Raw genomic sequence first — 121,896 nt, 5'->3', positions numbered from 1 at the left:
AAATATGATTTGCAGAGTATCCATGCAGATACAGATGTAGAGCAGAGTGCTAGTAGCATCAAACGCAGCCTATTGAAGTGATCTTGAAGCAGCCAATCATGGCTCACGTTTTAGGACATTATGACCGCCGTGTGAATCACAAGCCAACTTGTTATCGCCTCGCGAGGATCGTAGCCATTAGAACTGGTATCCACGAACACTGTTGTCGCCCAAGTCCTAAGAAAGAGAGTATATGTACTGAACCGACTTAAACTATTCCCTATTGTAGAAATCATGCCCTTAAGAGCGCTTGCTTTGTTATGCACACAAAAAAGAACACTGGAAATTGTGCTAAAACAGCTGTCATAAAGTAAGAATACAACCTGCACTTGGAAAAAGAATAAAGCTGTTGCTGATGTGCAAGCAAGAATTACGTATGTCCTTAAACACAGTGCATGACGATATCCGGCTAGGAGTGAGGAATATAAAATATCTGTGTTTACAGTGAACGTGTTGGAGTACTAGCCAAACTCAATGGAATCCAGAATGTTTACTACCTGTAGAATCTGCTTGTAAAGAATGGTTATATCCTACCTGACCCTAGAGGCCAGAATGTTGTGCACCTAACAGCTTAAGGAATAACAACAATCTTAATTGACATTCGTTTACAAAAATTGGAAACTTTTAAGTTATATGCAGAAATTCCGCAAGAATGTGGAAATGAAGAGTTGGTAATGTACAGTCACAAATATGTGGAGGGTTTTAACGAAAGTGCTATGTACGAAATAAGAGGCAATGTTAAACTGCCAGAATGCTCTCGCATAGATGAACTGCAGGAAGGAAGAGGGCTAATTGTTAAAGCCATAAGGCAGAAAATTAGATATGTAGTGGAATTCGGGAATATTCCTAGTTTGTATTTCTCACATTACTGGCTGGAGACGGGAATGGGTGATTCAAATCAAGATTAAAATTATAAGGTAAGAATTAAGCTGGATGTCATTAAAACTGCACCAAACAAAAATAAAGAAATAATTTTAATAAAGTTACAGAATAGATTACGCTTTCCTATTCGCTGCCCTGACAAAAATCTTAAAAAGTCTCCTATCTACAATTATCTACGTGTGTGGGAAATGGGTAGTTGTATTACCCGGAAAATTAGTTGAAGCTAGGTAGTTGAAGGCGTGGTTTATCATGCAGTGGTATGCTTACAGAGAAAGCCTTGTGTCACATGATAGGTGTTTTGCATTCCGTGTGTTTGATGCCTCATGGTGCTTATGAGGTGTGCGAAATCGACTTTTCGTACACGCTAAAACATACCCTTAGAAAAATTTATGAATTACAGTGCTGATAAACCTCTTACGTCATTTGATTTTCAAACAGCTGAGCAGAACTGAACGTACTCAGACATTTCTCTCTTTACTTATTCTGATCAACACCAAAATGACACACAATATTTTTAGCGCAACGCAATCTGACTTTCAATAATCCCTACAAAATAATGGCCGTGACTAACAATAACCTATACCTTTCATGAATCACTTACAAAAATCTTCTTTAGTCGAACTACTGCAATACAGGGAGCGTTAATACTGCCAGCTAAATAAAGGATTCTAACTACTGAAGGCACTGACTACTGATAGGCATAGTTAGCAAATGAAAGATTTTGATAGAGAACAAACAATGTATTTACCTTAATAATATTCAAAAGTCATCATATATAAATCAGTTCATGATATACAGTATTACAAATTTACTCTTTCTGATGGAAACACGTCCAGATCGTCCGCTCTCAAAATTCTGCCATCTCTCTCCCCACATCCACCACTGCTGGCAGCTCACCTCCAACTGCACAACGCTACGCGATGTTCACGTCCAACCAGTCTTGCCAAATCTAAAAAACCCGAGTCGCTAGATTCAATATCAAAAGTCGCTAAAACTGATTTTACTGGGGGTGTACTGAAAATTTCGTGCTGTGAATGGTGCAATAAGCCAGTGGGGCTGGGGGTTATATTAATAAAAATTCTCACATACGTAACTGCTATATTGTCTTAATTAAATGACGCTTCGCTTGCAACAACATACATATAAAATACGCTAACATTTAATTAAACATGTTATCATAATTGAAACAACAATTTATGTGTTGCGTCAATCACAGTAGCCAAATATACTAGAAATATACAACTATATTTGTAACAAAAGAAAGCAAGAACTCAAATCAGGTTACAAAATATATACATACCGGTATGTGAGATATTCATCGTCGTCATTCAGAAGATCGAATAACTATTACGTTCCATGCTCTGACAGAACTGTAGTTGATGTTGAGGGTTGAACGTCGCTCAAAAGATGATGTTGCAGTTCGACTGGTTTTGTCGCAAAAGAGTAACTTTCGTTCATTCCAATAAGCTGCAATACGTATGACGGTATGTCAAAAGATACACAATCTTTATTTTGTTTCTTCAGCTGGTTTCTCAATATGATCAAAGCATTAATTGTCTTTAACGATAATCTGTTACGTTGTTTAGTTTTTATAATGTTCATAGAACTGAATATTCTTTCCACTTCTGCATTTGAGTGTTGTAGGCATAAAACAGTCATTGCTAGCTGTGAAATCAAAGAAAAAGGATTCTCCCCTGCAGCATTTTTATACTGCAAAACCTCACTCAAAAATCGAACAGTGTTAGTAGTGTTATTCCACCTAATGAAGTTAAGTTGATATTATGCCATTCTTGCAGCATACCGTCTATGAAATCGCCACTAAAACCCAATTCTTTGGCTACATCCGCTGCAGCATTATTTTTATTCACTTTTAGTGTTTCTTCAACATCCAACATTGGCATATTTTTCAGGATCGTAACGTTACTTGGCAGTCTTTGTTGAATTTCTTTTATGAGTTTGACTAAACTGAATGCATCTCTTCTTCAAATAAACCTTATGTTTGAACTGAAATTGTCTGAGTCAAGTTTGTCTGAAGAAAATAAAGCCAAGGTTCGGATTTGCTTACATACATTTGCTTGGAACTGGTGTTGTCAACAAATCAACAGTTGGAAAAACTACGTTTTGTCCGAGTGACTGCATGAGAAATACAAGTGTATCTAGTAATTTAGTAGGGTCATTGTCTTCTCCTTCAAAAGCTTTTATTGCTATTTGTACGTCTTTTAAAGCATGTTTAAGGTAACACATGTAAAGAGTCGTCAGAATCCATCTTGTACAAAAGATCGGCAGTGTAACAATTGTCTTGAACCATTGCAAGTGAAAAATGTAGCTTTAGTTCTTCCCACTGCTCCAGAATTCTTCGTATTGCTGGTTCAATTAAAAGCCAACGTGTCGCACAGACCTTGAAAATTTTTAGTGGCTGTTTTCCACAATTTATTGTCTCATAAACCTTTTTATATTCCTCTTGTCTTTTGGGTGAAATGGAGAAGCAATTGTTGGTTTCCCGTGCAAGAAACTCTATGTTTCTAGGTATGGTATTCACTGAGGCGTGCGAAACTGCAAGCTGAAGAGAGTGACAAATGCAACGGATCAATACCAAATGCTTCAAACCATATTCTCTCTTGAGTTGTTCGAAAAGCCCATTCATTGTTTACTCCAACCATTGCAGAAGCAATATCTGTGCCAATTCCTACCATATTAGCGATTGGAAGTTTGAGATCTTTCAAAGAATTCACAAGAACAGCAGCCAGATTTCTTGCATCTGCAGTTACTACTACAGCGAGTTTGAGAAATGCTGATCTAATGGTTTGGTTGCTTACACTACAGTACCGTATAACGATACCAAGCATTTTAGATATTGATGCATCTGTGGATTCATCTATTAGTACGCTGTATTTTTGGTTGCCTACATCTCCAACCAATGATTATGTAAAATATGGAGCCAAAACTTCAGTTATAATGTTAGTGCACTTTGTACGATGTAATTGGATGTTTTTAGTGCCCTCATCACCGGAAAACACCATCTTGCACAGTATTCCTAAATCATCTACAGATAAAATAGAACAATGTTCAGCAATAAATACAGAAAGGGCGCGTTCCGCTCTGCTTGCTATTGTAACTGTAGTTGTCGGAACAATTTTCACAGGTAAGGTGGTTTGTGTTTTTTTAAATCAATTTTTTGTTTACGCTTAATAGTTTTCGAATTTTTTCTAATATCACACAATTTAGCATAAAACTCTGTTCCACATACTTGACATCTTGCCTTCGACAAGTCACCAACGACTGGTTTCCGCCACCCATTGAATCAGGTTCTGCTTCCCACGCATCTCGATATTTTTGAGCGTACTGCTGCTTCTTCTTCTGCGGCAAATGCATTATGTAAGCCACCACAACATAAGTTTCACCAATTTATAATCACTGAAAATACATTAAAACTCAGGCGAACTAGAGGTCATGAAACAAACTACTCACTCAGTCCTATTGTTCATTGTTTAAAACGTAATAATGTCTGAGATACCCCCACCGACTTGTTCTTGCGTTACCACTGTGCATGTGGTAATAATTTGACTGCGAGTTAACATTTCGAAAAATTAGACGCTGCTGGACAGAAATGTATTTTATTATACGGGGGTTGTTTTTTAAGTAAGGGCCGTTCGCGCGTATAGTCCCGTAGTTCGCACGGACGCCGCAACAAGCCACCACGCCACTTGCCGGCATCCATCCCGTTCACACTGATGCAAGTTGCAGCTCTGTAGCTGACGTGTACGCATCGCTGTGCTACTTTATAATGTTTACGATTATTGAATCGCCCGCCGCGTGTGAGATACGGTCAGTGGTACGTTTTTTGACCGCGAGAAGCCTATCAGTTGCAGAAATTCATCGTCAGTTAACAGAAGTTTATGGCTTGAATACAATGAGTGAAGGTAAAGTGCGTCAATGGGTTAGAGAGTTTAAAAATGGCCGTCAAAACATCCATGACGAAGAACGCTCAGGCCGGCCCTCTGTGATCACTGATGATTTGGTGGCTGCAGTCGAAACAAAGATTCGTGAGGACAGAAGATTCACAATTTCCAGTCTTTCTTTGGAATTTCCACAAGTTTCAAGATCGGTTTTTGTACAAAATTGTGTCTGAAAACCTAAACTTTAAGAAACTGTGTTCTCGGTGTGTACCCAGACTTCTCACAGAGGACCACAAAGGGAAGAGATTTGCCACTTCATTGGACTTTTTGATTCGTTACGAGGAAGAAGGGGTTGACATGTTGAGTCAAATTGTCACTGGAGATGAAACATGGGTATCCCATATCACTCCCGAAAGCAAGCGACAATCGATGGAATGGCGGCACACAACCTCACCTGTCAAGGTCAATGCCAAACAGACACTGTCAAAGCGCAAGATTATGGCAACTGTGTTCTTGGACCGGCGCGGTGTTTTGCTAGTGAACTTTATGCCACGAGGAACGACAATCAACTCAGATGCCTACTGTGCAATTCAAAACAAAAGGCGCGGCATGCTGACAAATGGAGTTTTGCTCCTGCACGATAACACTAGGCCTCACACCTCTCAAAAGACTCGGGATTTGATTGATTCTTTTGGCTGGGAAGTTTTGGACCATGCACCATACAGCCCCGACCTTGCTCCTAGCGATTTTCACCTTTTCCGGTACCTAAAACACCATCTTGGCGGGCAGCGCTTCAATGACGACGATGAAGTGAAAGCAGCTGGGAACTCTTGGCTGTCGGAGCAGGCGGCCGAATTCTTCGAAGAGGGAATTAAAAACTTAGTTGTACAGTATGACAAGTGCTTAAATAAACAAGGCAACTATGTAGAAAAATAGGTAAAAGTGTGTAGAATCAGAAAATAAAAGTTTTTTTACGAAAGAATTTGTATCTTTTTTTTAAAATAAAAACGGCTCTTACTTAAAAAACAACCCTCGTACATATGTATCTTTTTTTGTCAATTCGAAAAATAAAGGGAGTTCAAAAGTTGAAGAATTATAGATCGATACGCTATCGACGATAACAGGCTAGTGGGTAATGAATAATGAACTGTTCTGTAGTCAAGGTTTTCTTGCTCTGTAGGCAATTCCCACATTCAGGTTTACTAAATGCTACACGATCTGCTAAGAACTTAATTTAACTTAGCAAATCTAGAACAACGTCAGTGTAGTACCCATTGTATAGTTAAAATCTTAGTTTTGTTAATGAAAATACTGGCCCAAAATAGTTTTGATTTGTACTTCAAAAGTCGTCAGTACTCCAAAAGGCGCCAGATTAGTCGCTAAATAATTTTTGTCGCTAAAAAGTTTTTTTTGTCGCTAAGACGAAGGCAAAAGTCGCCATTTCTAGCGACAAAGTCGCTAAATTGGCAACACTGCATCCAACTGCGCAGCACTACAATAGCAAATATTCCAACAATGCAAAACAGCCACAGACTTCACACAGCACAGTCAGTGATTTTCATATAAAGCGCTACGTGGCGTTACCAACATAAAAACCTAAACAGCCTACTTACAAGGTTTTGCATACTACGATAAGCATGCATTTTAAAAAAGTTATAAAGACAATTTCGTTGCGACAATATTTACTTTTTGAAGATTCATTGAACTTGCAATGTGTAAGATGTCACACAATAAATGGTAAGTAAGTTCATTTATTACTCTTACATTCTCTTTGGAGGTGCTATATCTCTAACTGTTACTATCTTTGATCATTTCCCGTGTGTTCATAGACTTCGCATTTTACTCACCTTTAAATGATAAATCATAATAAAGCACCTTATTCCCTCCAAAAATCGAACACCTTATTCCTTCCTTCCATAATAAGACAACTGTGTTGTCGGTGTGTGTCGGTAGTACTTCAATATGGTGTTTGTGTTTCTACTCTGCTCTGTGTACCGAGTACTTCTACATCTACATCTACATTGATACTCCGCAAGCCACCCAACGGTGTGTGGCGGAGGGCACTTTACGTGCCACTGTCATTACCTCCCTTTCCTGTTCCAGTCGCGTATGGTTCGCGGGAAGAACGACTGTCTGAAAGCCTCCGTGCGCGCTCTAATCTCTCTAATTTTACATTCGTGATCTCCTCGGGAAGTATAAGTAGGGGGAAGCAATATATTCGATACCTCATCCAGAAACGCACCCTCTCGAAACCTGGCGAGCAAGCTACACCGCGATGCAGAGCGCCTCTCTTGCAGAGTCTGCCACTTGAGTTTATTAAACATCTCCGTAACGCTATCACGGTTACCAAATAACCCAGTGACGAAACGCGCCGCTCTTCTTTGGATCTTCTCTATCTCCTCCGTCAACCCGACCTGGTACGGATCCCACACTGATGAGCAACACTCAAGTATAGGTCGAACGAGTGTTTTGTAAGCCACCTCCTTTGTTGATGGACTACATTTTCTAAGCACTCTCCCAATGAATCTCAACCTGGTACCCGCCTTACCAACAATTAGTTTTATATGATCATTCCACTTCAAATCGTTCCGTACGCATACTCCCAGATATTTTACAGAAGTAACTGCTACCAGTGTTTGTTCCGCTATCATATAATCATACAATAAAGGATCCTTCTTTCTATGTATTCGCAATATATTACATTTGTCTATGTTAAGGGTCAGTTGCCACTCCCTGCACCAAGTGCCTATCCGCTGCAGATCTTCCTGTATTTCGCTACAATTTTCTAATGCAGCAACTTCTCTGTATACTACAGCATCATCCGCGAAAAGCCGCATGGAACTTCCGACACTATCTACTAAGTCATTTATATATATTGTGAAAAGCAATGGTCCCATAACACTCCCCTGTGGCACGCCAGAGGTTACTTTAACGTCTGTAGACGTCTCTCCATTGATAACAACATGCTGTGTTCTGTTTGCTAAAAACTCTTCAATCCAGCCACACAGCTGGTCTGATATTCCGTAGGCTCTTACTTTGTTTATCAGGCGACAGTGCGGAACTGTATCGAACGCCTTCCGGAAGTCAAGAAAAATAGCATCTACCTGGGAGCCTGTATCTAATATTTTCTGGGTCTCATGAACAAATAAGGCGAGTTGGGTCTCACACGATCGCTGTTTCCGGAATCCATGTTGATTCCTACATAGTAGATTCTGGGTTTCCAGAAATGACATGATACGCGAGCAAAAAACATGTTCTAAAATTCTACAAGAGATCGACGTAAGAGATATAGGTCTATAGTTTTGCGCATCTGCTCGACGACCCTTCTTGAAGACTGGGACTATCTGTGCTCTTTTCCAATCATTTGGAACCCTCCGTTCCTCTAGAGACTTGCGGTACACGGCTGTTAGAAGGAGGGCAAGTTCTTTCGCGTACTCTGTGTAGAATCGAATTGGTATCCCGTCAGGTCCAGTGGACTTTCCTCTATTGAGTGATTCCAGTTGCTTTTCTATTCCTTGGACACTTATTTCGATGTCAGCCATTTTTTCGTTTGTGCGAGGATTTAGAGAAGGAACTGCAGTGCGGTCTTCCTCTGTGAAACAGCTTTGGAAAAAGGTGTTTAGTATTTCAGCTTTACGCGTGTCATCCTCTGTTTCAATGCCATCATCATCCCGTAGTGTCTGGATATGCTGTTTCGAGCCACTTACTGATTTAACGTAAGACCAGAACTTCCTAGGATTTTCTGTCAAGTCGGTACATAGAATTTTACTTTCGAATTCAATGAACGCTTCACGCATAGCCCTCCTTACGCTAACTTTGACATCGTTTAGCTTCAGTTTGTCTGAGAGGTTTTGGCTGCGTTTAAACTTGGAGTGGAGCTCTCTTTGCTTTCGCAGTAGTTTCCTAACTTTGTTGTTGTACCACGGTGGGTTTTTCCCGTCCCTCACAGTTTTACTCGGCACGTACCTGTCTAAAACGCATTTTACGATTGCCTTGAACTTTTTCCATAAACACTCAACATTGTCAGTGTCGGAACAGAAATTTTCGTTTTGATCTGTTAGGTAGTCTGAAATCTGCCTTCTATTACTCTTGCTAAACAGATAAACCTTCCTCCCTTTTTTTATATTCCTATTAACTTCCATATTCAGGGATGCTGCAACGGCCTTATGATCACTGATTCCCTGTTCATGATGGTGTTATTTATTAGGTAATTGCAGGAAATATATTCTATAAAGCTTTCAGAGAGCCTTTGTGCCATAGTTCCAATTGCAAACTTCGTCGATAGTTTTTAACGTACTTAGCACCCAGTTGGGATGTGTCGTTTGTAATAATAGTAATAACTGCCAATCAAAAGCACCGATTATATTTTTTGTAGTTAACGACAAAATGTATTATCTTTGTTTCTCCTAAAATGGATCTTGAGAAGAATTTCAATGTGCAAATACTTAATTTTAGGCTATATTGTGAATTACATCAAGGGCAGCTCTAATTAGTTACATTCAGGCTGTCAATTGGCTTCTGTGCATGCCTGCTCAGTGTAATATTTTAACTGACATGTAATTTTCTGCAGTTATAAGCCTGGTCAGGTTCGTTTTACGACTACGAATCCTTAGACCTACCTTCTACAATGTCAGCTGTTATTAGACATTGAAATCTAGCATTGGAGAGCTTTAGAATTTTGGTCACTATTTTGTCGAATATGTTTATATGTCGAAATTAACTTCCACTTTCTTTTCCACTGCAGATGTAGTTTTGCAGAGATTTTAGAATATTGCGACATCACATAACTGATTTCAATCTTACAGCATTTTTTCGTAATCTTAACCACAACTAGGTCCTAGGTAATTGCACTTTTCGCGCTGTCTATGTGATTTGTAGACCTTTTAGACTATTGCAACATTTTATATATAAAAAAAAATTGAGTTAAGAATGTTTTGTATTTTATTAACAGTGGAACCATATGTTGGTGACACAGAATTCTCATGGAACAGAGAATGAATGAACTGTCCACATTTCTATAGTACAGCAATTCACTGGTGGCAGTAATTTTTTCTACAGTGCAGCCGTCTGTTGTTGTGCAGGAGCAACTGGAATGAGACACAGAACTTGATTTTATTTTTGTGTTCTCAGAGTTGGTGTTATAGTATTAAGGTAAAACTCATTTTCAAGAAATACGAATTCCTAATTCGTTATTCCCCCCATGAACCATGCACCTTGCCGCTGGTGGGGAGGCTTGCGTGCCTCTACGATACAGATAGCCGTACCGCAAGTGCAGCCACAACGGAGGGGTATCTGTTGAGACAGCAGACAAATGTGGGTTCCTGAAGAGGGGCAGCAGCCTTTTCAGCAGTTGCAGGGGCAACAGTCTGGATGATTGACTGATCTGGCCTTGTAACACTAACCAGAAGAGCCTTGCTGTGCTGGTACTGCGAACGGCTGAAAGCAACGGGAAACTACAGCCGTAATTTTTCCCGAGGGCATGCAGCTTTACTGTATGGTTAAATGATGATGGCGTCCTCTTGGGTAGAATATTCCGGAGGTTAGTCCCCCATTCGGATCTCTGGGCGGGGACTATTCAGGAGGACGTTGTTATCAAGAGAAGGAAAACTGGCGTTCTACGGGTCGGAGCGTGGAATGTCAGATCCCTTAATCGGGTAGATAAGTTAGAAAATTTAAAAAGGGAATTAGTGAAGTTCGGTGGCAAGAGGAACAAGACTTCTGGTCAGGTGAACACAGGGTTATAAATACAAAATCAAATAGGGGTAATGCAGTAGTAGGTTTAATAATGAATAAAAAATTGGAATGCGGGTAAGCTACTACGAACAGCATAGTGAACGCATTATTGTGGCCAAGATAGATACAAAGCCCACGCCTACCACAGTAGTACAAGTTTATATGCCGACTAGCTCCGCAGATGACGAAGAGATTGATGAAATGTATGATGAGATAAAAGAAATTATTCATATAGTGAAGGGAGACGGAAATTTAATAGTCATGAGTGACTGGAATTCGATAGCAGGAAAAGGAAGAGCAGGTAACGTCGTAGGTGAATATGGAGTGGGGATAAGGAATGAAAGAGGAAGCCACCTGGTAGAATTTTGCACAGAGCGTAACTTAATCATAACTAACACATGGTTCAAGAATCATAAAAGAAGACTGTATACATGGAAGAAGCCTGGAGATACTGACAGGTTTCAGATAGATTATAAAATGGTAAGACAGAGATTTAGGAACCAGGTTTTAAATTGTAAGACATTTCCAGGGGCAGATATGGGCTCTGACCACTATTTATTGGTTGTCAACTGTAGATTAAAACTAAAGAAACTGCAAAAAGGTAGGAATTTAAGGAGATGGGACCTGGATAAACTGACAGAACCAGAGGTTGTAGAGAGTTTCAGGGAGAGAATTAGGGAACGATTGACAAGAATGGGAGAAAGAAATACAGTAGAAGAAGAATGGGTAGCTTTGAGAGATGAAATAGTGAAGGCAGCAGAGGATCAAGTAGGTAAAAAGACGAGAGCTAAAAGAAATCCTTGGGTAACAGAAGATATATTGAATTTAATTGATGAAAAGAGAAAATACAAAAATGCGGTAAATGAAGCAGGCAAAAAGGAATACAAACGTCTCAAAAATGAGATCGACAGAAAGTGCAAAATGGCTAAGCAGGGATGGCTAGAAGACAAATGTAAGGATGTAGAGCCATATATCACTATGGGTAAGACAGATACTGCCTACAGGAAAATTAAAGAGACCTTCGGAGAAAAGAGAACCACTTGCATGAATATCAAGAGCTCAGATGGAAACCCAGTTCTAAGCAAAGAAGGGAAAGGAGAAATGTGGAAGGAGTATATAGAGGGTCTATACAAGGGTGATGTACTTGAGGACAATATTATGGAAATGGAAGAGTATGTAGATGTAGATGAAATAGGAGATATGATACTGCATGAAGAGATTGACAAAGCACTGAAAGACGTAAGTCGAGACAAGGCCCGGGGAGTAGACAACATTCCATTAGAACTACTGATAGCCTTGGGAGAGCCAGCCCTGACAAAACTCTACCATCTGGTGAGCAAGACGTATGAGACAGGCGAAATACCCTCAGACTTCAAGAAGAATATAATAATTCCAATCCCAAAGAAAACAGGTCTTGACAGAAGTGAAAATTTACCGAACTATCAGTTTAATAAGTCATAGCTGCAAAATTCTAACACGAATTCTTTGCAGACGAACGGAAAAACTGGTAGAAGCCGACCTCAGGGAAGATCGATTTGGATTCCATAGAAATGTTGGAACACGTGAGGCAATACTGACCCTACGAGGTATCTTAGAAAATAGATTAAGGAAAGACAAACCTACGTTTCTAGGATTTGTAGACTTAGAGAAAGTTTTTGACAATGTTGACTGGAATACTCCCTTTCAAATTCTGAAGGTGGCAGGGAGCGAAAGGATATTTACAATTTGTACATAAACCAGATGGCAGTTATGAGTCGAGGGGCATGAAAGGAAAGTAGTGGTTGGGAAGGGAGTGAGACAGGGTTGTAGCCTCTCCCCGATGTTATTCAATCTGTATATTGAGCAAGCAGTAAAGGAAACAAGAGGAAAAATTCGGAGTAGGAATTAAAATCCATGGAGAAGACATTAAAAATTTGAGGTTCGCCGATGACATTGTAATTGTGTCAGACACAGCAAAGGACCTGGAAGAGCAGCCGAACGGGATTGACAGTGTCTTGGAAGGAGGATATAAGATGAACATCAACAAAAGCCAAACGGGGATAATGGAATGTAGTCGAATTAAATCGGGTGATGCTGAGGATATTAGATTAGGAAACGAAATGCTTAAAGTAGTAAATGAGTTTTGCTATTTGGGGAGCAAAATAACTGATGATGGTCGAAGTAGAGAGAATATAAAATGTAGACTGGCAATGGCAAGGAAAGTGTTTCTGAAAAAGAGAAATATGATAACGTCGAGTATAGATTTAAGTGTTAGGACGTCTTTTCTGAAAGCATTTGTATGGAGTGTAGTCATGTATGGAAGTGAAACGTGGACGATAAATAGTTTAGACAAAAAGACAATAGAAGCTTTCGAAATGTGGTGCTACAGAAGAATGCTGAAGATTAGGTGGGTAGATCACATAACTAATGAGGAGGTATTGAATAGAACTGGGGAGAAGAGAAATTTGTGGCACAACTTGACTAGAAGAAGGGATCAGTTGGTAGGACATATTCTGAGGCATCAAGGGATCACCAATTTATTATTTGAGGGCAGCGTGGAGGGTAAAAATTGTAGAGGGAGATCAAGAGATGAATACACTAAACAGATTCAGAAGGATGTAGGCTGCAGTAGATATTGGGATATGAAGAAGCTTGCACAGGATAGAGTAGGATGGACACCTGCATCAAAAAGGAAGGTAACGGGAAACCACCACTGGAATCACTTCCCTAGACAGTCACATGGTGGACCTATCTGACGAGGCTTCCCCCATGACAAGACCTGCCGTAAGGCGGCACACAAAGTTTCATACATTGGACCAGAAGCCATACCTTTCTAGTCACTGGAGAGAAGCTGATAAAGTGGTCTATGCTGACCTAAATGGAGACTAAATAGAAAAATCAATGTTTCTCACAAAAATTTTTCACCCGAATGGTGAGAAAATTTTCTTGAACTCGTATGTTACGTAGTCCAGAAGCTTCATTTAATGTTAGTAAACTTCGATAGAAAAAGATATGTGAATGACATTTCAGCGGGTCATGTGGTAGAGAGTAGCTGCTAGTCAATCTCCGTTCCTTCCTGAGCTCGAAGTGCTCGCTGTGTTTCCTGCAAAGATAATTTAGGTCGAATCCTTGTACTAAAAGAAATTAGCTACTTAATAGCTCATTTCTTTGTCTCCATCCAAAGATCTATCTTCCTCTCCATTCTCCCGATGCAATTCTCCATGTATAGCTGTCAGACAATAATTAGTTCCTCGATCACGATAATACTTTTTAAACTCTGGTTTCTATTGATTTGTTCTCTGATTTGACGCCTATCCCACAACTCTATCTTGTCCTAGTACACACTAACCAGAACATTTTTTAGCAAGCATTACTCATATTTAACGTCCTTGTCACCTACATATTGTTGCTTTTAAAGTGTAGTAGGAAGTACCTATCGGTTTGCTGCAGAATTGGCTGTAGCGCTTACTACAGCCACTGTTGCTATTGAACATTATTTGATGCTCGTTGATGCAGTGTTTATGTTTTTTGTGCAGGTATCGCAATGTGCTGTGCCACAGAGACCTGTGGCTAAACAACATGCTGTTTGCGGAGAACGCCAAGAGGGAGCTGTCGGTGCGGCTTCTGGACTTCCAGACACTTCACCTAGAACCTCCAGCACATGACGTTGTGACGTTCCTGCACTTGACCACGATGCGCGACATGCGGCAAGCTCATGGCCGGCAGCTGCTGGAATTGTACCACCAGACACTGGGTGATGTGCTGTGCCAGCACGACCTCAACATTGACTCCATTCTTCCGTTGCAAGTCTTCCTGCAGTCATGCGAGGAAACCAAGCCGGTGGCCGTCGTCATCGCCGTCTACATCTTGCAAGTCACCATGCTGAGTCTACAAAAGGTACCAATTCTTCATCCCACAAAGACCTTAGTAACGACTCTGTCCTGCCCTTGGAAGTCTTCCAGCAATCCCGCGCAGACGCTAAGCTTGTGGCCACCGTCAGTGCCATGTACATCCTCCAAACCATGTTGAGGCCAGACCTGGCCACAGTAGCCAGAGATAGTAGTCATGTGTGTGTGAATTGCATTTGCGTATGTCTGTGAATGTTGTCTAATTCTAAAGAAAGCCTTTTAGCCGAAAACTTAGTTGTTAATACTCTGCGACCCAAAATCTCCACTACATGGTGAGTAGCAATCTAACTTATTCATAATATTGACATTATTCCATTCTGGATTTTCCATCAGATGGAACACATTAGTTACTAGGATTACTTTACTGCTCGCAACATTCTTTTCTATGGAGATTTCACGAGTAGCCACTTCTACAAACCCCATAATATCACAAACATCTGCCACATCTACAATATCCGCGGCAATTAGTATGGGCAGTGCACCAATACAGCCGTTAATGATAAAGACCGTTCCAAAATGATCTTTGCGACTTTGATGACATATAGGACAGAAATCGAGACTGGTAGGAAGTTCCGGTCTGCGGCGTAATGTTCACACATATCCACAGTTTTAGTAGACGTTTAACAGAGTGTTTGTCCGCTCTCCAGTATGAAGAATACGTAAACGATGTTCCAGTTCATCTCATGTTTGGCCCTGCATGTCCTCATTAAGGTGTACGATTGCTGATCTCATGCAAGCTCCCAGTTCTTACAGGCCCCCATAAAAAAATAAATCTGGTGCGGTTATATCTCGAGCCTTTGTAGCCCAGGGAATCGGTCCTCCTCTGCCAGTCCAGTGACCTGGAAATGTGTAATCCTTTTTCTTCCTAGCCATTGATGCCCAGTGAAGAAAGGCTCCATCAAGCTGCAGCACGATGTCGAGATAAACAGTCGAGGTTATCGACGCGTTGGCAAAGAAAAATGGTCCCATCACACAATCGTGAAGCGGACAACACCGCACGTTTACCTCTAGACCGTCACGCACAATTTCCATGCTAAAGTCGGATTTCTCAGAGCCTCACATTCGCTCATTCTGTCGGTTTACCTTGTTGGACGCTTGAAAGCGAGCTTCGTCTGTGACCTTTTATAAGTGCGACTCAGTATCTCAATCGAAAATGTTTTGCGCTTTGGCCTATCAGAAAATACAGCACCAGTTTGTGCAGGAGCAAAGCTTCTCTTTCATAGCACCCTGCGTACCATGGTTTGTGGTAGCTGGAATTGTCGCAACTCATGATGGACAGATTTGGATGGACCCCTGATAATGTTCCACATCTGCATCAGTCGTGCTCAGTCACCCGGAACTCATCCTCCTTATGACTCTTCACGATTCCTTGAACCTCGTATACCACTGTCTGATGGTCAGGCGTGATGGTGGTGTGCTTCTGTAGCGTTTCTGGAAGTACTGCTGGACCTGGTGTTAGATTTGGTTTCCGTCAAGCATTCCACACACTGTACCGCCTGCTGGGATGAGGTAGTTGCCAATTCAATAATTAACTCTGCAAAAAGTAGGCATAACAATACTTCAGGTATGTGTGAACATTATGCCACAAACCTCACCTTTCTCCTGATCCCTACTTTTGAAACATACGTCATCAGAGTTATAAAGCTGATTTTAGAATACCTACATTATTAATCACTGGCAGCTGCAAAAGTCTTTCAGTCATATAGAACGATTCATATCACATAATGGATGGTCTTTGAATTAATTTGAGATCTGATCCTTTTCTTATCACTTGCTGCTACAAGGCTTTAAACATTACACTCCTTTTCACTGCAGTAATCTATCAAGTAGTTTGTCAGTCTTTTCAGTAGACTTATTTTCTGTGAAATTACACATAGGGGCAAAACGCGATTTATTACTTTCTTCTGAATGCTATTTATATTGCTTTAACCACTGCAGCATAGTCATTATAAGACATGTCCAAAAAAAATATTCGTTTGAATGACGAAAAAATGATTGCTGGTGCTAACAAATAGTCTACATTTTTGGCCAGCATCGAAGGTGTATATTTTGTTTTCAACCTTGATCTTTCAAAGAATTTAGTATCGATATTAAAAATCAATTTTTAAACTCCCAACATCTATAGTTTCAAACGTCTAAGATCATCGAACATCCCTAGTTTGAAGTGCGACAAATTTTGCTACAGCAATCACATGTCGAATGGGGGATCGTCCATGACTTCTTCACGTCCATGTACAAATCGACAGAAACCTGGATCAATGTGTTCTGCAATTTATAATATCATAGTGATGGTCATTTGGAATAAAAGATATAAAACAGTGCAACTCCAATTTTAACCTTCATTAATTCTCACTGGTAACGACGACATCACAAATTTTGAATTTACAGAGTTGTATGGATCATCTAAATCAAATGACTACGCTGCCGTTCACACTCATGTGAGTGGCAGAGGGTTCAACTAACCACTTTCACTCTATTTCTCTATCGTTCCACTCTCTAAACGCGCGCAGGAAAAACGAACACTTCAGTCTTTCCTCACGAGCTCTCACTTATTTTATTACAATAGGCATTTCCCCCCTATGTAGGGTGGTGACAAAAAAAATATTCTCGCATTCGAAGAAGAACGTTCTAGATTACAACTTCGTGAAAAGATTTCTCCCTACCAAAACCTCCTTCGTTTCAACGATTGCCAGCCAAACTCGTGTATCATATCCGTGACACCCTGTCTCCTATTACCCGATAACACAAAACGAGCTACTCTTCTTTGAACATTATCGATGTCCGTCAATCCTATGTGTTAAGGACACCATACTGCAGAGCAGTAACCCAGCAATACCGACAAGCGTAGACCATGCAATCTCTTTAGTAGATCTGTTGCATCTTCCTAGTGTTCTGTCAATAAAACGCAGTCATTGCTCTGCCTTCCCCACAACATTACCTGTGCGATCGATCCAATTTAACCCCACAAGTATACCCTTGAATCAGTTTGACCCTGGAGTTTTCAGTTTGTTACCGTGCATGCGCCACCACACTTACACAGCCCACTGCAACCAATGTAAATTCAGCCTTGAACGAGACCTAGCAGACTACGGATATTCGAAGTTGTGAAACATTGTTGTTTAATTAATATGACAGAGATGTGTTTTGAAGGGTCATTGTGACGCTGGAATACACACTGTGTAACTGTTTAGTCGCTGAATGTGAAGTACACCTACGTGAAAATGGCACGTATAAGTGACATTTTACTAGTGGAAGATGCTGTACGGGAAGCGTTGTTAAGGCACTCAATCTTGAACGTCACCTAAGTGACTTTTCTGATGAAAGTAATTCTCATGGCGAGGTTCCTGCAGCATTTATGGACAATGCCGGAACTGATCAGTCTGTCGAATCTTCAGACAGCGAGGAAGAAAATTCAGTCGTCCACGTGGAACACAGCTGTCCCTAACAGAAGAGGCCGGCCAGTTGACGGTAACTCTGTAGACCATATTTCAAGGAAGTGAAAATAGCGAATAAATGGATTTGTGAATAACTGAGAACACCTCACAATTCGTAATACGTGCATTTCATTAAATAACTGCATTTAAAATTTTTGGGCCACATTAGTTTCAAGTTTCAATATCAAAAAGCTTCCATGACAGTTTTACCTTTGTCTCAAATTTTGGATGAATTAATATTATTATTGAATGAAAAAGTACATAACACAGATGAAAAAAAGTGCGTTTAATATATGAGGGTTAAATTTCATTATAAAATATTCTATATTCAGTCAGTTTTGTGAGCGTGGGATTCATCGGAGATGTCCCTTTACCCTGTGGCTCCTGCAAGATGCAATTTTCACCCCCACACTACTACAGAAGTCAGAAAGACGCTCCTAACGTTCTAAAGAGAAATGCCTGAAAAACTTTCAGCAATAAATATCTTCTGGAGTTGTCTGCTGTAAGGAAATGACACAAAAATTCACAACATTTCTTATGTAACTAGTGGGATACTTGGGTACTGGAGTAGTGCTAGCTAGTGTAAGAAAAACATGAAACTAACGAAAATTATTATTCATTTTGCAAAAATTCTGAGAAAATCATAATGGCACTTTTAATTATGAACCGAACACGTTACTTCCGTGTTCTTTTGGGAATGTGAAGTTACCTCTTAAGGATAGGATTCGCTAATGAAATTTCTATATAAAGTTCAATTGTCATTGACTTGGCAGAATGGCTGAGAGCCGCGCCTACTCAACTTGAATAATCACCCGTTAGAATGTTGCTAGGTACGATCGAGGCTGTCGCGTGTGAAATGCAGTGAAGTGTACTGTTGTGGAGGAAATATGGGGCTCGCAATAGCTGTAGCACACAATACCGTAAGCTGCGATGCCTGCTGTCTGCGCCGCTCGCTGCTAACAAATATCTGGATTGACCTTCGCCAATCAAACTCTCCCTACGCCTTGATGAAGTCAAGGTCTCCTATTGGCGTGGTACACCGGTCAGATAACCAGTCCACCGCGATGCCACTCAAAAATTCGCTCGCAGGCGTTTAACTATAACTCTGTCTGTTCACACCGCACAAGAAGTGTGGTGGCCAACACAGTGAACAATGCTTAATCGTAAGGACTCAATATAGAGTCGCACTTCGATTTGCTCTCGACATAGGTGCTCTCCCAGTGAAGTACTGAGAAGACACTTGTTCCTCGCTCTTTGAGAACACGTACGAGCGCACACGCTCTCGTTGCGTGTTCTCGCTCCAAGAGCGACAATGGAATGGCCCGTCTCCACGCCAGACGTGAAGGGGTATATCTTCCCGTCTCTTCCATTACTCCTTCAGCTCAAGGCGTCAGGACTATCGTCTGCCAATCAGCATTGCTCTTCTAAAACGGGAGAATGACGTTTCGTTTAAGGCGACCAATCCGGAAATCTGTAGTATCGGCGTTTGGCGTTTGCTGTGTCCCTGTGAAAATCTCTGAAACTGCGTGCTATGTGTAACGAATGCGTAGGCTGGCCGCTCCCACACAATGTAGCAGAATTTGCTTTTAAGCCAAACACGGGGTCGTCCTTTCACTCGGGCAAAAGCTACCTGCTCTACGGGCGGTCACCGGCCGATGTAGATGGGTTGGGACCTGCCTCCCAGCGTGCGATTGCCTCTCTCGAACTAACAGCTCCTGTGACTGTCGTGTCTGGAATGTATGTGTGTACGCCAGCCTCGAGTATTTCAACCAAGGTGCGCACTTGCGGTTTATTAGTTATTTGCATATCGTTTACATGAATTCATACAACATTGACTTTATCTTATCGTGTTTGGGTTCGAATGAAGCGTCTTGATGTGCGGAATATGATTGTGAGGGCGGAATATGTAAGCAATGAAGGTCAGGAGACCACAATGTTTTATCTATCTCCCTCCTGACAAAATTTATGTCTGGGATTTGTCAATGCCGAGGAAAACATTGACAAAGTCAGGTAGAAGTTGTTCTTATAGATTTTCTAACAAACTTTATTCAGCCATTCTTACTAATTTTTTCTAATGATTTCTTTTTAGCTACTGTTTCTATTTTTTAATTCTACAATTTATGTTTTGTTGTTAGGCACATATAGAGTTTACAAAGGTTGTTATTCTTTGTCGTTGCCAGTACATGTCTCTGTTTTTCTTTTTCATTTCCAAAAATTGTTTTTACAATATTAGTTTTTCTAAACTCGTTAGTGTACAGTGTATCATGTTTTAGTGTGGTTATATCTTTTCTTTAGTTAAGCTTCGCGTGAATGTTCGCAACACCTCTGTTGTGTTACTTTGTTTTATTTATATAGGCATTATCTTTTTCTTTGTGTGTCACTTTTTTTTTTTGTAAGAATGAAGAAGCGTTTCCTCTTAATTCTATCCTCGATATTAATATTATTACTCCAAAAAGGTGTTTTTGAATGTTACTTAAAGAAGAAAAATCCTGCACGAATCCTTTTCTAATTTTATATATCAAAGAAATAAATAGACTTTCCATGAGTTTGTGAGATTATATAACTATACTAACTAAGTTTCTTTACAAAAGGTTTTAAGGTGTCTATAAATTATGGACTTAACATACATAATAAAAATAATTACTTTTACAAAAAAAGGGAAAAAAATATTTTTACAAATTATCATATTCTTAACTCTACATTTGTTTTTATCAGTCTTTTCCTTTTTTGCTGCATCAGTTTCAGTGCTCGACGATCCCCACTGAAATACTGGAAGGCGTTGACTCATTTGTATGGGTGTCACAAATCATGAGAGAAGCACTCTAGCATGCGATGCCAGGTCTTACTTGTTGACATTGTAGTCATGGAGTGGTACTTTTAACCGATGATGATGACTGTGGTTTACTGCATTAACAGTGATGTCTTGGTACTCTTTTGTTGTCACACCTGGGACGGTATGGCAGTTCGATTATTGTAGTTGACTACCGACGATCGTCACCCAATATTGTGCTGTGACGACTTGGTACTTCACACCTGGTTCGGTATGGCGATTTGATGATGTGGTTGGGAGAGTACTGTTCATTTTGCTGCAACTATTTCTAAATAATGTTGGTTGGTACTACTTAATATTCCGTTTGCCATTCGCTTGTATTTGTTTGATGATTCAAGGTTTATTTTTGGAGAGTTGGTTGTAGTAGTTGCCATGCCTCAAAGTTCATGGAAAGACGTTTGTAGCAATTTGCTTTGTATGATAGGAGAGAAAGTTATCTTGCTGTTTTCTGCCCTTCTTCGTCTTGCATCTTCTGTTCTTCTCTTCTTTCTTGCATTCTTCTGTTCTTCTTGGGCTAGGAATATGTGAATTTTAGTATAAGAGTGATATAGGATTTGTAGGATCTGACTGCCTTTCCAAATGTTACTTGAAGAATTTGTAGATCTTAGTAATTTTTTGTACTTTCGTTGTCGTCTCATCGTTTTATGATTCTCCCCAAACTCTCCCATTGTGTAGCAGTGTCGTGACATATGAAATGTCTGTGCTGCACGTTGTCCTCCTGAAGTCCAACCTGGTTGCAACCTGCATTTCCAGTGTGGCGTTGGTCTTCATGTTGTTGTTATTGCCCTAAGTGCTTTCTCAACATGTCTGTATCCTCTCCGTCGCTATCTCGAAGCATTTGTTGTTATGCGAGCTTGTGATTGGTGTTGGTGGCGATGTCCCTCTGACACGTAGAAATATTTACAATTTTTGTTTTACATATATTTGTTATTTACAAAAAAAAACTCGATTTTATATAATGCAAAAATTTTCTGATAGTGGCAAAAATTATTGTACATATATTATTTCTTTTCTTTGTTCTAATTATGTCCTACCACTTCTTCATTCTTTTAATTGTTGTGTACCATTTATTGTTTGTGTGCATGTTGTAGTGTACTTGATACTACAAGAGATTGTTAGTGTGTATTGTGTCTCTTTTTCTTTTAATTAATGAGTTATTTTGTTGATTCTTAATTTATTTTTTGATTTAGTGGTTAGTAAACGATTTGCGATTGCCCCTCTGTTTCCTTTTCTTCTTTTTTTTAGCATTTCTTTCATTCACATTCTTTTAGGTGGCTCACGTGGTAGATGCCAATACTTTTACCTGTTTTTGGGTTCGTTAGCTCTACGGCATTTTCGTGAGCGATCCTGGAAATTATCATTGGCCCTTTATAGATTGCATAAAATTTTCTGCATTTATTTTGACTCTTATGTGAAAGGTAATGAGTTTTTACGAATAGCTTTTGGCCCAGTGTGAAGCGTTTCTTTGTGGCAGATTTGTCTTGAGTGATTTTACGTCTCACTGCTGCTGAGCGAATGTTTTGTAGGGCAGAAGCGACGATTTGTCTATGTTGCTTTCGGGGAATAATTGGAAATTTAATGATTTCTTTTATTTTTTCTGGTGGATCTATATTCTTTAATACTGTAATTGGAGGATACGTCGTGGTACTATGTGGTGTCTCATTAATTACTTCTTGGAAGTCTCGTAGATATAGGTCCCAAGTACAATGGTTCTTTCTGCAAAATAGTCTACAAAGTGTTCCTAATCTTTCATGGTACGTTCGTCCAGATTTCCACTTGGTTCATATTTGGAAATAAAGGTGGGTTTGATTTTTAATTTGTCTAATGTGTTTTTCCAATGCACTGATCTGTATTGGGGCCCATTATCTGAGATGATTCTTTTCACTCTCCCAACTTGTTGTATAAAGTCCTTTTGAAATGCTTTACTAATTGTAAATCCAGTGGCTTTCTTTAAGGGTGTAAGTATAGTGTATTTTGATGCTAGTTCAATTACAACAAATATGTAGGTGAAGCCTCTCCTTGTTCGTAGAATTGGACCATTAATATTGGTTGCAGCAATCTGTCTTAATTTATCAGGGACACTTGGATACATTGGGGGTCTGGTCTGATATGTCACATGTTTTGACTTTACGCATTTTTATAACTTTTAAGGACGCGTCCAATACGTCGCTCCATATTTGGGAAGTGTACTGTTTGTTTCATTTTTAGATAGCATTTCTTGGGTAAAGTGGGTATACCAAATATATTTATTAATAAGTTCATCAGGGATGTATGCTAACCATTGTGCAGTATCATTATTACGTTTGAAAAATAGGATATTATCTTTTACTATGTAATTTTTTCTAATTTCTGTGTTGGTTTTTCGGTAAGTTGGTATTTAATCTTGAGGAGGATCTGATCTTTGTTTTGTTCGTCAGATAAATTTTTTAAAGCATTTGTGATAAAATTTTCTAATGGGACGTTTTTTAGATAGTGGATAGTCCGTTCTTCATCTTCAATGTTGATTTTCTGGTCCTCTGCCATTCTCTGTGGTGAACGAGACAGTGCATCAGCCAGAATATTTTCAGGTCCTGGTATGCATGTGATTGAAAAGTCTTACTCCTGCAGTACTTGATCCATCTTGCCGAACATCCGTGGGTTAATTTGGAGGAGATTAAAGACTCTAATGCTTTATGGTCTGCGTAAACTTGTGTTTTTCTGCCAAACAGAAAATGTCGAAATTTTTGAAATGCCCATACCATGGCTAGAGCTTCTAATTCTGTTATAGAATAATTCTTTTCTGCTTTCGATGGTACTCTACTTGCAAAGGCTATTGTTTTATGTATTTTATTACCGTTTTCCTCAATTTGTTGAAATAGTACCGCCCCTAGCCCGGTCTTTGCACTATCAGTTACTAGACAGAACTCCTGACTTAAATCTGGGTGTGATAAAATCGGAGCATTATTCAATGCCTCCTTCAACTTATGAAATTCTTCATCTGCTTGTTTATCCCATATCCAGGGTACATTTTTTCCAGTTAGTGCACACAGTCTAGGTGCTGCAAGTGTGTCTATCCATATACATTTTTGTAAAAACTTATCAACCCCAAGAATCTCCTTAGACTTTTCTTGTTGTAGGGAGTAGGAATATTACGAATAGCGTCTATCTTCTTCTCGTCTGGCGTTATACCTTTTGCAGATATGTTATGACCTAAAGATTTAATTTCTGATTTTCCAAAATGCGATTTAGTAATGTTGACGGTGACCCCATGTTTTTTCATAATTTGTAGGAAATTATCCAGTATATAATTATGTTGTGCCCAAGTTGCCTCCGCAACAAGAACGTCCTCCACATAGCAAGTAATTTTCTGAAGTATGTCGAGATTCAGTATAGAATTCAGACCACGAATAAAGGCAGCTGACGAAATTTTGAGGCCAAACGGTAAATGTTTGAATTGGTAGCAACGACCAAAGACAATAAAGGCTGTGTATTTTCGACATGAAGGCCCCAATTCTATTTGCGAAAAACTTGGACGCAAATCGATGGATGAAAAAATCTCTACTCCATGAAACTTCTGAATCAACTCTTCCAATTTCTCTGGTCTATCTGTTTCCGAAATTATAATTGTATTTATTTGTCTTAAATCGAGTACCAAACGTATGCACCCATCCTTCTTACTTACAACGTGTAAGGGTGAATTATATGGTGACTTGGAGGGTTCAATTATGTCATCATCCAACATTGTTCTGATTTCAAGATAGAGTTGCTCTCGATAACTATACGGTATGGAATAAGGTGGAACACAAAAGGGTTTATAATCTTTGACCTCAAATTCGAATTGAAAATCTGTAATGCTACCTGTCTTTCGTGCAAATACCTCCGCATGTGACTCAATATGCCTTCTAAATTTTTTTTATCGTGGAGCGAAATATCATCTATTTCCTCTATCTTCTTACTAATCTCTTGATGAATTTCTTCTATTATTTCTGGTGGGAGTGGGTTAAGGTTTTCCTCAAACTTATATCTAGGGTGTCTCTCCTCCTCTATTTCATTCCCTTCTTGACTTAAATGCAATTGCTTTACTTTTCCCTGTTCTTTTTCACCGTTCAGAGTTTGAATAAAATATAGTATTACATCATCTATTGTTACGAAGCCTTGTGGTATGCAAATGTGAACCTTACGCTCATTAATGAAATATACACCGATTACCATATTAGCTGTAAGTTTTGGTATGATTATAAAATTGTTCTTAAATTCGTAACCTTGGCAATTGAATGAAAGACGTGTTTTGTATTTCACCTCTGTTGCATTTTTTCCTAAGGCTCCAAAAACTCTTATCCTTTTTGTCCTTAAAATCGGTATTTCTTTCTCTCTATTGCATCTTTCAAATAGGCTTTGTGATATAGCCGTCACTTGACTCCCACTATCTACGATTGCTTGTGTTGTGATTTCACCAATGTTTATCTTTAATATGGGTTGTATAATTGTGGATGTTACGATTTCCTTTTCTTGCATCAAATCCTCTGCTATAGCTTCATAGCTTAGCCTGTGGATAATTGTACCTTCCCTTTGTGTTTGTGTTTGCTTTGGTGTTAACTCCGTGATCAAAACCGTTTGCGACCTATCTACCTCTTTTCGTCTGTTTTCGAGCTCCTGTCTCTCCTTTTCCTTCATTTCCAAACATTCCCGAAAGTACTCTATCTCCTCATAGTCCGGCCATCCTGATTTAGGTTTTACGCGATTTCCCCAAATCGCTCCAGGCAAATGCCGGGATGGTTCCTTTGAAAGGGCACGGCCGACTTCCTTCCCCGTCCTTCCATAATCCGATGAGACCGATGACCTCGCTGTCTGGTCTCCTTTCCCAAACAACCCCCCAAATCCTCATAGTCACCCATGTTGTATACATTATACGTCTTTTGTGTTCGTGGCGTCTGTGTTGTGTTTTTATCTAGGATACTCTGCTCTGTTTTATCGCGTTCATTTACTTGCTTCTCGTCAAATATATTGCTAAGTCCGGTTAACAATTCTTCATCGCTTAATTCTTTAATACACGGAAGTGGTGGCAGTTCATCCTCACTTTCAGAATTTTCCCATTCTATGCTGATTTCCCAGGCTATGTAGCGTAATTCAAGTGTATCTCGTGCTCACTCTTTATCGAAAATTTTCGTAAGTCCCTGTTTGTCTGAATTTTGGCTATTTTCAGTTTTTTCTGATTTTAATCTAGCTACTTCCAAAACATGAATGTCCTTTTTTGATTGTTTTAGTGAATGGACGTCAGTTTGCATAACCTCTCCCGGATTTTCCCGTCAACCTTTACGTTTTTCAGGATTTGGTGGCCTAATTTCTACTTCTGGTTTTCCTTTGCTGTGTTGTTCTTGTCTTTGTGGACCATAATTTCCTCGGTAATTATTCGCACCTTGGTCTCGCCAGTTGCTGTTTCTAACATCGTGACCTCTTTCAAAGTATCCTTGACCGTTGGCATTTTGATTCCTAAACCCATATCCGCCACTGTATGAGTGTCCATTACCGTTCCTATTTCGGCACCAATTATTCTGGTTATCGTTTCTATGCCAGTTGTCTCCATTGTGCCACTGTCCTTGTTTGTTAAATTGCCTGAAATTATTGGTGTTAGGATTACGATTATTATTATTATTATTGGAATATTCGTTCCTTGTCCTCTCCTTTTGCTGTTCCCTTTCCTTTCTTTTTTCTTTCACCTCGTCTACTTTAAATATAAATTCAAGTTCCCTTCGAACCTCTTTGAATTCTTCAGTATTTTCATTTTTTCCTACTGTCGGTTTCTGATACTTTACCGGTAATTTCATTCTACATAGACGTATCAGCTCTCCGTTACTGTATGGTTTGTCTAGGCATTGATTCTATTTGTCCATTGTATCAAAGAATTTTACCATGGTTTTCTCTCCTGAGTTTTCATATGGTGTCATCTGAAATAACTCTTATTTAATTTTCCTTTACACCTCCTTAAACCAATATCTTTCGATAAATGCTGTTCTGAACTGTAGGTAAGACGTACAGGTAGCCGCAATCCTTTGCATCACCTCTGCTACTGTCGCTGACATGTATGCACAAATGAAGTCAAGTTTGTGAGCTACGCTCCAATGGTTTGGTAAGTCTAGTTGAAACTGGTCGATGAATGTGTGTGCATGCAAGCTACCGCCTTCTTCCTTGAAATGTTGAAATTTTCTAACTGTAAGGAAGTGGTCTGTATCATATATACTCATAAATCCGGTTTGTGGCTGATTCATGGACTCAAATAATCTGCCACTGTTTGTGTCGTCGTGTTTATTCTCTGGTAAACTACTGCCTGTCTGCCTATTCTCAATTTCCTGATTCATATCCGCGTCATATCGTATCATTGGTGAACAAAAGTGTTGTTCGTGTGTTTCTACTCTCGTCGTTCGTGGTATAGTACCTATGCTGCTATTATGTTGTGTCATTGGATTTACTGGTTCAGTTGCCTGTCTTTCGATTGGTATCGGCTGAATGTATGTGTTCCGTTTTTCTAGATACTGTGCCTGGTCCTGCGGCATGTCCTGCATTTTTTAATCGGGGTTTTCTGTTTCGATTTCTGCGCAAGTGTTACGTCTAGCCTTGGTTCTACTTGAACTTTCTTAGACGGCGCGTGTTCGTGTACTGAATTAATGCTCGACGTGTCAGTAGTTTCGCTACAGGTGTAATCGGTCTCTATCTTTTCTTCGATAGTTTGTATCAACTCTGTTCGAAGTTTTCAAACTGATCTTTGTCTTTAAGTTCTATTTTATTGATCCGCTGATCATATTTTTGCAGTGCAACCTTTGCGACCTTGCTTTGAATTGCTTGTTCTTCCGAAATTTGTATTGCTGTTCGAGTGGCTTTTTTCGTAAAACGTTTCACCTTTTTGTCAACGTTTACGATGTCCAATTGGACCTTGTCCACGTCAGTGCGTAATTGCTGCTGATCTTGTGGTAGTACCTGAATTCTTTCTCTAGATTCTCTAGCGTCTTTGTTTATCTGAGTGATCTATCAATTCTGGCGATCCCTTCTTCCATCTGAATTTTAACCTGTTTGATCTGTGTCTTAATCGCCTGATTATCTTGTTGGATCTGTGTCTTAATAGCCTGATTATCCTGTTTCAATTCCTGATACTGTTTTGTCATCTGTGTATTCTGTTTCGTTATCTGTGTATTAATAAAATTAATATCCTGATTTTGTTTCGTCCTACTAGCGTTCATTTTTTGTAACATCTCCATGATCGCGTCCTGTCCTGTAACACTACCTTCTGCTGAACTATGTTTTCTACTCGATCAGTTACGTCGTTTACTGGGCTATGCTGTGGCGTTTCTTAGTTTTATAACTGCAATAACCCGTGCTGTGTGTGTTGAGGACTAGTTGCGTTTGTCATTGAACCAGTACGTGGCGCAAACAACTGCGCATTCTGCCCTCTCTTTTGTGTATGTCTTGTGTTTGCAGGTACAGTTGCGTCTCTTACGGAACCTTTTCGTGGCGCTCGTAACTCCGCAAAATTCTGTGTCTACTGTTGGGGCATATTTAGAATGTGTACGATAGGTTCGACGTATTCTAAATGTTCCCCTTCTTCCTCACTGTCTACTCCTCTTTGAGCGTTAGCTAACTGCCGGTTCGTTGATTGTATTGACGCGTATTCTGTCCCTGAATATGCAGCAAACGAACGCATTTCCTGTGTTCGTTTTGCTTCTAATCTTTGCCATTTCCTACATGGGCTGTCGAAGGCTCAGAATGTGCCCTACCTGGAATTTCATATTGTGGAAATTCGATGTTCTCGTCCCTTCGATTCCCATCTGTCTGATCTGTCTCAATTTCACCCCAGTCTAACTGAACCCGCTCATTCTGCATCTCCCCGACTGTCCTATTCTCTGATTCACCGTCTGTCCTATTCTCAGGTTCACCTTCTGTCCTTTTCTCAATAAGCTCGTTTACTTGCTGTCTATCTGGTTGATTCTCCCCCATCTTGTCTACTTGCTGTCTCCCACGTAACCTTTTGGGTTGTGCTTTCGTTAACATGGAAATTCTTTCAACACACCACAACCCTATCTACAAAACTGTACGACCACTGACCAGTTGGTTGAACCAACAATAATAACAACAACGTCGTGACTTCTCGGCTAATGTTCTGTCTGCTCTGCTACAGTCTCCAACCTCCACCTGTGCGCTTGGAAAGGGAGAAAAATGTTATTTCTTAATTCTAACTTATATGCTGCTGCGTCATACTGCGTCTCCGCGTCACTCTGCGTCTGTACTTATCACCTGAAAATCCTATGCCCTAACAGCTACACAAAAATCGTAAAAAAAATGCAAAATTTTCCAACACAATAACACACGCCCTTTTCCCTACAATTCTGCTTTCTTCACTGCCTGTATCTATTCTGATCCTAATCTTTGCAAATAGTTATTTAATACATGGAAGAAAGTTCTTCAAACTGCTTCTGCTGCGACCTGCTGTACCTAACTATCGTGACACTTTCCTATCCTGATAGCTTACCTATTTTACCTATCCTGGAGGGGTCGCCATTTTCTGTGAGCAGCGGGGTGCTATTCTGTCTTTCTGTGCAACGGATTAATCTGAGATGTACCCTTTACCCTGTGGCTCTTGCAAGATGTGATTTCCACCCCCACACTACTACAGAAGTCAGACAGACACTCCTAACGTTCTAAAGAGAAATGCCTGAAAAACTTTCAGCAATAAAAATCTTCTGGAGTCATCCGCTGTAAGGGAATGACACAACAATTCACAACATTTCTAACGTAACTAGTTGGATACTTGGGTACTGGAGTAGTGCTAGTTAGTGTAAGAAAAACATGAAACTAACGAAAATTATTATTCATTTTGCAAAAATTCTGAGAAAATCATAATGGCACTTTAATTATGAACCGAATACGTTACTTCTGTGTTCTTTTGGGAATGTGAAGTTACCTCTTAAGGATAGGATTCGCTAATGAAATTTCTATACAAAGTTTAATTGTTATTGACTTGGCAGAATGGCTGAGAGCCGCTCCTACTCAACTGGAATAATTATGCATTAGAACGTTGCTAGGTACGATCGAGGCTGTTGCGTATGAAATGCAGTGAAGTGTACTGTTGTGGAGGAAATATGGGGCTCGCAATAGCTGTAGCGCACAATACCGTAAGCTGCGATGACTGCTGTCTGCGCCGCTCGCTGCTAACAAATATCTGGATTGACCTTCGCCAATCAAACTCTCCCTACGCCTTGATGAAGCCAAGGACTCCTATTCGCCCCTATTCTAACTACTGGCTTGGTACACCGGTCAGATAACCAGTCCACCGCGATGCCACTCAAAAATTCGCTCGCACAAGAAGTGTGGCGGCCAACACAGTGAACAACGCTTAATCGCAAGGACTCAATATAGAGTCGCACTTCGATTTGCTCTCGACATAGGTGCTCTCCCAGTGAAGTACTGAGGAGACACTTGTTCCTCGCACTTTGAGTACACGTACGACCGTGCACGCTGTTGTTATGTCTTCTCGCTCCAAGAGCAACAACGCAATGGCCCCTCTCCACGCCATACGTGAAGTTGTATATCTTTCCGTCTCTTCCATTACTCCTTCAGCTCAAGGCGTCAGGACTATCGTCTACCAATCATCATTGCTCTTCTAAAACGGGAGAATGACGTTTCATTTAAGGCGACCAATCCAGAAATCTGTAGTATCGGCGTTTGGCGTTTGCTGTCTCCCTGTGAAAATCTCTGAAACTGCGTGCTATGTGTAAAAAATGTCGTAGTCTGGACGCTCCCACACAATGTAGCGGAATTTGCTTTTAAGCCGAACACAGGGTCCTCCTTTCACTCGGGCAAACGCTGTCTGCTCTACGGGCGGATACCGGCCAATGTAGATGGGTTGGGACCGGCCTTCTGGCGTGCAGTTGCCTCTCTCGAACTGAAAGCTCCTGTGACCGTCGTGTCTGGAATGTATGTGTGTACGCCAGCCTCGAGTACTTCAACCAAGGTGCGCACTTGCGATTTATTAGTTATTTGCATATCGTTTACATGAATTCATTCAACATTGACTTTATCTTATCGAGTTTGGGTTGGAATGAAGCGTCTTTATGTGCGGAATATGATCGTGAGGGCGGAATATGTAAGCAATGGAGGTCAGGAGACCACTACGTCTTACAGTTTCTCCAGCAAATAATTGAGAATCACTGTGATCCTGGTGTACAGAGCGTGTGACAATGTCAGAGGTCTCCACTACTATGGATAAGTAAGTTGTTTTAGATGGATTGACAGCTTTTAGATTTGTCTGTATCATGTAACCGAAATTTAATAGATTCCTCTAAGAATCCATGTGAATGAGCTCATAATTTCAATCATTTAGGGTCAATTGCCACTTTTCGCACCATGTAGACATCTCGTCTAAATCATTTTTCAAGAGAATTAAATTTTCACTCTGCACCGAAGTGTGCGCTGATATGAAACTTCCTAGCAGGCTAAAACTGTGTGCAAGGGTTTCGAGTTCAAGTATCGGTCCGACACATTGTTCTAATCTGCCATGAAGTTTCATTTTGCAATAGCTTTTGATTTTCTGATGATTTCATTTCAGAGAGAGTTTCTCAGATTATCTCCTAAATTGTTTACATAGATTAGGAACGGCAGAAGGTCTATACAACTTCTATGGGAAAAGCCAGGTTCCGTTCGGTTTCTACTCGATGACTTCCCATCAGTTCCCACGAACTGTGACCTTTCTGAGAGCAAACCACAACTCCATTTGCACAGATGAGATGATACTGCATAGGCATGCAATTTTGTTAGGAGCCACGTATGAGAAACTGTATCAAAAGCCTTTTGGGAATCTAGAAATATGGAATCGATCTGAGGTCCCCTGTCCATAGCACTCATTACTCCATGAGAATAAACAGCTAGCTGTGTGTCACAATGGCGATATTTTCTGGATCCGTGCTGACTGTGTGTCAAAAGATCGTTTTCCTCGAAGTAATTCATAATATTCGAACGCAATATATGTTCCATAATCATACTGCAAATCGACGTCAGTGATAAGGGTCTGTAATTCATCAGATTACTCTTACTTCCTCCCTGGAGTCACCACTGTAACTTTCCAGACTTTAGGCACGGTATTCCGTCGAGCGAGCTTTTGAAGTACAGAGCTATTATGTCAGCGTCCTCTGAAAGGAATCTAATTAGTATACAATGTGGACCGGAGGTCAAATTATTAAGTGATTTAAGCTGCTTTGCTACACTGAGGATATGTACTTCTAAGGGACTCATATTGGTAACAGTTCTTGATGCGAATTGTGGAATATTTACTTCATCTTCTTTGGTGAAGGAATTTCGGAAAATCGTATCTAGTAACCTCCCTTTAGTGGCACTGTCATCCGTAACATCACCGTTGTTATTGCACAGTGAAGTACTGTCTGTGTCTAGCCCTTGGTATACCTCACATACGACATGAATCTCTTTGAATTTTCCGTCCGATTTCGAGACAGTGCTTTGTTGTAGAAACTACTGAATGCATTTCGCGTTAATGTTCGCACTAATTGTCGAGCTTGTGTTAAAACTTCGCAAATCTTGGGGATTTAGCAGTCTGTTAAATTTTCATGATCTTTGCGTTGCTTCTAGAAAAACCTTCTGACCTGTTTTGTTTACCATAGTTTGTCAATTTCATCTCTTACTAATTTAATTGTTATAAATCTCTCAACTGTTGTAAATAATGTTTCTTTGAATCCAAGCCTCGTCTGATATACAGTTTCACAGTTAGTTCGGAGAGAATGGAGGCTGTCTCTTAGGAAGCCATCATGAGAATGTTTTTCTGCTCTTTTAAACAGCTATATTTTGCGTTTATTTTTGGTGGGTTTGGACTTTACAGTATTCATTCTCGCTACAAACGACCTCATGGACGCACAACGCTCCGCACTTTCTCGGGATTATTTGTTGCTACCATTTATACTTCGAGCGAGTACTTGAACTACTGTAATTGTTCAAATAATTGTCGTAGAAAGCATTTAGTATGATTTCGCACGATGTTTTGTGTCTACCACCACGTGTAATTGTATGGGCGGAGTATATATCTGAAATTAGACTCAAGTCTTCTTTGAACCGTTTAGCGTCTGTATTTTCCGAGTCGGGAGGTTGCTAAAAGAAACTAATTATTAATTTATTCCGGTTGTCAAGTATAGCTTCTTGCCGTATTAACAGGAAATATCTGCTTCAGTTTCGTTACAAGAAATACTACTTCTAACAGAAGGTCCTTCGTAAAAATTTAGTTTGATCTAATCTCCGACTTCAGCCAGCTTTAAGTTCGTATAACGAATTTTTGTTCTTCAGTTCTTTCTATTAGCACATGGAGCTCTGGTTCTTTCCCAAAATAGCTACGACAGTCTTCGACTATAGTACCTATGGTTCCTAGGTCAACCCTTGTTCTAAGCATGACTTGCACCCTTTGAGACAAACACCTTTTCTTTCTTTCCCGAGACCCTCTAACATAAAAAACCACCCAGTCAATACAACACAGCCCCCAGAACCCTAGTACCTTGATCTTGTGTGATGGATCCCTGACCCATTAAGCGGAACCCGTCAACCCACCACCCTATGGCGCAAGTCGAAGAATCTGCAGCCCATACGATTGCAGAACCGTCTGAGCCTCTGATTCCGGCCCTCCTTTCGGCTCTGAACCAAAAGTCTGCAATTGGTCCTATCATCGATACTGTAGATGGTGAGCTCTGCCTTCATCTCGCAAGCAGTATTGGCAATCTTTACCAGTTCAGATGGTCGCCCGAAACAAGAGAGAATCTCTTCCAATCTAAAGTGGTACGCGTCATTAGTAACTACATGAGCCATTTGGCGTGATCAGTTTCACAAATCTGCTTAAACTGGGCCATATATTATTAGTGTCAAATTAATCCTCCAAATAACTTAAAGTACAGGATAAGATAGCCTGTTCACTCGCACAGAAAGTTAGGTTCCATGAGCCATGAGACTTAGAGTCATTCGAGAAACCTGACAACTTAATCATAAGTCCCATATTATCACCATACTGTCGAACAATACAAATCTGAGCTGCTTCAAAGACGAAGTCTTCCGTTATTGCAGAATGTTACTGGCGACATCGCCTTAAAGTCACGTGCCGTCTCAAAAACCGAGCAGATATTGAGTAGATCACTGAACAATGGCCGATTTTTCTAAATTCAGCTATGACCATACACATGAGAAGTAGAGTGCCAAGTCCTTTAAGCCTTAACGTGAGAAACCAATTGCATTTTGTGAGACTCCCAAAAAGTAACACACAAAGTATATGGGGCGATCAAAAAGTTTAGGTTCGAAAGCAACACTAACCCTTTGCTTACATGTCGTTGCTTATATATCCGCATCAGAGTCGCACTGGATTGCAACACACTGCAGGAACGCCAGCAAACGGAAACTTTTTGATCTCCCTTTACGTTTCTGTGTGGATCGTTAAATTTCAGATTACTCTCTTAGCCGCCAATTATTATGAAACCATCTTAGGAAAATTATCAAAATAGGACATCACTGAAAATTAGCATGTAGTTCATATACGTTTTACGTGCCGAAAGATGTGTGTTTAACCTGCAGTTCTCTTTGGGTCTATATGATCCGAAAGCAATATTGTTTTATTATTCTCTTTCTTGATGAAATGGAACATGTTTGTTAAATTCACTGACTACGTTCATAATTTTTACAGCTGCTTGCAGCTCATAAAAGTTTGTTTTATTTTAAACTAGCTTGATTCTAATTGGTAATTGCTGTATATATAGATGTTTGGGACAATATGATCCAAAAGTGTGTATCTCTACCATCTACAGTTTAATAATTAAGGGATTTACTGTCATGTTACATCTGTATCTAATCTACGACTTACAAGGAGACGGCACGAGCGTGGGGTCGCGGATTTCTCCGAAATTTTGTGTGGTGAAAGAGGACCCCTAACACCTCACGTGGTTAAAATATTAGGACGCACTACCCGGAACATCCCGGGAAAAATCGATCCAAAGTTTCTTAGGTGCCTTATGAGTATAAAATGTTAGTCCAATATCGAGCCGCTGTCTGGCCTGAATGTTTAGGGCTCGGACTCTTACGCCAGAGGTCTCGGGTTCTGTTCCTCCTCTGTTACTTTTTTTTCTTCTGTTTCATTTTCTTTTGTTATTTCACCAATTATTCAGAAAGTTTCCCAAACCTACATTATCTTTAACAAATTACTTACATTATTGAATAAAAATTATTTTCTGTTTGTCCAACAACACAATTCATGGGGGTGAGTTTTCCATTTTTAATTGTAAAATATATAAGGAGACTCGTTGGGTTTTTAATCAGAATAACAAATTCGATTGGGAAACATTCAATTTTATACATATAATAATTATAATAAAGAACTGCAGTGGTAATTATCGTAAAAACAAACAATGCAATAATTATTGCGACATCTTGCACAACATACAAAAGCAGATTTTTTTACAATCACAGGGCGTTTGCAATAAATCTGTACAAAACTATGCCCTATTAACATTTACGAAAATGTTTTGAGTTTCTGATAATTTTGAGGCAAACCAGGAATATTGACTCATGTCTCGGAATATTGGTGACGATAACTGATGATGAATTATAGAATGAATTTTTATACAGTCTTCCCGGGAATTAATTTCATGATTCCCCTGTAAGAATGCGCTGCAATTTTGCAAGCAACAGAAGAAATGCCAGAGTTTTTTTATTTTTCTTTGGTTGATCGTTGTATTTGGTCACTGCGGACGTCACATGACATCTGGTCAAGTTCGCTTGTTGATCCTTGCACTCAGTTTTTTTTTATTACAGAGGCCAAGCAGCTCTCTGACCGAACACGCTGAGCTACCGTGCCGGCAGCCATGTTGGCCAGACGGCGGCACGGCAATGGACTAACATTTTATACTCATAAGGCACCTAAGAAACTTTGGATCGATTTTTCTCGGGATTTTCCGAGTAGTGCGTCCTAATATTTCAACCACGTGAGGTGTTAGGGGTCCTCTTTCACCACACAAAATTTCGGACAAATCCTGGACCCCACGGTCGTGCTGTCTCCTCGTTAGTTTCATATAATAATGCATTTATTGTCAACTGGTGACTTGTTGCTCACATGAATTCTCACTGGAGAAAGTTCATTCAGTTGCTAATCTGTTGTTGTAATGTTTTATTTTTGTACTTTCAACATTGCAGCACAGTCAGTTATCGAAACAACCGCTGGAGTTACTATGTATACAGCCGCCAGAAGAGAAATAATCTTTTGTACAGCAACTGAAAATGAAATTATTGGAATGAGAATCACTGAAGGTCAGTGGCGCCCATCCGATAGTTTGTAGGTGAAAGGGGAGGGAGGGCTCGGGGGAGTATACCTAGAGGTATAGTGCTTTTAATATTTTGGAATAGGGATGACGACTCATCAGTAACTATAAAAAAGGTCCAGTTCAGACACAGTTAAAACATTGTGTAATAGCGTCTTTCAAATCATTTTCTTACAAGAAAAACACCTCACTACACAACAAGAGAGCTAGAAGGGGTGTCCTTGCTGAAGGTGAACAAATTCATAGTCGATTAAAACTGCGTGCCCGACCGGCACTCGAACTCGGGACCTTTGCCTTTTGCAGGCAAGCGCTCTACCAACTGAGCTACCGAAGCACGACTTACGCCTGGTACTCACAGCTTTACTTCTGCCAGTACCTCGTCTCCTACTTTCCAAACTTTACAGAAGCTCTCCTGCGAACCTTGCAGAACTAGCACTCCTGAAAGAAAGTAGGAGACGAGGTACTGGCAGAAGTAAAGCTGTGAGTACCGGCCGTAAGTTGTGCTTCGGTAGCTCAGTTGGTAGAGCACTTGCCCGCGAAAGGCAAATGTCACGAGTTCGAGTCTCGGTCGGGCACACAGTTTTAATCTGCCAGGAAGTTTCATATCAGCGCACACTCCGCTGCAGAGTGAAAATCTCATTCTGGAAATTCATAGTCAATTGTAGATAAATACTGACGGGTTTCTGTTTCGGTCATATGTCGTGTTGTTGTTTCTTGATGGCGGAAATCGACTGTACTGCGGGCCTACAAAAATCTGAATGGGAACTTGAGGTGAATTTTACGTTACGCATCGGAACTAGCCATTCATCTTGGCGCCAGTTGTGAGTTGGCGCTCATGTAGTTACAGATAGGGGTCTCCCTGGCGCAGCTAGCTCACTATCTCACTTATTCATCACCCAGTTGGTATACAGCACTTTCTTTTACATTGTTATAAGAACTGCAATTCTAAAATTTCAAAAGTTTAAAGAACATTTTTATAAAAGGTTTCTTGTTATTCCAATATACTCCGGTTTGGATTACTTGTTTTATTTTATTATATACAAACTTTGTATATTACACTGTTTTGTGTACTCCTTGGACAGAATTTCTTCCTTATTCTTTATGTGTTACAACTGTATTTCTGTATGATTACAATTGCAGTGCCATCTGCTCGTAGTTCCTAACATTTTTATTTCTGACTAGGGGATTCTGAGCCTCTTCCACCTATTGTACGAATATGAGCTTGTGCAGTCGGTGTAACATGCATGAATTTTAGGTAAATCTTGTTGCATTATTGATATGCCAATGCATCACTTTCTTCCTGTTCCTGGAATTACGAGTTACGACTTGTGCGTATGATGGAGATTTATATAAGTTTATTTACATCAGGCATGTTGCATATATTCGTGTTGTGCAAATACTGCACGTTCCCCCACCTTATTAGATCTGACCGAACTAAGCTTTAGTTTCAATCTCTATGCTTTACACATCCGATTATTACAACTTAGATTCACCGAAACTGGTCATCATTAATGAAATTATAATTTGCGATCTTGACCGTAGCAGTTTTACTTCTGTATTTCATTTCAATTTTCACTCCATAAATCAAACCCAGATTCTCTGTTATCGTATGATGTACAGTCATGCTGTCCAGCCTCACTGACAGTCGTTTCAACAGCTACAAGGAAGTCCTTAACGATTTTGACTGCCTTCAAACATGTTTTAAGGTTTGTTGCAACTTTTTGTTTTTGAATGCACGAGCAAACAGCGTTGACACGACTAATACGTGAAGACGCTCAGTCAGTAGAAAGCGCTTTTTGATTTTTATTACGATGTTAACTCTTCAGACCATCTCCGGTAGTCTACACTGGTTGTACGCCTCATATTTTAATACTGAACGTATTAGTTAGTCAGATTAGTTTACCATTTCCACGTACTTTACTACGCAAATCTCACAAGCTGCAGAATGTTATAGACATCCGCCAGGTCTACAAAATTTGTCGCAGTTAACAATGGTGGTGTACTAACATGGAAATTAAATTATTAATCACTGGCCGCAGCTACACAAACGTTTCAGTCGTATAGTAAGTTGAATACCCTCTGGTGGCTACTTGAATTAGTTTGAGGCTAATCACTTGCTGCTATACTTTGTTTAAATAAAATAACATTTCTTTTATAGTTCGATTCACGGACGATGGCGGTTCACGCATGTCGAGGCACGGACGGGAATGGCATTGTTGACGATTGCAAGCGACAGTTGAGGTACGCGAATGCGCGTGTTTCCGCTTGAAGGAACCGTATATCCAGCAAATTATATTTCTCGCTTGCTTATGCAGAATTTATCACTTACCACCACCATCAGCAGTGATAACTCGCAACAAATGAAATACAAATTCACTAAACAACTCGCTACGATCACATTTAATGCTCGCATTGGCTATAGGAGCAGAGCGCTCGGAACACTGCTGATCGCTCATTGGCCGTCGGAGTATGCGTGACGTAAGTGCGCAGAACAAGCCTAAACTCGATCGCCATCGTTTGTGACTCCAACTACAGTTATCTCAGACAGTTTGACATTCTTTTTGATCGATTAATAGGATTGATGCATAAGTTGGTAGCTTTTTTCCGTGAGTTTAATAAACGCAGCAGATACAAATAACAGACAATAGTCTTCAACAATATAGTCTCCTTTACTGTTTATAACAGTATGCCAATGTTACGGTAAATTTTCGATTCCGCGACTGTAGAAATCACGTGATTTTGAGGCGAAGAACTCGTCCAGCCATGTTCGGAGCGCATTTCCATCCAGAAAGAAGTTCAAAGGTTGTTCAAAGGTTGTTCGAGAGAGAGTGGGAAACGTAACAATCTGAGGGTGCAGATCAGGTGAATAAGGTGGGTGCGGAATGACTTCCCAACCCAGCTACTGTATAGTGTTTATTGTCAGTCTAGCAGAATGCGATTTATATTGGAGTAGCAGCACTTCACGTAGTCTTCCTGTCATTGTTATTGGACTGCGTCCGCAAGAAGTCTCAGTTATTGACAATAAATGTCAGCAGTGATGGTTACATGACGGGGAAACAATTTGTACCACACCACATCGTCGCGTTTCACCAGATGCGTAACATTGTCTTTGGGGATGTGCACAGCTCTTTGCATGGCTAGCTGCTGCATTGTTTGGACTCAGTCATTCCTTTCTTTCCTTATGTTAGCATGCAGACACCATTTCTCGTGACCAGGAACGATACAGGATAGGAATGGTCGGCGTTTTTCAAGAACCAATTATGATGAGCAAGCAGTGATGAACATATGGCCACCTGCTGGTTTTCACTTAGCGCAGTCGATAGCCATACACCCGATTTTTGAACCTTTCCACAGCATGCAAATGTCGCACGATGAGGGAATGATCACAGTTGATCACACTTGCCTGCTCTTGAGTACCGTGACGTGGATCATTGTGGATTAATGCGTTTAACCGTCTCCATCACACCCCAAATGTCTTCCTGAAAGTGGAGAGTCACTAATGTCAAAACAGTCCTCCTTAAAACGACAAAACTATTTTCTTGCCGTGCTCTGCCCAATGGCATTATCCTTATGCGAGGGTTGGAACTTTAATAGTGATAACTATTTATTTACAACTCGTACAAAATAGATACATGTTTCAAAGCGATGACATTTTCTGCAGAACCTGACCATCATTTTGAAGGAAAATGTTCAAGCATGTACAGTGCAAGCTGTTACTTATTTGTTTGACTGATGGGGCTGCTAAGTGCTATACCACCTACTGCACTCCCCTGACTTAAGCCCTCATGAGTTCAACTCCATTTCTAAACTCAAGGAAACACTTCACGGCATTCGCTTCAGAAGCGCTACAAATTCGCGGGCAATAGACCACGCTGCTCGAACTGTCAACACAACTGGCACTGCTAAGAGTTTCCTACGACTTCCACATGGCTGGCAACGGGTTATACACAATGCTGGTGACTACTTTGAAGGTCAGTAAAACTTCGAAACACGTTTCTGTTTTGTACGAGATGTAAATAAATAGTTGCCACTGTTAAAGTTTCAACCCTCGTACATTGCGCAAATGTTTCTGGTTGCCTCCAATGCTGTTACCCCTCCACTGAACTCAGACGGAAGAACATGTCGTAAATGTTTCGATTTCTCCATTTGTCACTCCATTTTCTAGAGTCGATCGATCCACTAGCTATCTCCAAATGACAATATGTAAACTAAAACAGCAGCAGTGAATCACAAATAAAAATTACAGTCGATAAAGAAACCCATAGCAACCAGAATGCCACCATGTAAAATTAAAAGGCTACGAACTTACGCAACAACCTTGTAACCCCTCAACAGACTATTTCCTTAACCTTGGAATAAATGGTGACTAACCTCTCAATAAAATTGTGACTCATATATAACCTTTCAATAATTAACTGACTGTGAATCCAAACTGGTAAATCTACATGTCAGCAGTGCTGCGTCATGGCCCTGAAAAGTCATGCTGAATAAACTGAAGATCTTACCTCAATTATGTTGCCGGATAACGCGTATATATCTGCTCCTATAAGAAGTTTTTCTGGTACAGCCCCGTGCAATGCTGGCCACTAGATTTTGTTATGTATGAAAAACAACTGATTTTATTTACGATAATTGACATGACTATGGATAGGAGAAATTAGTAAAAACATTAAATTCAGATAAATGACTGTGAAAAGTTATCTTTATAAGAAAGATTATTATTGAAAAATATTTACAATAGTACAAAATGAGTTGTTGCAATTTACATATGCGCGCGGCAATAAATAATAATTTTTTGCTTTTACCTTATAATACATCACTCAGGCACCGCCATCATTCTCCACTACCGGCCTTGGTAATTCCACACAGGACACAAGTGCTCTCTGTGGGCTATACAATCTTTGGCATTTTGCAAGAACTGAACTCATTTAGAAATGAAATAATGTGCACACGCACTGTACAAGTCTTAAGCGTTTTACAAGAACTGAACACATTGATAAATGAAATTAAGTGCACACACACTGTATAAGTCTTTAGCATTTTTACAAGAACTGATCATATTAACAAATGAACTGAAGTGCACACGCACTGTATACGTCTTTAGCATTTTAAGAAAACTGATCATATTAAAAAATGAAATAAAGTGCACATGCACTGTAAAAGTCTTTAGCATTTTACAAGAACTAGGAAAGGAATTGGAAGGATAGCATCATGGTTGTAGCACAGTGGGTTGCACATAGCTGCACTAAAAGTCCATATTTGTCTACAGAAGCACAACACCAAGTGAGACAATCTGAAGTTCTCTTCCCTGAAGTATTCATCAGTGTAGCCAAGACACTGAAATGTTGTAATAATATTCTATGTTATCATTTTGGTAGTACATTAGGTACACCAAACAGTAGGATCATAATAACATCTCAGTCGTTCAAGGTGGTTGACAGCTTGGTATGTAAACACCACATTCTTGTAGAATCCATAATCTTACATCAACACAGAATTAGTGCAAAAACCAAACAGTGTGCTCCATGATCATGAGGATGGACAGGACATATGGATATCGCAGTAATTGGTGGTAACTAGGTCAGAAGATGAAGGATACATTAAGTCTTATGCTAGTCATTATTCAGAACTACACTAGTGAGTCATCCGATTTGAACAATTATTGGCACTCATTGGCCAGTTACAAAGCATGTATGGAGTATTGCATAACATTATTTATAAGTCATCTCATTGCAGTAATTATTGGTACAGCATTTGTGGAGTATTACAAAACATTATTCATAAGTCGTCTCATTACAGTGATTATTGGCATAGTATTTATGGGGTATTACAAAACATTATTCGTAAGTCAACTCATTTCAATAATTATCGGCACTCATAGGCCAGTTACAAAGCATTTATTATGCATTATTCAGAAGTCATCATTCAAAACAGGAGTTATTGCAGTAGCAACAAACTGCTAGTGACTATACAGGGTGAAAAGTATTTAAACCGACAAACTCCAGAAGGTTGTAGGGGATATCAAAACAAATATTTTTCCCTAATGTCATTTTTTCCTATGAGGATTATTTAAACCGGTGGAGGCCGTATTACGCTCTTCCGTTGTTAGAGGCCATATTACGATCTTCAGTTGTCACAGGGCGCATTACGCTCTTCAGTTGTAGGCAACTGCTGTCCACCAGTGTAGTAGTGCATTGTCTGTTTACTAAAGGAGCGATACACCTAGAGTGAGTACACTGACATGCTTGGTGCATACTACATAGCGCACCACAGCGGACGAGCTGCACAGCGAGTTTATCAACAAAAATTTCCTAATCACCGTATCCCGCATCATACGACCTTTGCTGCTGTGTACCAACGTCTGCGTGAGACCGGGTCATTTAGCAGATTACCTGGACAGGGACGCCGTCGCACGGTAAGAACGCTGCAATTTGAGGAAGCTGTCTTGCAGCATCTGGATCGGGATCCTTCAGTCAGTACTCGTGCAATTGCACGTAACATGGGTACGAATCAGACGAATGTAAGAACAGTCCTTCGACAGCAATGTCTGTTTCACTTACAGCGTGTCTACAACCTGGAACCAGTTGATTATTCACCCAGAGCATAGTTTTCACAGTGGTACCTGGAACAGTGTGAAATGCATCCTACATTTCAATCCTCTGTGTTGTTTACCTATGAAGCAACGTTCGGGAGTGATGGAGTCTTCAACACGCACAATTCGCACGTTGGAGTGAAGATAACCCACATGCCACAGTTACTAGCGCTTATCAACTGTGGTTCTTCGTTAATGTGTGGGTCGGTGTTATTGGGGACTGTTTAATTGTAACGTATCTGCTACCTGGGCCATTAAATGGCAAGCACTGTTACAATTTTATCGCCAGAGCATTGCCAGAATTGCTGGAAGACGACCCGCTCCCTACAAAACAACGCATGTGGTTCCAACATGACGGGGCGCCGGCACGTTTCAGTCGCAGTGTGCATCGATTCCTGGACCGACGGTTCGCAGAAACGTGGATTGGCAGAGGTAGTCCTGTACCACGGCCTGCTCGATTTCCAGATATGCTCCCTCTGGACTTTTTTGTGTGGTGAGAGATGCCCAACCATATTTACACAAGTCCTGTTGCATCAGAAGAGGATCTGGTTGCCCGGATAGTAGCAGCAGCAGGAACAATTCAGGATACTCCTGGAGTTTTTGCTTGTGTCAGACAGAACATGATCCGACTGTGTAACCTTTGTTTACGTGTCAATGGAGGCATTTTTGAAAATCTATTGAAATTGGGTTGTGTTAATGTGTTGTCTCGTAGTAATTAAAAAATGGAAAAGTGTTTGTTGGTTTAATTAATTTGCCGCCAGAGAAATCTTCCTCTACCGGTTTAAATACTCCTCATAGGAAAAAATGAAATTAGGGAAAACTGTTTGTTTTGATGTCCCCTACAACCTCCCACAGTTTGTCGGTTTAAATACTTTTCACCCTGTATTTGATATCATGCAAGTGACATAAGACATATTTAAAATGTAAGCATTGGAACTAGTACTCAACGTGTTTAGTCCAATAATACATAGACATAATGGAATTAATACGTCAGAAAAATTTGCATTATATTTAGGACAAGAAATGTATCTGAAATTGTAGCATTATTTAGTTTTACGCTAGTAGTAGTTGGGACTAGTAATAATTTTTTCGTGCTAGCGATGCATTGCGTTGGGATCAATAGTCAATTGGTGGGGCATGAAAATATTTGCTTTTGACTTATTGCTGGAAATAAGGGTTATTAACATCATTCGTCATGAGTCAGCTGTAGCAAGGTTATGAAATAAGTAGATTATATTTGATCACATCATGAATGACACAGACAACCAGGTAAGTAAAAAAATGCAAGTACTAGAACAGATTTAATAACTAAGTGATTGTAGCATATAACACAACGACATATTTCAGAAATCATTTTAATGTCATAAAAAGCTTCCCCAGAAAAAAATTCAAGTAGGATTATTAAGGTGAAACAAGAAATGTATATTATGCTGAAAAGTGGTAAACTTCTAATTAACAGGTAATGACATATCTGCTTAGCATGCATTTACTCTTGCTGTCTCTTTCCAAAACTTTCAGTCATTATACAATGCAATATACGACATACTGTCAAATAGATCTACAACAAATACCTAAATAACTACACAAACTTCATCATTATCATCTGCAAAAAAGAAAAAAACTTCATTATTCATTACCATTTTCTTCATATAACTAGACATCATTTATTATCCTCTGCAAAAATATTTCATTATTCATTATCTTATTTATCAGCATCATTCATCAGTGTCATCATTTCATATATAACTAAGTTTCTTCCTTGTAGCATACTTCATCACTAAAATTAACATACATAGCTCCACTTGACGGTCCGCCGCAATTGCGTCTGAAAGAAAAGTAATTACTCAAGGTTGCTGTCTCACGGTGCATAACCTATATTTTCGTAATCTTTGTTAATTCTAATCCATTTACTCTTCATGACAAGGTATTGCATTTTCTTTTGTTCATTCTGATGGTGAAATTTCCATTTCATAGTAAACCACTGTGGTTGTTTAATTTATTTCTTTTACACGGTATTGCTTTCTGAAAATGATGAATATGGATTAATATCTTGCATTTAAATCATATACCCATTAAATGAAAACTTGTTTCTAGTGATGTGACTAAGCTTACAGCAAAGAATAACAGAAAATGTATTAGGTCAAAACCATAGACAATTTTCAAGTACAAAAATGTACACACAATATCATAATGTAGTAGCAAAAAAATGTAGAATAGTCAAGATATTGGAATATCATAAGGCAAAATGTCAAAGTCAACTGGTGTTTGTTATATCTTAAAGATTTCATAGTGCATACAAAGAAAATTCTACTTTCGATGGGAAAACCATCAATATACATAAAAAATGGGAAATGTGCACAGTTTGATATATAACGACAAGAAAAGCGACCTGCTAACCTTACCTTGCCGGGCACTTGCCAAGAAAAAATATGATCATCATCAGTAAGTAATCATATAGATATAAGTGCATAAGTGGTCACATAACATGTAAGTTTATATGGAAAAAATGTGCACGGTCCGAGGTATAACGACAAGAAAATCGACCTGATGACCTTACCTTGCCGGGCACTTGCCAAGAAAAAATATAATCATCATTCATAAGTGGTCACATAAATGTCTGTAAATTGCATTACAGTGTGATAAGTCATAAAATATGTTAATTAATAAAGGGTTTAATATTAGAAATATGGTGATTGCCCTTGGTTTTTCTGGTTCTCAAAGTTTTGGCAAGTACTACATTGGGGTGAGGAATGCTGCGAATTCTATATGGACCAGCGTATAGAAGCTCAAATTTACTGCATCTGCTCTTTCCTCTGTTGGATAAATTGTGTGTGTGTACGAATATCTTCTGTCCTATGTGAAATTCACGGCGTGGACAAACCCGCTTTTGTTGTATTCTGCGGCACGTTTGATGTTGTTGAGCACAATGTCAATTATTTCATGGTGGCGTAGTCGACGAGATGTAGGAAAAGATACCAATTCTTTAATTTTGTTGGGTGGTTCAACGTTTATCAAAATAACAGTCGGGAGATAGCTTAGTAGATTCATTTGGTATGGAGTTAATTACGTCCTGGAATGAGAGTATGTGTGTGTCCCAATCAATATGTCTTCTGTGGCAGTATATTCTACATAGTTAACCAATTTCTTTCATCAATCCTTCAGAAGGGTTCGAAGAAGCGTGATACCTGGATATGTAGATCGGAGAAATGTTTCTAGCTTGTAACATGTGTGTCCATATCGCAGATCGAAATTGTGGTCCATTGTCGGAAATTGCTTTCAATACACGCCCTACATGAAATAGAAAATGTTTTACAAATGCATTCGAAATAGATTTAGCAGCAGCTTTGCGTAACGAAGTGAAGGTAACAAATTTCGAAGTGAGTTCAACAATGACAAAAATGTAACAAAAACCTCTATTACATCTGGGAATCGTTCCAGAAATGTCTACAGCGGCCGTATGTCCCAATATAATGGATAGAATGGGATGTAACGGAGGAATATGTGAAGTCGTGTCTGATTTAGCTTTCTGGCAAATTTTACATGACGCTAAAACTCGTCGAATACGTTTCTCCATGTTGGCAAAATAACAGTTCTGTCTCAGTATAAGAAAACATTTTATGGTTCCATAATGTGCGTAACTGAAATGTGCATACCAAATTAATTTGTTAACAAGCTCGTCAGGAATAGATAATAAACAGTTGTTATTGTCAGGGTGAGAGCAGCGAAACAGAATGTTGTTGCGTACAGTATAACTGTTTCTCATGGTGACGTTATTCCTATCTTGCCAAAGGTGTTTAATTTCTTTCCATACATTGTCTTTGCTCTGCTCTGTGTTATGTCTCGTAATGATGACGAAATGAAATTTTCACAACTTGTTGAATATACATGAGGCTAAAATTTGCTTGGCAGAAATCGGTTGCAATGTTTTGCTGATTGTTGCCGAGAGAACGGAATAGTGCGTTCGCTACAATATTTTGTGCTCCTGGAATGTGAACAATTGTAAAATTAAATTCCTGTAAATAAAGCTTCCATCTGCTTCACCTGTCATGTGTAAATTTAGCGGAAAGTAAAAACTGTATAGCTCTATAATCTGTGTAAACGGTAGTATGTTTTCCATAAAGAAAATTCCTAAATCTGGAAAATGCCCATACAACACATAATGTTTCAAGTTCTGTAACAGAATAATTGCGTTCAGCAAGCGACAGAATTCGATTTACAAAGGCGATGTTTTTAATTACTGTAGTACCGTCTTCTTCAGTTTCCTGAAAAATGTGTGTACGCCTAAAGCTGTATTAGAACTGTCGGTGGCAATGGAAAAATTTTGGGTAGGATCTGGGTGTGATAAAAGTGGTGCATTTAACAAGGCATGTTTCAGATTAACAAACTCAGACTGTGCTTGACTATCCCAGGACCAAATAGCGTTTTTACCCGTCAACTGGCATAATCTAGGGCTGTCTAAACCAGAGTAATGAATAAATTTACGGAAAAAGTTAATTAAACCCAGAAAGCTGCGTAGTTGTTTCTTGGTCGTTGGAACAGTAATGTCACGTAAGGCTTGAAGTTTTTCCGGGTCAGGCGCGATGCCTTCTGCTGAAATTACATGTCCAAGAAATGTCATGGAAGTTTTGCCAAAGTGCGATTTGCTAAGATTAACTGTGAGTCCTTGTGCATGAAAAGTTTGCAACACTTGTTCAAGAATCGAATTGTGCTCAGACCAGTTAGCTTCTGCGATAAGGATGTCGTCTACATACGTTGCGATTCTGTCTTTAAGTTCTGCCGGAACTATAGTATTCAAAACGCGAATAAATGCTGCTGAAGAAATTGTTAGACCGAGCGATAGTTTACAAAATTGATAACATTCACCAAAACAGAGAAATGCTATGTACTTTTTGCAGTTCGGATGGAGCTGAATTTGCCAAAATTCCGATTTTAAATCTAATTTGGAATAAACAGCAGTACCATGAAATTTCTGTAGAAGTTCTTCTAGTGTCTGTGGGCGATCTGTTTCATTAATAATAATGTCGTTGACATGACGCTAATCAAGTACGAGGGGAAGTGAGCCTTCCTTTTTCTCAACAATATGGAGCGGGTTTATGTACGGACTAACAGCCGGTTCAATTACTCCTTGGTCAAACATAGTTTGCAATTCTTTCCTGACTTGTTCTCTGTGGAAATATGGAATAGGATAATGTTTGGCTTTAAACGTGTCGTGCTGTTTAACTTGAAATTTATACATAAAACCGGACATAGTACCAGGAATGTTGTCAAAAACTGGAGCTTGCTGTAAAAGAATTTTGCGTAGCTCTGTACGTTCGTCATCTGTATTTCCACTGCTCTGTTTTACCTCCTCAGAAATCATTTGCATAATGTCATATTCGGCTTCGTCTGGTGTATTGTATTGTGTACATACGTATCTGTGAACAATGTGGAATAACAGTCTATGTTACGCGATGTAGAAATGACCTCTGTCCGATTAATTGCTGTTCTTCTGCTGATAAAGCGTGCTGAAATTCTAATTCCAGTTGTACCTTTTCATCCTTTAGCATCAAATAGGAACTTTGAAAGTCAATAATTGCGTCATGTTGTACCAAAAAATTCGTACCTAAAATAACGCCTGTTGTCAATAAGCGAACAATCCAAAGATTTGTGTGGAACGTATGATCTGCAATACAAAATGATAAGTGTGTCTGTAATTTTACATCTGCTCCTTTACCAGGTACCGCTCCTTTTACTTTAGTTTTGCCTAATGGTAACGTAGAATAGGTATATTCTTTGTTACATTCTTTTAAGTTTCTTCATTTATGACTGACACAGGTGATCCAGAATCGATTAATGATGAAAATGTGGGTGATCCAATCTTTACTTCAAATAACAGGGTGGGAAACGGTTTTTTGTATAACTTGTTTTTCGTGTAAAAGTGTGTCTCGGATGTCGTCAAAAGCAATAACATTTTCGTGAACAAGATTCTGTGTATCAAAAGTATTGCTTACGTTGCTGGAAGATGCAGCCTGTACTGTATCTAGTCACATTCTTTCTGACGTGCTGTTATTTGCACGAGGATGCTGTAGCATTTCGACTATTTGTACTGTTCTGTTATTTCGTCCTGACGTATTAGGTTGGGGACGATATCGACTGTCTGGTTCATGCATGATAGTCTGCGGTTGTGGATGATTCTGCTGCTGACAAAACTTGCTGTTATTAAATGTACGCTGAAAACTGTGCTCATTACTTTTACGTCTGTCATGATAGTCATTACTATACGGCGCGTTGCGACAGGAGTGATTTCCTTGTTGCTGTGCGTTACTATTTGGCGGAGCCGACGCTATACGTATAGGCGGCGAAATATTAAAGCTTGGTTGACCTTCCACATTACATTGTTGGTTAGGTATGCTAACCGGCTGGTTTTGTTGTTGTTGTGGGGAAAAGCCTCTATTGTTGCCAAAATATGTTTGCTGTTGCTGATAATTATGAGGATACCGTTGATTAAAATTCTGTCTGTTATTAAAATTATACTGGTAGTTCTTGTTATTTCGGGAGTGTCTAATGAAAACTGTCACTTTCAGGTAAAACTTGTCATATCAGATTTTCTTTACTCATTCCTAATCCTAGATAGATCGATAGCTGAAGAGTTGTTTTGATATATATAAAGGATAGTAAAAGAGTAGGCAGCAGTGCAGAAAACTAAAGACGAAATAGCACTACTACGGTTCGGGGCCCTGTGCACGCTACAGCACATATTCATCGAAGTGTAATGAATCCCCTGAGGTCAAAAGCTGCAAATAAATTTTAGTTTCAGCGTTACAGGCCAAGCCGGTGGGAATGCAAAAGCAAACTGTTGTATCCAGTCCAAAGGGTGTATTTGTGTTCTGTCATTTCAAATACCTTAAATTTTCTCACGGATAGAAAGTGCTTGTAATCAAAATTATCGTCTCTGAATGTCTGAGCAGGTTCAGGATTGTATGAGAATCTGTTTTTCTGTCTCTGTTCAGAATCTGTCACGTACTCTCTGTAAATTACCTAAGTTATACTGGCTGTGTGAGTGTGATAAATGTTCAGAATGTGGCGTATGCTGTGACTTGTTAGAGGAGAGGCTGAAACATTTTTCATTTCTGTCACTTCTCGCTGTAAAGATGACAATTTTCTACGTAATGTATTACTGGACGTACCTATCTCACTGACTGTCTGCTGTATATTTTGGAATTCGGATGTTTGATTGAACCAAACTGGTGACGTATCGTCTGATTTGGTGTCATTGTAATTTTCGATAACGTCAATACAATTGGCCAATTCAACAAATTTTTCAGTCAGTGTTTTTACCTGATCGTCATTTTTAGTGTCACAAGTATTAATTTGTTTTTGCATTTTACGTGTGATTCTGTTTAATTTCTTTAATGTCTGTTTTAATGGCATCGAGATTCTGTATTAATTCCAATTGTTCAAGCCTGCTGGTCACTGTCAAAGTCTACTGTGTATTTATTTTCCAAAGTCTGAATATTAGTGTCTGTTTTTGTTTTTAGATCGGAGATTTCATCATGCAATTCAGTGTTCAACTGTTTGATAGTATTGATTTCGTCTGATACTGTAGCAATGTTGGTGTCTACGTATGATTTTGCTTTCGTAAGCAACTTACGCTTGTCTTCCTGTATCGGTGTAGTAATTGTTTCCATGACTTGTTTCTTTACTTTTTTCTGTTTCTGTACGAATTTACGGCAACGCGTTTCACTGTTTTGTAGATGGTGATTAAAACGTTCTTCAATTTGGCTGTTCTGTTGTTCAAATTTCTTGTCGGCTTTCGCATCCAGAGTGCGTGAAAGTTCTGCTGACATTAAACTCGTCGTGTAACTATGTTGCATTTTCTGAACATTGTTTAGCAACTGCACTGATTTCATTTCTAAGTAATTATGTTGTGGCTGCATGTGTATTACGTAATTCTTGTGCAACGTATCTAATTTCTTCACTACTATTCCTAGGACAAGCCTTAATTTCCCCACACAACTGTTCTTTGGTATCATGATACTTCACGGCAACGGCTGTAATCTGTTCACTAAGTTGTTTGTAACTGCTGTCTTGTTTTTCATTCAACTGTTTGAAATAGTAGTCGTGTTTTTCATTTAGTTGTCTATAATTGTTGTCTTGTTTTTCATTCGACTGTTTGAGATTTTCATTAAGTTGTAGCAATACTACCATAACTTGATCCATTCCAAAATTAGCGACTCTATTCTCCGTGCTGTGTAATAGTGTCTCTGCATTTGTCCCGTTTTGTGTGACCATTTGGTCATTGTCTGATTCGCGAAAAGGTTTGCTAATTGGAAGTGCACTGTTGGTCACTACATCGGAATCAAATAAATCTGACGTACTTTGAGTACATTGTTCATCTTCGTTAGAAACATTTATCTGTTCACTGTGTAAATTTTGCAGATCAGGTGTGCCAATTTGGGCAGCGTTCATGGTAACAGAACGTGCCGCGTCATCAATTGTGGTTAAACTGACTGTGGACATAATTGAATTTGTTTGCTCGTCATTTAGATAAGAATAATTACTGGTGGTCGGCACGCAGATATATAAGTGACTATTTCTCAGAAATTCACAAAAAATATGATCCTGGCTGGCTGCCGACAAGTGTAACCTCCCAACAGATTATTTCCTCAACCTCGGAATAAATGGTGACTAACCTCTCAATAAAATTGAAACTCATATATAACCTTTCAATAATTAACTGACTGTGAATCCAAACTGGTAAATCTACATGTCAGCAGTGCTGCGTCATGGCCCTGAAAAGTCATTCTGAATAAACTGAAGATTCTTACCTCAATTATGTTGTCTGCTCTTATAAGAAATTTTTCTGGCACAGCCCTGTGCATTGCTGGCCGCTAGATTTTCTTATGTATGAAAAACAACTGATTTTATTTATGATAATTGGCATGACTATGGATAGGAGGAAGTGGTAAAAACTTTAAATTCAGATAAATGACTGTCAAAAGTTATCTTTATAAGAAAGATTATTATTGAAAAATTATTGAAAAATATTTACATGTGACTTTGACATAACAATAGTACAAAATGAGTTGTTGCAAATTACATATGTGCGCGGCAATAAATAATAATAATTTTTGCTTTTACCTTATAGTACATCGCTCAGGCACCACCATCGTTCTCCACAACCGGCCTTGATAATTCCATACAGGACACAAGTGCTCTCTGTGAGCTATACAACTAGACAACTGCTCTCTAAGAGCGACTTGACAGAACCGCCCGACTGCGAGCTACTACCACTACTGCTGCCGACACTACTCTCTGGTCTGCGTGTCTCTTATAGCTTACACGTCGCAGGCAGCGCGTGAGCAATCCATCCAAGTTACATCTGCTCGAGTGAGTTAGCAACAAATTCCTTAGTCATGGCCCTCTTACAACCTAATACGTGCTAACGAACTGATGATATGGGAAAAACGCGAGGTACGAATTTTTCTTCTAAATGATACTTCCGTTACTTTAATCACTGCAATGACGCAGTCATGAGTGTCAAATGATTTTTTCCCAGGATGAGGCAAACTGGCAGATTGCGTATATAGGGATTCGACAAAAATATGGAAACACGGCTAGAAATGCATGCTTGAACATAATTCAGATGCTAACCCACCTTGCAAGCTGCACTGCAGTATTTGTCCACGAACGGTACCTCTGCAATACCCTCGATACGCAGCAATCAGTCGTGGTCAAAACATCTACATTTTGTATACTCTGCGAACCACCGCGAAGTGCATGGCCGACAGTACGTCCCACTGTACCCGTTACGAGAGTTCCTTCCCGTTCTATTCACGTACAGAGCACCGGGAGAACAACTTTTTGCATAGTTGTGAGAGCATTATGTCGGAACTAAGTGAATACGAATGTGGAAAAATTGTTGGTGCTCGCAGGTTTGGCTCTTTCGTAAGCAAAGAAACAAAAGAGTTTGCTGTTTCAAGAGGCAACTAATTAAATATTTATTCCACATACAAGGAAAGCTGAAAAAGCATTCTCCATTAAGTCACAACTGGAAGAAAATATATGTTGAGTGGTCGTGAAGGACGGTCATTGAAGAGCACGACAGCTGCAAAAAAACACTGCAGACCTGAATGTCGCACTCGCGAACCGTGTCAGCACAAAAATAATACCAAGAAAACTCCATCAGCAGCGAATTGCATGGCGAGCAGGAATTCCTGCAACATAGAAACGTGGTGCCAAAGCCATAGAACCTCGACTACGGAGCAATGGAAGAAAGTCACATGATCGGATGAGTCTTGTTTCATACTGTTTCTAATTTCTGACCAAATCGGCGTGGGATCGGTGATGATCTGGGCAGCCATATGGTAATGTTCCACGGGCACCAAGGTTACTCGGAAATGTAGCATTACTGCCAAGGATTATGTGACCATTTTGGCTGTGTTCCGAAGACGATAGGGCCTCTCTTCACACAGATTTCATCGTCCAGGACTGCTTCTAGGGCACAAGGATGAATTATTCCATCTCCCTTGGCCGCCACAGTCGCCAATTTCAATATTATCGAGCTTTCACGGTATACTTTGGAGAGAAGGTTTAAGTATGATCGCTATATACCTCCATTATCGTTACCTGAACTTACTACTATTTTGCAGGGAGAACGGTACAAGATTCGCTCGAAAACCATGCAGGTCCTGCATTTATCCAATTAGAGACGAGTGAAAGCTATTTTGAATGCCAACGGGTTTTCTACACCGTATTACGCATTGTGATATGTTGTGTTTTTTGCGTTTCCATATTTTTGTGCACCCCCTGTGACTGATTCGGTGTGTTGAAAACGTCACATGCCCCAGAAACTAAATTAGACAAGAAATACACAAAACTTATTGTATCTCAAAAGGTCGGTAGGTATTTATCTACTATTTTTAAGGCAAATTGTTTCGGCACCTAAACATTATAAACATTTCAATATTATATGGATACGTTTTTTATTACCGAAATGATCATATGGCACTGTTGGGCAGTAGTCCACCTGGGGAAATGCGGCTGCCGAGTTGCAAGTGTTTTCAGTTGACGCCACTTGAGCGATCTGCATGTCGATGAAGGTGAAATTATGACGTAATGATCACGGGAATAACACAACACCCAGTCCCTGAGGGGAGAAAATCTCTGACCCAGGTCCCACTGCGTGGCAGTCAGATGTGCTGACCACCCACTTAAGGACGCGGACTTTCATCTTATTAATATGAATGTGGGTGCCAACTTTTTGATCCAGCGATCTGAAAGTACATCCTCATATGTTTAAATCCTTGTATCCAACGAGTAATGCAATAAATCTAGAAAATATTCACAAAAAATTATTTCCGATCCCTTAATACTAGGTTCAAACAGAGAATTAAAAATTGTAAACAGAAAATAACGCAGCTTGATTCAGAAAATACCACATTAATTCTTCTTGATGTGGTGAAACAGGGGATAAACTTTTGAAAGAAGACTCACTTACTTTAAAACCAATTAAAAAATTTTATTTGCTTATAAAACTTTACATCTGATGGCGTTAATGTATTTACGACATTACTTTCATGCTTTATAATTTTTATTTTGAGTGGCGTAATTGAAGTTGAACAAAATATATTTTAGAGGCTACATTTTTTGTTGTTAGTTAGGTTAAGTGTATCCAATGGCAGTATTCTACTTGGTGGATTTGGGAATCTCCAATTTGTCACACTGTTGTGCACCAATGCCAATTGGAATTCTAAATTCGCAACTCTGTGTGACTGTATGATGTGCTGTGTTGCACCCATCCATTTTGAGAACGGCCCCACCCTGAAGAGTTAGTTCTCTCGAGTTCACACGTAGTATTTGGGATCATGTGTACATGTACACATCTGTAGTATAGATTGACTGTGTTTTTACGAGTGTACTACCGTAGCTCTGTTGTGTGAAACTGAATGAAGAGTTAGCAAGCCATTATGAGTTTTCGTTCTGCACAGGCAAATGGTATGCTCTCCATTGTGGAGCAAGAAGCGTGTGACGTTACAATAATTGTGGAAGAATGATTGTCACACGTGCTACTGACGTTTTAATGCTGTGAAAGTAGTTGCTGATGATGGAATCCGTGCACCAAGTTGCTAGACCGTTTTCTTTCTGCAGTTCGGTAAGGAATTTACGAGGAAGTGATAGAAAGAGGCTGTCCCGCAGACCCACCAAAGAATCGGCATAATTACCCACGAGCAGAGTGACAACGACGGACAGCCATGAATACAGTGATTGCTACAGCTGCAGTATTCTCCGTCGCCGTCGGCAGTGATAAAACTGCAGCTTAGTGGAGTCTCAGATAAACATTGCTAGTACTTGGAGAAAATTCTGTTACGACTAAAAATCCCGTAGCTAACTCCAAGTGACGCCCCCCCCTCCCCATTGTGGTCACCTATGGATATCTTTATGAGATATGATCAGAAAAAAATTCGTTTATGAAGAAAAAGCTATTGACTCTGGTGAAGAGTAGCCTGAATTTATTGCCAACATCGAAGGTCTATGAAACTTCCTGGCAGATTAAAACTGTGTGCCCGACCGAGACTCGAACTCGGGAACTTTGCCTTTCGCGGGCAAGTGCTCTACCATCTGAGCTACCGAAGCACGACTCACGCCCGGTACTCACAGCTTTACTTCTGCCAGTATCTCGCCTCCTACCTTCCAAACTTTACAGAAGCTCTCCTGCGAACCTTGCAGAACTAGCACTCCTGAAAGAAAGGATATAGCGGAGACATGGCTTAGCCACAGCCTGGGGGATGTTTCCAGAATGAGATTTTCACTCTGCAGCGGAGTGTGCGCTGATATGAAACTTCCTGGCAGATTAAAACTGTGTGCCCGACCGAGACTCGAACTCGGGACCTTTGCCTTTCGCGGGCAAGTGCTCTACCATCTGAGCTACCGAAGCACGACTCACGCCCGGTACTCACAGCTTTACTTCTGCCAGTATCTCGCCTCCTACCTTCCAAACTTTACAGAAGCTCTCCTGCGAACCTTGCAGAACTAGCACTCCTGAAAGAAAGGATATAGCGGAGACATGGCTTAGCCACAGCCTGGGGGATGTTTCCAGAATGAGATTTTCACTCTGCAGCGGAGTGTGCGCTGATATGAAACTTCCTGGCAGATTAAAACTGTGTGCCCGACCGAGACTCGAACTCGGGACCTTTGCCTTTCGCGGGCAAGTGCTCTACCATCTGAGCTACCGAAGCACGACTCACGCCCGGTACTCACAGCTTTACTTCTGCCAGTATCTCGCCTCCTACCTTCCAAACTTTACAGAAGCTCTCCTGCGAACCTTGCAGAACTAGCACTCCTGAAAGAAAGGATATAGCGGAGACATGGCTTAGCCACAGCCTGGGGGATGTTTCCAGAATGAGATTTTCACTCTGCAGCGGAGTGTGCGCTGATATGAAACTTCCTGGCAGATTAAAACTGTGTGCCCGACCGAGACTCGAACTCGGGACCTTTGCCTTTCGCGGGCAAGTGCTCTACCATCTGAGCTACCGAAGCACGACTCACGCCCGGTACTCACTGCTTTACTTCTGCCAGTATCTCGCCTCCTACCTTCCAAACTTTACAGAAGCTCTCCTGCGAACCTTGCAGAACTAGCACTCCTGAAAGAAAGGATATAGCGGAGACATGGCTTAGCCACAGCCTGGGGGATGTTTCCAGGATGAGATTTTCACTCTGCAGCGGAGTGTGCGCTGATATGAAACTTCCTGGCAGATTAAAACTGTGTGCCCGACCGAGACTCGAACTCGGGACCTTTGCCTTTCGCGGGCAAGTGCTCTACCATCTGAGCTACCGAAGCACGACTCACGCCCGGTACTCACAGCTTTACTTCTGCCAGTATCTCGCCTCCTACCTTCCAAACTTTACAGAAGCTCTCCTGCGAACCTTGCAGAACTAGCACTCCTGAAAGAAAGGATATAGCGGAGACATGGCTTAGCCACAGCCTGGGGGATGTTTCCAGAATGAGATTTTCACTCTGCAGCGGAGTGTGCGCTGATATGAAACTTCCTGGCAGATTAAAACTGTGTGCCCGACCGAGACTCGAACTCGGGACCTTTGCCTTTCGCGGGCAAGTGCTCTACCATCTGAGCTACCGAAGCACGACTCACGCCCGGTACTCACAGCTTTACTTCTGCCAGTATCTCGCCTCCTACCTTCCAAACTTTACAGAAGCTCTCCTGCGAACCTTGCAGAACTAGCACTCCTGAAAGAAAGGATATAGCGGAGACATGGCTTAGCCACAGCCTGGGGGATGTTTCCAGAATGAGATTTTCACTCTGCAGCGGAGTGTGCGCTGATATGAAACTTCCTGGCAGAAAGGCAAAGGTCCCGAGTTCGAGTCTCGGTCGGGCACACAGTTTTAATCTGCCAGGAAGTTTCATATCAGCGCACACTCCGCTGCAGAGTGAAAATCTCATTCTGGAAACATCCCCCAGGCTGTGGCTAAGCCATGTCTCCGCTATATCCTTTCTTTCAGGAGTGCTAGTTCTGCAAGGTTCGCAGGAGAGCTTCTGTAAAGTTTGGAAGGTAGGAGGCGAGATACTGGCAGAAGTAAAGCTGTGAGTACCGGGCGTGAGTCGTGCTTCGGTAGCTCAGATGGTAGAGCACTTGCCCGCGAAAGGCAAAGGTCCCGAGTTCGAGTCTCGGTCGGGCACACAGTTTTAATCTGCCAGGAAGTTTCATATCAGCGCACACTCCGCTGCAGAGTGAAAATCTCATTCTGGAAACATCCCCCAGGCTGTGGCTACGCCATGTCTCCGCTATATCCTTTCTTTCAGGAGTGCTAGTTCTGCAAGGTTCGCAGGAGAGCTTCTGTAAAGTTTGGAAGGTAGGAGGCGAGATACTGGCAGAAGTAAAGCTGTGAGTACCGGGCGTGAGTCGTGCTTCGGTAGCTCAGATGGTAGAGCACTTGCCCGCGAAAGGCAAAGGTCCCGAGTTCGAGTCTCGGTCGGGCACACAGTTTTAATCTGCCAGGAAGTTTCATATCAGCGCACACTCCGCTGCAGAGTGAAAATCTCATTCTGGAAACATCCCCCAGGCTGTGGCTAAGCCATGTCTCCGCTATATCCTTTCTTTCAGGAGTGCTAGTTCTGCAAGGTTCGCAGGAGAGCTTCTGTAAAGTTTGGAAGGTAGGAGGCGAGATACTGGCAGAAGTAAAGCTGTGAGTACCGGGCGTGAGTCGTGCTTCGGTAGCTCAGATGGTAGAGCACTTGCCCGCGAAAGGCAAAGGTCCCGAGTTCGAGTCTCGGTCGGGCACACAGTTTTAATCTGCCAGGAAGTTTCATATCAGCGCACACTCCGCTGCAGAGTGAAAATCTCATTCTGGAAACATCCCCCAGGCTGTGGCTAAGCCATGTCTCCGCTATATCCTTTCTTTCAGGAGTGCTAGTTCTGCAAGGTTCGCAGGAGAGCTTCTGTAAAGTTTGGAAGGTAGGAGGCGAGATACTGGCAGAAGTAAAGCTGTGAGTACCGGGCGTGAGTCGTGCTTCGGTAGCTCAGATGGTAGAGCACTTGCCCGCGAAAGGCAAAGGTCCCGAGTTCGAGTCTCGGTCGGGCACACAGTTTTAATCTGCCAGGAAGTTTCATATCAGCGCACACTCCGCTGCAGAGTGAAAATCTCATTCTGGAAACATCCCCCAGGCTGTGGCTAAGCCATGTCTCCGCTATATCCTTTCTTTCAGGAGTGCTAGTTCTGCAAGGTTCGCAGGAGAGCTTCTGTAAAGTTTGGAAGGTAGGAGGCGAGATACTGGCAGAAGTAAAGCTGTGAGTACCGGGCGTGAGTCGTGCTTCGGTAGCTCAGATGGTAGAGCACTTGCCCGCGAAAGGCAAAGGTCCCGAGTTCGAGTCTCGGTCGGGCACACAGTTTTAATCTGCCAGGAAGTTTCATATCAGCGCACACTCCGCTGCAGAGTGAAAATCTCATTCTGGAAACATCCCCCAGGCTGTGGCTAAGCCATGTCTCCGCTATATCCTTTCTTTCAGGAGTGCTAGTTCTGCAAGGTTCGCAGGAGAGCTTCTGTAAAGTTTGGAAGGTAGGAGGCGAGATACTGGCAGAAGTAAAGCTGTGAGTACCGGGCGTGAGTCGTGCTTCGGTAGCTCAGATGGTAGAGCACTTGCCCGCGAAAGGCAAAGGTCCCGAGTTCGAGTCTCGGTCGGGCACACAGTTTTAATCTGCCAGGAAGTTTCATATCAGCGCACACTCCGCTGCAGAGTGAAAATCTCATTCTGGAAACATCCCCCAGGCTGTGGCTAAGCCATGTCTCCGCTATATCCTTTCTTTCAGGAGTGCTAGTTCTGCAAGGTTCGCAGGAGAGCTTCTGTAAAGTTTGGAAGGTAGGAGGCGAGATACTGGCAGAAGTAAAGCTGTGAGTACCGGGCGTGAGTCGTGCTTCGGTAGCTCAGATGGTAGAGCACTTGCCCGCGAAAGGCAAAGGTCCCGAGTTCGAGTCTCGGTCGGGCACACAGTTTTAATCTGCCAGGAAGTTTCATATCAGCGCACACTCCGCTGCAGAGTGAAAATCTCATTATCGAAGGTCTATGTTTTCTCTTTAAAATCGATGTCATGATCTTTCAAAGACTTTAGTATCGATATTGAAACTGATGCTTAAACTCGCAACATCGATATTATGTAAACATTGTTGATCGGCAAATATTTCTATTTTGCAGCTTGACAATTTTTGCTAGAACAATCAAATGTTGAATGGGAAATCGTCCACGAATATTTCACTTCCGAGTGCAAACTGGGAGAAATCTAGATCAATGTAAACTAAAAATTCCGATGTTCAAATAACATTTGTGTAGAATAAACTGTTTAAATCAAATGTGTCAATTCTAGCCTTCAGTAGTTCCCATTACTAACCACGGTCTTACAAAATTTGAATTTACAGGTTTCGACTGTTCGTTCCGCTTAATCAATCTCACTAATTTTCTTAAATTGAGCCAAATATTGTTACTGTTCAGTTCATCGTCCAAATATTTCAAATTTCTGATACAACATTACTTAAGGCTTACGTTACGTTCACTTACACAGAAAATAAGTTCCATGAGCCTCACCAGAGTTTGTCATTCAATAAACTTGACTACTTTTTCATGTAATTATAAGTCTGACATAGTCATCACACAGTCCAACAGCACAACTCTGAGCTACTTCAGAAATGAAGCCCGCCGTTAACTCAAATTGTCGCTGGCGACATCGCATTAAAGTCGCTTGTCCTCTCAAAAACAGAGTCTGAGCTGACATTGAGCATAGCTACCGCGGATTTTTTGAATTCTATGATGGATCATCACGGCCATATAAATCAGAAGTTGAATCCCAAGACCTACAAGCGTTAATGCCAGAAACCGACTGCAACTTGTGTGACGCCCAAAAAGTAAGACACGAAGTAATTGCGAGCAGTTCGTTAACACTGGATTAGTCTCCCAATTGCTGGTTCTTACCCAACCGCCTTTATGTGTAAGATAAATAATGATAGCACATATATCGAAAAGTTCTCGACCTTTTTACTACAATTTTTTACACTACACTGCTATACTGTAATATTCTGAAGGACATGGACTACATATTTTAACTGTATACCATATAAATATATTTATTATATAAAGAGGAAGGTAGTTAGCCAGAAGTCTAAATGTTTCTGACTGACTTATTTTAGATTTTTACATGCCACTCCTATGAACATTCAGATGGACATGGACTTCGCCTCTTTTAATATATATTGTACACGAATATCTATATCTACACTACCACTACATAAAAATAAGTTGTATTTCAACATTATTGCCAAAGCTCTAGAAAGTTCTTGGACAATTTAGATTTTTATACACTACTCTAAAAACATTCATCCAGGTGTAGTATACATATTTTTAATATATATGGTACATAAATATGTATATCTACAACACATAAAAGGATAGGCTGCTAGCAAAAGTTTCAAAAAGTTATTGATGATTTACTTCAGATGTTTACATGACTTGCTGCTAAATTTTCAGACACACATAGGTTACATGCTTTTAAATATATATTGTATATAATGCGTGTGTGTGTGCGAAAGTTGTCACAGGCAGACACTGCCACCAAAAATCTTAAATATTTCATAATATTGCATTGTCCAAAACTTCGTAATCCTATCGAGAACGTCTTGTCGACCCCTATTCAATAGTCTGGGAATTCTGACATTGCCCTCACAGTATATATTTTCTTTAACGTCGTTTCTTGTTAGCAACATTAGCCTATTCCCAAGAGATAGCAGCTTTCACTCAGTTAATACTAGGCAGAAATCCAATCTGCATGTGGAATGAACTTCCTTGACTCTTGTGCAGAAAGGAGTGCAGTATTCTGCTGCATCCATTTTCAATAAGCTACCATAAGAACTCAAAAAGCTTAGCAGTAGCCCAAACTCTTTTAAGTCTAAACTGAAGAGTTTCCTCATGGCTCACTCCTTCTATTCTGTCGAGGAGCTCCTGGAAGAGCTAAAAAATTAAGCAAATTCCAGTGTTACACTGCTGATTTTCTTTATTTAAACTTACGACTTGTCACCTGAATATGTATTTTTATATTTCATTTTATCTGTTTCTAATATCGTGTTATAATTTCATGTATTGACTCGTTCCATGACCATGGAGACTTCTCCTTAATTTGGTCCCACGGAACAATAAATAAATAAAATAAAATCTGTTTGCAAATTAAAATCATGCAATAAACAGTCGTTGAAGGTACTATTCTCACAGATCATCAGATGGAGAGGTTTGTGTCACACCCCATACACCAAAGATCCCAACAGATTTACTCACTCATTTTAAGCGACTTCAATTCCCAATCAAGTTTTCCTTTTCAACACCTGTACACATGGCTAAAATTCAAAGAGAGGGGTAAGAGGATGTGGGCAGAGGGATGAGAGGAAATGAATTTAGAGAGGAGGAAGGAGGAGACAGACAAAGAGAGGGGAAGGAGGCGATCGCCAAAAAGAGAGAGGGAGATGGCGATTAGCATGTACATCCAATTCCCACATATAATTAGTAAATACGAAGCATTGCACGATTTGCTATTTTGGTATAAATGTCTCCATTAAAGTCGATACTAGAAAAAATTTAAGCCACGTCTGGTTTACACTTACAGAGCTAGTTTGGAAGGAAGACGTCAAGTGAATTTTTATTTGATTTTTTAGATAGACATATTTTGTGATTATTTTTTGTGGATTTGGATGTTACTATATTCAGTCTTGCTGCAACGACCTTGTGGTCACTTATCTCTGTATCAGTCATGATGCTCTCTATTTGGTCAGGATTATTTGTTTTCAACAGGTCAAGTATGTTTTCGCATCTGTTTACACTTAGATTGGACTCCTGAACTAATTAGTCGGAATAATTTTCGGAGAAAGCATTCAGTATGATTCTGGACATTTTATGCCTACCATCGATTTTAAACATGTATTTTTGCCAACATATTTAGGGTAGATTGAAGTCACCGCCAATTATAATTGAATGAGTGGGTACCTATTTGAAATGAGACAAGTCTTCTATGGACTGATCAACAACTGAATCATGTGAGTCGAGATATCGATGGAAAGAACCAATTGTTAATTTGTTCCGGTTTCAAGTACAATTTCTACCCATAATAAATTACAGGAACTAACTTCTTCATTTTCACTACAAGGTAAACTACTTCTAACAGCAATAAATAGTCCACCACCAACTGTATTTAACGTATCCTTTCTAAACGTCATTAGGTGTAACTGTGCAGCATAATTTTTCATAGAATGAATGGCTCATAGAATTAGGTCACAGCACCAGCTGTTTAAAGAAGTTGTTGTTTATGTATGCAAGGAATACACAGGTCACTCCCCTGTGCTCCTCCAAAACATGGAGCACATTCAGCAAATTTTTGCACGTGCTCCACAGCAATTTACTCATCGTTTCAGCCGAGAGTTATCCATGCCACACGTGTCCGTCTGCATTGCTTTGCAGCGAAGTTTAAGTTTCTAATCAAACATAATTCAACTGCCACAAGCTCTTCTTAATTGTGATGGAAATTTGTGAATTCATTCCCGACACGTAAATGGAAGCTAACATTTTACTTACGTGGAACAGCGTTCGATGATGAGACAATGTTCCATTTAAGTTTGAATTGCCACACTCAAAGAATTTGCGGAACATAGCAGTCACATACTTCACTTGAACACAGGCATGTTTCTAGCAAGGATAGTAATTCCAGCCGCAAGCTTTTATTTGATCTCCTTGGCTTTTATGCTCGTTGCGATCTTCTGCTACTTGCCTTATTGCATCTTGGTGTAGGGCTCGGTAAAGAGAAAATGTGATAATGCCATTTTAAAATAGGAATTTGATTGTCTTTAGAATCCATTTCTTCATCCTTGCTAGAAATCCCTCATCCGTGTCTCTACTAGCTCTCCATCAACGAAAGACATACGAGTTTGTTAGGACTATTATCGAAGTCTAGGATATGAAAACTGCAGAAGATATGTGAATACGTTTTTCTTGTCCACAGGATATCGACCTGGAGAATTACGTGACGGTGCGGAACAATTTTGTCAAAGACGCATACCAGCATGATGAACGCTATCGTTCGAGGATGACAGAGGCGATGGAGGAGCTGGTTGAGACCTGCCTCATGCCGCGCCTACGGCAGCAGCAACGGTGACAACCCGGGAGTACTGTGCATAAAAGAAGTATGCGACCAGTGGCTCATGGCGCTTATCGAAACAAGATCATCTCTTCTGTTGTTACAACAGGAGAAATATCTATGACTCCCTGCTCTCCTTCCAAATTGTTTTAAAAATATATCTTGTTGTATTAAAATTTGCAAACATTCAATAAAAACGTTTCGTGAATTTTATGACAGCGAAGCACATGTTTTCTGCTCAACCCTGAGTTTCTTTCTCCATGCTTACACTTCCCCTGTAACTACTTCTATCAGGCAGTTCCTGTATGTCACTGCCACAGTAGAGCTCACCAGTCTCTTGATCAGGAAGTGTGTTTCTGTTCACAACAGCGGTTCTCAGTGGGGCAATAATGGCCACTGGTGGGTGGTGATGCGGTCGAGGATGAGAGGTGGTTTTGGTCCAAAGCAAATTTGGGGAGCACTGAGGGCCACTTACCGCCCCTCCCCCCCCCAATCGCCATCCAGGGAAACATTTGCAAAGCTGCGACTGAATATCGTCATTCACGAGTTTCTGCACCATTCACAGCCATTGTCCCTCAGGATGGCTGTAGGTCTGAAGATGGTCATGTGATGATCGAAACTGGACACCTTTTAATATTGAAACCTCACCTTAGAAAAATTAGTGAATTACTGTGCTGGTAAACCTCTTACGTTATTTGATTTTCAAACAGTTGAACAGAACTGAACGTACTCAGACATTTCTCTCTTTACTTATTCTGATCAACACTAAACTGACACACAATATTTTTAGCGCAAAGCAATCTGACTTTCAATAATCCCTACAAAAGAATGGCCCTGACTAACAATAACCTATACGTTTCATAAATCACTTAACTCACAAAAATCTTCGCTACCCGAACTACTGCAATACAGCGAGCGCCAATACTGCCAACTAAATAAAGGATTCTAACTACTGAAGGCACTAACTACTGATAGGCATAGTTAGCAAATGAAAGATTTTGATAGAGAACAAACAATCTATTTACCTTAATAATGTTCAAAAGTGATCATATATATCAGTTCATGATATCCAGTATTACAAATTTACTCTTTCTGATGGACACACGTCCAGATCGTCCGCTCTCAAGATTCTGCCATCTCTCTTCCCACATCCACCGCTGCTGGCGCCTCACCTCCAACTGTGCAACGCTACGCGATGTTCCCATCCAAATGCCCAACACTACAATAGTGAATATTCCAACAATGCCAACCAGCCACAGACTGCACACAGCACAGCCAGTGATATTCATACAGGGCGCTATGTGGCGTTACCAACATAAAAAACTATACAGCCTACTTACAATATACGTGCCTTGCGATCTAGACTGTTATATTTACTTTTTAGACACTATATTTTGACCTCTGATAAAGTTATCAAAAATCATTAATTCACATATGCTCATATATGTACAGGGCGTTTCAAAATTACAGCAACAAACTTTCAGAGGATGTAGAAGGCGTCACCAGGAACGATATGAGGGATAGGAAAATGTATCCGGAAGTGTCATCTGACGACGCTGCAGAGCGTCGAAAAGTTGTAGGGCCTGTCTCTGCCTGGCCTCTGTACGTGAACAGACAGCGGGCAGGTCGAGATCTGTGGTGTTTGGTATTTGGTGATCGCAACAGATTGGAAAGGTAACCAGTGGAGCAGATGGAGCTAGCTGTTGCACAGACGGGTCTTGTCTCCCATGAGTGAGATTCTCTGTTGCCACAGGTTTCTATCTACAGTGTACTGTTTCCTGGAACCCTCTATATAATATCCAATATTTTGCCATGTGGTAAATACCGAATGTAATAGACGAAGCACGACAGCGTGGAAATTATGGGGGCGATTGTCAGCCTAAGCAGCAGACAGCGCCGTCTACTCCACTGGAGTGTGCGCCCATCAGCCGCATCACATGAATAGCTGCGGACATTCCGAAGTGTCAGCGTCTTTGTTGAATTTAAAGGATAGGAACCATGAACGCAAAAAAGCGGAGAGGAGCCTTACATGTAGGCACTATGGGAGGCATCAGACAACAAGATACAAGGAATATACACTACCATTTATTCTGGTGGTAACGGAAATTAAATATATTGTAATAAGCAAACAAACCTTAGAAACTAAATGTTTCACAGCGATTGATAATGTTTTCTTCACTTGTTTAAATTACTTAATCGGATCGCTTACACTCCCCACAACAACGCTTTCACCACTTACGAATTAATCACAATTACAGTAGGTGCTCAGAATGCCTTCTCTGGTGTCGCGGCTTTCCTGCTCAAAAACATGAGGCATGGTGTGAACGTTGTCATATGTTCATGTAGCCTCGCCATTCGGTCTTCTGCCGACTCCCGTGTTGTTTTCATACACCACTTTCTCCAAATGGCCCCACAAGAATGAGCCCACGACCGAGGTGGCAACGTTAAAAAGCCATCACAACCAATCCAGCAATCCCCGAAGATCCATCTAATATGGGGTCTGGCAGCTTGACTGAAGTGTGTGGGCGCCCAATAGTGCTGGAACCATATCTTTTGACGGTCTACAAGTCACACCATCTCCATTAATTCCTGCATCGCTTCCTGGAAGGTGTTGTGTAATTGTCACCTTTGAGCCGAAGGGGAAAAGTGTAGCAACTAACCAAGTAAAAATGTAAAAGTCGTGTAACTACGACCTCCTGTCGGGTAGACTGTTCGCTGGGTGCAAGTCTTTCGATCTGACGCCACTTTGGTGACTTGAAAGTTGATGGGGATGAAATGATGATGATTGGGACAACACAACTTCCAGGCCCTGAGCGGAGAAAATCTCCGACCCAGCCGGGAATCGAACCCAGGCCCTTAGGACTAACATTCTGTCGCACTGATCACTAAGCTACCGGGGGCGGACACCAACTGAGTAATCGTAGACCATGTACACTGATGGTGAACTTTCCCTGATGGCCTTGTTTGTGGGTGGTGTGGAGGTTCGCCTCTGCCCAAATATGGCAGTTGTTGGCGTTGAACACACACTCATGGGTGAAGGACGACACGCCCATGAAAAACACATACGCAGCGTAACACAGCTGCCTGGCATTAGCTTTATAACATATATATCATACAGCTGCCTGAACTCCACATGTGCAGCAAACTTGTAGACCAACGGCAGCTGTGTGTTCTGAAGATTGTAGCACACTTTCCCTCTTTACGCAGCTGATTGCGAGCTTTGCACTGCATATGAGACAGCGCGGGTGCTTTCGGACGTGTCTATGTCGAACCTCTCTAGGTTGTGGTGTGCATATGCCTCACGTGCAATCTCTGTCATGTCGATGCTCTGTTTTCACTGTTTCACCCAGATCTCGACCAATGCCCAAAAATGTTGAGTGGTGAAACAGACGCCTATTGTGACTTTGTTGCCTGCAGATGCGTAATGCTGTGTGCCCATTGCCACTCTTTTCACCATATGCAAAATGTATGTCAAGCTGCTCGGACCAGGTGAACGTCTCCATAATGCGGCACACCAGCACGCGATAAACCTCGAATGAGTGCTTGTTCCTACTACACATGTTTGTTGTTTGCCCAGCCACTACCGCTGTTAATGGTCTCTACGGCGTGGATTTGACAGGCGTGGTCGCGTTCAGTGCAGTCTAACGTCTAGACACTGTTAGGTACTGTGTGAGCTGTTCAGCCTGCAGCCTGTCCATGACAGAGTCATATCATAAAGCTTCCATTCGAAGGCCGTACAACCCAGAATCGGTAAGTCACTCAGGCAAAGTCGCAATGTGTACTGAGGCAATCATCCCACTGATGTTGGCAAAACACCATGTCCTGCTATGTGAACAAATCCTAACTACATGCTCCACATCCTCATCTCATGTAATTTTTTTCTTTATATATTTCAGATAAATAATACACTGAAGCGCCAAAGAAACTCGAATGGGCATGTGTATTCAAATACAGAGATATGTAAGCAGGCAGAATATTCCGCCGTGGTTGGCAACGCCTATATAATACAACATGTGTCTGGCACAGTCGTTAGCTCGGTTACTGCTCCTACAGTGGCAGGTTAGCAAGATTTAAGTGAGTTTGAACGTGATGTCATAGTCACCGCACGGGCAATGGGCACAGCATCTCTGAGGTAACGAGCGATGGGACACAGCATCTCTGAGGTAACAATGAAGTGGTAATTTTTCCGTAAGACCATTTCACCAGTGTACCATCAGAATCAGGAATCCGGTAAAACATCGAACCTCCGACATTGCTTTGGGCGGAAAAAGATCCTGCAAGAACGGGACCAGTGAGGACTGAAGACAATCGTTCAACATGACAGAAGTGCAACCCTTCCGCAAATTGTTGTAGATTTCAATACTGTGCCACCAAGAAGTGACAGTGTGTGAACCAGTCAACGAAACATCACCGATATGGGTTTTCGGAGCTGGAGGCCTGCTCATGTACCCTTGATGACTGCACGATACAAAGCTTTTGCCTCACCATGGTCCATCAACAATGACATTCGACTGTTGATGACTGGAAACACGTTGCCTCGTCGGACGAGTCTCGTTTCAAATCGTATCGAGCGGATGGACGTGTACGCGTATGGAGACAACCTCATGAATGCGTGACAGCAGGAGCTGTTCAAGCTGGTGCAGACTCTGTAATGGTGTGGGGCCTGTGCAGTTTTAGTGATATGGGACCCCGGATGCGTCTAGATACGACTCTGACAGGTGATACATACGTAAGCATCCTGTCTGATCACCTGAATCCCTTCATGTCTACTGTGCATTCCGACAGAGTTGGGCAACTCCAGCAGGACAATGCTACACCCCACACGTCTAAAATTGCTACAGAGTGGCTCCAGCAATACTCTTCTGAGTTTAAACACTTTCGCTGGCGACCAAACTCCCAAGACATGAACATTATTGAGCATATCTGGGATGCCTTGCAACGTGCTGTGTAGAAGAGATCTCCACCCCCTCGTCCTCTTACGGATTTATAGACAGCTAGGCAGGTTTCATGGTATCAGTTCCCTTCACCACTTCTTCAGACATTAGTCGAGTCCATGCCACGTCGTGTTGCAGCACTTCTGCGTGCTCGCGGGGACGCTACACGATATTAGGCTGGTGTACCAGTTTCTTTGGCTCTTCAGGGTATATTTTGTGTGTGTATGTATGTATGTTCCATCTCCTAAACCACTGAGCCGATTTCAATCAAACGTGGTACACATATTCCTTACTGTCAGGTAACAATCATTATAGGGGTAAAAACCGCCTACTTATCGTAGATCAGGAGAAGTGACATAAAACAATGACATACCTGAAAAGCTCATGCATAACGTTTAAAATTTATTACTTCTTTCCTACTATATATTTACAATATATTTTGCTGAAAATATCCACATATGTCCCTGAGTGTACCTACACAAATGGATCTTTGTACAACAAATAGTTCACGAGATATGACGTCACAGACACTGAGATACGTGAAAAAATGCCGCATTATGCAAGAAGTTTTAATATGTTGATCCCTTACTACTAAGACACTCTTAAGAGTCGAGACAGCTTCAGGAAATCCCTGTCATATAGAAAGCGCTTTAGGCAGCTTTTAACTATGAAGTGCAAACAGCAGTAGGTGAAAACGGTAGCCGTCTGTAGAGCTATGAAGTGGATTTGCTGTAGAGACGTTTACAAAATCGCGTTGTAGGCACGCGAAGCAGCTGCGCTCACCTTACAGAAACTGTCCAGGATCATGCTTCTTAATCTGGATACTGTACTTACACATTTGAATATTTTTTGTATGACTGTTTCATAATTTTAAAGGTGTTTTCACGAATAAATTTGAGTGAAATTTTTTCGATACTTCACTATAAAGACACTTCGTTTTTTTTGTTTTCGTTTCTATTAGGAAACTGGAAAATTAATACCCTGGCAATGCCAGGTTTGTCATCTAGTAAAGTACAAAAGTATCTATAATCAAATGGAAATGTCCAAGTCTTTGGAGTCTTCACATTGGCGTCAGACGCTCGAAGTGGGCTCTCCTTAACAATGTGTTGCATTGTTTGCAACTCCTCCTCTATGCAGTCACAGTCAGCAGATAAACGGAAACTACTTCTTCAAGGTGTAACCACACCTCTTTTGACCTGTCCTAATGCAACTCACTTTCGACTGTGTTTGGCGCAGTAGCTCAACGTTCTTTGTTGGAAACATAATCGGGTGAGCAATGTTTTGTGGCTGTTTGAGCCAGTATTGGCGCTACTTGGAAGTCACATCCAAGGAACTGACACACTCTGACTCAACCTATGGTGTGTTAAAGAACAATGATGCAATCCTTGCTGGTTTTACCAGCCCCACATGCTTTCCATCAACGTTACATCTACATCTACATGATTACTCTGCAATTCACATTTAAGTGCTTGGCAGAGGGTTCATCGAACCACAATCATACTATCTCTCCACCATTTCACTCCCGAACAGCGCGCGGGAAAAACGAAAACCTAAACCTTTCTGTTCGAGCTCTGATTTCTCTTATTTTATTTTGATGATCACTAGTACCTATTTCGGTTGGGCTCAACAAAATATTTTCGCATTCGGAAGAGAAAGTTGGTGACAAATTTCGTAAATAGATCTCGCCGCGACGAAAAACGTCTTTGCTTTAATGACTTCCATCCCAACTCGCGTATCATATCTGCCACACTCTCCCCCCTATTACGTGATAATACAAAACGAGCTGCCCTTTTTTGCACCCTTTCGATGTCCTCCGTCAATCCCACCTGGTAAGGATCCCACACCGCGCAGCAATATTCTAAGTGTCCTGCCAATGAAACGCAACCTTTGGCTCGCCTTCCCCACAACATTATCTATGTGGTCTTTCCAACTGAAGTTGTTCGTAATTTTAACACCCAGGTACTTAGTTGAATTGACAGCCTTGAGAATTGTACTATTTATCGAGTAATCGAATTCCAACGGATTTCTTTGGGAACTCATGTGGATCACCTCACACTTTTCGTTATTTAGCGTCAACTGCCACCTGCCACACCATACAGCAATATTTTCTAAATCGCTTTGCAACTGATACTGGTCTTTGGATGACCTTACCAGACGGTAAATTACAGCATCATCTGCGAACAACCTAAGAGAACTGCTCAGATTGTCACCCAGGTCATTTATATAGATCAGGAACAGCAGAGGTCCCAGGACGCTTCCCTAGGCAACACCTGATATCACTTCGGTTTTACTCGATGATTTGCCGTCTATTACTATGAACTGTGACCTTCCTGACAGGAAATCACGAATCCAGTCCCACAACTGAGACTGTACACAATAGGCCCGCAGCTTGATTAGAAGTCGCTTCTGAGGAACGGTGTCAAACGCTTTCCGGAAATCTAGAAATACGGAATCAACTTGAGATCCCCTGTCGATAGCGGCCATCACTTCGTGCGAATAAAGAGCTAGCTACGTTGCACAAGATTCATGTTTTCTGAAACCATGCTGATTACGTATCAATAGATCGTTCCCTTCGAGGTGATTCATAATGTTTGAATACAGTATATGCTCCAAAACCCTACTGCAAACCGACGTCAATGATATAAGTCTGTAGTTCGATGGATTACTCTTACTACCCTTCCTAAACACTGCGCAATTTTCCGATCTGTAGGTACGGATCTATCGGTGAGCGAGGGGTTGTATATGATTGCTAAGTAGGGAGCTATTGTATCAGCGTAATCTGAAAGGAACCTAATCGCTATACAATCTTGACCTGAAGACTTGCCCATATCAAGCGATTTGAGTTGCTTCGCAACCCCTAAGGTATCTACTTCTAAGAAACTCATGCTAGCAGCTGTTCGTGTTTCAAATTCTGGAATATTCCATTCGTCTTCCCTGGTGAAGGAATTTCGGAAAACTGCGTTCAATAACTCCGCTTTAGCGGCACAGTCGTCGGTAACAGTACCATCGGCACTGCGCAGGGAAGGTATTGACTGCGTCTTGCCGCTTGTGTACTTTACATACGACCAGAATTTCTTCGTATTTTCTACCAAATTTCGAGACAATGTTTCGTTGTGGAACCTATTAAATGCATCTTGCATTGAAGTCCGTGCCAAATTTCGCGCGTCTGTAAATTTTAGCCAATCTTCGGGATTTCGCGTTCTTCTGAACTTCGCATGCTTTTTCCGTTGCCTCTGCAACAGCGTTCGGACCTGTTTTGTGTTGTAAGTAGGCTGTTTATGTTTTCTTATTGGCAAGGTAAGTGATTTGTGAAAGGTATAGGTTAATGTTAGTCAGGGCCATTCTTCTGTAGGGATTATTTAAAGTCAGATTGCGTTGCGCTAAAAACATTGTGTGTCAGTTTAAGCACAGTCTTGTATAATTGTTCAAAGGGGACGTTTCAGTGTACCATGTGGTATCAGTTCCATCTCTTACCAATTTATGAGGTATGAATCTCTCAATTGCTGTTGCTACTATATCTTTGAATTTGAGCCACATCTCGTCTACATTTGCATAGCCAGTTCAGAAGGAATGGAGATTGTCTCTTAGGAAGGCTTCCAGTGACACTTTATCCGCTTTTTTAAATAAAATTATTTTGCGTTTGTTTCTGGTGGATTTGGAAGAAACGGTATTGAGCCTAGCTACATCGACCTTGTGATCACTAATTCCCGTATCAGTCATGATGCTCTCTATTAGCTCTGGATTGTTTGTGGCTAAGAGGTCAAGTGTGTTTTCGCAACCATTTACAATTCGCATGGATTCGTGGAATAACTGCTCGAAATAATTTTCGGAGACAGCATTTAGGACAATCTCGGAAGATGTTTTCTGCCTACCACCGTTTTTTAACAAGTATTTTTGCCAACATATCGAGCGAAGGTTGAAGTCCCCACCAACTATAACCGTATGAGTGGGGTATTTATTTGTTACGAGACTCAAATTTTCTCTGAACTGTTCTGCAACTTTATCATCGGAGTCTGGGGGTCGGTAGAAGGAGCCAATTACTAACTTAGTTCGGCTGCTAAGTATAGCCTCCACCCATACCAATTCGCACGGAGTATCTACTTCGACTTCACTACAAGATAAACCACTACTGACAGACACAAACACTCCACCACCAATTCTGCCTGATCTATATTTCCTGAACAGCGTCTGAGACTTTGTAAAAATTTCTGCAGAACTTCTTTCGGGCTTTAGCCAGCTTTCTGTACCTATAACGATTTCAGCTTCTGTGCTTTCTATTAGCGCTTGAAGCTCAGGGACTTTCACAGCATAACTACGACAATTTACAACTACAATTCCGACTGTTCCTTGATCCAAGCACGTCCTGTATTTGCCATGCACCCTTTGAGACTGCAGCCCACTCCTTACTTTCCTGAGGCCTTCTAACCTAAAAAAAACCGCCCAGTCCACGCCACACAGCCTCCGCTACCCGTGTAGCCGTCAGCTGAGTGTAGTGAACTCCTGACCTATTCAGCGGTACCCAAAACCCTACCATCCTATGGCGCAAGTCAAGGAATCTGCAGCCAACACGGTCGCAAAACCGTCTGAGCCTCTGATTCAGGCCCTCCACCCGGCTCTGCACCAAAGGTCCGCAGTCGGTTCTGTCAACGATGCTGCAGATGGTGAGCTCTGCCTTCATCTCGTAAGCAAGAGCGGCAGCCTTCACCAAATCAGATAGCCGCTGGAATCCAGAGAGCATTTTCTCAGATCCAAAGCGACACACGTCATTAGTGCCGACATGTGCCACCACCTGCAGCTGGCTGTTCCCTGTGCTCTTCATGGCATCCGGAAGCACCCGTTCCACATCAGGAATGACTCCACCCGGAATGCACACGGAGTGAACACTGGATTTCTTCCCTTCCTCAGCCGCCATATCCCTAAGGGGACCCATTACGTGCCTAACATTGGAGTTCCCAACTACCAATAAGCCCACCCTCGGCGATTGCCCGGTCCTCGAAGGCTGAGAATCATCCTCTGAAACAGGGCAGGCAGCTGCATCTGACTCAGCCGGAGACAGTACCTGAAACCTGTTTGACAGACGCACCGGGGAGGCTTTCTGATCAGCCTCTAGGGACGTCTTTCGCTGCCTGCCACGCCTTGGAACGACCTCCCAATCAACCACAGGCGAGGGCTCAGCCCCACTGTGGGCAGCAACCGGGGCAACCACAGCGGAAAATTAGCCATAGTTTCAAAATATTTTGTTATTTACAACATTGTTTTTGGACGGTCGACAAAATCTTTGTTTTTCTTGATAATATAGAGTAACTAACAAACTCTTCTTACACTTTCTGATTGTTGTAAATACACTTCTCAGGTCTGTTAAGGTAGTTAAAATGGGATCAAGTAACACTTATCTGGTCCAATTAAGAAGTAATAGCGAATGGTAAATTAGAGACTTCACTTCTGTTTGTTATCTAATTCTGAGTATTTGTGAAATTCTTTGTCTGAACAAATTCCTTAAAAGTTTATTACTGCATGTACTACAGTACTGAATTATCATAACCGTACTAGACCTATCTTTAAAACCTAAATTATGTTGGTCTCATCATTCTATGTCAGCCTGGGAGTCAAGTCACACTTCTGTCCTTTCTGAAGGATTTCGACAGAATCATTGTGGCCCCATTGTCTTCTGGCGAGGTGGTTTTCGATTTTCATTCTGTCTTTGAACTTGCTAGAATTCAATCTCAGGGCGGTGGGGAGGCGGGCGAGCAATGGGGCGGATGCCTCAAATTCAAAATTTTTTGGGGCACAAAAACAATTATAAGAGACAATTTTTATCATAAAATAAATTGCGATATTTCAGTGCTACATAGTTGATGTCCTTTTCAACAGTTATTATTTTACACATTAGGTCATAGCAGTAGGTGGGGGGGGGGGGGGGCGTTTCCACCCTCAAAAAGACGGTCGTGAGGTCGATTGTTTGGAGTGGCCCATTTTTGCTCATGGCGTGTGTACAAAACAAGTGCTCTGGCTTGCTTCACGACTCCATTGTTGTGAAAATACATCATAGAAAGTAGCCTTTCGATACAATGCATAGGTAAATAATATTTCTACATTGTATAATGATGCATAATAAAGTTTATTTACTGATAAATTTGTTTTTAAACTGTGAGAAAAGCAGTTTTTTATTGATAACGCTTGGCTGTTCCAAAAATAGCTTTAGCGACTTTCCCATAGGAAACACTAGCTACTGAAGCTGATCTTAATCCTTGCATACCTGAGAGTTGTTTATGAGTCCCCCCATGGACGTTTCTTGTACGTAATTTGCTAGTTGTTGTAAATAATGAATTACATTTTTTTGGTTCAAATGGTTCAAATGGCTCTGAGCACTATGGGACTCAACTGCTGAGGTCATTAGTCCCCTAGAACTTAGAACTAGTTAAACCTAACTAACCTAAGGACATCACACACATCCATGCCCTAGGCAGGATTCGAACCTGCGACCGTAGCGGTCTCGCGGTTCCAGACTGCAGCGCCATAACCGCGCGGCCACTTCGGCCGGCACATTTTTTTTTTTTTTTTTTTTTTTTTGCATTTGTCCACTGAAATGCCTGTTAAGGCACAAATTTTTTGTAAATTAATGTAAACTGGAAAAATTAATGAACTAAAGAAAAAAGCTGTGGTAGCTTCACAGTGAGTTCTTGCTAGCTAAAGGGCTTACTGTGCACGTCCCGTCCTGTTTACCGTTACTATCGTGACTTGTAGATAGGTACCGCCGCCAATTGTAGTTTCCACTTCCTTCTTGCCTTCAGTAGTGCCACTATGTCGACTGATAAGTTTTTACCCTAGCGGCTGGCTGGCTGGCTGGCTGGCTGGCTGGCACCTGCAACCCTAACACTTCGATTAGTGACGGGCACGACTCGAAGGGCGGTACTCATTGCGAGGTACCGCTGGAGATGTGATTTCGCCGCTTTTTTTCTTTTCTTTATTGTGATTTTAAACACCTTGTACAAAGGTGGGCTGTCAGCAGCATAGTACGCTGCTCTTCAGCCGCAAGTGGCACAATATAAGACATAAGGGAGGCACAGATGATACAATAAAAATGGCGGGCAAAAAACTGTAGACACAGAAAACAATATACATGAAGCCATTCACTGCACAAGAAGACACTAAAACCTGTTGACACGACGCACAAATACTGACGGCTGCGACGGCACAGGTGAACGGTGCAGCTGACGGCGAAAGAACACTAAACACAAACACGAAAGTACACACACGAGACACTGATGGTGGTGATCTCCGGGGCGAGAATGTCCACTGAGCGTGTACGACTCCAAGGACCTGCCAAGAGACGATAAGGGGGTGGGAGAGGGAGAGGGGAGAGCAGAGATGCCAAGGGCAGGGGAGAAAAGGGGGGAGGAAGGAATGGAGGGAGGAGGGGGGAGGGGAAGCCCGGGGGAAGAGGGGTGGAGGAAGGGGGGAGGAAGGGAAAAGGAGAGAGAAGAGAGGGAGGGTACCCAAAGGAAAAAAACACAGGAAGTGGGAGGGAGGATCAAAGTTGATAGGAGGGGTAGATGGAGGGGAGGAGGGCATCATCAGGGAGGGGGAGCTGGCGGAAGCCACCTTGGGAGAGGGTAAGGAGGGTGGAGAGACAGAGAGCAGGCGGGACGTGGGAATACAGGCGCGGCAGCGGGTGGGGGTGGGAAAGGATAGGTGAGACAAGCGGGTGCAGAAGATTGAGTTTACGGGAGGTGTAGAGGATCCGTATCCGTTCAAGGAAAAGGAGGAGGTGGGGGAACTGAATGAGTTCATACATGATCCGCGTGGGGGATGGGAGACGGATGCGACAGGTGAGGCAGACAGCATGGCGTTCAAGGATCTGAAGGGATTTGTAAAAGGTAGGGGGTCAGAGATCCAGGGAGGATGGGCATAACAGAGGACAGGGCGGATGAGGGATTTATAGCTGTGGAGTATGGTGGAGTGGTCCAGACCCAACGTACGGCCGGAAAGGAGCTTGAGGATACGGAGTCGGGAGCGTGCCTTGGCATGGACTGTAAGGAGATGGGGGGTCCAGGAGAGGCGACGGTCGAGGGTGACGCCAAGGTACTTAAGGGTAGGGGTGAGGGCGATAGGACGGCCATAGATGGTTAGACAGAAATCGAGGAGGCGGAAGGAAGGGGTGGTTTTGCCGACAATGATCGCCTGGGTTTTGGAGGGATTGACCTTAAGCAACCACTGGTTGCACCACGCGGTGAACTGGTCAAGATGGGATTGGAGAAGGTGTTGGGAACGCTGCAGGGTGGGGGCAAGGGCAAGGAAGGCGGTGTCATCGGGAAACTGGAGAAGGTGGAACGGGGGTGACGGCGGCGGCATGTCCGCCATATACAAAGGTACAGAAGGGGGGAGAGGCCGGAGCCTTGGGACACAACGGCAGAGGGAAAAAAAGTGTAGGAATCCGTGTTATGGATGATGACGTAGGAAGGACGGTGAAAGAGAAAGGAGCTGATCAGACGGACGTAGTTAATGGGAAGTGCGAAGGTTTGGAGCTCGAAGAGGAGACTGGAATGCCACACACGGTCATAAGCAAGTTCGAGGTCCAGGGACAGGAAGATAGTGGAGCGACGGGAATTAAGCTGTTCGGAAAAGGAGATGAGTGAGGTGAAGGAGAAGGTCATCGGAAGAGAAGGACAGCCGAAAGCCACACTGGGTAACGGGAAGGAGGCGGTGCTGGTGGACATGGTGGTGGATGCGGCGGGTAAGAATGGATTCTAGGACCTTGCTGAAGACCGAGGTAAGGCTGATGGGATGGTAGGAGGAGACGGCGGACGGCGGTTTAATGGGTGTAAGGAACATCAGGATACAGGAGGCTTTCCACAGGTTGGAGTAGTAGCCAGTGGACAGGACTACATTGTAGAGCCTGGCCAGGGTGGAGAGGAAAGAGACAGGAGCTTCACGAAGGTGGCGGTAGGTGACACGATCGTGACCATGAGGGGGTGTTGCGTTTCATGCGGAGTGTAGCAATGAGATTCTGTGTAGTGATAGGGGCATTGAGTTCCGTGTGTTCAATGTTGTCCAAGTACTGGAAACCAGGTGTGAGGGGGGGGACACAGGTGTCAGTTCGATCGCGGATATCCGGGAAGAGGGAGTAATTGAACTGGGGATCGTCAGGGATGGAAAAGACTTCAGTAGGAGGCAAAGTGATTGACCTTCCTAAGGGTGTCAGGGAATGGGTGATCATCATGGAGAAGAGGATAGTAGGGGGAGGGTTTAGTTCCAGTAAGGCGACGGAAGGCTGACCAGAACTTGGACGAGTTGATAGGTAGGGTAGACTTTAAATGGGTGTATGTCTGTCGCCAGTCTCGGCGTTTCTTAGCCGCGAGCAAGTTTCGGATGTGTCGCTGAAGTTGCTAGTGGCGTCGTAGTGTATCCGGGTCACGCGTGCGGAGGAAGGCACGTAAGAGACAGAGGGATTCACGGAGGACGAGGACGGCCTGTGGGGGTAAAGTAGGATTGTGGGGGTGGACGGCGACAGTAGGGATGTGGGCCTCCATGGCCTCAGACAAGGTCTACTGGAGAAAGGAGGTGGCATGGGTAATATCATCAGGGTGGTGGTAGGTGAAGGGGTGGCTATCGACCTGTGTGGAGAGGGTATCCCGGTAGGCATTCTAGTCAGCACGGGAGTAATCATGGACGTACTTTGGGGGAGGGTCATTACGAGGGTCGGGGCGGGTGCGACGACCGCCTGAAACGGTGAGGACAGGGAGATGGTTGCTACCAATGGGGTCCAGGACATCCACCGCTATGCGGCCAAGGAGGTTACGAGAGGAGAGGATGACATCGGGAGTGGAGTTGGATTCGGGCAGGTGTGCTAGGGAATCGGGACGAGGTCGCCTTGGAGGAAGGAGAGGCACCGATGCCACCACCGTAACTGGGTGGCGGAACGACTATGCATGTTGAGGTCGGCGGCGATCACGTAGGAGGAGAACGTACGGTCAATGTGGGAGAGGAACTCGAAAGGAATAGGGGCGTTAGGACGGACTTATATGGTGGCGCATGTGACGGTAAGTCCGGGGAAGAAGACACTAAGGATCAGGTGTTCGGTGGGGTCGGGAAGGAGCGGTTGGAGCAGAACTGGTCTCTGGCGGTGGTGACCAATGGCAACTCCGCCACGCGCTATCGGGAAGGGATTATCGGAGCGATGGAGAAGTTAGGGCGAAGTGTGGATGGTGTGGTGGGGTTGGAGGAAGGTTTCATTGAAGAGGAAGGCATCCTAGCGGTGGGTTGCAAGGATGTGCATGAAGAGGTTCTTGTTGGCGGGAAGGGAACGGATGTTATTGAAGCTTTCGTCACTTTTTTTTCTTTATTGTTATTTTTACACATGTTTACAGTCAGGACAGCAGCAGCATACTACGACGCTCTTTGGCAATAGAGAAACACTTTTTAAAATACATGGAGCCGTTCACAGGCGTAGAAGATAAAATTTGTTCACACACTTGGACACATACAGAGACGAAAATTGTCACACGCGAACGTAGGTGCACAAAACGAATAACACTGAACCACTGAAGGACAAACAACGGCACACACAGAAACACGAGACGTTGATCTCCGGCGCGCTAAAGTTCACTAAACGTGTACCAGTCCGGGGACCTGCCAAGAGAGGGGGAGGCGGGGTGGGAGAAGGAGAGGGGAGAGGGGAGACGCCACAGGGGAGAGAGAGAGACGCTTGCTTCCGGCCCCCTCATGTACCTAACCACAGACGACAAAGCGTCCGGCTGGGCGACGCCTCGTGTACGCCGGCTCGCGCCACCGCGGTCGCCGCGCGTGCAGGGAATGCCGCGCCGTCCAATTGCGTTTGGCGCGCATTCCCCTGATGGACAGAGAAAGCCAAAAGTCGCCGTTCGGCCATTAATGTGGATGTCGTACCAGAGTTAGACCGCTTGTGCCATCTCGCGGCTGCCGCTGCTACTACTGGTGCGCGTCCCCCGCGCTTATCGAACAGACAGTGTGCTCTGGCTCTGGGTTTGACGCCAGGTCGACGCAGACGTGTGGTGCGCGCGTAGCGCGAGTGCTGCTGCGTTTGGCAGTCCCTTGCGGAAGACGTTGCTGGCCGAGTGCTCAGACGCACTAGTTACCGACTGCTACCACAGAATACTGCGTTTGCAATTGAAATAGACACCGGGACAGCGCGAACGCAAGTCCCGACTACCAAAAATTATGCGCCCGAGTTACTCACATTTGGAGTAATCGCGGGGGTCAGCTCGACCGAAGTGCAATGGAAGAGCCTCACCCCGGAGGAACCGCCTTCATGATCACGGTATCCCCTACGCCAGGTAAGTATGCTTTCGTCGCTTTTTTTTTTTTTTTCTTTATTGTTATTTTCAAACCCGGACAAACAGGCAGGCTGTCAGCAGCATGGTACGCCGCTCTTCAGCCGTAGAGGAGATAAAGAAAGAACAGAAAGAATACACAAATGTGACAGAACGGTGGGTAATAAAACAGTAGACACATAAAGACAAACACGGAGCCGTTCACACTCGACGATAATGCACTACAAACTGGTGTCACGACGCACTAACACTGAAGATGGCGATGGCACAGGTGAACGATGGAGTATGACGGGAACACTGAACACGAAACACGACGGCACTCACGAGACACTGATGGCGATGATCTCCGGCGCGCGAATGTCCACTCAGCGTGTACGAGTCCGGGGACCTGCCAAGAGTGGAGGTGGAGGAGGAGGAAGGGGAAATGGGAGAGGGGAGAGCAGAGATGCCATGGGCAAAGGAGAGAGGGGGAGGGAGGAAGGGGGAGGGAAGCCCGGAGGAGAGGGTAGGAGGGAGGGGGGAAAGGAAAGAGAAGGGAAGGGAAAGGGGGGGAGGGAGGGTGCCTGAAGGAAAGGACACAGGAGGGGGGGGGAGGATCAAAGTTGATAGGAGGGGTAGATGCAGGGGAAGAGGACATCATCAGGGAGGGGGAGCTGGCGGAAGCCACCTTGGTAGAGGGTAAGGAGGGTGGAGAGATGGAGACCGGGTGGGACGTGGGAGTACAGGCGCGGCAGCGGGCGGGGGTGGGAGAGGATCGGGGAGACGAGCGGGTGAGGAGGATCGAGTTTACGGGAGGTGTATAGGATTCGTATCCTTTCGAGGAAGAGGAGGAGGTGGGGGAAGGGGATAAGGTCATATAGGATCCGCGTGGGGGAAGGGAGACGGATGCGATAGGCAAGGCGGAGAGCATGGCGTTCAAGGATTTGGAGGGATTTATAAAAGGAAGGGGGGGCGGAGATCCAGGCGGGATGGGCGTAACAGAGGATAGGGCGGATGAGGGACTTATAGGTGTGGAGGATGGTGGAGGGGTCCAGACCCCACGTTCGGCCGGAAAGGAGCTTGAGGAGACGGAGTCGGGAACGTGCCTTGGCTTGGATTGTCTGGAGATGGGGAGTCCAGGAGAGGCGACGGTCGAGGGTGACGCCAAGGTACTTAAGGGTGGGGGTGAGAGCGATGGGACGGCCATAAACGGTGAGATAGAAATCAAGGAGGCGGAAGGAGGGAGTGGTTTTGCCTACAATGATCGCCTGGGTTTTGGAAGGATTGACCTTGAGCAACCACTGGTTGCACCAAGCGGTGAACCGGTCAAGATGGGATTGGAGAAGGTGTTGGGAGCGTCGCAGGGTGGGGGCAAGGGCGAGGAAGGCGGTGTCATCGGCAAACTGGAGAAGGTGGACGGGGGGTGACGGCGGCGGCATGTCCGCCGTGTACAACAAGTACAGAAGGGGGGAGAGGACGGAGCCTTGGGGCACACCGGCGGAGGGGAAAAAGGTGTAGGAATCGGTGTTATGGATGGTGACATAGGAAGGACGGCGGGAGAGAAAGGAACCGATCAGACGAACGTAGTTAATGGGAAGGGCGAAGGTTTGGAGCTTGAAGAGGAGACCGGAATGCCATACGCGGTCATATGCGCGTTCGAGGTCAAGAGAGAGGAAGATTGCGGAGCGACGGGAATTGAGCTGTTCGGAAAGGAGATGAGTGAGGTGAAGGAGAAGATCGTCGGAAGAGAAGGACGGCCGAAAGCCACACTGGGTAACGGGGAGGAGGCGGTGCTGGCGGAGATGCTGGTGGATGCGGCGGGTGAGGATAGATTCCAGGACCTTGCTGAAGACCGAGGTAAGGCTGATGGGACGGTAGGAGGAGACGGCGGACGGCGGTTTGCCAGGTTTGAGGAACATGAGGATACGGGAGGTTTTCCACAGGTCGGGGTAGTAACCGGTGGACAGGACTACATTGTAGAGCCTGGCCAGGGTGGAGAGAAAAGAGACAGGAGCTTCACGAAGGTGACGGTAGGTGACACGATCGTGACCAGGAGCGGTGTTGCGTTTGGTGCGGAGTGTATTGATGAGATCCTGTGTGGTGATGGGGGCATTAAGGTCCGTGTGTGGAATGTTGTCCAAGTACTGGAAACCAGGAGCGAGGGGAGGGACAGAGGTATCAGTTCGATCGCGGATATCTGGGAAGAGGGAGTAATCGAACTGGGGATCATCAGGGATGGAAAACACATCGGACAGGTAGGAGGCAAAGTGATTGGCCTTACTAAGGGCGTCAGGAAAGGGGCGATCATCGTGGAGAAGAGGATAGTAGGGGGAGGGTTTAGTTCCGGTAAGGCGACGGAAGGCGGTCCAGAACTTGGACGAGTTTATAGGGAGGGTAGCAGTTAAACGGGTGCATGTCTGTCGCCAGTCCCGGCGTTTCTTGGCCGCGAGCAAATTTCGAATGTGTCGCTGTAGTTGCCGGTGGCGTCGTAGGGTGTCCGGGTCACGCGTGCGGAGGAAGGCACGGTAGAGACGACGGGATTCACGGAGGAGGAGGACGGCCTGTGGTGGTAAGGTAGGACGATGGGGGTGGATGGCAACAGTAGGGACGTGGGCCTCCACGGCCTCAGACAAGGTCTGCTGGAGAAAGGAGGCGGCATGGGTGACATCATCAGGACGGCGGTAGGCGAGAGGGTGGCTATCGACCTGAGTGGAGAGGGTATCCCGGTAGGCATTCCAGTTGGCACGGGAATAGTCATGGATGTACTTAGGGGGAGGGTCATGACAAGGGTCGGGGCGGGGGCGACGGCCGTCTGAAACGGTGAGGAGGACAGGGAGATGGTCGCTACCAATAGGCTCCAGGACATCCACCGTAATGCGACCAAGGAGGTTGGGGGAGGAGAGGATAACATCGGGAGTGGAGTTGGATTCGGGACGAGTATGCTGGGGGATGGGGATGAGGTCGCCTTGAAGGGAGGAGAGGAACCGATGCCACCGCCGTAACTGGGCAGCGGAGCGACTATGGATGTTGAGGTCGGCGGCGATCACATAGGAGGAGAAGGTACGGTCGATGTGGGAGAGGAAGTCGAAAGGAAGAGGGGCGTTGGGGCGGACATAGATGGTGGCACAGGTAATGGTAAGGCCGGGGAAGAAGAGACTAAGGATCAGGTGTTCGGTGGGGTCGGGAAGGAGAGGCTGGAGCCGAACGGGGATCTGGCGGTGGTGGCCAATGGCAACTCCGCCACGTGCAACTGGGAGGGGATTATCGGAGCGGTGGAGGAGATAGGGGGAGGTGTGGATGGAGTGGTGGGGTTGGAGGAAGGTTTCATTGAGGAGGAAGGCATCCACACGGTGGGTAGCAAGGGTGTGCAGGAAGAGGTTCTTGTTGGCGGGAAGGGAGCGGATATTGTTGAAAAGGATACGATGCTGTCGCGCCATGATAAGGACTTAGACGAGGGTGTCAAGGCGGGAGAAGGTGAAATGGGCCTGGTTATTGGAAAAGGTGGCGTACATTTTAAGGTGGAATATGGAACGGGCGGCGAGGGAGATCTGTTGTAAGGTGTGGGGGCGCTGAAAGGGATGGACGTTTTGAAGGACAATGGTGAGGAACCTGATGATGTCCTCAGCAGTGGGGGGGGGACGAAGGGAATTGCCAGGAGGGGTGGGGGCGTCCAGGGGACGGACAGGTACGGTGAGTTCAGGAGTGGTGGGAGGGGGTCGGGCTTTGCACTTTTGGGAGTAGGTGGGGTGGGGGAGGCTGCAGGTATTACAGGAGGGAGGGGATTGGAGGTTGGGGCACTGCCGGAGGAAGTGCGCTTGCCGACAATGTGGGCAGGTGGGGGCCTCGCGGCACTCTGCTGTTGGATGTGCATTGTAGCGCAGACATCTCTGGCAGCGCAGGGATTGAGGGGGGGAACGGGAGGGGTCGACCTTGTACCGCTGATTGAAGAGGAGGGCACCCTCCTTCAGGAGACGGTCAATGGAGGGGGCGTCCTCAGAGAAAACCCGCATAAGGCGGGTGGGGCCGGTCGCGTTGAAAATGCGGCGGACCGCCCGCACCTCCAGGGTGGGATGGGCCTTCAGCTCCGCCAGCACCTCCTCCTCCGTGATCGACGGGCTAAGCCGAGTGATCACGGCGGTGAGGGTCGGCGGGCGACGCGGGGGTTGGGGTTGGCGGGTAGGAGATGGGGAGGGAGCAGGGGTGAGGGAGGCGTGAGGACCAAAACGGGTGATGGGGAGGCGGGAGAGGATGTCAGTATGGAGGGTTGGGCTGGGGGAGGAGATAAGAACAGAATCCCGTCTGGGAGTAAGGAGAGAGATGGGGACGCCAGGGAAATGTTGGCGGAGGAGGAGGGAGAGATTCCGGGCCTCGAGGAAGGAAGGATCGGGACGGGACAGGAGATATTTGTAGAGACCGGGTGGGGAGGAGGAGGAGGAGGAGGAGGAGGAGGGAGCGGGGCCTGGTGGGGAGACGTCCATGGCATTTTGGGGTGGGGATGGCGGGCGGGGTGGAGCCTTTTTAGGAGCAGAGGAAGTGGAGGCGCCACTAGGGCGTTTGACAGCGGCAGATGGGCGGGTGGTGACAGGAGGGACGGGAACGATGGGGAGGTGGTGGGAAGGGACAGGTCCCGGCACGGACGCAGCAGGCGGCGCCGGAGATAGTGACTGTGACGGTGCAGGCGAATGTGGCAGTGATGGTGATGGTGACGATGACGATGATGACGGTGGTGGCGGTGATGGCGATGGCGATGGCGATGGCGATGGCGATGGGGAGAGCTGGGCGTGGGCAGTGGCCCGACGGGCCACCACCCTAGCCGGAGCTGCAGTGACAGGCTGGGGGAGTGGGGGGAAAGGATCAGAACGAGAGGAAGAGGCGGGAGACGGGGAGACAAAGAGCGAGGGCGAAGGGATAGAGAGGAGGGGAGGGATGGAAGGAGGGGGGTGGGATTGGGCACACCAAGTGATAGTGGTGGAGGCGGCGGAAGGGGACGTATACACGATGGCGGTGGTGGTAGTAGTGACGGTGGTGGTGGGGGCGGACATGACGACAAGAAGAAGAAAGAAAAACACAGCACTAAAAGGACAGGACACACACTGGGGGACGACGGACGGCGACGGCGACGGCGACGGCGACGGCGACGGCGACGGCGACGGCGACGGCGACGGCGACGGCGACGGCGACGGCGACGGCGACGGCGAGAGGCAGGGACGCTGCTGCCGCGGACGGGGCCGGGGCGGCTGCGGCTGCTGCTGCTGCTGCTGCTGCTGGCTGGACTGCTGCTGGCTGGACTGCTGCTGCCACCGGAGGGCTGGCTGGCTGGCTGGCTGGCTGGCTGGCTGGCTGGCTGGCTGGCTGGCTGGCTGGCTGCGGGACCACTGCTGCAGACCGGGACCGGGAACTGCTGGCTGGCTGGCTGGCTGGCTGGCTGGCTGGCTGGCTGGCTGGCTGGCTGGCACCTGGAACCCCTAACACTTCGATTAGCGCGAAAAAGGCACAATCGAAGGGCGGTAACCTTGCGGTGTACCGCCGGAGATGACAGCCTTTCGTCGCGCCACAGGCGAGAATTTGTAGTGCCTCGCGCTATCGAGATGTAACGAGAGCTCCTGACGTTTCCGCAATCGGCGAACAGAATGGTGGCCGTCCATGTACCTGTCTCCTTACAAGAGAGCTATTGGCTGTCGAGTTAGATGGCAGACAGTCGCAACAACGCTCCTCTGCCGAGAAAAACGATGCATTTTGTGCGAGCAGCACCATACGGCTCGCGGCGCCGGCCGCTGCTGGGGTTAATTTACCGTTCCCTCCGGAAGATGGCGGGCCAAGTCCGGGTTGCCGCCTCCGGGCCCTCCTCTCCGTCTCCAACGAGCCCTCTTCCTCGGCTGTTGAAACCGCGAATGCGATCTGCGGAATGAGTGCTTTTTGCAGCCACAATGCAAGCCACACTTTACTTTCGCTCCTTCCAGGAGAGCCCTTAGTGCTAGCAAATACGGCAGCATTGTCACGCGCGGTCGACTGTCGCCGAGCAACTGAAGGACCACAGCTCAGACTGTCAGATGTTCTCCGGCGGTACACCGAAAGGTTACCGCCCTTCGATAGTGCAATTTTCGCGCTAATCGAAGTGTTAGGGGTTACAGGTGCCAGCCAGCCAGCCAGCCAGCCAGCCAGCCAGCCAGCCCAGCCCAGCCCAGCAGCAGCAGCAGCAGCAGCAGCAGCAGTTCCCGGTCCCGGCCTGCAGCAGTGGTCCCGCCGCCAGCCAGCCAGCCAGCAGCCCTCCGGTGCCAGCAGCCCTCCGGTGCCAGCAGCAGTCCAGCCAGCAGCAGCAGCAGCAGCAGCAGCAGCAGCAGCCGCAGCCGCCCCGGCCCCGTCCGCGGCAGCAGCGTTCCTGCCTCTCGCCGTCGCCGTCGCCGTTCGCCGTCGCCGTTCGCCGTCGCCGTCGCCGTCGCCGTCGCCGTCCGTCGTCCCCCAGTGTGTGTCCTGTCCTTTTAGTGCTGTGTTTTTTCTTTCTTCTCCTTGTCGTCATGTCTGCCCCCACCACCACCGTCACAACCACCACCACCGCCATTGTGTATACGTCCCCTTCCGCCGCCTCCACCACTCTCACTTGGTGTGCCCAGTCCCACCCCCCTCCTTCCATCCCTCCCCTCCTCTCTATCCCTTCGCCCTCGCTTTTTGTCGCCCCCTCTCCCGCCTCTTCCTCTCGTTCTGATCCCTTCCCCCCACTCCCCCAGCCTGTCACTGCCGCTCCGGCTCGGGTGGTGGCCCGTCGGGCCACTGCCCACGCCCAGCTCTCCCCGTCGCCATCGCCGTCACCGCCGCCACCACCACCACCGCCATCTTCATCGATTTCACCGTCGCCGTCACTGCCACCTTCGCCTGCACCGTCACAGTCATTATCTCCGGCGCCGACTGCTGCGTCCGTGCCGGGACCTGCCCCTTCCCACCACCTCCCCATTGTTCCCGTCCCTCTTATCACCACCCGCCCATCTGCCGCTGTCAAACGCCCTAGTGCCGCCCCCACTCCCTCTGCTCCTAAAAAGGCTCCACCCCGCCCCCCATCCCCACCCCAAAATGCCATGGACGTCTCCCCACCAGGCCCCACTCCCTCCTCCTCCTCCTCCTCCCCACCCGGTCTCTACAAATATCTCCTGTCCCGTCCCGATCCTTCATTCCTCGAGGCCCGGAATCTCTCCCTCCTCCTCCGCCAACATTTCCCTGGCGCCCCCATCTCTCTCCTTACTCCCAGACGGGATTCCGTTCTCATCTCCTCCCCCAGCCCAACCCTCCATACTGACATCCTCTCCCGCCTCCCCATCACCCGTTTTGGCCCTAACGCCTCCCTCACCCCTGCTCCCTCCCCATCTCCTACCCGCCAACCCCAACCCCCGCGTCGCCCGCCGACCCTCACCGCCGTGATCACTCGGCTTAGTCCGTCGATCACGGAGGAGGAGGTGTTGGCGGAGCTGAAGGCCCATCCCACCCTGGAGGTGCGGGCAGTCCGCCGCATTTTTAACGCGACCGGCCCCACCCGCCTTATGCGGGTGTTCTCTGAGGACGCCCCCTCCATTGACCGTCTCCTGAAGGAGGGTGCCCTCCTCTTCAATCAGCGGTACAAAGTCGACCCCTCCCGTTCCCCCCCTCAATCCCTGCGCTGCCAGAGATGTCTGCGCTACAATGCACACACAACAGCCGAGTGCCGCGAGGCCCCCACATGCCCGCATTGTCGCCAAGCGCACTTCCTCCGGCAGTGCCCCAACCTCCAATCCCCTCCCTCCTGTAATACCTGCAGCCGCCCCCACCCTACCTACTCCCAAAAGTGTAAAGCCCGGCCCCCTCCCACCACCCCTGAACTCACCGTCCCTGTCCGTCCCCTGGACGCCCCCACCCCTCCTGGCAATTCCCTTCGTCCCCCTCCCACTGCTGAGGACATCATCAGGTTCCTCACCATTGTCCTCCAAAACGTCCATCCCTTTCAGCGCCCCCACACCCTCCAACAGATCTCCCTCGCCGCCCGTTCCATATTCCACCTTAAAATGTACGCCACCTATTCCAATAACCAGGCCCATTTCACCTTCTCCCGCCTTGACACCCTCGTCTAAATCCTTATCATGGCACGACAGCATCGTATCCTTTTCAACAATATCCGCTCCCTTCCCGCCAACAAGAACCTTTTCCTGCACACCCTTGCTACCCACCGTGTGGATGCCTTCCTCCTCAATGAAACCTTCCTCCAACCCCACCACTCCATCCACACCTCCCCCTATCTCCTCCACCGCTCCGATAATCCCCTCCCAGTTGCGCGTGGCGGAGTTGCCATTGGCCACCACCGCCAGATCCCCGTTCGGCTCCAACCTCTCCTTCCCGACCCCACCGAACACCTGATCCTTAGTCTCTTCTTCCCTGGCCTTACCATTACCTGCGCCACCATCTATGTCCGCCCTAACGCCCCTCTTCCCTTCGACTTCCTCTCCCACATTGACCGTACCTTCTCCTCCTACGTGATCGCCGCCGACCTCAACATCCATAGTCGTTCCGCCGCCCAGTTACGGCGGTGGCATCGGTTCCTCTCCTCCCTTCAAGGCGACCTCATTCCCATCCCCCAGCACACCCGTCCCGAATCCAACTCCACTCCTGATGTTATCCTCTCCTCCCCCAACCTCCTTGGCCGCATAACGGTGGATGTCCTGGAACCTATTGGTAGCGACCATCTCCCTGTCCTCCTCACCGTATCGGACGGTCGTCGCCCTCGCCCCGACCCTCGTACTGATCCTCCCCCTAAGTATGTCCACGATTATTCCCGAGCCGACTGGAATGCCTACCGGGATACCCTCTCCACCCAGGTCGATAGCCACCCTCTCACCTACCACAACCCTGACGATGTCACCCATGCCGCCTCCTTTCTCCAGCAGACCTTGTCTGAGGCCGTGGAGGCCCACGTTCCTACTGTCGCCATCCACCCCCACCGTCCTACCTTCCCCCGCAGGCCGTTCTCCTCCTCCGTGAATCCCGTCGTCTCTACCGTGCCTTCCTCCGCACGCGTGACCCGGACACACTACGACGCCACCGGCAACTCCAGCGACACGTTCGTAATTTGCTCGCGGCTAAGAAACGCCGGGACTGGCGACAGACATGCACCCGTTTAAATGAAACCCTACCAATCAACTCGTCCAAGTTCTGGTCGGCCTTCCGTCGCCTTACCGGAACTAAACCCTCCCCCTACTATCCTCTTCTCCACGATGATCACCCCTTCCCTGACGCCCTTAGTAAGGCCAATCACTTTGCCTCCTACCTCTCCGATGTTTTCTCCATCCCCGATGATCCTCAGTTCGATTACTCCCTCTTCCCGGATATCCGCGATCGAACTGACACCTCTGTCCCTCCCCTCGCTCCTGGTTTCCAGTACTTGGACAACATTACACACACGGAACTCAATACCCCTATCACTACACAGGATCTCATTGATACACTCCGCACAAAACGCAACACCGCTCCTGGTCACGATCGTGCCACCTACCGTCACCTTCGTGAAGCTCCTGTCTCTTTCCTCTCCACCCTGGCCAGGCTCTACAATGTAGTCCTGTCCACCGGTTACTACCCCGACCTGTGGAAAACCTCCCGCATCCTCATGTTCCTTAAACCTAGCAAACCGCCGTCCGCCGTCTCCTCTTACCGTCCTATCAGCCTTACCTCGGTCTTCAGCAAGGTCCTGGAATCTATCCTCACCCGCCGCATCCACCAGCATCTCCGCCAGCACCGCCTCCTTCCCGTCACCCAGTGTGGCTTTCGGCCATCCTTCTCTTCCGACGATCTTCTCCTTCACCTCACTCATCTCCTCTCCGAACAGCTTAATTCCCGTCGCTCCGCCATCTTCCTCTCCCTTGACCTCGAACGCGCTTATGACCGCGTCTGGCATTCCGGTCTCCTCTTCAAGCTCCAAACCTTTGCCCTTCCCATTAACTACGTCCGTCTGATCGGTTCCTTTCTCTCCCGCCGTCCTTCCTATGTCACCATCCATAACACAGATTCCTACACTTTTTTTCCCTCCGCCGGTGTGCCCCAAGGCTCCGTCCTCTCCCCCCTTCTGTACCTTTTGTACACGGCGGACATGCCGCCGCCGTCACCCCCCGTCCACCTTCTCCAGTTTGCCGATGACACTGCCTTCCTCGCTCTTGCCCCCACCCTACAACGCTCCCAACGCCTTCTCCAATCCCATCTTGACCGCTTCACTGCTTGGTGCAACCAGTGGTTGCTTAAGGTCAATCCCTCCAAAACCCAGGCGATCATTGTAGGCAAAACCACCCCTTCCTTCCGCCTCCTTGATTTCTATCTCACCGTTTATGGCCGTCCTATCGCTCTCACCCCCACCCTTAAGTACCTTGGCGTCACCCTCGACCGTCGCCTCTCCTGGACTCCCCATCTCCAGACAATCCAAGCCAAGGCACGTTCCCGACTCCGTCTCCTCAAGCTCCTTTCCGGCCGAACGTGGGGTCTGGACCCCTCCACCATCCTCCACACCTATAAGTCCCTCATCCGCCCTATCCTCTGTTACGCCCATCCAGCCTGGATCTCCGCCCCCCCTTCCTTTTATAAATCCCTCCAAATCCTTGAACGCCATGCTCTCCGCCTTGCCTATCGCATCCGTCTCCCCTCCCCCACGCGGATCCTGTATGATCTTATCCCCTTCCCTCACCTCCTCCTCTTCCTCGAAAGGATACGAATCCTCTACACCTCCCGTAAACTCGATCCTCCCCACCCGCTCGTCTCCCCGATCCTCTCCCACCCCCGCCCGCTGCCGCGCCTGTACTCTCATGTCCCACCCGGTCTCCATCTCTCCACCCTCCTCACCCTCTCCCAAGGTGGCTTCCGCCAGCTCCCCCTCCCTGATGATGCCCTCCTCCCCTCCATCTACCCCTCCTACCAACTTTGATCCTCCCGCCCTCCTCCCGTGCTTGCTCCTCCGGGCACCCTCCCTCCCTTCTCTTCCTTTTTCCTCCCTCCTCCTTTTCTCTCCCCTTCTCCCCCGGGCCTCCCCTCCCCTGTACCTCTCCCTCTTGGCCCCGTCTCCCCCGCCGTTGGCATCCTATTCTCCCCTCTCCCCCCACCTCCCCCCTGTTCCACTCTTGGCAGGTCCCCGGACTCGCACACGCTACGTGGACTTTCGCGCGCCGGAGATCGCCGCCATCAGTGTCTTGTGTGTGCCGTCGTGTTTCGTGTTCAGTGTTTCCCGTCACGCTCCGTTGTTCACCAGTGCCATCGTCTTCTTCAGTGTCTGTGCGTCGTCTCCACAGTTTGAAGTGTGGTTTATCGTCAAGTGTGAACGGCTCCGTGTTTGTCTCTTTGTGTCTCCTATTTTATCGCCCACCGTTTTGTGACTTTTCTGTTTTTCTCCTGTTTCTTGTGCTTCTGTCGCATTTGGCTGAAGAGCAGCGTAGTGTGCTGCTGCCAGCCTGCTTATTGTATAGGCATTAAAATGACAATAAAGTAAAAAAAAAAAAAAAAAAATCAGATGTTCTAAGAGAGCTGGATGCACTCGTGAGTGTTGTGCGCGACGAACAAACAGGACGTCAGTGAACTCCAAGAACGAACATCAGCCAGCACGTTCGACATTCGACGCCGAGTAACAGAAGACACTTAAAAGGTAACACTTCTTTTTGCTTCTCCTTCCGAGTAGGACGTGGAAAGCTCGATCGAATATTTGTGCAAATTTTCATTCGGAATATGGACATATTTTCTTCGCGCATAAGAGAGAAAAATAAAGTCTCATTCATGACAACATTTCAGCTGTGTCGGGTTGATTTCGAAGATGCAGATTAATTGTGCGGTATTTGGTAAACGATTGATACCTTGTAGCAATCTTGGCTTAGACGTGGATTAGGTAAAGATAAAACTAAATTGCTTTTTGTTTGTAAACACAACACGTCAGGTGTGTAACAAAGCGATGGGAAACAAGGAAGTCTCTTTTCTGTGAATGTAGTGATGCAACAACGAATTCACTGAGGGCTACCCGTTTCTGCAATTAGTAATTTATTGAAACTGCCGCTATTACGCGTCTGTCAATGTAGAACTGTGTGTGTTACAGAAGGCACTGTTCGGATATTTTGTCAGTGAGTAGGGAGAAATTGTGTTTTTAATTACACTTGTTACAGAAGAGAGAGAGAGAGAGAGAGAGAGAGAGAGAAAAGAAGAGTTTTATGTTATTTCCATTCCATTCGAAACCTATCTGTTCTCACTCCAAGGGCGCCCATACGACAGACAGTTTGTACAGGGGGTGGGGGACGGCTGAATCTGGAGGTATGGTGTACTTTTAATATTTTGGAAGACGAATAGCGAGCTTGTAAAGAGGCCATAAACAGATTTGAAGTTCCGAACCTGGTAAAGACGTGTGTAATACAGACCTTTTGACTCGATTTCTTGCAAGAAAAACACCTGATAACATTGCGTTTTCTACTTTCCCTGGGAGCCCCGAGTACAGGCGAAACACAACACCTGCGACGACAAGACATTCCTTACAGAAAGTAAACGCTCACTGTCGTGGCCTAATAAACAGCCTACAGCGGTTCTCGTCCCATCACCGAATTTGAGCAACGCTGGCCCCCGTTGTCAGTGTGGCCGCCCGGGAGCACAAGTGGCTGTTGCCTAGAATTTCTCTTCCCCGTTTTCGGTACAGTTGGCCACGTCATTTCACATCCCCGCAAGCTCCTCAAGTGCCGCAAGTCTGCAAGTCTCGGGACGCTACGCTAGACGCTTGCTGCCGGCCCCCTCATGTACCTGGCCACAGACGACAAAGCGTTCGGCTGGGCGACGCCTCGTGTACGCCGGCTCGCGCCACCGCGGTCGCCGCGCGTGCAGGGAATGCCGCGCCGTCCAATTGCGTTTGGCGCGCATTCCCCTGATGGACAGAGAAAGCCAAAAGTCGCCGTTCGGCCATTAATGTGGATGTCGTACCAGAGTTAGACCGCTTGTGCCATCTCGCGGCTGCCGCTGCTACTACTGGTGCGCGTCCCCCGCGCTTATCGAACAGACAGTGTGCTCTGGCTCTGGGTTTGACGCCAGGTCGACGCAGACGTGTGGTACGCGCGTAGCGCGAGTGCTGCTGCGTTTGGCAGTCCCTTGCGGAAGACGTTGCTGGCCGAGTGCTCAGACGCACTAGTTACCGACTGCTACCACAGAATACTGCGTTTGCAATTGAAATAGACACCGGGACAGCGCGAACGCAAGTCCCGACTACCAAAAATTATGCGCCCGAGTTACTCACATTTGGAGTAATCGCGGGGGTCAGCTCGACCGAAGTGCAATGGAAGAGCCTCACCCCGGAGGAACCGCCTTCATGATCACGGTATCCCCTACGCCAGGTAAGTATGCTTTCGTCGCGCCACAGGCGAGAATTTGTAGTGCCTCGCGCTATCGAGATGTAACGAGAGCTCCTGACGTTTCCGCAATCGGCGAACAGAATGGTGGCCGTCCATGTACCTGTCTCCTTACAAGAGAGCTATTGGCTGTCGAGTTAGATGGCAGACAGTCGCAACAACGCTCCTCTGCCGAGAAAAACGATGCATTTTGTGCGAGCAGCACCATACGGCTCGCGGCGCCGGCCGCTGCTGGGGTTAATTTACCGTTCCCTCCGGAAGATGGCGGGCCAAGTCCGGGTTGCCGCCTCCGGGCCCTCCTCTCCGTCTCCAACGAGCCCTCTTCCTCGGCTGTTGAAACCGCGAATGCGATCTGCGGAATGAGTGCTTTTTGCAGCCACAATGCAAGCCACACTTTACTTTCGCTCCTTCCAGGAGAGCCCTTAGTGCTAGCAAATACGGCAGCATTGTCACGCGCGGTCGACTGTCGCCGAGCAACTGAAGGACCACAGCTCAGACTGTCAGATGTTCTAAGAGAGCTGGATGCACTCGTGAGTGTTGTGCGCGACGAACAAACAGGACGTCAGTGAACTCCAAGAACGAACATCAGCCAGCACGTTCGACATTCGACGCCGAGTAACAGAAGACACTTAAAAGGTAACACTTCTTTTTGCTTCTCCTTCCGAGTAGGACGTGGAAAGCTCGATCGAATATTTGTGCAAATTTTCATTCGGAATATGGACATATTTTCTTCGCGCATAAGAGAGAAAAATAAAGTCTCATTCATGACAACATTTCAGCTGTGTCGGGTTGATTTCGAAGATGCAGATTAATTGTGCGGTATTTGGTAAACGATTGATACCTTGTAGCAATCTTGGCTTAGACGTGGATTAGGTAAAGATAAAACTAAATTGCTTTTTGTTTGTAAACACAACACGTCAGGTGTGTAACAAAGCGATGGGAAACAAGGAAGTCTCTTTTCTGTGAATGTAGTGATGCAACAACGAATTCACTGAGGGCTACCCGTTTCTGCAATTAGTAATTTATTGAAACTGCCGCTATTACGCGTCTGTCAATGTAGAACTGTGTGTGTTACAGAAGGCACTGTTCGGATATTTTGTCAGTGAGTAGGGAGAAATTGTGTTTTTAATTACACTTGTTACAGAAGAGAGAGAGAGAGAGAGAGAGAGAGAGAGAGAAAAGAAGAGTTTTATGTTATTTCCATTCCATTCGAAACCTATCTGTTCTCACTCCAAGGGCGCCCATACGACAGACAGTTTGTACAGGGGGTGGGGGACGGCTGAATCTGGAGGTATGGTGTACTTTTAATATTTTGGAAGACGAATAGCGAGCTTGTAAAGAGGCCATAAACAGATTTGAAGTTCCGAACCTGGTAAAGACGTGTGTAATACAGACCTTTTGACTCGATTTCTTGCAAGAAAAACACCTGATAACATTGCGTTTTCTACTTTCCCTGGGAGCCCCGAGTACAGGCGAAACACAACACCTGCGACGACAAGACATTCCTTACAGAAAGTAAACGCTCACTGTCGTGGCCTAATAAACAGCCTACAGCGGTTCTCGTCCCATCACCGAATTTGAGCAACGCTGGCCCCCGTTGTCAGTGTGGCCGCCCGGGAGCACAAGTGGCTGTTGCCTAGAATTTCTCTTCCCCGTTTTCGGTACAGTTGGCCACGTCATTTCACATCCCCGCAAGCTCCTCAAGTGCCGCAAGTCTGCAAGTCTCGGGACGCTACGCTAGACGCTTGCTGCCGGCCCCCTCATGTACCTGGCCACAGACGACAAAGCGTTCGGCTGGGCGACGCCTCGTGTACGCCGGCTCGCGCCACCGCGGTCGCCGCGCGTGCAGGGAATGCCGCGCCGTCCAATTGCGTTTGGCGCGCATTCCCCTGATGGACAGAGAAAGCCAAAAGTCGCCGTTCGGCCATTAATGTGGATGTCGTACCAGAGTTAGACCGCTTGTGCCATCTCGCGGCTGCCGCTGCTACTACTGGTGCGCGTCCCCCGCGCTTATCGAACAGACAGTGTGCTCTGGCTCTGGGTTTGACGCCAGGTCGACGCAGACGTGTGGTACGCGCGTAGCGCGAGTGCTGCTGCGTTTGGCAGTCCCTTGCGGAAGACGTTGCTGGCCGAGTGCTCAGACGCACTAGTTACCGACTGCTACCACAGAATACTGCGTTTGCAATTGAAATAGACACCGGGACAGCGCGAACGCAAGTCCCGACTACCAAAAATTATGCGCCCGAGTTACTCACATTTGGAGTAATCGCGGGGGTCAGCTCGACCGAAGTGCAATGGAAGAGCCTCACCCCGGAGGAACCGCCTTCATGATCACGGTATCCCCTACGCCAGGTAAGTATGCTTTCGTCGCGCCACAGGCGAGAATTTGTAGTGCCTCGCGCTATCGAGATGTAACGAAAGCTCCTGACGTTTCCGCAATCGGCGAACAGAATGGTGGCCGTCCATGTACCTGTCTCCTTACAAGAGAGCTATTGGCTGTCGAGTTAGATGGCAGACAGTCGCAACAACGCTCCTCTGCCGAGAAAAACGATGCATTTTGTGCGAGCAGCACCATACGGCTCGCGGCGCCGGCCGCTGCTGGGGTTAATTTACCGTTCCCTCCGGAAGATGGCGGGCCAAGTCCGGGTTGCCGCCTCCGGGCCCTCCTCTCCGTCTCCAACGAGCCCTCTTCCTCGGCTGTTGAAACCGCGAATGCGATCTGCGGAATGAGTGCTTTTTGCAGCCACAATGCAAGCCACACTTTACTTTCGCTCCTTCCAGGAGAGCCCTTAGTGCTAGCAAATACGGCAGCATTGTCACGCGCGGTCGACTGTCGCCGAGCAACTGAAGGACCACAGCTCAGACTGTCAGATGTTCTAAGAGAGCTGGATGCACTCGTGAGTGTTGTGCGCGACGAACAAACAGGACGTCAGTGAACTCCAAGAACGAACATCAGCCAGCACGTTCGACATTCGACGCCGAGTAACAGAAGACACTTAAAAGGTAACACTTCTTTTTGCTTCTCCTTCCGAGTAGGACGTGGAAAGCTCGATCGAATATTTGTGCAAATTTTCATTCGGAATATGGACATATTTTCTTCGCGCATAAGAGAGAAAAATAAAGTCTCATTCATGACAACATTTCAGCTGTGTCGGGTTGATTTCGAAGATGCAGATTAATTGTGCGGTATTTGGTAAACGATTGATACCTTGTAGCAATCTTGGCTTAGACGTGGATTAGGTAAAGATAAAACTAAATTGCTTTTTGTTTGTAAACACAACACGTCAGGTGTGTAACAAAGCGATGGGAAACAAGGAAGTCTCTTTTCTGTGAATGTAGTGATGCAACAACGAATTCACTGAGGGCTACCCGTTTCTGCAATTAGTAATTTATTGAAACTGCCGCTATTACGCGTCTGTCAATGTAGAACTGTGTGTGTTACAGAAGGCACTGTTCGGATATTTTGTCAGTGAGTAGGGAGAAATTGTGTTTTTAATTACACTTGTTACAGAAGAGAGAGAGAGAGAGAGAGAGAGAGAGAGAGAAAAGAAGAGTTTTATGTTATTTCCATTCCATTCGAAACCTATCTGTTCTCACTCCAAGGGCGCCCATACGACAGACAGTTTGTACAGGGGGTGGGGGACGGCTGAATCTGGAGGTATGGTGTACTTTTAATATTTTGGAAGACGAATAGCGAGCTTGTAAAGAGGCCATAAACAGATTTGAAGTTCCGAACCTGGTAAAGACGTGTGTAATACAGACCTTTTGACTCGATTTCTTGCAAGAAAAACACCTGATAACATTGCGTTTTCTACTTTCCCTGGGAGCCCCGAGTACAGGCGAAACACAACACCTGCGACGACAAGACATTCCTTACAGAAAGTAAACGCTCACTGTCGTGGCCTAATAAACAGCCTACAGCGGTTCTCGTCCCATCACCGAATTTGAGCAACGCTGGCCCCCGTTGTCAGTGTGGCCGCCCGGGAGCACAAGTGGCTGTTGCCTAGAATTTCTCTTCCCCGTTTTCGGTACAGTTGGCCACGTCATTTCACATCCCCGCAAGCTCCTCAAGTGCCGCAAGTCTGCAAGTCTCGGGACGCTACGCTAGACGCTTGCTGCCGGCCCCCTCATGTACCTGGCCACAGACGACAAAGCGTTCGGCTGGGCGACGCCTCGTGTACGCCGGCTCGCGCCACCGCGGTCGCCGCGCGTGCAGGGAATGCCGCGCCGTCCAATTGCGTTTGGCGCGCATTCCCCTGATGGACAGAGAAAGCCAAAAGTCGCCGTTCGGCCATTAATGTGGATGTCGTACCAGAGTTAGACCGCTTGTGCCATCTCGCGGCTGCCGCTGCTACTACTGGTGCGCGTCCCCCGCGCTTATCGAACAGACAGTGTGCTCTGGCTCTGGGTTTGACGCCAGGTCGACGCAGACGTGTGGTACGCGCGTAGCGCGAGTGCTGCTGCGTTTGGCAGTCCCTTGCGGAAGACGTTGCTGGCCGAGTGCTCAGACGCACTAGTTACCGACTGCTACCACAGAATACTGCGTTTGCAATTGAAATAGACACCGGGACAGCGCGAACGCAAGTCCCGACTACCAAAAATTATGCGCCCGAGTTACTCACATTTGGAGTAATCGCGGGGGTCAGCTCGACCGAAGTGCAATGGAAGAGCCTCACCCCGGAGGAACCGCCTTCATGATCACGGTATCCCCTACGCCAGGTAAGTATGCTTTCGTCGCGCCACAGGCGAGAATTTGTAGTGCCTCGCGCTATCGAGATGTAACGAGAGCTCCTGACGTTTCCGCAATCGGCGAACAGAATGGTGGCCGTCCATGTACCTGTCTCCTTACAAGAGAGCTATTGGCTGTCGAGTTAGATGGCAGACAGTCGCAACAACGCTCCTCTGCCGAGAAAAACGATGCATTTTGTGCGAGCAGCACCATACGGCTCGCGGCGCCGGCCGCTGCTGGGGTTAATTTACCGTTCCCTCCGGAAGATGGCGGGCCAAGTCCGGGTTGCCGCCTCCGGGCCCTCCTCTCCGTCTCCAACGAGCCCTCTTCCTCGGCTGTTGAAACCGCGAATGCGATCTGCGGAATGAGTGCTTTTTGCAGCCACAATGCAAGCCACACTTTACTTTCGCTCCTTCCAGGAGAGCCCTTAGTGCTAGCAAATACGGCAGCATTGTCACGCGCGGTCGACTGTCGCCGAGCAACTGAAGGACCACAGCTCAGACTGTCAGATGTTCTAAGAGAGCTGGATGCACTCGTGAGTGTTGTGCGCGACGAACAAACAGGACGTCAGTGAACTCCAAGAACGAACATCAGCCAGCACGTTCGACATTCGACGCCGAGTAACAGAAGACACTTAAAAGGTAACACTTCTTTTTGCTTCTCCTTCCGAGTAGGACGTGGAAAGCTCGATCGAATATTTGTGCAAATTTTCATTCGGAATATGGACATATTTTCTTCGCGCATAAGAGAGAAAAATAAAGTCTCATTCATGACAACATTTCAGCTGTGTCGGGTTGATTTCGAAGATGCAGATTAATTGTGCGGTATTTGGTAAACGATTGATACCTTGTAGCAATCTTGGCTTAGACGTGGATTAGGTAAAGATAAAACTAAATTGCTTTTTGTTTGTAAACACAACACGTCAGGTGTGTAACAAAGCGATGGGAAACAAGGAAGTCTCTTTTCTGTGAATGTAGTGATGCAACAACGAATTCACTGAGGGCTACCCGTTTCTGCAATTAGTAATTTATTGAAACTGCCGCTATTACGCGTCTGTCAATGTAGAACTGTGTGTGTTACAGAAGGCACTGTTCGGATATTTTGTCAGTGAGTAGGGAGAAATTGTGTTTTTAATTACACTTGTTACAGAAGAGAGAGAGAGAGAGAGAGAGAGAGAGAGAGAAAAGAAGAGTTTTATGTTATTTCCATTCCATTCGAAACCTATCTGTTCTCACTCCAAGGGCGCCCATACGACAGACAGTTTGTACAGGGGGTGGGGGACGGCTGAATCTGGAGGTATGGTGTACTTTTAATATTTTGGAAGACGAATAGCGAGCTTGTAAAGAGGCCATAAACAGATTTGAAGTTCCGAACCTGGTAAAGACGTGTGTAATACAGACCTTTTGACTCGATTTCTTGCAAGAAAAACACCTGATAACATTGCGTTTTCTACTTTCCCTGGGAGCCCCGAGTACAGGCGAAACACAACACCTGCGACGACAAGACATTCCTTACAGAAAGTAAACGCTCACTGTCGTGGCCTAATAAACAGCCTACAGCGGTTCTCGTCCCATCACCGAATTTGAGCAACGCTGGCCCCCGTTGTCAGTGTGGCCGCCCGGGAGCACAAGTGGCTGTTGCCTAGAATTTCTCTTCCCCGTTTTCGGTACAGTTGGCCACGTCATTTCACATCCCCGCAAGCTCCTCAAGTGCCGCAAGTCTGCAAGTCTCGGGACGCTACGCTAGACGCTTGCTGCCGGCCCCCTCATGTACCTGGCCACAGACGACAAAGCGTTCGGCTGGGCGACGCCTCGTGTACGCCGGCTCGCGCCACCGCGGTCGCCGCGCGTGCAGGGAATGCCGCGCCGTCCAATTGCGTTTGGCGCGCATTCCCCTGATGGACAGAGAAAGCCAAAAGTCGCCGTTCGGCCATTAATGTGGATGTCGTACCAGAGTTAGACCGCTTGTGCCATCTCGCGGCTGCCGCTGCTACTACTGGTGCGCGTCCCCCGCGCTTATCGAACAGACAGTGTGCTCTGGCTCTGGGTTTGACGCCAGGTCGACGCAGACGTGTGGTACGCGCGTAGCGCGAGTGCTGCTGCGTTTGGCAGTCCCTTGCGGAAGACGTTGCTGGCCGAGTGCTCAGACGCACTAGTTACCGACTGCTACCACAGAATACTGCGTTTGCAATTGAAATAGACACCGGGACAGCGCGAACGCAAGTCCCGACTACCAAAAATTATGCGCCCGAGTTACTCACATTTGGAGTAATCGCGGGGGTCAGCTCGACCGAAGTGCAATGGAAGAGCCTCACCCCGGAGGAACCGCCTTCATGATCACGGTATCCCCTACGCCAGGTAAGTATGCTTTCGTCGCGCCACAGGCGAGAATTTGTAGTGCCTCGCGCTATCGAGATGTAACGAGAGCTCCTGACGTTTCCGCAATCGGCGAACAGAATGGTGGCCGTCCATGTACCTGTCTCCTTACAAGAGAGCTATTGGCTGTCGAGTTAGATGGCAGACAGTCGCAACAACGCTCCTCTGCCGAGAAAAACGATGCATTTTGTGCGAGCAGCACCATACGGCTCGCGGCGCCGGCCGCTGCTGGGGTTAATTTACCGTTCCCTCCGGAAGATGGCGGGCCAAGTCCGGGTTGCCGCCTCCGGGCCCTCCTCTCCGTCTCCAACGAGCCCTCTTCCTCGGCTGTTGAAACCGCGAATGCGATCTGCGGAATGAGTGCTTTTTGCAGCCACAATGCAAGCCACACTTTACTTTCGCTCCTTCCAGGAGAGCCCTTAGTGCTAGCAAATACGGCAGCATTGTCACGCGCGGTCGACTGTCGCCGAGCAACTGAAGGACCACAGCTCAGACTGTCAGATGTTCTAAGAGAGCTGGATGCACTCGTGAGTGTTGTGCGCGACGAACAAACAGGACGTCAGTGAACTCCAAGAACGAACATCAGCCAGCACGTTCGACATTCGACGCCGAGTAACAGAAGACACTTAAAAGGTAACACTTCTTTTTGCTTCTCCTTCCGAGTAGGACGTGGAAAGCTCGATCGAATATTTGTGCAAATTTTCATTCGGAATATGGACATATTTTCTTCGCGCATAAGAGAGAAAAATAAAGTCTCATTCATGACAACATTTCAGCTGTGTCGGGTTGATTTCGAAGATGCAGATTAATTGTGCGGTATTTGGTAAACGATTGATACCTTGTAGCAATCTTGGCTTAGACGTGGATTAGGTAAAGATAAAACTAAATTGCTTTTTGTTTGTAAACACAACACGTCAGGTGTGTAACAAAGCGATGGGAAACAAGGAAGTCTCTTTTCTGTGAATGTAGTGATGCAACAACGAATTCACTGAGGGCTACCCGTTTCTGCAATTAGTAATTTATTGAAACTGCCGCTATTACGCGTCTGTCAATGTAGAACTGTGTGTGTTACAGAAGGCACTGTTCGGATATTTTGTCAGTGAGTAGGGAGAAATTGTGTTTTTAATTACACTTGTTACAGAAGAGAGAGAGAGAGAGAGAGAGAGAGAGAGAAAAGAAGAGTTTTATGTTATTTCCATTCCATTCGAAACCTATCTGTTCTCACTCCAAGGGCGCCCATACGACAGACAGTTTGTACAGGGGGTGGGGGACGGCTGAATCTGGAGGTATGGTGTACTTTTAATATTTTGGAAGACGAATAGCGAGCTTGTAAAGAGGCCATAAACAGATTTGAAGTTCCGAACCTGGTAAAGACGTGTGTAATACAGACCTTTTGACTCGATTTCTTGCAAGAAAAACACCTGATAACATTGCGTTTTCTACTTTCCCTGGGAGCCCCGAGTACAGGCGAAACACAACACCTGCGACGACAAGACATTCCTTACAGAAAGTAAACGCTCACTGTCGTGGCCTAATAAACAGCCTACAGCGGTTCTCGTCCCATCACCGAATTTGAGCAACGCTGGCCCCCGTTGTCAGTGTGGCCGCCCGGGAGCACAAGTGGCTGTTGCCTAGAATTTCTCTTCCCCGTTTTCGGTACAGTTGGCCACGTCATTTCACATCCCCGCAAGCTCCTCAAGTGCCGCAAGTCTGCAAGTCTCGGGACGCTACGCTAGACGCTTGCTGCCGGCCCCCTCATGTACCTGGCCACAGACGACAAAGCGTTCGGCTGGGCGACGCCTCGTGTACGCCGGCTCGCGCCACCGCGGTCGCCGCGCGTGCAGGGAATGCCGCGCCGTCCAATTGCGTTTGGCGCGCATTCCCCTGATGGACAGAGAAAGCCAAAAGTCGCCGTTCGGCCATTAATGTGGATGTCGTACCAGAGTTAGACCGCTTGTGCCATCTCGCGGCTGCCGCTGCTACTACTGGTGCGCGTCCCCCGCGCTTATCGAACAGACAGTGTGCTCTGGCTCTGGGTTTGACGCCAGGTCGACGCAGACGTGTGGTACGCGCGTAGCGCGAGTGCTGCTGCGTTTGGCAGTCCCTTGCGGAAGACGTTGCTGGCCGAGTGCTCAGACGCACTAGTTACCGACTGCTACCACAGAATACTGCGTTTGCAATTGAAATAGACACCGGGACAGCGCGAACGCAAGTCCCGACTACCAAAAATTATGCGCCCGAGTTACTCACATTTGGAGTAATCGCGGGGGTCAGCTCGACCGAAGTGCAATGGAAGAGCCTCACCCCGGAGGAACCGCCTTCATGATCACGGTATCCCCTACGCCAGGTAAGTATGCTTTCGTCGCGCCACAGGCGAGAATTTGTAGTGCCTCGCGCTATCGAGATGTAACGAGAGCTCCTGACGTTTCCGCAATCGGCGAACAGAATGGTGGCCGTCCATGTACCTGTCTCCTTACAAGAGAGCTATTGGCTGTCGAGTTAGATGGCAGACAGTCGCAACAACGCTCCTCTGCCGAGAAAAACGATGCATTTTGTGCGAGCAGCACCATACGGCTCGCGGCGCCGGCCGCTGCTGGGGTTAATTTACCGTTCCCTCCGGAAGATGGCGGGCCAAGTCCGGGTTGCCGCCTCCGGGCCCTCCTCTCCGTCTCCAACGAGCCCTCTTCCTCGGCTGTTGAAACCGCGAATGCGATCTGCGGAATGAGTGCTTTTTGCAGCCACAATGCAAGCCACACTTTACTTTCGCTCCTTCCAGGAGAGCCCTTAGTGCTAGCAAATACGGCAGCATTGTCACGCGCGGTCGACTGTCGCCGAGCAACTGAAGGACCACAGCTCAGACTGTCAGATGTTCTAAGAGAGCTGGATGCACTCGTGAGTGTTGTGCGCGACGAACAAACAGGACGTCAGTGAACTCCAAGAACGAACATCAGCCAGCACGTTCGACATTCGACGCCGAGTAACAGAAGACACTTAAAAGGTAACACTTCTTTTTGCTTCTCCTTCCGAGTAGGACGTGGAAAGCTCGATCGAATATTTGTGCAAATTTTCATTCGGAATATGGACATATTTTCTTCGCGCATAAGAGAGAAAAATAAAGTCTCATTCATGACAACATTTCAGCTGTGTCGGGTTGATTTCGAAGATGCAGATTAATTGTGCGGTATTTGGTAAACGATTGATACCTTGTAGCAATCTTGGCTTAGACGTGGATTAGGTAAAGATAAAACTAAATTGCTTTTTGTTTGTAAACACAACACGTCAGGTGTGTAACAAAGCGATGGGAAACAAGGAAGTCTCTTTTCTGTGAATGTAGTGATGCAACAACGAATTCACTGAGGGCTACCCGTTTCTGCAATTAGTAATTTATTGAAACTGCCGCTATTACGCGTCTGTCAATGTAGAACTGTGTGTGTTACAGAAGGCACTGTTCGGATATTTTGTCAGTGAGTAGGGAGAAATTGTGTTTTTAATTACACTTGTTACAGAAGAGAGAGAGAGAGAGAGAGAGAGAGAGAGAAAAGAAGAGTTTTATGTTATTTCCATTCCATTCGAAACCTATCTGTTCTCACTCCAAGGGCGCCCATACGACAGACAGTTTGTACAGGGGGTGGGGGACGGCTGAATCTGGAGGTATGGTGTACTTTTAATATTTTGGAAGACGAATAGCGAGCTTGTAAAGAGGCCATAAACAGATTTGAAGTTCCGAACCTGGTAAAGACGTGTGTAATACAGACCTTTTGACTCGATTTCTTGCAAGAAAAACACCTGATAACATTGCGTTTTCTACTTTCCCTGGGAGCCCCGAGTACAGGCGAAACACAACACCTGCGACGACAAGACATTCCTTACAGAAAGTAAACGCTCACTGTCGTGGCCTAATAAACAGCCTACAGCGGTTCTCGTCCCATCACCGAATTTGAGCAACGCTGGCCCCCGTTGTCAGTGTGGCCGCCCGGGAGCACAAGTGGCTGTTGCCTAGAATTTCTCTTCCCCGTTTTCGGTACAGTTGGCCACGTCATTTCACATCCCCGCAAGCTCCTCAAGTGCCGCAAGTCTGCAAGTCTCGGGACGCTACGCTAGACGCTTGCTGCCGGCCCCCTCATGTACCTGGCCACAGACGACAAAGCGTTCGGCTGGGCGACGCCTCGTGTACGCCGGCTCGCGCCACCGCGGTCGCCGCGCGTGCAGGGAATGCCGCGCCGTCCAATTGCGTTTGGCGCGCATTCCCCTGATGGACAGAGAAAGCCAAAAGTCGCCGTTCGGCCATTAATGTGGATGTCGTACCAGAGTTAGACCGCTTGTGCCATCTCGCGGCTGCCGCTGCTACTACTGGTGCGCGTCCCCCGCGCTTATCGAACAGACAGTGTGCTCTGGCTCTGGGTTTGACGCCAGGTCGACGCAGACGTGTGGTACGCGCGTAGCGCGAGTGCTGCTGCGTTTGGCAGTCCCTTGCGGAAGACGTTGCTGGCCGAGTGCTCAGACGCACTAGTTACCGACTGCTACCACAGAATACTGCGTTTGCAATTGAAATAGACACCGGGACAGCGCGAACGCAAGTCCCGACTACCAAAAATTATGCGCCCGAGTTACTCACATTTGGAGTAATCGCGGGGGTCAGCTCGACCGAAGTGCAATGGAAGAGCCTCACCCCGGAGGAACCGCCTTCATGATCACGGTATCCCCTACGCCAGGTAAGTATGCTTTCGTCGCGCCACAGGCGAGAATTTGTAGTGCCTCGCGCTATCGAGATGTAACGAGAGCTCCTGACGTTTCCGCAATCGGCGAACAGAATGGTGGCCGTCCATGTACCTGTCTCCTTACAAGAGAGCTATTGGCTGTCGAGTTAGATGGCAGACAGTCGCAACAACGCTCCTCTGCCGAGAAAAACGATGCATTTTGTGCGAGCAGCACCATACGGCTCGCGGCGCCGGCCGCTGCTGGGGTTAATTTACCGTTCCCTCCGGAAGATGGCGGGCCAAGTCCGGGTTGCCGCCTCCGGGCCCTCCTCTCCGTCTCCAACGAGCCCTCTTCCTCGGCTGTTGAAACCGCGAATGCGATCTGCGGAATGAGTGCTTTTTGCAGCCACAATGCAAGCCACACTTTACTTTCGCTCCTTCCAGGAGAGCCCTTAGTGCTAGCAAATACGGCAGCATTGTCACGCGCGGTCGACTGTCGCCGAGCAACTGAAGGACCACAGCTCAGACTGTCAGATGTTCTAAGAGAGCTGGATGCACTCGTGAGTGTTGTGCGCGACGAACAAACAGGACGTCAGTGAACTCCAAGAACGAACATCAGCCAGCACGTTCGACATTCGACGCCGAGTAACAGAAGACACTTAAAAGGTAACACTTCTTTTTGCTTCTCCTTCCGAGTAGGACGTGGAAAGCTCGATCGAATATTTGTGCAAATTTTCATTCGGAATATGGACATATTTTCTTCGCGCATAAGAGAGAAAAATAAAGTCTCATTCATGACAACATTTCAGCTGTGTCGGGTTGATTTCGAAGATGCAGATTAATTGTGCGGTATTTGGTAAACGATTGATACCTTGTAGCAATCTTGGCTTAGACGTGGATTAGGTAAAGATAAAACTAAATTGCTTTTTGTTTGTAAACACAACACGTCAGGTGTGTAACAAAGCGATGGGAAACAAGGAAGTCTCTTTTCTGTGAATGTAGTGATGCAACAACGAATTCACTGAGGGCTACCCGTTTCTGCAATTAGTAATTTATTGAAACTGCCGCTATTACGCGTCTGTCAATGTAGAACTGTGTGTGTTACAGAAGGCACTGTTCGGATATTTTGTCAGTGAGTAGGGAGAAATTGTGTTTTTAATTACACTTGTTACAGAAGAGAGAGAGAGAGAGAGAGAGAGAGAGAGAAAAGAAGAGTTTTATGTTATTTCCATTCCATTCGAAACCTATCTGTTCTCACTCCAAGGGCGCCCATACGACAGACAGTTTGTACAGGGGGTGGGGGACGGCTGAATCTGGAGGTATGGTGTACTTTTAATATTTTGGAAGACGAATAGCGAGCTTGTAAAGAGGCCATAAACAGATTTGAAGTTCCGAACCTGGTAAAGACGTGTGTAATACAGACCTTTTGACTCGATTTCTTGCAAGAAAAACACCTGATAACATTGCGTTTTCTACTTTCCCTGGGAGCCCCGAGTACAGGCGAAACACAACACCTGCGACGACAAGACATTCCTTACAGAAAGTAAACGCTCACTGTCGTGGCCTAATAAACAGCCTACAGCGGTTCTCGTCCCATCACCGAATTTGAGCAACGCTGGCCCCCGTTGTCAGTGTGGCCGCCCGGGAGCACAAGTGGCTGTTGCCTAGAATTTCTCTTCCCCGTTTTCGGTACAGTTGGCCACGTCATTTCACATCCCCGCAAGCTCCTCAAGTGCCGCAAGTCTGCAAGTCTCGGGACGCTACGCTAGACGCTTGCTGCCGGCCCCCTCATGTACCTGGCCACAGACGACAAAGCGTTCGGCTGGGCGACGCCTCGTGTACGCCGGCTCGCGCCACCGCGGTCGCCGCGCGTGCAGGGAATGCCGCGCCGTCCAATTGCGTTTGGCGCGCATTCCCCTGATGGACAGAGAAAGCCAAAAGTCGCCGTTCGGCCATTAATGTGGATGTCGTACCAGAGTTAGACCGCTTGTGCCATCTCGCGGCTGCCGCTGCTACTACTGGTGCGCGTCCCCCGCGCTTATCGAACAGACAGTGTGCTCTGGCTCTGGGTTTGACGCCAGGTCGACGCAGACGTGTGGTACGCGCGTAGCGCGAGTGCTGCTGCGTTTGGCAGTCCCTTGCGGAAGACGTTGCTGGCCGAGTGCTCAGACGCACTAGTTACCGACTGCTACCACAGAATACTGCGTTTGCAATTGAAATAGACACCGGGACAGCGCGAACGCAAGTCCCGACTACCAAAAATTATGCGCCCGAGTTACTCACATTTGGAGTAATCGCGGGGGTCAGCTCGACCGAAGTGCAATGGAAGAGCCTCACCCCGGAGGAACCGCCTTCATGATCACGGTATCCCCTACGCCAGGTAAGTATGCTTTCGTCGCGCCACAGGCGAGAATTTGTAGTGCCTCGCGCTATCGAGATGTAACGAGAGCTCCTGACGTTTCCGCAATCGGCGAACAGAATGGTGGCCGTCCATGTACCTGTCTCCTTACAAGAGAGCTATTGGCTGTCGAGTTAGATGGCAGACAGTCGCAACAACGCTCCTCTGCCGAGAAAAACGATGCATTTTGTGCGAGCAGCACCATACGGCTCGCGGCGCCGGCCGCTGCTGGGGTTAATTTACCGTTCCCTCCGGAAGATGGCGGGCCAAGTCCGGGTTGCCGCCTCCGGGCCCTCCTCTCCGTCTCCAACGAGCCCTCTTCCTCGGCTGTTGAAACCGCGAATGCGATCTGCGGAATGAGTGCTTTTTGCAGCCACAATGCAAGCCACACTTTACTTTCGCTCCTTCCAGGAGAGCCCTTAGTGCTAGCAAATACGGCAGCATTGTCACGCGCGGTCGACTGTCGCCGAGCAACTGAAGGACCACAGCTCAGACTGTCAGATGTTCTAAGAGAGCTGGATGCACTCGTGAGTGTTGTGCGCGACGAACAAACAGGACGTCAGTGAACTCCAAGAACGAACATCAGCCAGCACGTTCGACATTCGACGCCGAGTAACAGAAGACACTTAAAAGGTAACACTTCTTTTTGCTTCTCCTTCCGAGTAGGACGTGGAAAGCTCGATCGAATATTTGTGCAAATTTTCATTCGGAATATGGACATATTTTCTTCGCGCATAAGAGAGAAAAATAAAGTCTCATTCATGACAACATTTCAGCTGTGTCGGGTTGATTTCGAAGATGCAGATTAATTGTGCGGTATTTGGTAAACGATTGATACCTTGTAGCAATCTTGGCTTAGACGTGGATTAGGTAAAGATAAAACTAAATTGCTTTTTGTTTGTAAACACAACACGTCAGGTGTGTAACAAAGCGATGGGAAACAAGGAAGTCTCTTTTCTGTGAATGTAGTGATGCAACAACGAATTCACTGAGGGCTACCCGTTTCTGCAATTAGTAATTTATTGAAACTGCCGCTATTACGCGTCTGTCAATGTAGAACTGTGTGTGTTACAGAAGGCACTGTTCGGATATTTTGTCAGTGAGTAGGGAGAAATTGTGTTTTTAATTACACTTGTTACAGAAGAGAGAGAGAGAGAGAGAGAGAAAAGAAGAGTTTTATGTTATTTCCATTCCATTCGAAACCTATCTGTTCTCACTCCAAGGGCGCCCATACGACAGACAGTTTGTACAGGGGGTGGGGGACGGCTGAATCTGGAGGTATGGTGTACTTTTAATATTTTGGAAGACGAATAGCGAGCTTGTAAAGAGGCCATAAACAGATTTGAAGTTCCGAACCTGGTAAAGACGTGTGTAATACAGACCTTTTGACTCGATTTCTTGCAAGAAAAACACCTGATAACATTGCGTTTTCTACTTTCCCTGGGAGCCCCGAGTACAGGCGAAACACAACACCTGCGACGACAAGACATTCCTTACAGAAAGTAAACGCTCACTGTCGTGGCCTAATAAACAGCCTACAGCGGTTCTCGTCCCATCACCGAATTTGAGCAACGCTGGCCCCCGTTGTCAGTGTGGCCGCCCGGGAGCACAAGTGGCTGTTGCCTAGAATTTCTCTTCCCCGTTTTCGGTACAGTTGGCCACGTCATTTCACATCCCCGCAAGCTCCTCAAGTGCCGCAAGTCTGCAAGTCTCGGGACGCTACGCTAGACGCTTGCTGCCGGCCCCCTCATGTACCTGGCCACAGACGACAAAGCGTTCGGCTGGGCGACGCCTCGTGTACGCCGGCTCGCGCCACCGCGGTCGCCGCGCGTGCAGGGAATGCCGCGCCGTCCAATTGCGTTTGGCGCGCATTCCCCTGATGGACAGAGAAAGCCAAAAGTCGCCGTTCGGCCATTAATGTGGATGTCGTACCAGAGTTAGACCGCTTGTGCCATCTCGCGGCTGCCGCTGCTACTACTGGTGCGCGTCCCCCGCGCTTATCGAACAGACAGTGTGCTCTGGCTCTGGGTTTGACGCCAGGTCGACGCAGACGTGTGGTACGCGCGTAGCGCGAGTGCTGCTGCGTTTGGCAGTCCCTTGCGGAAGACGTTGCTGGCCGAGTGCTCAGACGCACTAGTTACCGACTGCTACCACAGAATACTGCGTTTGCAATTGAAATAGACACCGGGACAGCGCGAACGCAAGTCCCGACTACCAAAAATTATGCGCCCGAGTTACTCACATTTGGAGTAATCGCGGGGGTCAGCTCGACCGAAGTGCAATGGAAGAGCCTCACCCCGGAGGAACCGCCTTCATGATCACGGTATCCCCTACGCCAGGTAAGTATGCTTTCGTCGCGCCACAGGCGAGAATTTGTAGTGCCTCGCGCTATCGAGATGTAACGAGAGCTCCTGACGTTTCCGCAATCGGCGAACAGAATGGTGGCCGTCCATGTACCTGTCTCCTTACAAGAGAGCTATTGGCTGTCGAGTTAGATGGCAGACAGTCGCAACAACGCTCCTCTGCCGAGAAAAACGATGCATTTTGTGCGAGCAGCACCATACGGCTCGCGGCGCCGGCCGCTGCTGGGGTTAATTTACCGTTCCCTCCGGAAGATGGCGGGCCAAGTCCGGGTTGCCGCCTCCGGGCCCTCCTCTCCGTCTCCAACGAGCCCTCTTCCTCGGCTGTTGAAACCGCGAATGCGATCTGCGGAATGAGTGCTTTTTGCAGCCACAATGCAAGCCACACTTTACTTTCGCTCCTTCCAGGAGAGCCCTTAGTGCTAGCAAATACGGCAGCATTGTCACGCGCGGTCGACTGTCGCCGAGCAACTGAAGGACCACAGCTCAGACTGTCAGATGTTCTAAGAGAGCTGGATGCACTCGTGAGTGTTGTGCGCGACGAACAAACAGGACGTCAGTGAACTCCAAGAACGAACATCAGCCAGCACGTTCGACATTCGACGCCGAGTAACAGAAGACACTTAAAAGGTAACACTTCTTTTTGCTTCTCCTTCCGAGTAGGACGTGGAAAGCTCGATCGAATATTTGTGCAAATTTTCATTCGGAATATGGACATATTTTCTTCGCGCATAAGAGAGAAAAATAAAGTCTCATTCATGACAACATTTCAGCTGTGTCGGGTTGATTTCGAAGATGCAGATTAATTGTGCGGTATTTGGTAAACGATTGATACCTTGTAGCAATCTTGGCTTAGACGTGGATTAGGTAAAGATAAAACTAAATTGCTTTTTGTTTGTAAACACAACACGTCAGGTGTGTAACAAAGCGATGGGAAACAAGGAAGTCTCTTTTCTGTGAATGTAGTGATGCAACAACGAATTCACTGAGGGCTACCCGTTTCTGCAATTAGTAATTTATTGAAACTGCCGCTATTACGCGTCTGTCAATGTAGAACTGTGTGTGTTACAGAAGGCACTGTTCGGATATTTTGTCAGTGAGTAGGGAGAAATTGTGTTTTTAATTACACTTGTTACAGAAGAGAGAGAGAGAGAGAGAGAGAGAGAGAGAAAAGAAGAGTTTTATGTTATTTCCATTCCATTCGAAACCTATCTGTTCTCACTCCAAGGGCGCCCATACGACAGACAGTTTGTACAGGGGGTGGGGGACGGCTGAATCTGGAGGTATGGTGTACTTTTAATATTTTGGAAGACGAATAGCGAGCTTGTAAAGAGGCCATAAACAGATTTGAAGTTCCGAACCTGGTAAAGACGTGTGTAATACAGACCTTTTGACTCGATTTCTTGCAAGAAAAACACCTGATAACATTGCGTTTTCTACTTTCCCTGGGAGCCCCGAGTACAGGCGAAACACAACACCTGCGACGACAAGACATTCCTTACAGAAAGTAAACGCTCACTGTCGTGGCCTAATAAACAGCCTACAGCGGTTCTCGTCCCATCACCGAATTTGAGCAACGCTGGCCCCCGTTGTCAGTGTGGCCGCCCGGGAGCACAAGTGGCTGTTGCCTAGAATTTCTCTTCCCCGTTTTCGGTACAGTTGGCCACGTCATTTCACATCCCCGCAAGCTCCTCAAGTGCCGCAAGTCTGCAAGTCTCGGGACGCTACGCTAGACGCTTGCTGCCGGCCCCCTCATGTACCTGGCCACAGACGACAAAGCGTTCGGCTGGGCGACGCCTCGTGTACGCCGGCTCGCGCCACCGCGGTCGCCGCGCGTGCAGGGAATGCCGCGCCGTCCAATTGCGTTTGGCGCGCATTCCCCTGATGGACAGAGAAAGCCAAAAGTCGCCGTTCGGCCATTAATGTGGATGTCGTACCAGAGTTAGACCGCTTGTGCCATCTCGCGGCTGCCGCTGCTACTACTGGTGCGCGTCCCCCGCGCTTATCGAACAGACAGTGTGCTCTGGCTCTGGGTTTGACGCCAGGTCGACGCAGACGTGTGGTACGCGCGTAGCGCGAGTGCTGCTGCGTTTGGCAGTCCCTTGCGGAAGACGTTGCTGGCCGAGTGCTCAGACGCACTAGTTACCGACTGCTACCACAGAATACTGCGTTTGCAATTGAAATAGACACCGGGACAGCGCGAACGCAAGTCCCGACTACCAAAAATTATGCGCCCGAGTTACTCACATTTGGAGTAATCGCGGGGGTCAGCTCGACCGAAGTGCAATGGAAGAGCCTCACCCCGGAGGAACCGCCTTCATGATCACGGTATCCCCTACGCCAGGTAAGTATGCTTTCGTCGCGCCACAGGCGAGAATTTGTAGTGCCTCGCGCTATCGAGATGTAACGAGAGCTCCTGACGTTTCCGCAATCGGCGAACAGAATGGTGGCCGTCCATGTACCTGTCTCCTTACAAGAGAGCTATTGGCTGTCGAGTTAGATGGCAGACAGTCGCAACAACGCTCCTCTGCCGAGAAAAACGATGCATTTTGTGCGAGCAGCACCATACGGCTCGCGGCGCCGGCCGCTGCTGGGGTTAATTTACCGTTCCCTCCGGAAGATGGCGGGCCAAGTCCGGGTTGCCGCCTCCGGGCCCTCCTCTCCGTCTCCAACGAGCCCTCTTCCTCGGCTGTTGAAACCGCGAATGCGATCTGCGGAATGAGTGCTTTTTGCAGCCACAATGCAAGCCACACTTTACTTTCGCTCCTTCCAGGAGAGCCCTTAGTGCTAGCAAATACGGCAGCATTGTCACGCGCGGTCGACTGTCGCCGAGCAACTGAAGGACCACAGCTCAGACTGTCAGATGTTCTAAGAGAGCTGGATGCACTCGTGAGTGTTGTGCGCGACGAACAAACAGGACGTCAGTGAACTCCAAGAACGAACATCAGCCAGCACGTTCGACATTCGACGCCGAGTAACAGAAGACACTTAAAAGGTAACACTTCTTTTTGCTTCTCCTTCCGAGTAGGACGTGGAAAGCTCGATCGAATATTTGTGCAAATTTTCATTCGGAATATGGACATATTTTCTTCGCGCATAAGAGAGAAAAATAAAGTCTCATTCATGACAACATTTCAGCTGTGTCGGGTTGATTTCGAAGATGCAGATTAATTGTGCGGTATTTGGTAAACGATTGATACCTTGTAGCAATCTTGGCTTAGACGTGGATTAGGTAAAGATAAAACTAAATTGCTTTTTGTTTGTAAACACAACACGTCAGGTGTGTAACAAAGCGATGGGAAACAAGGAAGTCTCTTTTCTGTGAATGTAGTGATGCAACAACGAATTCACTGAGGGCTACCCGTTTCTGCAATTAGTAATTTATTGAAACTGCCGCTATTACGCGTCTGTCAATGTAGAACTGTGTGTGTTACAGAAGGCACTGTTCGGATATTTTGTCAGTGAGTAGGGAGAAATTGTGTTTTTAATTACACTTGTTACAGAAGAGAGAGAGAGAGAGAGAGAGAGAGAGAGAGAAAAGAAGAGTTTTATGTTATTTCCATTCCATTCGAAACCTATCTGTTCTCACTCCAAGGGCGCCCATACGACAGACAGTTTGTACAGGGGGTGGGGGACGGCTGAATCTGGAGGTATGGTGTACTTTTAATATTTTGGAAGACGAATAGCGAGCTTGTAAAGAGGCCATAAACAGATTTGAAGTTCCGAACCTGGTAAAGACGTGTGTAATACAGACCTTTTGACTCGATTTCTTGCAAGAAAAACACCTGATAACATTGCGTTTTCTACTTTCCCTGGGAGCCCCGAGTACAGGCGAAACACAACACCTGCGACGACAAGACATTCCTTACAGAAAGTAAACGCTCACTGTCGTGGCCTAATAAACAGCCTACAGCGGTTCTCGTCCCATCACCGAATTTGAGCAACGCTGGCCCCCGTTGTCAGTGTGGCCGCCCGGGAGCACAAGTGGCTGTTGCCTAGAATTTCTCTTCCCCGTTTTCGGTACAGTTGGCCACGTCATTTCACATCCCCGCAAGCTCCTCAAGTGCCGCAAGTCTGCAAGTCTCGGGACGCTACGCTAGACGCTTGCTGCCGGCCCCCTCATGTACCTGGCCACAGACGACAAAGCGTTCGGCTGGGCGACGCCTCGTGTACGCCGGCTCGCGCCACCGCGGTCGCCGCGCGTGCAGGGAATGCCGCGCCGTCCAATTGCGTTTGGCGCGCATTCCCCTGATGGACAGAGAAAGCCAAAAGTCGCCGTTCGGCCATTAATGTGGATGTCGTACCAGAGTTAGACCGCTTGTGCCATCTCGCGGCTGCCGCTGCTACTACTGGTGCGCGTCCCCCGCGCTTATCGAACAGACAGTGTGCTCTGGCTCTGGGTTTGACGCCAGGTCGACGCAGACGTGTGGTACGCGCGTAGCGCGAGTGCTGCTGCGTTTGGCAGTCCCTTGCGGAAGACGTTGCTGGCCGAGTGCTCAGACGCACTAGTTACCGACTGCTACCACAGAATACTGCGTTTGCAATTGAAATAGACACCGGGACAGCGCGAACGCAAGTCCCGACTACCAAAAATTATGCGCCCGAGTTACTCACATTTGGAGTAATCGCGGGGGTCAGCTCGACCGAAGTGCAATGGAAGAGCCTCACCCCGGAGGAACCGCCTTCATGATCACGGTATCCCCTACGCCAGGTAAGTATGCTTTCGTCGCGCCACAGGCGAGAATTTGTAGTGCCTCGCGCTATCGAGATGTAACGAGAGCTCCTGACGTTTCCGCAATCGGCGAACAGAATGGTGGCCGTCCATGTACCTGTCTCCTTACAAGAGAGCTATTGGCTGTCGAGTTAGATGGCAGACAGTCGCAACAACGCTCCTCTGCCGAGAAAAACGATGCATTTTGTGCGAGCAGCACCATACGGCTCGCGGCGCCGGCCGCTGCTGGGGTTAATTTACCGTTCCCTCCGGAAGATGGCGGGCCAAGTCCGGGTTGCCGCCTCCGGGCCCTCCTCTCCGTCTCCAACGAGCCCTCTTCCTCGGCTGTTGAAACCGCGAATGCGATCTGCGGAATGAGTGCTTTTTGCAGCCACAATGCAAGCCACACTTTACTTTCGCTCCTTCCAGGAGAGCCCTTAGTGCTAGCAAATACGGCAGCATTGTCACGCGCGGTCGACTGTCGCCGAGCAACTGAAGGACCACAGCTCAGACTGTCAGATGTTCTAAGAGAGCTGGATGCACTCGTGAGTGTTGTGCGCGACGAACAAACAGGACGTCAGTGAACTCCAAGAACGAACATCAGCCAGCACGTTCGACATTCGACGCCGAGTAACAGAAGACACTTAAAAGGTAACACTTCTTTTTGCTTCTCCTTCCGAGTAGGACGTGGAAAGCTCGATCGAATATTTGTGCAAATTTTCATTCGGAATATGGACATATTTTCTTCGCGCATAAGAGAGAAAAATAAAGTCTCATTCATGACAACATTTCAGCTGTGTCGGGTTGATTTCGAAGATGCAGATTAATTGTGCGGTATTTGGTAAACGATTGATACCTTGTAGCAATCTTGGCTTAGACGTGGATTAGGTAAAGATAAAACTAAATTGCTTTTTGTTTGTAAACACAACACGTCAGGTGTGTAACAAAGCGATGGGAAACAAGGAAGTCTCTTTTCTGTGAATGTAGTGATGCAACAACGAATTCACTGAGGGCTACCCGTTTCTGCAATTAGTAATTTATTGAAACTGCCGCTATTACGCGTCTGTCAATGTAGAACTGTGTGTGTTACAGAAGGCACTGTTCGGATATTTTGTCAGTGAGTAGGGAGAAATTGTGTTTTTAATTACACTTGTTACAGAAGAGAGAGAGAGAGAGAGAGAGAGAGAGAGAAAAGAAGAGTTTTATGTTATTTCCATTCCATTCGAAACCTATCTGTTCTCACTCCAAGGGCGCCCATACGACAGACAGTTTGTACAGGGGGTGGGGGACGGCTGAATCTGGAGGTATGGTGTACTTTTAATATTTTGGAAGACGAATAGCGAGCTTGTAAAGAGGCCATAAACAGATTTGAAGTTCCGAACCTGGTAAAGACGTGTGTAATACAGACCTTTTGACTCGATTTCTTGCAAGAAAAACACCTGATAACATTGCGTTTTCTACTTTCCCTGGGAGCCCCGAGTACAGGCGAAACACAACACCTGCGACGACAAGACATTCCTTACAGAAAGTAAACGCTCACTGTCGTGGCCTAATAAACAGCCTACAGCGGTTCTCGTCCCATCACCGAATTTGAGCAACGCTGGCCCCCGTTGTCAGTGTGGCCGCCCGGGAGCACAAGTGGCTGTTGCCTAGAATTTCTCTTCCCCGTTTTCGGTACAGTTGGCCACGTCATTTCACATCCCCGCAAGCTCCTCAAGTGCCGCAAGTCTGCAAGTCTCGGGACGCTACGCTAGACGCTTGCTGCCGGCCCCCTCATGTACCTGGCCACAGACGACAAAGCGTTCGGCTGGGCGACGCCTCGTGTACGCCGGCTCGCGCCACCGCGGTCGCCGCGCGTGCAGGGAATGCCGCGCCGTCCAATTGCGTTTGGCGCGCATTCCCCTGATGGACAGAGAAAGCCAAAAGTCGCCGTTCGGCCATTAATGTGGATGTCGTACCAGAGTTAGACCGCTTGTGCCATCTCGCGGCTGCCGCTGCTACTACTGGTGCGCGTCCCCCGCGCTTATCGAACAGACAGTGTGCTCTGGCTCTGGGTTTGACGCCAGGTCGACGCAGACGTGTGGTACGCGCGTAGCGCGAGTGCTGCTGCGTTTGGCAGTCCCTTGCGGAAGACGTTGCTGGCCGAGTGCTCAGACGCACTAGTTACCGACTGCTACCACAGAATACTGCGTTTGCAATTGAAATAGACACCGGGACAGCGCGAACGCAAGTCCCGACTACCAAAAATTATGCGCCCGAGTTACTCACATTTGGAGTAATCGCGGGGGTCAGCTCGACCGAAGTGCAATGGAAGAGCCTCACCCCGGAGGAACCGCCTTCATGATCACGGTATCCCCTACGCCAGGTAAGTATGCTTTCGTCGCGCCACAGGCGAGAATTTGTAGTGCCTCGCGCTATCGAGATGTAACGAGAGCTCCTGACGTTTCCGCAATCGGCGAACAGAATGGTGGCCGTCCATGTACCTGTCTCCTTACAAGAGAGCTATTGGCTGTCGAGTTAGATGGCAGACAGTCGCAACAACGCTCCTCTGCCGAGAAAAACGATGCATTTTGTGCGAGCAGCACCATACGGCTCGCGGCGCCGGCCGCTGCTGGGGTTAATTTACCGTTCCCTCCGGAAGATGGCGGGCCAAGTCCGGGTTGCCGCCTCCGGGCCCTCCTCTCCGTCTCCAACGAGCCCTCTTCCTCGGCTGTTGAAACCGCGAATGCGATCTGCGGAATGAGTGCTTTTTGCAGCCACAATGCAAGCCACACTTTACTTTCGCTCCTTCCAGGAGAGCCCTTAGTGCTAGCAAATACGGCAGCATTGTCACGCGCGGTCGACTGTCGCCGAGCAACTGAAGGACCACAGCTCAGACTGTCAGATGTTCTAAGAGAGCTGGATGCACTCGTGAGTGTTGTGCGCGACGAACAAACAGGACGTCAGTGAACTCCAAGAACGAACATCAGCCAGCACGTTCGACATTCGACGCCGAGTAACAGAAGACACTTAAAAGGTAACACTTCTTTTTGCTTCTCCTTCCGAGTAGGACGTGGAAAGCTCGATCGAATATTTGTGCAAATTTTCATTCGGAATATGGACATATTTTCTTCGCGCATAAGAGAGAAAAATAAAGTCTCATTCATGACAACATTTCAGCTGTGTCGGGTTGATTTCGAAGATGCAGATTAATTGTGCGGTATTTGGTAAACGATTGATACCTTGTAGCAATCTTGGCTTAGACGTGGATTAGGTAAAGATAAAACTAAATTGCTTTTTGTTTGTAAACACAACACGTCAGGTGTGTAACAAAGCGATGGGAAACAAGGAAGTCTCTTTTCTGTGAATGTAGTGATGCAACAACGAATTCACTGAGGGCTACCCGTTTCTGCAATTAGTAATTTATTGAAACTGCCGCTATTACGCGTCTGTCAATGTAGAACTGTGTGTGTTACAGAAGGCACTGTTCGGATATTTTGTCAGTGAGTAGGGAGAAATTGTGTTTTTAATTACACTTGTTACAGAAGAGAGAGAGAGAGAGAGAGAGAGAGAGAGAGAAAAGAAGAGTTTTATGTTATTTCCATTCCATTCGAAACCTATCTGTTCTCACTCCAAGGGCGCCCATACGACAGACAGTTTGTACAGGGGGTGGGGGACGGCTGAATCTGGAGGTATGGTGTACTTTTAATATTTTGGAAGACGAATAGCGAGCTTGTAAAGAGGCCATAAACAGATTTGAAGTTCCGAACCTGGTAAAGACGTGTGTAATACAGACCTTTTGACTCGATTTCTTGCAAGAAAAACACCTGATAACATTGCGTTTTCTACTTTCCCTGGGAGCCCCGAGTACAGGCGAAACACAACACCTGCGACGACAAGACATTCCTTACAGAAAGTAAACGCTCACTGTCGTGGCCTAATAAACAGCCTACAGCGGTTCTCGTCCCATCACCGAATTTGAGCAACGCTGGCCCCCGTTGTCAGTGTGGCCGCCCGGGAGCACAAGTGGCTGTTGCCTAGAATTTCTCTTCCCCGTTTTCGGTACAGTTGGCCACGTCATTTCACATCCCCGCAAGCTCCTCAAGTGCCGCAAGTCTGCAAGTCTCGGGACGCTACGCTAGACGCTTGCTGCCGGCCCCCTCATGTACCTGGCCACAGACGACAAAGCGTTCGGCTGGGCGACGCCTCGTGTACGCCGGCTCGCGCCACCGCGGTCGCCGCGCGTGCAGGGAATGCCGCGCCGTCCAATTGCGTTTGGCGCGCATTCCCCTGATGGACAGAGAAAGCCAAAAGTCGCCGTTCGGCCATTAATGTGGATGTCGTACCAGAGTTAGACCGCTTGTGCCATCTCGCGGCTGCCGCTGCTACTACTGGTGCGCGTCCCCCGCGCTTATCGAACAGACAGTGTGCTCTGGCTCTGGGTTTGACGCCAGGTCGACGCAGACGTGTGGTACGCGCGTAGCGCGAGTGCTGCTGCGTTTGGCAGTCCCTTGCGGAAGACGTTGCTGGCCGAGTGCTCAGACGCACTAGTTACCGACTGCTACCACAGAATACTGCGTTTGCAATTGAAATAGACACCGGGACAGCGCGAACGCAAGTCCCGACTACCAAAAATTATGCGCCCGAGTTACTCACATTTGGAGTAATCGCGGGGGTCAGCTCGACCGAAGTGCAATGGAAGAGCCTCACCCCGGAGGAACCGCCTTCATGATCACGGTATCCCCTACGCCAGGTAAGTATGCTTTCGTCGCGCCACAGGCGAGAATTTGTAGTGCCTCGCGCTATCGAGATGTAACGAGAGCTCCTGACGTTTCCGCAATCGGCGAACAGAATGGTGGCCGTCCATGTACCTGTCTCCTTACAAGAGAGCTATTGGCTGTCGAGTTAGATGGCAGACAGTCGCAACAACGCTCCTCTGCCGAGAAAAACGATGCATTTTGTGCGAGCAGCACCATACGGCTCGCGGCGCCGGCCGCTGCTGGGGTTAATTTACCGTTCCCTCCGGAAGATGGCGGGCCAAGTCCGGGTTGCCGCCTCCGGGCCCTCCTCTCCGTCTCCAACGAGCCCTCTTCCTCGGCTGTTGAAACCGCGAATGCGATCTGCGGAATGAGTGCTTTTTGCAGCCACAATGCAAGCCACACTTTACTTTCGCTCCTTCCAGGAGAGCCCTTAGTGCTAGCAAATACGGCAGCATTGTCACGCGCGGTCGACTGTCGCCGAGCAACTGAAGGACCACAGCTCAGACTGTCAGATGTTCTAAGAGAGCTGGATGCACTCGTGAGTGTTGTGCGCGACGAACAAACAGGACGTCAGTGAACTCCAAGAACGAACATCAGCCAGCACGTTCGACATTCGACGCCGAGTAACAGAAGACACTTAAAAGGTAACACTTCTTTTTGCTTCTCCTTCCGAGTAGGACGTGGAAAGCTCGATCGAATATTTGTGCAAATTTTCATTCGGAATATGGACATATTTTCTTCGCGCATAAGAGAGAAAAATAAAGTCTCATTCATGACAACATTTCAGCTGTGTCGGGTTGATTTCGAAGATGCAGATTAATTGTGCGGTATTTGGTAAACGATTGATACCTTGTAGCAATCTTGGCTTAGACGTGGATTAGGTAAAGATAAAACTAAATTGCTTTTTGTTTGTAAACACAACACGTCAGGTGTGTAACAAAGCGATGGGAAACAAGGAAGTCTCTTTTCTGTGAATGTAGTGATGCAACAACGAATTCACTGAGGGCTACCCGTTTCTGCAATTAGTAATTTATTGAAACTGCCGCTATTACGCGTCTGTCAATGTAGAACTGTGTGTGTTACAGAAGGCACTGTTCGGATATTTTGTCAGTGAGTAGGGAGAAATTGTGTTTTTAATTACACTTGTTACAGAAGAGAGAGAGAGAGAGAGAGAGAGAGAGAGAGAAAAGAAGAGTTTTATGTTATTTCCATTCCATTCGAAACCTATCTGTTCTCACTCCAAGGGCGCCCATACGACAGACAGTTTGTACAGGGGGTGGGGGACGGCTGAATCTGGAGGTATGGTGTACTTTTAATATTTTGGAAGACGAATAGCGAGCTTGTAAAGAGGCCATAAACAGATTTGAAGTTCCGAACCTGGTAAAGACGTGTGTAATACAGACCTTTTGACTCGATTTCTTGCAAGAAAAACACCTGATAACATTGCGTTTTCTACTTTCCCTGGGAGCCCCGAGTACAGGCGAAACACAACACCTGCGACGACAAGACATTCCTTACAGAAAGTAAACGCTCACTGTCGTGGCCTAATAAACAGCCTACAGCGGTTCTCGTCCCATCACCGAATTTGAGCAACGCTGGCCCCCGTTGTCAGTGTGGCCGCCCGGGAGCACAAGTGGCTGTTGCCTAGAATTTCTCTTCCCCGTTTTCGGTACAGTTGGCCACGTCATGCAGCGAACAGTTGAAATTATCCAGTACTGTGGAATTAAACATTTCGTTTCAAATACATTGACTGCCTCTGCGAAAAAGGTTTATAAAAGTCAAATTTCTTTAGCAAACAGACAAAAATAATTCATTGTTCCGCAAGGCGATTAATGCTTGACTGTCAGAAAAGTGGAAATAAAATCAAATCTGAAACTAACGACTTATTTTAGCCTTGCGTAATTATGTGAATGCATTTTAATTCACTTGATAGCTCCCGGCCACAGATATCCGCCGTTTTCATTTGCCGTGAGAGTAAACGAGGGAGAAGCGGCAAAATCGCTAAATTTAAACACGGGTCACGTGGAGACTACCCACTATAACTCAAGACTGCTCTGCGCATCGGCCCCGGATCGACGATATTTGCGAACCGGATCAATACAGAAAAATCGAATTTTCAAAAATATGTTCATCTTGTAGCGCATATCTTTCTGAAAGGTCTGAAGCATAAAACACGTGTTCGAGGAAATGTTAAGACGTATTATTTGGTCTTAAGTGTGCCTAAGTGCAGTGCCACGCCTCTTCATAAAGCATTCTTCTACCGCACGACACTGTATTTCGCACTGTGGAATTGAAACGTGTATATTTTGTAATGGGTGCCATCAAACTATATTCAGGACAGTGGGAATTGGAATGTCCTGTGGTGCCTCTCCTGCTCCGAGTCGGCCGGTTTGAGAGTCTGCCCCCACAAAAAAAAAAAAAACCCCACCAAATAAAAATCTCGCAATTAATAGCGGATGGGATTATTTGTAATCAGGAGAACAAGAACTCTTCAGAAAATTTGCACTCTTTATTGCCTATTAGCTAATAACTTGCTGTTTTATGTGATATTAAATTAAATATAGGAGACATAAAACCAATAAAGACAAGAGATAAGCAAGGAATTACACATTTCTTCAATCCTTAGCTCCTAGCTTTTTTTTCTCTCTAATCTTTCTACAGCCTTACATGGCGTGCTTTTCTTTCTGCGAAAGAATCTATTACCTCATCAAAGTTCGTCAAACGTTTTGGTACATGAAAAATTGAAATGTCCTTATCTAATACTGAAAAAGCTGTTAACACAAATAATATCCAAGACCGGTGTGGTTTCTCGATCTGATTACGTCTATTTTGTCACTGACTGCTAGATAAAGCAAAATAGGCCTTTCAAATATTGCAGAAATTTTGTAACACACACCAAATAAACGAGACTGTATTGGCACAAATGGCCATTTTTATAACAAGACAGAATATAGTCGACATAAATGTTTCCTGGGTTTGGTACCGCGTCATAATGTAAAAACTACTGCTGCTGGAGAAAAACCAACGTTTCGGCCACGATT

At 45.7% G+C, this 121,896-nt stretch overlaps 1 protein-coding gene and 13 non-coding genes across 14 annotated transcripts; 1 reads left to right on the top strand and 13 right to left on the bottom strand.

Annotated features, from left to right (window-relative positions):
- Window positions 1–14,162: 14,162 nt before the first annotated feature.
- LOC124774950 lies at window positions 14,163–63,341 on the top strand. Its single transcript, XM_047249659.1, has 2 exons — window positions 14,163–14,426; window positions 63,129–63,341. The coding sequence occupies exons 1-2, from the start codon at window positions 14,223–14,225 to the stop codon at window positions 63,279–63,281; spliced, it is 357 nt and encodes a 118-aa protein (XP_047105615.1). The 5' UTR covers window positions 14,163–14,222; the 3' UTR covers window positions 63,282–63,341.
- A 16,012-nt stretch (window positions 63,342–79,353) lies between these two features.
- On the bottom strand, window positions 79,354–79,517 carry LOC124778120. The gene has a single exon (XR_007015848.1). It is a non-coding gene; the product is annotated as a U1 spliceosomal RNA (small nuclear RNA).
- A 13,158-nt stretch (window positions 79,518–92,675) lies between these two features.
- Window positions 92,676–92,839, bottom strand: LOC124778119. The gene has a single exon (XR_007015847.1). It is a non-coding gene; the product is annotated as a U1 spliceosomal RNA (small nuclear RNA).
- Window positions 92,840–95,042: 2,203 nt separating this feature from the next.
- On the bottom strand, window positions 95,043–95,206 carry LOC124778118. Its single transcript, XR_007015846.1, has one exon. It is a non-coding gene; the product is annotated as a U1 spliceosomal RNA (small nuclear RNA).
- Window positions 95,207–97,409: 2,203 nt separating this feature from the next.
- On the bottom strand, window positions 97,410–97,573 carry LOC124778117. Its single transcript, XR_007015845.1, has one exon. It is a non-coding gene; the product is annotated as a U1 spliceosomal RNA (small nuclear RNA).
- A 2,203-nt stretch (window positions 97,574–99,776) lies between these two features.
- On the bottom strand, window positions 99,777–99,940 carry LOC124778115. Its single transcript, XR_007015844.1, has one exon. It is a non-coding gene; the product is annotated as a U1 spliceosomal RNA (small nuclear RNA).
- Window positions 99,941–102,141: 2,201 nt separating this feature from the next.
- LOC124778114 lies at window positions 102,142–102,305 on the bottom strand. Its single transcript, XR_007015843.1, has one exon. It is a non-coding gene; the product is annotated as a U1 spliceosomal RNA (small nuclear RNA).
- Window positions 102,306–104,506: 2,201 nt separating this feature from the next.
- LOC124778113 lies at window positions 104,507–104,670 on the bottom strand. Its single transcript, XR_007015842.1, has one exon. It is a non-coding gene; the product is annotated as a U1 spliceosomal RNA (small nuclear RNA).
- Window positions 104,671–106,871: 2,201 nt separating this feature from the next.
- LOC124778112 lies at window positions 106,872–107,035 on the bottom strand. Its single transcript, XR_007015841.1, has one exon. It is a non-coding gene; the product is annotated as a U1 spliceosomal RNA (small nuclear RNA).
- A 2,193-nt stretch (window positions 107,036–109,228) lies between these two features.
- LOC124778111 lies at window positions 109,229–109,392 on the bottom strand. Its single transcript, XR_007015840.1, has one exon. It is a non-coding gene; the product is annotated as a U1 spliceosomal RNA (small nuclear RNA).
- A 2,201-nt stretch (window positions 109,393–111,593) lies between these two features.
- On the bottom strand, window positions 111,594–111,757 carry LOC124778109. Its single transcript, XR_007015839.1, has one exon. It is a non-coding gene; the product is annotated as a U1 spliceosomal RNA (small nuclear RNA).
- A 2,203-nt stretch (window positions 111,758–113,960) lies between these two features.
- On the bottom strand, window positions 113,961–114,124 carry LOC124778108. Its single transcript, XR_007015838.1, has one exon. It is a non-coding gene; the product is annotated as a U1 spliceosomal RNA (small nuclear RNA).
- Window positions 114,125–116,325: 2,201 nt separating this feature from the next.
- Window positions 116,326–116,489, bottom strand: LOC124778107. Its single transcript, XR_007015837.1, has one exon. It is a non-coding gene; the product is annotated as a U1 spliceosomal RNA (small nuclear RNA).
- A 2,203-nt stretch (window positions 116,490–118,692) lies between these two features.
- LOC124778106 lies at window positions 118,693–118,856 on the bottom strand. Its single transcript, XR_007015836.1, has one exon. It is a non-coding gene; the product is annotated as a U1 spliceosomal RNA (small nuclear RNA).
- Window positions 118,857–121,896: the final 3,040 nt, after the last annotated feature.

Source organism: Schistocerca piceifrons, chromosome 2 (genome assembly GCF_021461385.2).
Source record: "Schistocerca piceifrons isolate TAMUIC-IGC-003096 chromosome 2, iqSchPice1.1, whole genome shotgun sequence".
Taxonomy (NCBI): domain Eukaryota; kingdom Metazoa; phylum Arthropoda; class Insecta; order Orthoptera; family Acrididae; genus Schistocerca; species Schistocerca piceifrons.
Note: the sequence above shows the minus strand (reverse complement) of the source record. Positions and strands in the feature narration are given on the sequence as shown.

Excerpts from the sequence above, each read along its gene's own strand:
- LOC124774950 (XM_047249659.1), top strand. The coding sequence starts at position 14,223 with ATGCGCGACATGCGGCAAGCTCATGGCCGGCAGCTGCTGGAATTGTAC. Across the intron at positions 14,427-63,128 it reads CCATGCTGAGTCTACAAAAG|GATATCGACCTGGAGAATTA; the intron begins GTACCAATTCTT and ends TCTTGTCCACAG.